The sequence below is a fragment of the Saccostrea cucullata genome, unplaced genomic scaffold, assembly GCF_032062105.1.
Source record: "Saccostrea cucullata isolate Sc308-1 unplaced genomic scaffold, CSIRO_AGI_Scuc_v1 ctg342, whole genome shotgun sequence".
In the NCBI taxonomy this organism is placed as follows: domain Eukaryota; kingdom Metazoa; phylum Mollusca; class Bivalvia; order Ostreida; family Ostreidae; genus Saccostrea; species Saccostrea cuccullata.
In genome coordinates, this window is record NW_026936636.1 from 497,529 (window position 1) to 620,461 (window position 122,933).

General features: G+C 33.9%; 11 protein-coding genes and 2 pseudogenes across 17 annotated transcripts; 6 read left to right on the top strand and 7 right to left on the bottom strand.

Moving 5' to 3' along the window:
• Nucleotides 1–1,412, bottom strand: part of LOC134246007 (geranylgeranyl transferase type-2 subunit beta-like) — a 5,592-nt pseudogene extending 4,180 nt beyond the window's left edge.
• A 5,055-nt stretch (nucleotides 1,413–6,467) lies between these two features.
• LOC134246006 (monocarboxylate transporter 10-like) lies at nucleotides 6,468–12,325 on the top strand. Its single transcript, XM_062728256.1, has 6 exons — nucleotides 6,468–6,594; nucleotides 8,650–8,845; nucleotides 9,086–9,229; nucleotides 9,329–9,596; nucleotides 9,938–10,743; nucleotides 10,921–12,325. The coding sequence occupies exons 1-6, from the start codon at nucleotides 6,499–6,501 to the stop codon at nucleotides 11,052–11,054; spliced, it is 1,644 nt and encodes a 547-aa protein (XP_062584240.1). The 5' UTR covers nucleotides 6,468–6,498; the 3' UTR covers nucleotides 11,055–12,325.
• Nucleotides 12,326–13,108: 783 nt separating this feature from the next.
• Nucleotides 13,109–15,871, top strand: LOC134246008 (E3 ubiquitin-protein ligase TRIM45-like). 3 transcript variants are annotated; one of them, XM_062728258.1, is made up of 5 exons: nucleotides 13,110–14,467; nucleotides 14,808–14,934; nucleotides 15,158–15,269; nucleotides 15,376–15,478; nucleotides 15,594–15,871. In XM_062728258.1, exons 1-5 carry the CDS (start codon nucleotides 13,669–13,671, stop codon nucleotides 15,797–15,799), a joined length of 1,347 nt encoding a protein of 448 aa, XP_062584242.1. In that variant the 5' UTR covers nucleotides 13,110–13,668; the 3' UTR covers nucleotides 15,800–15,871. The 3 variants fall into 3 exon arrangements, with proteins under 3 accessions (XP_062584243.1, XP_062584242.1, XP_062584241.1); XM_062728257.1 differs by having other exon boundaries at nucleotides 13,113–14,467; nucleotides 15,376–15,502; XM_062728259.1 differs by lacking the exon at nucleotides 15,376–15,478 and having other exon boundaries at nucleotides 13,109–14,467.
• A 97-nt stretch (nucleotides 15,872–15,968) lies between these two features.
• Nucleotides 15,969–19,302, bottom strand: LOC134246010 (uncharacterized; annotated as a pseudogene).
• Nucleotides 19,303–20,725: 1,423 nt separating this feature from the next.
• LOC134246012 (tRNA-splicing endonuclease subunit Sen15-like) lies at nucleotides 20,726–22,582 on the bottom strand. The gene is made up of 4 exons (XM_062728262.1): nucleotides 22,476–22,582; nucleotides 22,279–22,360; nucleotides 21,822–22,008; nucleotides 20,726–21,528 (listed from the first exon to the last, which is right to left on the bottom strand). Exons 1-4 carry the CDS (start codon nucleotides 22,509–22,511, stop codon nucleotides 21,261–21,263), a joined length of 573 nt encoding a protein of 190 aa, XP_062584246.1. The 5' UTR covers nucleotides 22,512–22,582; the 3' UTR covers nucleotides 20,726–21,260.
• Nucleotides 22,583–22,652: 70 nt separating this feature from the next.
• On the top strand, nucleotides 22,653–24,133 carry LOC134246011 (uncharacterized). The gene has a single exon (XM_062728260.1). The coding sequence runs from the start codon at nucleotides 22,784–22,786 to the stop codon at nucleotides 24,038–24,040; it is 1,257 nt and encodes a 418-aa protein (XP_062584244.1). The 5' UTR covers nucleotides 22,653–22,783; the 3' UTR covers nucleotides 24,041–24,133.
• Nucleotides 24,134–25,078: 945 nt separating this feature from the next.
• On the bottom strand, nucleotides 25,079–29,593 carry LOC134246018 (crystallin J1B-like). The gene is made up of 8 exons (XM_062728271.1): nucleotides 29,371–29,593; nucleotides 28,061–28,237; nucleotides 27,821–27,919; nucleotides 27,572–27,667; nucleotides 27,029–27,182; nucleotides 26,491–26,687; nucleotides 26,101–26,240; nucleotides 25,079–25,860 (listed from the first exon to the last, which is right to left on the bottom strand). The coding sequence occupies exons 1-6, from the start codon at nucleotides 29,510–29,512 to the stop codon at nucleotides 26,492–26,494; spliced, it is 864 nt and encodes a 287-aa protein (XP_062584255.1). The 5' UTR covers nucleotides 29,513–29,593; the 3' UTR covers nucleotides 25,079–25,860; nucleotides 26,101–26,240; nucleotide 26,491.
• Nucleotides 29,594–29,618: 25 nt separating this feature from the next.
• Nucleotides 29,619–45,290, top strand: LOC134246014 (ribonuclease 3-like). Of its 2 annotated transcripts, none has more exons than XM_062728264.1 (30): nucleotides 29,619–29,765; nucleotides 32,659–32,824; nucleotides 33,222–33,463; nucleotides 33,710–33,996; nucleotides 36,403–36,603; nucleotides 36,883–37,069; nucleotides 37,256–37,412; nucleotides 37,719–37,867; nucleotides 38,187–38,267; nucleotides 38,408–38,494; nucleotides 38,706–38,792; nucleotides 38,884–38,955; nucleotides 39,054–39,201; nucleotides 39,405–39,574; nucleotides 39,682–39,806; nucleotides 40,016–40,144; nucleotides 40,323–40,401; nucleotides 40,796–40,903; nucleotides 41,106–41,244; nucleotides 41,407–41,527; nucleotides 41,917–42,016; nucleotides 42,147–42,249; nucleotides 42,702–42,874; nucleotides 43,069–43,172; nucleotides 43,310–43,415; nucleotides 43,572–43,713; nucleotides 43,817–43,899; nucleotides 44,012–44,118; nucleotides 44,364–44,509; nucleotides 44,694–45,290. In XM_062728264.1, exons 1-30 carry the CDS (start codon nucleotides 29,724–29,726, stop codon nucleotides 44,945–44,947), a joined length of 4,095 nt encoding a protein of 1,364 aa, XP_062584248.1. In that variant the 5' UTR covers nucleotides 29,619–29,723; the 3' UTR covers nucleotides 44,948–45,290. The 2 variants fall into 2 exon arrangements, with proteins under 2 accessions (XP_062584248.1, XP_062584249.1); XM_062728265.1 differs by having other exon boundaries at nucleotides 36,886–37,069.
• A 722-nt stretch (nucleotides 45,291–46,012) lies between these two features.
• LOC134246021 (GDP-fucose protein O-fucosyltransferase 1-like) lies at nucleotides 46,013–50,872 on the top strand. Its single transcript, XM_062728275.1, has 8 exons — nucleotides 46,013–46,123; nucleotides 46,751–46,848; nucleotides 47,087–47,202; nucleotides 47,356–47,479; nucleotides 47,790–47,961; nucleotides 48,218–48,413; nucleotides 48,496–48,723; nucleotides 49,009–50,872. The coding sequence occupies exons 2-8, from the start codon at nucleotides 46,752–46,754 to the stop codon at nucleotides 49,189–49,191; spliced, it is 1,116 nt and encodes a 371-aa protein (XP_062584259.1). The 5' UTR covers nucleotides 46,013–46,123; nucleotide 46,751; the 3' UTR covers nucleotides 49,192–50,872.
• A 3,021-nt stretch (nucleotides 50,873–53,893) lies between these two features.
• Nucleotides 53,894–99,248, bottom strand: LOC134246022 (neuronal calcium sensor 1-like). 4 transcript variants are annotated; one of them, XM_062728276.1, is made up of 9 exons: nucleotides 96,685–96,852; nucleotides 96,366–96,489; nucleotides 95,839–96,004; nucleotides 83,521–83,545; nucleotides 76,539–76,587; nucleotides 56,769–56,858; nucleotides 55,786–55,864; nucleotides 55,484–55,650; nucleotides 53,894–55,302 (listed from the first exon to the last, which is right to left on the bottom strand). In XM_062728276.1, exons 3-9 carry the CDS (start codon nucleotides 95,900–95,902, stop codon nucleotides 55,210–55,212), a joined length of 567 nt encoding a protein of 188 aa, XP_062584260.1. In that variant the 5' UTR covers nucleotides 95,903–96,004; nucleotides 96,366–96,489; nucleotides 96,685–96,852; the 3' UTR covers nucleotides 53,894–55,209. The 4 variants fall into 4 exon arrangements, with proteins under 4 accessions (XP_062584260.1, XP_062584262.1, XP_062584261.1 ...); XM_062728278.1 differs by lacking the exon at nucleotides 96,685–96,852 and adding an exon at nucleotides 99,105–99,248 and having other exon boundaries at nucleotides 95,839–96,489; XM_062728277.1 differs by having other exon boundaries at nucleotides 95,839–96,489; nucleotides 96,690–96,852.
• Nucleotides 99,249–100,510: 1,262 nt separating this feature from the next.
• LOC134246023 (cation channel sperm-associated protein 2-like) lies at nucleotides 100,511–103,175 on the bottom strand. The gene has a single exon (XM_062728281.1). It carries the CDS (start codon nucleotides 103,069–103,071, stop codon nucleotides 101,776–101,778), a length of 1,296 nt encoding a protein of 431 aa, XP_062584265.1. The 5' UTR covers nucleotides 103,072–103,175; the 3' UTR covers nucleotides 100,511–101,775.
• Nucleotides 103,176–103,429: 254 nt separating this feature from the next.
• LOC134246025 (E3 ubiquitin-protein ligase cblA-like) lies at nucleotides 103,430–105,673 on the top strand. The gene has a single exon (XM_062728284.1). The coding sequence runs from the start codon at nucleotides 103,519–103,521 to the stop codon at nucleotides 104,509–104,511; it is 993 nt and encodes a 330-aa protein (XP_062584268.1). The 5' UTR covers nucleotides 103,430–103,518; the 3' UTR covers nucleotides 104,512–105,673.
• Nucleotides 105,674–105,751: 78 nt separating this feature from the next.
• Nucleotides 105,752–120,798, bottom strand: LOC134246024 (probable ATP-dependent RNA helicase DDX31). Its single transcript, XM_062728282.1, has 16 exons — nucleotides 120,654–120,798; nucleotides 115,983–116,302; nucleotides 115,819–115,894; nucleotides 115,588–115,702; nucleotides 112,863–112,972; nucleotides 112,716–112,757; nucleotides 112,292–112,476; nucleotides 111,859–111,962; nucleotides 111,322–111,548; nucleotides 110,922–111,095; nucleotides 110,736–110,795; nucleotides 110,302–110,492; nucleotides 109,603–109,684; nucleotides 109,395–109,497; nucleotides 106,874–107,060; nucleotides 105,752–105,922 (listed from the first exon to the last, which is right to left on the bottom strand). The coding sequence occupies exons 1-16, from the start codon at nucleotides 120,738–120,740 to the stop codon at nucleotides 105,811–105,813; spliced, it is 2,175 nt and encodes a 724-aa protein (XP_062584266.1). The 5' UTR covers nucleotides 120,741–120,798; the 3' UTR covers nucleotides 105,752–105,810.
• Between the last annotated feature and the right edge of the window lie 2,135 nt (nucleotides 120,799–122,933).

Here is a 122,933-nt window from a genome sequence, read left to right on the forward strand (position 1 = left end):
TGATTTCAAGCCACCCTTCATGTTAACACTGTCAAATTTAGTTATTTAGTTACACGTAAGTGTATTTACATGTGTACAAAGAAAATTTCTTGAAAAAAAATTACAATTCTGTAACACATTTATACATACATTATTCAACACAAATTTATGTTACAGTTTTTTCTCTATACCACTCATACTCATTGCAGATATCTCAAGGTATGTAAAATATGAGAAATATTATGGACAGAACATTTATACTTGCTTACATAGTCATCTTTCTTGACCCCATAGGCAGCTATGTAGTCAGCATGTTTCTGAAGCAGCAGAGTCTTTTGTGCATTGTCCGGAATTACAACATCCTTTATTGGGGTACCCTATAATAAAAACAAAATAACCTAGCTGGTATTCAATAGCACATACAGATTCATTTTAAAACTGACAGACTGTCGCAGAGTGCAAATAAAGATTGTTGCAACGGGAACTGTAGATAGAACATTTTATTGTTAAGATATTGTCCTACAGACCCAGTTAAATTTGTCCTGAGACACAGTTAGATTAATCAGGGACATATACCGGTATATACTATAGTATAAACATGCATATACATGCATATATAGGTACTATATAGCGACAAACAATCAGCAGCGAAAATCGAAGGTTTTTACAACACTTGGATCTGTAGCTCTCGAATCAGCTTCATCTCAATATCTGTCTGAATTTCTCAAGCAGATAGCTACAGTTCTGCATCTACATAGGTCCATGGATTATTCTAACTATGGGAGCTGTAATCTCAGCGAGATGTCGTAGGGACTAAAAATTTTGGTCTGGTGTCCACTACGATCAAAATTTTTAGTCCCTACGACATCTTGCTGAGATTACGGGAGCTGGGGCTCTTCACAACTATGAACTTCTTTGTCTTCTTTCTGTTTAACCACTCCTATACACGTGGTTTTTATAAGATAAGATAAGATTTATTAATACCAATTTAGGGCCCATCAGGGCATAATAGTAAAGAAAAACACATACATGAAGAAATTAAAAATAGTAGCAACTTGCTAATATTATATAAGAAAAGAAACTAACAATAGATTAATGATGATACAGCAGTTGGGGATTACAACATATTATAGTGAAGAAGTGGTCAAATAGGATTGAGCTTAATAAGTCGTAACAATCCCCTGTGATTGTTGAACATTATTTATTCAAAATAGGGTCTGCTCGAAATGCTGTGGTACAACGCATTTTTTTCAATGACACTACTATTGGTTTTAACATAAGTGATTTTAAAGATAAATCAAGAATTTAATACCATCTGTTAAAGAGCATACAGTCCAAAAATTGATCTCCAAACAGCAAATACTGGAATCATGGAATCAAAGCATTTTCTCTTCCGGATATGTGGCACAATCATGTAAAGAACAAAACCGAAGTTTTCCCGGAAAATTTGAAAGTGAAAGTAGAAAGGTCAACAGGAGTCGAACACGTAAATGACAGGTTCGGTAACATCTATGGCATGACAGTGAGTACAGAGATACTGTATTAACTATTTTAATTCACCAAATCGATTGTTAAGCCATGAGATTTCAAAATGCTACAGAATCTTTCTTGTGAGTTGATTGAAAATTGGAGAAAAAATGAGTGTACAAAATCAGCTGATTCTTATACATACTATAGTGCCAGATTATTAGCTCACCTGAGCTGAAAGCTCAAGTGAGCTTTTCTGATCACATTTTGTCCGGCGTCCGTCTGTCTGTAAACTTTTCACATTTTCGACTTCTTCTCAAGAACCGCTGGGCCAATTTCAACCAAACTTGCCGCAAAGTATCCTTGGGTGAAGGGGATTCAAGTTTGTTCAAATGAAGGACCACGCCCTCATTCAAGGGGAGATAATTGGGAATTAATGAAAATTTAGTGGCATATTTTAAAAATCTTCTTCTCAAGAACCACTGTGCCAGGAAAGATGAAACTTATGGGGAAACATCCTCAGGTAGTGTAGATTCAAGTTTGTTCAAATCATTACCCCCCGAGGTAGGGCGGGGCCAGAATGGCCGACCAAAGTTTTACATAGAAATACATAGGAAAATTCTTTAAAAATCTTCTTCCCAAGAATGACAAAGCCATAATTCATCATATTTATGTGGAAGCATGCTCAGGTAGTGTAGATTCAAGTTTGTTCAAATCATGACCCCCGTGGGTAGGGCGGGACCAAAATGGCCGACCAAAGTTTTACATAGAAATATATAGGAAAATTCTTTTAAAATCTTCTTCTCAAGAATGACAAAGCCATAATTCTTCATATATATATATGGAAGCATGCTCAGGTAGTGTAGTTTCAAGTTTGTTCAAATCATGACCCCCCCCCCGGGGTAGGGCGGGACCAAAATGGCCGACCAAAGTTTACATAGGAATATATAGGAAAATTCTTTAAAAATCTTCTTCTCAAGAATGACAAAGCCATAATTCATCATATTTATATGGAAGCATGCTCAGGTAGTGTAGATTCAAGTTTGTTCAAATTATGACCCCCGGGGGTAGGGCGGGGCCAAAATGGCCGACCAAAGTTTTACATAGAAATATATAGGAAAATTCTTTAAACATCATCTTCTCAAGAATGACAAAGCCATAATTCATCATATTTGTATGGAAGCATGCTCAAGTAGTGTAGATTCAAATTTGTTCAAATCATGACCCCCAGGGGTAGGGCGGGGCAAAAATGGCCGACCAAATTTTTATATGTAGGAAAATTCTTTAAGAATCATTTTGTAAAGAATAGCAAATCCATGATTGGTCATGGGACTACTTTTGGATTTAAACTTTACAATAAAAAGCCATTTTCTACTTTTTCCTACCCTTAGTGCTCAGGTGAGCGATGTGGCCCATGGGCCTCTTGTCACTTTTTAACACGACTTGTGTTTTTGATACCTTTGCTTTGGCATTTTTAAGGTAATAGATTTAAATCAATTTAAAATATGTTGACCTTCACCTTTAATACACGACCTTGAAAATTCTCTCCCTCTCTCTTTCAACACAAAGAGGATATTTATCCGACTTTCGTCTGGAAGTGCAATTTTTTCATATAATATAGCTTTAATATAGCTTTGTATTCAAAATGACCTTAACCCCCTTCATGAAAATTTCTCTTACCCTTGGAATGATCATAAAAAGAAAAATCAGACCAAATAAAATTATCATGATAACACAAAATTTTTTACTAAATTGAAGCGGGGGGGGGGGGGGACTAAACCAACTAAAAAGGTAAATCTCATTTTCAATATGCCCTTTTGAGGTCTCATGACATATTCCTTAAATGTCTATTTGAATTCAGTTGTAATTTACCAAGAACCTTTAACATTTTTATAACAATTTGATTTCTGGACCTTTAAATTTCTGAAAAATATTCAAATAAAAAAATCATTACATCAGCATTTCACTGGGTTCAATGATTTCAAGCATGTAGGCTTATAAAGGAAATGCCATCTTTTGTAATATCTTAAAAATTCATGTATTTCTGATAACTACCTAAACCTAGATATTGAGCATACAATTCAGAAAACTAGTCTAAAGTGGATATGTCCCCTGATTTTTGGAAAGGGGTGGGAGTTAGATGGGGTGAGGGTTTGGCAATCCAAAAATAAGTATAGAACAATAAAGAAACTTGAAATTTTTACATCAAGGGAAATGGGGTTCCAACTTTTTCTACTTCCGATTACAGATTTAAAAAATAATTTTTAAAATTGGGTAGGATCACAACAAATGTGTGCACTCTCCCTTCAGATGGCAACTGATAGCAACTTGTGGTTATGGCAAATCATGGTATTAACAAATGGCAAATTTGATAGGGTACATTTCATCTGCTGTAAAGATAAAAGAGTTTGAAAATGCCTTAAACTTTAACCTTTTCACAAAACAATACTTGAACATGCCTTGGTGACGAGTCTTGCATATACCTATGTGATAAGTCTGTGATTTACACACCAATAACTCACACAAGACTTAAAACCATTCCTTAATTAAATGTACTTGCAATAGACTTGGAATAAACTTTCTTTTACCAGTTAAAATTAAATACAATAAAATTTAATTTCCCCTGATGCAGCACTCAGTGCAAATCTTAGATAACACAATAAAAATAGACTAAGAGAAGCTTTGGCCAAATACTACTTTCTAGAGAAACACTAATGCCTTCAAATTTTGTCTTAACATAATTCAGTTTTGGAGGGGGGGGGCAAAACCAGACATTTTCGGTTGAGAAAGGGCAATACCAAGCAAAAAAATCTTAATAAACCAAAGAAATGCCATCAGAATTATTTGTTAATTTTAATTCATTTGAATTAATTCATTTGATTTGAAAATAAGAACGATTTTGTGAGAGATTCGACTCAATTTCTATTAAAGAGAGCATCAGTTGATGATATCCATAATACAGTAACTGAACTTACATGTATGTATGCAATAATTCATAAAGGGACAACCATTTGATTTTGAGGGGGTGGGAGTGGGGGGCAAATTTTGGAAATAAATAATCTGCCCTCGAAAATGTTGAAAATAAAAAAATGTAATGGTCTGGACAGGAAATAAATAATCTGTCCTTGATCAGTGCTATTTCCCTCCTCCTCCCCCCAATTAGAGTTTTAGACTTGATGTTTTATTTTTTTTTCCAGTGAAGAAGAACATAATTAATCTGTCCTGGTTCAAACTGGAAATAGATGATCAGTCCTTCACTGACATGAACATAAATAATCTGATTCGAAAAAAATTATCCCCACCCCCCAACGAAAGAATCAAATGGTTGTCCCTTTATTGCGTACATGAACGGAATTGATCTTTGCAATAATTTAACTAAAGAGGGTATGATATTTCAATTATTGTGCGCATCAATTCAGATCAATGTTTAAGTTTAATAATAATTTTAGTTTGAAAATATCGTTTATTATGTTCCCCAAACGAAGTTGGGGAACATATTGTTTTTACTCTGTTTCTTATTATTATTATTTTTCTTCTTCTTCTTCCTGGGTACTTTTTTGTCCGGGAATGATCTTGTAAACTGTTCGTCCGATGTAGGTAAAACCTTTTTAGGGTCAGTAGACATGTTATGTAGATTTGCGGAATCAAGGTCATTTTGCGCGCACATGCTTGCAAGAGCGTGCACGTGCAACACGTGAAATGACCAATATAATGGATATTGCCGTAACTTTTCTATTTTTTGATGAAATTTTTTGAAACTCATAATGTAAGGATACATTAGAAGTATAGACAAGATAGCATGGTCAAAATAGCAAGATCTCACGCGCATGCACGTGCGCTTCGCTCTGATTGGCTGAAACTAAAGTCTCAATATCTTTCTTGTTTCTTGTCATAATCCTTTGAAATTTTGAACATAGTGCTACATTATAAAGATCTACAGCATGATATAAAAGAATTTTCATAAAAGCATGCGCATGTGCGCGTGCTGCAATCTGATTGGCTGAAACTTTAAATGGCTATATATCCTTTGTTTTTCGACGAAATTCTTTGAAATTTAAAATATAGTCATGCATTAGGATAACCTACAATATCGTATAGAAAAAAATCATGAAATCACGCATTTGCATGTGTGCTGCAATCTGATTGGCTGAAACTTGAAATGGCTATAACTCCCTTGTTTTTCTACCGAACCGGATGGGATTTAGAACATAGATCGATGTAAGGGACTCCTACAAGAAGGTATGGTCATCATGCACGTGCACGCACGTGCGTGCATTTAGAACGAGTATAATTAAAAATACACTTGAATGAGTGATTTTTATTACTTTTGGACGGAATGCTTTAATATATAGTATATTAAAATATATAGATAGTGTAGACAAGATGATATGGTCATAACTCACATGCATTCACATGCGCTGGGGTGCAATGCAAAAATTGAATATAATTGGTATCCTTTTGGAAAAACGTTGTTAAAGTCAAAAATGCACAGAGTTTGTCTTATTTAATGAAGCTTATAGGGAATATGGCACCAAAAGGGAGTTGGGGAGCGTTTGGGGAACATCTGTAACGGTTCCCGTTACAATTAGCACTAGTTATTTGAAGAAATATTTAAGAAAATACGAAGAAAAAAAAAACAGTTGTCAATGTCAAAAGTCCATTGAAATTTTTTTACGCTCTAAAGGGATGGAAATTACAAGTGCCTTCAATTATTTCTCTTTAATAAAATCAAATTTTTGTTTATTTGTAATTTAGCCGATTTCTTAAAACATTTCATTCATTGTTTTTTTTTTTCATTTATTTATTCATTTGTTTATTTTTAAAGTAATACAAGTTACACGTTTTGCAAAAAGTCATGGGAGCGAAAATTCTTGATAAAATTTATACTCAGAGGAACGATAGGTGAAAAAAGAGAACTGCTCGCGATTGGAGTGGTTTGGTTGTCAAGTTGTCCGTCGATTTATGAATGTTATCAAAAACAAGTGTATGAAATATGTTACCTATGATAACCCTCTCTTCAGAACGTAAAGTCATGTGTTGTACTTAATCCTAATGGAGAATGAAGAGCTAAAGAACGATATAGCCGGAAATGGCCACGAAAAGATTTCAGAAATCAACAATGCTAATGTCCCCACAGTTTTAATCGAGGTAAGAAAAAAATACGATGTATCGTATCACGTTGTCTTTGTTTTTTTGTTCATCTGTTTTTCTGATCGAAAAATGTCAGGCGCCGTCTCTCGTTTGTCGTCTGTCAACTTTTCTTTTCAACTTCTCAAGAACCAATGGGCCAATTTCATCCAAAGTCGCCAAGATGACCCTTGTACGTTTGTTCAAAAGAAGGATGAAAGTCAGAAACAGTCTTTCTCATAATGAAGATGATTAAGAATTAATGAAAAAGTATGATGTTTAAAACAGCACAAAGCGGAGCAGCCCCTCGCAAAAAAGCTTACCTATAAATCAAGTCAGTATTCGTCATCGATCCCGATAACCTCTGGTTCCTACCGTGATAATTCACCTACAAACGAACACACACGCAATTGCGTTACTACATCCTCTTAGGATTAACATACAATGGGAAAACATATGAAAAAATGTTGTACTTTTTTCCCTTTAGATCAAAGCCATGATAAGTTTTATTTATTTAGAAGAATCGTCAAGTAGTGCAATTTCAAGAATAAGAGAAATCTGGAAAAATCTTTCAAAGATATGATTAGTTATACGATTTTTAGCTCACCTTAGCCGAAGGCTCAAGTGAGCTTTTCTGATCACATTTTGTCCGTCGTCCGTCCGTCCGTCCGTCTGTCTAGCTGTCCGTCTGTAAACTTCACATTTTCGACTTCTTCTCAAGAACCACCGGGCCAATTTTGACCAAACTTGGTACAAAGCATTCTTTGGTGAAGGGGAATTTAAATTGTTAAAATGAAGGGCCAAGTCTCCTCACAAGGGGAGATAATCAAGAAAAGACAAAAATAGGGTGGGGTCATTAAAAATCTTCTTCTCAAGAACCACTGGGTCAGAAAAGCTGAAACTTATGTGGAAGCATACTGGAGTAGTATACATTCTAAATTCTTCAAATCATGATGTGGGCGGGCCACAATTGGGAATCAAATTTTTACATAGAAATATATAGGGAAAAAAAATCTTCTTCTCAAGAACCACTGGGCCAGAAAAGCTGAAAGGTATGTGGAAGCATCCTGGGGTAGTGTACATTCTAAATTGTTCAAATAATGACCCTCGGGGGTAGGGCGGGGCCACAATGGGGAATCAAAAGTTTTGCATAGAAATATATGGGAAAAATCTTTGAAAATCTTCTTCAGAACCACTGGGTCAGAAAAGCTGAAAAACTTATATGGAAGCATCCTGGGATAGTGTAGATTCTAAATTGTTCAAATCATGACCCCCGGGGGTTGGGCGGGACCACAATGGGGAATCAAATTTTTACATAGACATATATAGGAAAAATCTTAGAAAATCTTCTACTCAAGAACCATTGGGCCAGTAAAGCTGAAACTTATGTGGAAGCATTCCGGGGTAGTGTACATTCTAAATTGTTCAAATCATGATCCCCGGGGGTAGGGCGGGGCCACAATGGGGAATCAAATTTTTACATAGAAATATATGAGAAAAATCTTTGAAAATCTTCTTCACAAGAACCACTGGGCCAGAAAAGCTGAAACTTATGTGGAAGCATCCTGGGGTAGTGTACATTCTAAATTGTTCAAATCATGACCTCCGAGGGTTGGGCGGGACCACAATAGGGAATCAAAGTTTTACATAGAAATATATAGGAAAAATATTTTAAAATCTTCTTCTCAAGAACCACTGGGCCAGAAAAGCTGAAACTTATCTGGAAGCATCCAGGGGTAGTGTTCATTCTAAATTGTTCTAATCATGACCCCTGGGGGTAGGGCGGGGCCAAAATGGGGAATCAATTTTTTACAATGGGGAATCAAAGCATCCTATAGTAGTGTAGATTTCAAATTGTCTAAATTATGATCAGTGGAGTAGGATGGGGTCACAATATGTTTTACAAGGGGGAAATCTGGTAAAGAACGGGATGGTCAAAGCTTCTCGGGTGAGCGATGTGGCCCATGGGCTTCTTGTTTGCTTTTTATATCGGTTTCATACCAAATTGCTCAGGTGAGCGATGTTGCCCAGTGGCCTCTAGTTTCAAACCGATAAGTAGTTATATTTTTTTAACAGAAGGAGGAAAATGTGGTGCCTGACGGTGGATGGGGCTGGTGGGTGGTGTTTGGGAGTTTCATTTGTCACTTCATTATTGGGGGCCTGGAGCGCTCATCTGGCCTGCTATACCTCTATTTCCTGGAGAGGTATAAGCAAACCGCGGCCGCTACTGCATGGGCGACAGCCATCCCCTCAGGAATCAGACTCTTATTGGGTATGTATAATCTCGTGGTTTTAGATATTTGTCTAATGTTGAATTTTTAATGCAAGTAGAATTTCATTGCATTTTTTCTAGACGCAGTTTTCGATGATTTTTTTTTACATAAATAAAAAAAGTTGAGCAAGGCATTTGTAGTTTGACATTTTTGTAAGTCCTAAAATAAACAGAACATTTGATGAACTGGAATGCAGAATTAAATGTAAAGAAGTAGTTGTTTTTTTTATTTCATTGTAGGTCCCATATGCAGCTTTCTCTGTAACAAGTTCTCCAGTAGGACAGTCGTAATAACAGGGTCCATCATATTCACCGTGACTCTGATCATAACGGCGTATTCTCCATCTTTGTACGTCAACTTTGCCGTTTTTGGATTTATAGGAGGTGCGTCTTCAAATCAGGCAAATAGAATTTTGTCATTTATACAATTTGTGTATAGCTTTCTGTTGTTTGAAATATAATGCTAAATGCATCATGTTTAAGGTTTTGGACGTAGTTTGTCATATGCCCCAGCCGTCACGATGGTGGGGACTTATTTCAACAAGAGAAGGGGCATTGCAATTGGTATGGCGACTTCTGGGGTGGGATTCGGATCGTTTGCCATTCCAGCAGTTGTAGAAGTAGCATTCCATTTCTACGCCTTTACCGGGGGATTTTATATTCTAGCGTGTTTTGCAGTCAATTTGTGTGTCTGTGGTATGCTGTTTAGACCTTTGGAGAAACAAAGACAACTTATGGCTTTTGACCAAAGGCAAGAAAATTGCACTTGACCTTTTCAACTTATTTCAAAATTTTACGAACAGTTGATGCATGCATATCTAGACCCAAATGCTACGGATGTACCTTATCACTTTTGATACAGTTTTGATACTTTACAGAAAAAATATTTAGCAAAACAGGTCCATGTTTGAATTAAGATTTATTGAAATTAAGCGTATTTCATAACTCTGCATGAATTTGAATAATTCAGATAGGTAGAGACATACAAAGTATACTAGTATTTCCTAAACAATCTTTGAGTCTCCCTGGGCCTTAAATGTGGATTGAACAAGATACGACTGCTTCACAAATACGTACATGTTACATTTACAGGAGAAAAAGTATAAAAGATGGTGCTGAAGTTCCACTAAAAGACACAAAAACATTTGTATCACATGACAGTTTAAATCAGCATTCCAATGACTTCAGTACTAGAGCGGAATTATCAAACGATGAAAAGATGGATCTCAAAAACACGGAAACTATGGTCGTTGTAGACAGTAGATTTACAGGAACAAGAGAGAAAGAACCACCATTACCCGATAATTCGGGCGAAGAAGAAGCATTGCAGAACGGATCTGTACAAAATAGGGACAGCAACAGAAAACGTAGATGCTGTGGTCTCTTTAAAACGGGGCCAAAATCTTCAGGTCCAAAGAAGACATATCTAGAATTTTCACTGTTGAAAGATTATCGCTATCTGTGTTTTTGCTTAGCTATTATGATGTTTACTCTCGCCTTCCAGTCTACCTTCGTGTTCCTTCCAGCCTATGGCAAACAAATAGGAACCACTGACATGGAGGCGGCGTATTTGGTGATCATCACTGGTGTTTTTGACGGGGTGGCAAGGCTTATATCAGGAACGGTTCTCGATCTGAAGAACGTCAAAAGATTCCGTGTGTATGTATACAACACTGTCATGTTCTTGGTGGGAGGGGTATCTTTTGTGATTCCCTTTACTCGGTCTTACAGCCAGCTGTGTGTGGTGTGCGGGGTTTATGGGTTCCTGATAGGTACCTACATTTCCCAGAAATCGGTCATCCTAGTGGACTTGCTAGGACCAGAAAAACTAGTCAACTCATTTGGAATTCTGATAGCCTTTCAAGGTGTGGGGATGCTCATAGGTCCACCTTTGTCAGGTAATGGAATATTTGCAACAAATTTTATTATTTGTCGTGGATTAAGTGTTAGTGCTAATATATTTTCTTTCCAAATTCAACGTAGGGCTTAAATTACCCTAGATTTCCAGAATACTACCTCAGGAACATAAAACATGTAATGACATAGCATCTAAAAACTTTTTTTTTAATTTCCAGGTTTTCTGAAAGATAATGTTGGAGGGTATGAAAACGCTTTTTATGTTGGAGGTAGTGCAATGTTTATGGGTGCCATCATTTTATTGATATCCAACATTCGTCACTTAACTATGTCTAGGAATAAGAAACAATGAAAGTTATATATGTTCATTGCTCACCTTAGCCAAAGGCTTAAGTGGGCTTTTTGTGGTCGAAAAGTGGCCTGTCCCTGTTCTTTTGTATTTCATGCATTGTTGGTAAACTTACCATCAAACCTCAATATGCATGTGTTATAAATTATTCTTTTAACTATATTTGTCAGAAAAAAAGAAAGTACATGTAACCTAGGTGAGTTGTTATAATTATTGAAAGAAGATGGGCAAATAAAGCGAGCAAAAATGCCTATTTTGAGGAAAAAAATGAATCTGAAATATTTTTGATAGTTCGTTTACCATAAACATATAATTTATGTTCATTTAATGTTCCTACCTAGATATTTTTCCCAATATATCAAGGCGCTATACTTTTCATTAAAAAAATCACAAATTTCTGAAACGCTATACTAGTACTTTAAGTAAAATCTTGCCCATTTCCCGAAACGTTATATCGTATGTGAAATCGAAACATGTTACAGTGTATTCTGTATTTTTGTAAAATAGAGTACATACACCAAAGAGAGAAGATTGATCAATTCTTCAAACTGGAACACATTTTTCCTCAAATGAATAAAGTTTTGTTCCATGTTTTGAAAGACTGAATGAAAAATTGAAACCCAGGATTTATTGCTTGCACTAAAAAACTATAAATATCACATTTTAAAATCAAAATAAAGAATGTTTTTCTGCTGAGAGAATTTTTACAAAAAGCAGGTTTATTTGTCTAAATTTTGAACCTTTTCAGTGATTTTATTTTTGTTTATTAAATTTATAAAATGAATATGATTTTCACATTTAAAGCTATGTATAGGCATTTTGTAAGCCTTGTTCGCCCATCTCCTTCGAAAAATATATATACTATGATTTATGACGTGTTATACACGTATGTTTTACGTGATATATAAATTTTATAAAAAAATGTATTTTTTTTTAACTGATATGTATTTTCTCAATCTTAAATTATGTATATTATTGTTAGTAGATTCACGAATTTTGTTTCTCATGCAATGTTTACTCTCCATGACTGTTGACTGAACTTGGTAAAATCATCGAGTATTCTGGATTTTAAAACAAGTTAGAGTATATTTTTATTATATACTTTATTTTTTTTTTTAGAGAAATATAAACTTGGTAATCGTTAATCAAGATGGTTTGACAACGTTTACACAAATTTTATAAATGACAATCATTGGTATAATTTGTTATTAACACTTATATATAAATGTTGAAAACGTTCTTAATGAAATCAAATAAAAATGTTACACTTCTAATGTTTTATAGTCTCCTGCTTTAACTGAAAGGAATGATGTTAATGTTTGACTTTCAAATAAGACTCTCATTGATTGTAGCTCCAAAGGTCATGGTCAGATACTAGTATGTATTCATGAATTCCTGAAGTATATTTTCCTTTACTGTTTAAAACATACTTTTCTTTGATCTACAGAAGACCCCTTTTGATTGTGAGGTCAATAGGTCAAGGTCAGAAATTATATATCTGCATAATTTAAATGATTTCCAGATATAACTTTTATAAAAGTATTTACTCCCTTTGACACAAAGAAGACCCCCTATCATTTTGCAGGCATTCGTGTGTCAGGAATGCTTGATTTGATTACAAATAAATTATAATTAATACCTTGTTGATTTCGATTTATTTTCTTTTTATTTAGTTTTGATTTGAGGTCGGATGAAGCTAACTGCATAAAAATGCCAACTGACATTTTCACTAAGGCAATTTTATGAACATTGAGAAGAGATCTATTTTTTAAGCTCATTTCATTTTTTTTTTTCATTTTCAACATAGGGTAACTGTCATTTTCTTCCAGGAAAATGTTCGAAGACAACTTTAAGTACTGATGAACAGAAAATTATTTGGGGAAATGCATACTAGTATATTGTGGAAATCAATTAATTTTATTCCTGATTTGATGTTAGATTGCTCTAACTGCATAAAAATGCCCAAGAATCAAAACTCTTCAGTATTTTGTATATAAAGCTAGGGGTTCTTAATAGCCATTGGCCGTATAACAGTACTTTCATAAATAGAGAATCCCGTGCACTTGCAAAAATCGGTAACCGATATTTTAGAACTATTGCATACAAATTTTTTAAATATACATTTACAGTACATATGTATATACAAATGCAAATATTTCTAAACAGAATTTTCCATTTTCTGGTGAATAAGATAGCCATCTGGCATATTTTATACCGTGCAGCTGGACAGGTGCTTTAGTAGGACGGAGTGGGGGATTTTATCGGATCGAAGAAAAGTAAAGTCAGTGGCCAGCTTAAGGCAATGTTGACAAATCGCTGACAAAATTTATGTTCATGTCAGCTTAACAAAGACATGATGTCCGAATAAACATAACCTTTTGTGATGCTTTAATGTATAGAGTTCAGATACCCGGTATTAAGATTATTAGTGAAACTGCCAAGGCGTAACTAGAGAATTCCTTATGTGTTATCGCGCGTTACATCTACGAAATGTAAATCCGTTTTATATACATTTACAATTCATGGGTAACATTTTTTGATTGCTCTGTTTTACGTGCAGACGGGGTGAGGATGTATAGATATCTTTATTCTTGAATTTCAATAATAAAAAAAAAACATGGATGCTGAAGAACAAAAATTTATTTGGCTGTTAGATGAAGACGAGATATCTACATCATCAGATGGTAGCTCGACACTTTGCACCATGTGTGTTGAAGAATCCGATTCAACGGCTGTTTTATATTGTGACGAATGTCAAGAAAACTTGTGTGAAATGTGTGTATTTTTTCATGGGAGGCAAAAAACAACTCAAAATCATGAGCTAACACACATTGAAAATTCAGGAACATCGGAAATAAGATATCTTCTATCAGATCTAGAAGGTGAAAAAACGGCGAATAGTAAGATGGATGATTTATTTGTAAAACACATCTCCGAAGAAATGGATTCTAAATCACTTTTGTTTGATCGTCTGATAAAACGGTGTGACGATGTAAAAATGGAAACAAATCTTCATTCTCAGGACATTTCAACCGAAATTAATTCCCATTTTGACAAATACATCGAATCTTTGGAGAAACACAGAACTGAACTTCTGAAGCAGACGAGAGAAATGTCTACGAAGCACACAGAATTTATTGCAAACCAACAATCGGTTCTCTCGAGTTTACAAGAAAATGTTGATGAAGTTAAGAAAATACTGAAGACAATGACCTCGGGGTTAGGTGGAAGCAGCGGGGATTGGAGTAGATTGTCCAAACTTTTGATGACTATACGGCAAGCCAAAGTTCACGTGACCTCTCCGGAAACAACATTTTGTCCAGATGCTGATGGTCCCATTATTGACCAATACCAGTTCTACGGACAAATATTCAGCGGACATTTGTGTCCAGCGAAATGCTATATAGATTGTTCTGGTAAGTTCCTTGTTTAAATTTGAATATGGTAAGAGTACATTCAGATATAGACACGGTGACATGTTTTGCCGGTGCATATATTAGAATACATGCATTCGTAGTTATATCAAAGCTCGAATGGGACGTAAAACAACATACAATCAATCAATTAATTAAAACTACACTCTTACAAAAGAAATTCAATGAAAATCTCATTTTATGTAGTGAAGAATCTGTAATATTGTTTGAGTGTGCATCAGTTTGCATACTGACAAAACTCGATTTACTTAGTTAATATATATTTAATCAATGTTAAGTTTATATTCATTTAAGTGTAAATGTGCATTTGATTTTTTTTAAGGGCTAGAGACAGCAAGGGTAAGACAGAAGGCATTAGTCATACTACATACTTTACAGCAGGAAGGAAAATCGTTTCCCTGCGAGGCAAAAGTCCGGGTAAAAATTCTAGAGCCATCAGGATCTCTTTGGTAAGTATACTATACATGGATTCTTTGTATGTGGAGTTTCAGTGCTCTTTCTACATTTTTTATTGAGAAAAGTTCTTAATTTTGGCAAGGAAAAGGGTTCAATATTCGTTGCTATTTGTTTAAAATTTTAATATTTTTTCCGAATTCAAAAGCACTAATATCGTTTTAAATTTAAAAAAAAAATCACTGAGTATCTTAACCTGTTTGTGTAATTTTACAAAAGTAAACCAAAAGAAGTAAGAAATAACATGGACGGAACTTGGATGATAGAGTTTTTACCATACGAAACTGGAAAACATGTGCTTCATGTCACAGTTGATGGACAGCCCATTAAAGTATGTTAATTTGACTTTTCTAAGGTCATTGGTTTATTCGACAAAAATGTGGTTTGTAATTGCAGTAAATGATCATTATCAGGAAAGTTGAATATTTTGTTTTCAGACGAAATCTGTGGTTTTCAATGTGAAACACGGTTGGCGAGAACACACTGGCAGATGGCACTGTTGTTCCGTTTGCTCCGAAAACAGGAGAAATGATGAACCGTGTACATACGGGTCTTCATTAGCAGGTTTATCATATGATTTATTTTTTAATATTCATGTATTAATTAATATGAATCATAAGTTTAAATTAAAAATTCCAAAAATCTGCATTTTTAGGCGACTACTGTTGCAACCATGACTCTGTCGTCCACCCTGGGGGCCCACATTGGACATGCTGTGGTAAACTAACGAAACACTCTGAATGTGATACATATACCTGGAGAAAAAGACGAAATCAGACTAGCCCATACAACAGACCACTGTCAAAATGCAGTTTTGATCTCAGTCTTATGAACTCTGTTATAAAGGAAGTTACCCTGTAAATATTGTCAATATTGTGAAATGACCATGACCTCTACATAAGTCTTGAATAAAATAATTTCTACACAAAATTTGGTAAAAAACTGCATCACAAAAGTTACTCAGTTGAGCGATGTGGCCCATGGGCCTCTTGTTTTTTTTACATAAGCATAGCATTACATAAGCATAGCATAATGATTATGGTGTTTTATTAACGAAAGATAAATATATAATGTTCAACATTAACAATAAAAAAATATTTTATACGATTATTGTCATTTGTTTCTTCATTGTTGTAATACAAATGACAGTTTTGCTGATGCACTTCCGGTTCGGCGGCTATGGATCTCTTAGAAATGCTCTTTCTATGGTGCTCACATAAATGGTTGACATCTGGAACAGGTGTTGTAAATATATCCATAAATGTATCCGTCGAATTCTCCTTTTTTCCCTGTAGAATTGGTATTTTGTTAAAAAAAATTATTGAAAAAGAGCGTACATGTACGTATATCGGTATATTAAAGCAAAAAAAGAGAATACCTTTTTGGGTATTCTGAGAAGTCGTTTCCTTCTAACGAACCTCACACCCACGATGCCTGTGATTATGATGAAGAGTATGGCCCCCATGATACCGAACAGTACCCCTGCGCTCCACTGGCACTCGTCAGAATAGTCGCCACAGTTGTTGATACCGTCACACTGGAGGAGGGAGGAGATACACCGACTTACACTCCTGCTCTTCATCACAGGGCACTGTTAATCATTTAAAAGGCAATGGAGGTGGTTAGCAAAACAACATTAAAGTTATATTCAGCGCAAGAAAGCATTACTACCAAAGGTTATATAATTTTCATGCCCCCGTAAACGAAGTTTCGGGAGTATACAGTTTTGTCCTGCCCGTCCGTCTGTCTGTGTGCCTAGCTGTCTGTCTGCCTGTCTGTTTGCCCATAACTTTTGAGTGGATGGGGCAATTGTTTTCATATTTCATAAGTGTATTCTTTGTGACAAGACCTTTCTTTGGGTACCACCAAATTTGACCTCTTGACCTTGGAGTTTGACCTACTTTTACAAAGAAAATACCACACTTTAACATTTGCCAGAACTTTTGAACCCTTGGAGCTAGGGTTTTCATACTTCATATGTATATTCATTGTGACAAGACCTCTCAGTGGGTACATGTATAAATATTTTCGACCTTTTGACATTGACCTTAGAGTTTGACCCACTTTTTCAAAACTTTATCCATGGCCATTATTTTTGAACAGTTAGAACTAGGGCTTTCACAGTTCACAGGTGTAATCCTTGTAACAACGTCTTCCTTTGGGTACCAACACGTTTGACTTTTGACCTTGACCTTCGGAGTTTGACATGCATTTGAGAAGATAAGCTGCCATACGGAGGGGTTGGGGCATCAGTGTTTCACAAACACATCTTGTTTTTAATTTGATAAATTTCATCACTCTAAATACAAAAATGATTTTATACCTTTTCTGAAAGTTGTGAGAATAATTTCAAAACCATCTCTGACGTCGTAAAAATCGCTGCGAAACGTCATTAACACCTGTTGACCTTCTGAAACATAAGAACCTGGCGGTCTCTCCTTCCCACATATCCTGGAAGGCAACCCTGAAAAATATATTGTGAACTCAATGACCAAACGTTTTGCAAACAACGCGTGCATACTAGTATTTAAATTCGGTTGGCAGAAGTGTAAATTTGCAATTTCAATAATGTACATTTATACGGTGTTTTGTTTCTGACTACTATAGTATTTTCTCTAGAGAAGTAGAGAGGTGTTCGCCTACATCCAAAAGGTTGTCATCGTCACAGAGGGGTTCAAACTCAATATCCAACCTCTTAAACACGATGATGAAGCGATAGGGCTCCATTGTCTCGATTATTAATTGACAGTTAGAGTTGAGTGCGTAATTATTCCGGAAAGTCTGTTGGATGTTTGCAATGTGAAAAATTCGTCCATCCAATTTTATGATTCTGCCACATTGTTCGTCCATTGCATCTGCAAAACAAAAGGTGCATGAAGCATTTAAAGAATCACGAATGCTTCCAGGGATTTACTAGTACGTGGAAATTGAAGGGGGTGGGGGTAATCAAACTATTCTCTTGATGAGGGTGAAAGGAAGGAGTGTTATAATCTATTTACATGTAATGCAATTTTTGCAGGGAAAACTTAATTTTTATGACCCCTTAATCGAAGATTCGGGGTATAGAGTTGTTCCCTGTCCGTCTGTCTGTGTGTCAGTAAAACCTCTAACCTTGTCGATAACTTTTGATTGATTGGGGTTTTGGCTTTCATATTTCACAAGTACATTCCCTGTGACATGGTCTATCTTTGAATTCCAAAATATTTGACTTTGATCTGGGGTTTTACCCACTTTCGCCAAAAAATTACCAAACTTTAATCTTGGTCATAACTTTTGAACAATTGTTGACATGGCTTAATTGTATCAGTCCTTTTCCATGCCAGATGAAACATTTTTTTACCTTTTTACATTGATCTTTGTGTTTGGTACAATTAAAAAGATGAACTTAACTTTTGAATAGTTATTACTGGTGTCTTCATATTTCCTATGTACTACCTTGTGACAAGACCTTCCTTTGGATACCAACAAATTGACCTTGAAGTTTGACCTACATTTAAAAAACTTTATCCTGGACCATAACTTTTGAACAGTTGACCAGTGCAAGAACTAAGATATTTCAATGACATATTAGTATTTCTGATGACAAGGTATTTCCCTGGGAACTTTAATTTGACCCTTTGATCTTGACCTTGGAGTTTGACCTACTTTTGCAAAAGCTTGGCCATACTTTTGAACGGTTGGTTCTTAAATTTCATATTTCACATGTATATTCATTTAAGTCCTGTCTTTGGGTAACAATATTTTTATCTCTTGACCTTGATCTTGACTTGCATTTATAAAACTTTAACCCTCGCTGAAATCTGTCATACGAGGGCATCAGTGTTTCACAAAAACATCTTTTTTTTTTAGAATCGAAAAAAGAAAACTGCACTTATCACACATTAAATCATACGTATGCTTGAAACATTAAAAAAAAAAACCCAGATGTTTAACTTACATTTCTTTCCGAAGAGAACTGTTGGTAAACCAAGAATGCAGACAATTGCAGCCATAAACGCTATTCCGTGATCAGCTAAATTCATATTCTGTAAAAAAAGTGAATTATACTTTATATAAACAAGAACATGTTAATTTCATCAGTCTATAAGTACATATCTACTGTATATTACAGACATACCTTGATAGTATAGGTATTTCCGGAGACATGCAGTCAACCCTCACCGGCCTAATGGGTTTTGTTTCACAAACGGAGCGTAATGACAGGGTTATATTTATCTTTCTCCGACCCTCGGAAACATGCCATACTATATACTGCTTTACGACATATGGACAATTATTCAATCGTCTTAGTTAAGTCGTAAACAATCTGGTGGTCAACAGAAAAACTTTCGATCGAAAATTATTGAAAAACAACTTAACAAAGTAACACGTGTTAGGATGTTAGGATTAAAATTCTTGGTAATGACAATGCGTCAACTTCATTGTCAAAACATGCCATTTGTGTAACTTTAACATGTTTAAAATATTTCTAATCAATTAAAGTCATTGTCATGTTCTTTATTAGAGCTAATGAGGACTTGACGTGCAAAAACTCCCATAAATGTTCAATACTTGGTAATTGCGAGGTTGTGTACGATATTTACAAGAAAAATTCAGATTAATTTATTTTATGAGCGAATGAATGGATAATAAACAGTGGTGGATTTACGGACAGACGATACGTTCCTAAAAATATTTATAATTTTTTCTAAAATATTGCTACATGTACTTTTAATAACATGTTTAAAACACAAATAATTGAGATACATGTACTTCGTCAAGTATATAAGCAGGAAACCATGTTGATGTTTAGAACTTTAGCTTTTTGATTTCTTTAGACAATTTAAGAATCCCGTTTAAAAATCATTAGGTAAAATTAATTCTACACTTTTTATATCCCCTGCAAACGAAGTTGGGGGAGGGGGGTATATAGGAATCAGCTTGTCCATTTGTCCATCTGTCTGTGCAAACTTGTCCGGTACATTTCTTATGGCGGAACATAAGAATCTGTTACTTCACACAAAGATTGCTCATGACCTAAGGATGTGCCATGACCTTGACCTAAGGTCATTTGGGCAAGTTAAAGGTCATTGAAAGAAAAATATTCCTAATTCATGTTTCGTCCATGCCTTTCTCTTGTAAAGAAAAACTTGAATCTACGACTTCACATAAAGATTGCATACGACCTGAGGGTATGTCATGACCTTGACCCAAAGTCATTGTGAAAGTTCAAGGTCACTAAAAAAGTGCATAATTTGTGTCTGGTCCACATCTTTCTTATGGATAAGCTTGGTGGGTTCCTCTTTTATACAAAGATTTCTTATGACCTGATGGTGTAAGCATGACTTTGACTCAAGGTCATTTCTGCAAATTCAAGGTCATGGAAAGAAAAATGCTCATTAACTCATGTCCAGTCCATATTTTTCTTATGGATAAATGTGGTGAGTTCCCATTTTACACTAAGATTGCTCATGACCTGAGGGTGTGTCATGAGCTTGACCCAAAATCATTTGTGCAAGTTCAAGGTCACTAAAGAAAAAAGTACATAATTAGTGTCTGGTCCATATCTTTCTAATGGATAAGATTGGTAGGTTCCTATTATACAAATATTGCTTATGACCTGAGGATGTGATATGACCTTGACTCAAGGTCTGCTTTAAAAGGAATTTTCATAATTCATATACATGTGTATTGATAACTTTTAGTTCTCTTTGATAATTATGAAAGAAACAAATGATGTTGAATCCCTTTAACTAAAAATAGACCCGTACTGACTTTGAGGCCAAAGCTGAAACACAACATCACAAGTTCATTTATGAGATTTTTTAATTTTGGCTTTTGTAGAGGATATGCCTTTACAGTGAGTATAAAGTTCTTTTCTTTATGATAATGCAAATCTTGGCATAAAACGGTTGTCAAAATCGTCCAAAACCAATTACTTCTTTTTTCCTTTGAAAAATTATTGCAAAAAATACATTGATGCATATTTACCAGTACATGTGTATTGAGAAGTATCTTAATAACTGTATACATTGAAACAGTTTTCAATGACAAAAAACAAACAAACAAACAAAAAACATTTTCTGTAGTATCTAATATTTCATTGGATATATCTTCTTTATTTTTTTCTTTATCCATTAATTCTTTTGTCAGGCTGGAAACAATATAACCCAGATAATTAATACATCTTGAGCCCTCAGGCACACTTCCATTAAAAGAACAATTAAACAAAGCAGTCTCTTCTCCCATCATTTTCCATTTAGAGCTGTAGTAAAGTGGGTTCTTCATGAGTGCATAGGCAGTGCTATAATAAAATACATATATTCTATATGAGATCAACCAGCTAGGTCACTGATGCATCCTCCCCAGTGTTCAGCCCCTCATCCTTCTCAGTGTTGGCCCCCTCACCCTCCTGTGGTGTACTGTCTTTTAGCTTTGCAGTTTTATATGACTGAACTGCTCTTTGTGTGTTGAGCTGACGCTTTCTAATCATTTCAAATCTTTGGACCTTTTTCACCTCTGTGACCTCTGGGGGTTCAGGGGTCACTAACCCTTCTGTTATCTTGTAGTATACTGTGGTGGTGTCAGCATCACAGATAGCTAAGGTTATTCTGAAAAAAAACCCCAAAAAATTTAACAAATAAAATTATAACATAAAAAAAAATGTATGATGAAAACTTTTAAAAGTCTATGAAGTAGAAAACATGTCAGTGTGTAAAAAAATTCTTCCAGCACCTCTCTCTCTCTCTCTCTCTCTCTCTCTTTCTCTCTCTCTCTCTCTCTCTCTCTCTCTGTGCAAATACCAGTAATTAATCTACTTTCCTGCATTTATTTTTGAAAAGAATAGCTTTATGTATCTCCTCCTCTCTCTACTGTGAGCAAGTAGACCTAAGCTACAACATACCCATGAGTTTCATATCCATCAACTTTAATTTTCTTTAGATACTGTTGTAGGCAGTGTGTGCTGATACTGTCTGAACTCAAAAGTGGCAAAATAATTTCTCTGGCTTCCTCTCTTGTGGGATGACCTGAGATGAAGGCCAGGTCAAGGTCTTTACATCCATGCAGCTTTACATTCCACCATCCTCTCACTGAAAAAAAATATCAAATTATTATGGCAATATAACATTAAAATTAAATCTTTAATTATCTATCTTATTATAACACTAAAATTTAGTATATTATTTCCTTTTTTCAGCAAAAAGTTATTTCTCTCTCATTTACCATCCACAAAATGCAAGGGTTTCTGAGTTCACTCATGGCTCATGGACATGAGGGGACTCATGATAATGCAGAACCCAAAGTTGTGAGGATGCTCGATGTACATGGGTAGTTTTCTCCGTAGTGTGTATGTTAATTACCTTCACATAAGTCTAGGTACACATTAAAAGTTGTTCTCATCTGCACTAAATTTTTCAAACCAAAGCTTTCCAATTCTTTGAACTAAAAAAGTGAAAAGAGAAAGTCTATATTTAGTCAAAAGATAAGCAGTTGGTAAGTAACTTTAAATAATTAAATAATATACAAATATATTCAAAGATTATTATCTTTTAATCACCTTCACATGATCGTATGGTGTGAAACTCTCTTCCATGCCGTTTTCTACTTTCTTTTTATTCTAAAAATAGCAGAGGGTGTTTTCCACTTATTGTTTATAAATTGTAAATCTCGCGAGAACATCGCCAACTTTGACCAATCAAGAGACGTCCAGCATACGTCACATGCTGTAGTTTTCTAAAATTAGCAGTGTTGTTTGTTGCCATTAGTGGTGCAATAGTCAGTCTGAAAACCAGTTATAAAAAATTAAAGCAATGTTGTCACACCGGCATTTTCCTGTAAAACATCGAACAAGTCATCAGCTGTGAAATGGAAGCCCTCTTACTCCCTCAAATCCATTCGTTTGGGCATCATCAAAGGGAAGGCGCTATGATGTGCTACAGCCCTGTTTCTACATTTGGCGATGATTTCACCCTAATTCTTCGCCAAAATACGCTTCCTCAGGAGAGCAAATTTAATCCGGGAGAATCAGAAGAAATGCAGCCACTTTCTAAGATGGAAGAAACTATTGATTCATTCACATTTATAGAAGATACAACCACATCAAATGAAAAGGAGGAAAATAAAAGACTTGAGGAGGACAAAAAGGTCGAAATTGTTCCAGACACAGGCAGGAGGTATAAGAAGTGTGAAATTCCTGATGATATTTTAGAAAAGTATGGTTCAAAATCACGCAAAAAGACAAAGAAGAAGGAAAAGATTGAGAAAAAGGGAAAGAGATGGAAATACTTACCTAATGATGAAATGGGATTTAAAATCTCACTCTTTCCTAGACCAGTGTGTGACAATGTTAGTATTGATTGTGATGCCCAGGAGCTTTACTTGAAGATTGAGAATGAATGTGATGAAATGGAGAGATTGACTGAGAAATTTGAAGAATTCCAAGAGATGGAGGGATGTATGAGTGGAAATATGAAAATAGAAATCCGTGCTGATCGGGACAGAAAAGTGGAGAAAGCGCACAAACAAATAAAAACCAAACATTGTCTTAGCATTCAGAACAATAATGGACGAAAACATCTATACATTAATCACAGAGTTTACAAACTAATGTCTATGGAAATCACAATAAGCCTTAATTGTATGCCAAGTAGAAAGAAAGAGAAGATAACTTTAAGCAGAGAAGAATTAAAGAAGACCAAAACCATAAAACCAAAAGGTTCCCATTCTGATGTGGTAGCTCCACGCCCCCCACCTCAAAACCTGGCCTATGCTCTAGATAATTACAACGCCCCCTCAGACTTTGACAGTGCTGTAGTAAACATTCTGATCGGATTGCAACACCGAGACCTTACCCCTGAGGATTATGAATTACTACTCAGACTGGATGAACAAGTGGCCCCTAAAACTGTGTCATCCACCACCATTAAAAACTTTAAAACAGAGACTATTGATGAGACTTCAGCTGGTGCCTTGTGTGCTATTTGTATGGAGGTCTATGAAATAGGCCAGACTCGTAAATTTCTTCCCTGTAATCATGAGTTTCACTCCAGCTGTATTGAGATGTGGCTAACTAACTCTTCTGTGAACTGTCCAATTGATAATTTACCAGTGGAACCATCTTGATAAAATGTATTAATTAATCCACATTGCATATTTAATTTATATGTGTATACTTAAACTTTTACAAGATATAATAAAGGATAAAATATATGTAAAGACTGAATTCAGCTTTAAGCAGTGGATTTTGATATCAAATAAGATAATATTTAATAAATAATAAATTTAAGATTGTTTTATTTTCTTTCAACTGATTTTTTGTCAGCTTCATTTCATTCTATATCCGGGGTTGTTCCTAAGCCTGGGTGCCCGGGAATTTCCCTGCCAATTATGACATAATTACCCCGTTATTTTGGTACTCCCTCTCATCCCATTGTTAGGGGAGAAAACCCCCAGAGCACCTTCTATTTTTTCAACGTCCTCTGCTATTTCAAATTTTTAGGGACAACCCTGCACATCGCTTTTGAATTGCTTGTATTGATTTTAAAGAACATCATACATAAACTCCAGTATATGCAAGTGTACTCTGTTTTGGTTAGACATTCTCATCAATATTTCATTGATGACATGATGGCAAATCACGTAACAGTCAGCTGGGAATTGTGATGCAATTATTTAGAATTTAATGTAGGAAGTAGACATGTATATAGACAACACAGGTACTTGATGTTACATAATTTTGTTTTCCTAAACAACACAAAACAATACCTTATTTTTAAAGAAAAATATGAAACATTTTTTTCTGTGTTTGACGTGATATAAACAAGCCAGTGGAATGCATATAACCATACTGTTCAAATTCTCAACTGGAGAGTATTAGACACCATGTAACAGGATAAGAAGAGATTTAGCTCACATTCAATGAACAACAGTAAACTGCATAAGCAGAGTTGATCAGTAACTCTTGACTTGGGAAGATGGAGGTGCCATGGTCTCAATAAAATTATTGCCATTCACAGAAAGGAAATGTATGAGTGTTATAACAGCTCATGACTTCTGTTATAATTAGCTCTATTGGATATCAAAACTTCTTTTTATTTGCTTATATGAAAAGTTGATGGTAAATTAAGAGAATCATTATCTTCATACATAAAACAACTCTCATTCCATTGTCCTCATTTAATTATACTTGAATAAAATCAAATTTTAATAAAAATTGTAAAATAACAATCAAAAAATTTGTAGTAATGAGTATATATATTAGAACAGAACATATCAACAATGTATACATTATTTAAAAACAACTGATTTTGGCAACAATATCTTTTCAAAACAATCATCCCTTCTTTTATTGAAGGAAGACAACTTTTAAAATTGAAAAGCATATTTTTGAAAAATGTTTTTAAAAAACACAACAAGAAAGGAATAGCTGAAATTAACACACAGATAGCAGTGTTTAACATCAAATCTGATCAGCCTTAGAAAGGGTTTAGAAGAGATTTTCATTTATCTGTTGATCTGTGTGCTAAATTCAGAAAATAAGCATTCAAAAGTTGTGAAATGTCATTGTGTGAATAAATACTACTGCCCTTTATAAGCACACATGTGGCTTTTTGTCTTCGTTAATCTAATAAAAATCTAAATCATCGTTTTTCAACCTTAATCCATCCACTGGGGTGCTGAACAAAATATGAAAACCAAATGTATACAAGAGTTATAAAAATTAATCATTCAATAGAAATAAAATAAAATTGATATTTCAATAAATGTTCAATTAAATTTTGATAAAAAATACAAATATATTTTTTATATTCAATTTGAATTTGTTTATAAAAATTATTAAATTACTCTAACTGAATTGCAACTAATTTGTTTGCCAGCTGGGAAACTTCTTCATATGACAGTGTCTTCCTCTTCCATTCTTCTGGAATTTCTTGTAAACCATTCTGGAAAAAAAAAACCATAGAGTTTCTGAAAAATTCGAACAACTTCTCACTCAGTTCCTTTAAATCTGTAGTTATTTGCCAGGTTAATTGAAACACTATAGTAACAACATTGATTTTGAAAAAGAAATGAAATATGAAAAAAGATTAGAGTTGACTGTTGACAGAAAAAACAGACAAACAAACAGATGAAAGAACAATGGAAAGTTAATACAGAAATCAATGCTTCCTTTAGCACCTTACCTGAGCACCTAGACATGCTCCAATGAACCCGGCTCTGGAACAGTTACATCCCCCTGCTCGGATTGTACGACGGACCCCAGTCACGTACTCAGTGTTAGTAATCACACCATGCACAGCAGACTGAAAGGCCCCAGGTATTGCTGTGGGGAGGAATAACAGAGTTTTAATAAATGCATTTAAACAGAGACATGTGTATAAGCACTGCCTTAACATATTTTTAGACTATAAAAATAGGAAGGAAGGAAAAAAAATAGACCAGAGGGGAATCTGAATGGAGACCCATGAAACTTAAACTGGTATTTTTACAAATAAGCCATCAGTTGCTAATTACATTGTATTATTTGATATGCAGATATTGACAGAGGTGCTCTCCTATATATCGTGAGGTACCTCAGGTGATGTTGAATTTCCGAGCAGCTGTTACATGATCAGTCTCCATCTCCTCGATAACTTTCTTCATGTGACCAATCATGGCCTTGTCCAGATCCTGGGGGCTCCGTCTCTGGGGATTCTTCATCTCCTCCAAAACGGAATTCAAGGCGTCCAAACCAGGAGTCTTCCCATGGAGAATGAAGTATTCAAGTAACCTTCATTATATTAACAAGAATTAATTTAATTACAATCAGCTGTTTTAGATACACTAAACAATATTCTGAGGCAACTTTATTTAAACTGTACTTAAAATATTTAATTGTTGCAACTTCTAGAAATAAATTAAACTGATATAGAGTAACATCAATAGCTGTATTGCTAACTTAGGAATCCTTAACATCCATATCTCCAAAACTATGGGTATGTCAAAGTGATCTGGTGAGGCCAACCACTTTTTTTTTTATCCCTAAATATCTTGAATTCTTAAATATCTCAGTTATTTCTTCATCCCAGGGAGTACAAGATAACAGGATTTGATTGCATTTAAGAGACCCACCTTGCTGCAGTGAAGGCCACAGCTACATTGATGTCTGAGTTCTGAGTCACAGAAATGATCTCCTCTACTTTGTCTAACATCTCTGGTCTCCCAGCATACAGGGCCACCACACTGATCATATTGATAACACAGTCCATCTGATTATCCTCAATACCTGTGGTATATGATAAAACATAGAAATTAAAGATTAATTTAATAAAACATCTTGAATACAAAGGGCATGTTAAGGTAAGTTTGAAGTCCTAGCAACATTTTATTTTTCTATTCTAACCTCAATGTCTTAATTAAACTGTCAGATTACACAGTTTTTCAGCAGTCCCATATTATTTGAAATAATGAGGTTTCACTGTTTCACAGCCAGTTATATTATGTTTTGAACTGTTAATAATGCATATAAATTTTCTAATTTTGATCAAATATTTCAAACTATAATGTCAAGCAAAGTAACAAAATTATAAGAATATAGAAATTCTTGTAAAAACAATAGAACTGCAATTTACCCGGTATATTTATTTTTTTACGTTGATTGAATTAAATTTATACCTGTAATTTCAGCCCCTTCACTGTAATTTTTCAGGAATGACTTGATACTGGCATGTCTCCATGGAGTGTTGATAGGATACACCTTCTTCACAACATCTGGTGAAGAAATTACATATTTTTCGTTTGCGAAGTAAGGAGAATTTATGTCAAATCAAGTGTAAGGAATGTTCACACTGTCATGTGCAATATGGCATTACCAAAAAGTCTTCACTCTTGATATATATATTATCTTCTTTGCCAAGCATATACCTGATTTGTCTTTATAAGTAGCATTGTCTTCATTTTCATACTCAGAGTCTGGACCAAACATCTCAAACATGGATTTCTTCAGTTTTTCAATATTGACACCTAAATTCAAATGTCAAATTTCCATAAATAATGCATGTTTAATCCAGCAATTAAGTCAGTGTCTTGAAAGTTGAAACACATAATTTTTCAAGTTACAAGATGGAGAACTCTTGTTTTATTAACAATAGATCAAGTTATTACCTCCATTTTCCACCAGTGACTTCAGGATGGTTCTGGATTGGTCTCCATAGCAACTGTGCTTTCCAGTCTTGATACAATAGAAAGGATTTCTGGACGGTTCCAAGAATGCAACTTCATCTTTGTCCTTTAGAAACGCATCCAAATCTGCAGTCTTATAATTCCAGTGTATAGGTTGGGCTAGATAAAATCAAAATAAGAATGACTTATCAATCAATATAAATAGTTTTCAATAAAATCCTATCAATATATAGTCAATATACTGACAGCTCTACAGTTAAGACTTTTAATTCATCATATACACCAAATAACTAAATGTGTGGCGGTGGTGGTCAGAGAGTTAGGTTGCCAGTGACCAAACAGCTCAGTAATTGGTAGAGAACCTGGCTGGAGATACATGGGGGCCTAGGAATGAATTCTGGTCACATTTTGTGCTCTTGAGATGTACACATTTTACACTGTGAATTAACTAAAAGTGACAAGTGGAACATCTGGATCCAAAGACCTCTAAAGAGGGAGGAATAAGGTGGTCAGGCAGGTTTGGTTACACGCAGTGGCCAGAAAGCTCATTTAGTATTAAGGATCTTTCTGACCCTGGTTCAAATTCTCCGCTGGTCTGTGGACAACATTTTTATGTGCTTGGATGGATAGATCATATTGTATTGCATTGTTTATGTCATGTCTGTCTGTTTGTCTTTCTGTTGTCAACTTTAACCTTTGCCATAACTTTTGAACCATGAGAGATAGTAATTTCATATTTAGTATGCTTACTTTACTAGTTACTCTTTCAAATGACACCACGGTCAATGACCTTGTGACCTTGAAGGCGACCTATATGCTAAAAATAGCTTTTTCGAACCTTTGCTTCAACTTTTGAACCATAGGAGATAAAGACTTCACATTTGGTAATCATACTCTACTTATTAAGTTCTTTCAAAGGGCACCAAGTTCAATGACCTTGTGACCTTGACCTATATGCTAAAAATAGCTTTTTTGAACCTTATAGTTATTGCCGCCGGGTGCATAGTGTATCACAAAACACATCTTGTTAAAATTGTGTAATGGTTTGTGCCGTGGATAATTGGCCTGCCTACTAGCTTAGTGTAAGAGAAGAAGCTGACTATAAATGATACAAGCTCTGGTCCCGGTTCGATTCTTGCACTCTCACTTGCATTTTCTCCTTTCTTGTTAGTGATACAATTGCTTAACAACTGTTCTTTTGAACCTAACCAAGTATTACTAACTTATTCTGGTACTGATCATCTGTATAGACAACTCTTTATGGTGCTTTGTTTACCAATAAAGTAAGTTACCTGCAGCATCTGCCACCAGTGCCCCAACTATGGCACTTATCTTTCTCTCTTCCACGCTTGCCATGACGTGGATCCGTGATATTAGTCTGATCTCAGGGTTCTTATGGATGCATGAGATCCTTGATACTACTATTCTAAACATACAAGAACGCTACATAGTGTAACCCATGACAGGTGCGATAGGCAAATGTTCTAGTTTTTAACTGGCTGAAATTACATCGGGCTCGTCATTCCAAAAATGGCTGGGAATGAATGGAGAAGAGAGAAGTGAGGTGACGATGTCTTGTGTCGGTTTTATCAGCTAATGTCGCTATTTTGTCCAATATACAGATGAGCAGTATTCAAAAATTATCATGAATTTCTTTGGAAATCAAGGAATAAGAAATGATGGAAGGGTAAGCTTGAATAATTCGCCGAAGTGACCATTGCAATACATGTAGATTGCAATGCACAGCCACAGGTGATAAGCATCATACTCATAGTTAAACACAACAAAGGAAATGAATAGAATTGTTCCAAAGGCACCTCATGTCACTTAATTTTAATATGTAAAAAAAATTTACCCCATACCTGATAATTTTTGTGGGGTTATTTTTTATATAAGAAAAATAAGAAACGTCAAGTGCCAGAGAATTTTTCGTATGCACAAATATGAAATAATGCAATACCAAGAGGACATTTTAAGATAAAGTAATGCCTCTTTATCTTGAACCCATTAAAACCCAGGGGATTGAGACAGCAGGTGATTTAGCTCAGTAAGATTCATCGATTTTTAAAAAATTTAATGACATCTCTTCCAAGAAGAATCTAAGAGTCTTCAGAAGAGACCAGTACAATCATACATGCCAACTTTCCCGATTTTTTTGGGAGTCTACCGATTTTTAACCCTGTCTACCACTTGTCTACCGATTAATTTTTTTTCTCCCATTTCTACCGATATTTCGAAAATCCGGATTTTTTACCGATTCGCTTTGAATAATACAGTATTTCCGAGTGCAGAAAACCTGGCTGTTTCAATGTTTATCGGTAGGATATCTGTTTATTGCCGCTGATAACCGAGACAATACGCAAATTTCGAGATTATCTCCCTTGGCGCGCTCTTTCGTTACGGAGGCGAGTTTTGTTTCCACGTAAACAAACAGGTGGGACAGTTATTTATATTATATATATATATATTGGATACATTGCATCATCGATGTACTGATTTATCACAACTGCATGATTGTCAGGATGCACTCTTTTAATTTGAATTAATGTTAAGGTGTCATTTAAAGAGAAAAAATCGGAACTGAAGAAAAAATAGTGAATAGAAGACATTAGACGAGGGGATAAGGCCATTAAGAGACATGGATCTCTCATAAATACACACACGCATCAGATCATTGCACGTCAGAATTTTAAATGATTTTCCACACATGCTGGGAATTTTTTGGGAAATTTTATAGCATATATTTTCAAGAAATAAAACACTTAAAACTAATAAATATGATGTTTTCCTTAATTATTCAAAATTGTAAAGCAGATGATAGATCAATAATAATAAATTTTTAGCCAATTTTCATAAAATATTTGTTTATTTTATTCAGTTAAAAAAACCTGGCCATTATTTTACCAGAAATTTCGTTTTCAATTATCCTAATTCAATATAGATTTGGTAAATACAGTGTATGTGTAGTTGGGCTTAATACAATCACCAAAAGCATCAATGCTGAACATTTTAATCTTTCTATTACATTAAATGAATTTTTAAAGACGTAAACATCGTTCATTTACTTATGCCCGTTTGTTTGCATCAACAACCTGTCCCACCTCCTTGCTGAAATGGATACTTTTCGCGCCTCTATCGCAGGAGAGTTACAATCTCGAAACTCGCGTATTATGCCAGATGTGGAAATTTTAGAAATACACACGACACTGGATACAAACTGACAAACTTGTGAGAGTTCACACTTTACAGCAGACTTCGACAATATATACATATAAATTGTTTATAAAAGGTGTTCAACTTCAAGTTTTGGAATATTGCATTCCTCATTAAATTATAATCTACTTCATGGAAAAGACACTGCCAAAATCCAACATGGAAAAAATGTGCCTGCAAGTAAAAACTATAAGGACTGCCCAGAGTGATTAAAAAAAAAAAAAAAAGAGAAAGGAAAAGACCATGCCTTTCGCAGACTTTGATTGAAAAGTTAAAAATGACTTCTTAATATTCCCTTTGATTAAGAAAAAAATAATTTAACAATATTTTGTATAACAGTCTTATAAACTTTGTAATTTACCAACAGACAATGAACAGTTCAGCTTATTTGTAAAGTTTAACATCCTTATTCATGTAGTAATATGTTAACTTTGTGTATCACATTCTTTAAGACAGGGGGTATATTTATCTTATATTTATCTTAATATTAACATATTAAATAATTTTGAATAAAATTGTCTTTTTTTAAAAATTTCAAATGATATTGTATTTGTGTTTTTGTTTAAGTTAATTGATAGAGAAGAAAACACTTTTTGAAGTAGTAATAATATATGATATAATTAAGGTAGTAGATTGATAATTTAGAAAAAAACAACTTACAAAAAGTTATTTCACGACAAAACGCTGCGAATTAGGAACTTCAAAAAATGTCGTTATGGGCAATCTCCCCCAAGAAAATTTTCAAAAGTTGGCATGTATGTACAATTTTTTTAGGATCGACAAATCTCACAGAGATAAGCTGATGATTAGATATTTTAAGGTAAAAATACATAAAGTAAAAATGTTTGGGGCTTTCAATTGCAAACAATTTGACTATCCAAGGTGCCTGGGATATTGAAGTTCAAGATGGAGCAGTTCTTCTATGTTTTATTTTGTCTTCAGCTCACAAGAGTTTTTGGATTGTGTCTCTAATAACCATATCAAAATCGGCATAACTGTTGTGTAATCATTTTTTTGTCACCTACTCACGTAACTATTGTGTACTTGTTTTTATTGGCTATTTGCTTGATTGTCATGTACATGATTAATGTTTGATAATATTCTCACGACAATTTAATCATCCTTGCAAGCTAGTGGTCTTGTGTCCACAAATTTTATGTCCACTTGTGTATGTTAATTTTTCTTCATGAATTCATTTGTCTCTTCATACTACAAAAGCAAAGAAAATTAACCACTTGATTAAAAAAATATTGATTTCACAATATACAATTTGCTTGAGATTCGACTGTACTGTTTTCTTGCTTGTAAAGTTTAGCAATTAATGTGCCTCAGACTTTGATTTTATGGAAAAAAAATAAATCTTGTAGAGTACAGGAAACAATATGTCACCCCTCACAAACCCTGGAATGCTACAGCAGAGTAATATGTTACTACAGGGGAGGTCTCCAGGTAACATACAGCAAATGATGGGACTCCAGATGTCGGTGGCTCCAAACATGCAGCTCTTCAATCCAGCAACTTTGCAGAATGCAGGTAAGCTCACTTTATATTTAGGTATTGGAGAGCACTACATAATTGCATCTTCACTTGTAATTTTTTTTTTTTTGTATCTATATTTCTGAGCTTGTTAAAATGCAATTAGGAGGGAAATTAAAAAAGTAGTGCACATTGTACTAAAAATTTTGAAGCATTTAGTGAGCATTATTCTTGATATCATCATTAGATCTGAGATATTGAGGTCAAAATATATTTACATGTAAGTCTGTTAGTCCTGGGAATTTGTACTTGCTTTGAAATCTCATGAATTAAAGATGTTGATGTTTTAGCTACTTTCCTTCAAGTATATATTAAATGAATTTATAAGCATGCATAAGGGCTTAAAATAATATACAAATTACTTACATTCATTGAATGTTGTTATGTCTTTTAGGGACTGCAATGTGGAATACTCGAGCACCAGGTGCTTTGCAAGGTCTAAGACAAGGAATGGCTAACCAGGCAATGGCAAACCTTCAAATGATGCAGCAGGGAGCCAATCAAATGTTGTCATCTTCAGGAGTTAATATGACAGGGGCCAATCAGATGCTTCCAGGTGCTGGAGGCATTGTGACGGGAACCAATCAGATGTTTCAGAGGGGAATTACACCAATGATTCCTGGTCTTAATATACAGGTAAACGAATTCATTGTAAGATTTGCATATCTTATTTTTTAACAGATACTCTCTTTACAATTATTATTTTGCTGTAAATTGTCAATAAATATTTTGAATATTAATATAAGATAATTACAAAGGGTAATTGCAAATTAAACTTGCTGGAAACAGGATTTTATTGGAATACATAAAAATGTGCATGATAAAAAAGAAAGCTGTCCACAGGACTCAACATGTTATATGAAATTTCAACATATTCTGTAGCTGCCACCCCCAGGATCAGGGCTAGGTATTCTAGACACACCTAGCATCCGAGCACCTGGGATGATCCCAAATATAGCACAGAACATGGTGGGACTTCAAGCAGGTCTGTTCCAGCAGGGGATCTCTCCTGTTGGTCAGAACCAGAGTGGTCAACCATCTCCTGGAGTTGGTCAGTCCAGTAGGAAGGAGGATCGAGAACGCAGCGGACGGGACAGAGACAGATCTGACCGGGAGGATAGGAGGGATAGGAGGGACAGGGGGAGGTCAGAAAGAGGGGATAGATCCAGGTCAGTTTTAAATAGATAAACATAATATACATGTACATTGCATTTGCATGTAATTGTAGTTTTCAATTTTAATTGTGCATGCTTTATTTTTAAAGAGGATAACCCTTACCTATGTTCAGGAATACTATATACAGGTAAATATCAGTATCTCGAACATGGGATATCTCGAATACCCCGCTTATGTCGAAGTCGATCGCCGGTCCCGGCCGTTTTCTCTCTATAAATGATTTTAAAAACACCTGATATCTCGAACACGGTAATCTCGAATACCCCGCTTATGTCGAAGTATATTCAAAGTCCCAACCCCTTTTCTACCTGGCTTATCTCGAAGTGCAGTGAATTTTTCCGTCTACTGAACACACCTGGCGTCGTGATTTCACACACTCTCGCAAGTGGCTATTAATTAACACCTTCAAACTTGGGGAATCTTGATTAATACCAAGCTCATGTTGGGTATCTGTGACAGGTTAATTGGTATGACGGCTTGGGTGTTTGGTGTAGTCTACCGCCGATAAAACAAACCACTTCGCAGCAACTCAGATATTAAATACAGGCAATATTACCGATATTGCATTTAATAATATTGCTAATATGCTCTGTAAAATTAAAATCGTAAATTCATGAAACTCAAATATTTTTCACAATTAAGTTAAATTAAACAGTTAAGTTGCGGTGCATAATGCACAGTGATTGATTACATTCATGTTTATCTGCGTATAAATAGATAACCTTGACCGCCATTTGCATTGTTAGATTCGTAAACTATATGTTCCTTACTAGTACTTCGTGATGTAAAACGTGCAAGCTATTAATAATATTCAAGTACACAGTTTGAATACTGATTATTTATTAAATAACATTTTGCACTAAATTTCATCAAATTATGTTTTTAAGAAATTCGCCTTTTTTTCTTTTCTTACGGAGAAGGTTCTTCAACTATAACGCTAACGATACATCCCGTTTGACCACGTAAGCATGGCCTGGAAAATGTAAATTCGCTGTATACATGGTATATGCAAAAAGGCTAGTATATTAAATTGTTTTACAATTATACACGATAAAGAAAAGAACAACAATTGTTTTTCTTAATATTTATTGCGAATATGCTTGAGTCTTTACCATAAAGACTACATGTTTGGCAATACAGGATATAGCAATTCTTCCTAAAAATAAAAATACAACATTATAAGGTCAAATGTCATTTTTCATTATTCTATCTTCATACAATGGTATATTCTAAATGAAATTTGTTTCAACACCTTCTAGATTTCATAAAATCAAGTGATAGGTAGAGCCTACCTCAGACAGCGATGTGTGTCTCAAGGGAAAGATAAATTTGAGTTAGGAAGGATAACTCCTATCTATAACCCGTTTCTTTGTTTTAGTGTAGCATAATACAGAACATCAAAAAAATCGGATGCATTTAAATTCAACTTATTCACTATATTAGTATCATTCATAAGCAAATGTTGTCATAATTTTAGGTAATGAAACTACATAGAACATGCCTACCATGAAAATATATGACGTACGTTGAACAAAACTATAAACAACAGGGAGGTAATAAAACACCTAATCATCACCACTTCAATATACTTAAAAAATGATCACCAAAAAGTGCTGCCTGTGTTCAAACTGTAATTTTGCACAAAAATATCTGAACATATTTTGCACTTTTTAATTGATGGGTTAGCTTAGGTTGGGCAGAAATACCTTTGCAAATAATTTTTTTCCTCGTTGACAAATTCATAACACGTTCCTTTAGAATGATTTTTATTAACATTTCAAGTTGTAACAGATAAAAGCTGAGTAAGAATAGCTTTCTATGAACCTAAAAAAAAATTATTTACCTTGTTCGGACAATGTCATACGCCAGGGAAGTATTCCAAGTAGAACTCACGACCTGATGTTTTGTTTATCTATTCAAGAGCAATATCAACAATTCAGAACTTCGAATTATCGTTCTTTATCTCCCCCTAGCGGTCGGCAGAAATGCTACAGGATAGTATTACGCATGAAGATACATATACGAAAAGAACGGGAAATTATTGATTCGACTTTGGAAGATAACTTCGGATATCTCGAACCCCCGGATATCTCGAAGTCGTGTCCAGGTCCCCCAAACTTCAAGATACTGATATTTCACTGTACAATACATGTAAAACACACTGATAGCAAAGTGCCAAGGATGGACAATTTTGCTTTGTTATAAGCATGATTCATTATGTCTGTGAAGTTTAAAATATATATTTAAGTCACAAGGAGATCACTTGACTGTAAACATCATTTCATTATAAGTGTGTTCGCTGTAAGCATTTCTTACTTTAACTGGCAATTTCAGCATTTTGAATTTTTTTGTAATGGTGTCACTCATGTCAACTCATTTTAATTTTTTCTGCATGATAGAGATGAAAGCAGAACAAGAGAAAGAAGAGATGACTCCAAGGGCTCAGGAAGTTGGCGAGATGGAAGGTCATATGACAAGAAGTTTAGCCGTGGGGGTCGGGAGGGGGACAGGAGGGAAAGAGACAGAAGTACAGACTCCAGGGATGACAGGAGATACAGACCAGATAGAAACAGAAGTCAGACAGACAGGAGCAGGCCCAGGTAATAATAACTAAGGATATGTTTAAAGCCTTTAGACTTGCATGAATACCACTCTGTATTTAAGTGTGCTCACACAGTATTTGCTGATCTCATTTGAGATTTGGTTTGGCTGGATATTTGGACTGATGTGTTCAGCAAAGAATAAACTGAAAAATACTCAGAAGGGTTGGAACTGTTTTTTTTTTTTTTTTTAAATCTTGAAGTATGTTCAAATATAGTATGTTACCGATGAAATGTAATCCCTCAATGGTTTAAAAATTTAAACAAATTCTTTCTAAGTAGAAGATCCAGTCCGAGGCGATCCCGAAGTCCCATCAGAAGAGAAAGGGGTCAAGGTCGTCAGCCTGATGGTCGTTCGGAGTATGACATGCTGAATGGACAGGATGAGATAGAACTCCCAGAGGAGATCATTCCAGCATGGCTCAGATGTTCCCCAGCTGATCTTTACTTCAGAAGAAATAATGAGGTATGACTTATAAATTAGATAAAAGTCAGGGGAATGTTTTAATGCCTAAATGCACTAACTAGTGAAAAAAATTGTATCATTGAGACTGAAATCCATCTGATGCTAGTGAAGTATGGAGAGCAATTAATAATACCTTAATTTTTGAACTAAATATCACAATGAAGTTCTTTGCATTTTTTTATGCAGACTGGATGTTTTAATGCTACAAAAAGAATGCAGGATTTGGTTGAGAAATTTGAGAATGAGTTGGTACTGAGATCTACTCGAGTCAAAGAATCCCGACCCCCGGTCAATATTCCAGACCGTCCTATAGTAGAGAACCGACATCATCATCATCATTCAGGTAAACGTCATCCGGGTATACAACAGAAGCTTTCTTATAGAGGAATACAGTAAATTTGAGTAAAATCACATATTTTTGTGGTGTCAATTTCATATTTTTTGAGGAAAAAATATGGGTTCGCAGGGATGAAGAGTTGTTGAAAAGTAATATCTGTGAAAAATTACATTTCATGGTGGACATAAATTTGTGGGTCTCTTCATACCTTAAAAACCAAGAAGATTTAATCTCCTTGAAAATAAGAGATTTTACAGTAATGCTTGATTATAATCTTTCAAATTACTGAAGTTAGATTGTTTTATGTTTCAGGTGATGAGAGTTCCAGCAGCTCTGAGTCTGACTCAGAGTTGGAGGAGGGGGAGGAGCCAAAGGAAGAGGAGTGGCTAGAGGCCCTGAACAAGAGTAAGACGCACCCCTACAGGCTCCATGAGGACCTCTGGTACAACGACAAAGGGGAGGTAAGTAGTGGCTAGAGGCCCTGAACAAGAGTAAGACACACCCCTACAGGCTCCGTGAGGACCTCTGGTACAATGACAAAGGGGAGGTATGTATCAAACAGATGCTTTTATTTAAGATAGAAGTCTTATGAATTTTTATCCACAGTGATTTTTGTAACAGAGAATGTTAATTATCAAACACATACATGTACATTGCATTCTGATAAGTTTATTACATGTAATATTGGCAAAAGATGATTGAAGTCTTCTCTATGAAATGTGTATGCATATAAGCATCATTTTTTCATTTTGTATGATATGGTTTACAATTCTTTTTTAGTTAAATGACGGTCCACTTTGCAAGTGCAGTCTCAAGTCACAGAAGTCTGGAATTCGACATAGCAAGTACCCTGGGGAAAAGGTATTTTAAAAATGTTTATCTTTAATTGAGATAAAATGTATATAACACAATGTGGTATGTTTATGTATACAATGTATTCATTTTTTTTCTGTTGATGAGCTAATTAATATTCAGATGTGATGCAATTTCTTTATTTACAGCCAATACCCCGCTGTGACCCTCACAGTAACAACAGTGATAAACTCTTTCACTACAGAATCACCATGTCTCCTCCCACCAACTTCTTGGTATGTATATTAACAAGTAAAGGTGGGAGGGGGGTTGTCATTGATAAAGATTGACTGGTAGCTACAAATTGACAAGATATAGAATACTTTTGAGTTTTATTGAACTCAAGTTCAGCTCTTACATGTATATGCAAAATGCTAGAGTATGTACATGAATATTTTCTAAGATTGTTCATATTACCACTACTATCATATTATGATTCAATTTCAGACCAAGGCTCCCACCATAATTGAACATGACAACCATGAATACATATTTGAGGGATTCTCTCTATTGTCTCACGAAAAACTAGAAAATGTATGTATAATTTGTATTATGATTATTTGAAAAATTCACTAGATTAAGGTTGTTTTTGCATTGGTGATTCATTTGAATGATTATGTTTTAGATACCAGTGTGCAGGGTCATACGATTCAACATTGACTACACAATTCATTTAATTGAAGAGCCCATTCCAGATGTAAGTGTTTTGTTTTCTTTGTAAATTTTTTGCAGCTTCTTAATATAAAACACTTCAGCATATTTAATTAACTTTCCACCATTTTGTTTGACTTTCAGAACTTCACACTGAAGAGTTTGGACCTCTTCCAGCAGTTCCTGTTTGATGAGATTCTGGAGCTGGTGGACCTGGACTGGAAAGGTCCGGGAACTGAGAAGCACTGTAACAGATTCCATCTCATGCCAAGATTTGCCAGACTTCTACCAGGTATTGACTTTGGCATGTAAAAGGGAAAATGTGTGTGACAAAAAGTTTTCAGATATTAGTCATTCATTGTTGCTAAAAAAAAATTGTATGCTGACTCACTATCACAAGAAAAACTAGGAGATAATGTAAGAAAATGTATATGGGAGTAGCACAGTTTATATCCTGTTCTAATGGGCTTGTTCATATCATTTTTGTTCTTGCAGAAAATGGTAAAGAAATCCTGTCCATGAATGACGTGCTGACCTATTTACTGAAGAGCTCCAAGCCACTGCTGGAGGAGACAGAACTGTCCCAGATTCTGAAGTACAACGTCAACGAGTGGCAGGGCCTAGTGGACGAGGTCCGAGGTAGTGTGGTCACGTATCCAGGAATGGTGAGGAAACAGGGTTAACAAAATCTTGGGAATCTGAAATAATTGCTAGAAGAAATTTTAAAAATTTATAACATTTGCTTACACATGTAATGATATGATGATTACAGAAGCCGACCAGTATAAGGATAGACCAGTTGGACAGACAACACGGTGACAGTAATCACCTACAGTTCCCACTCATCATTCACTTTGGTATCCGACCGGCTCAACTCAGTTACGCTGGAGATCCCAAGTAAGTACATAATGTGATGTTCATACATATATATTACCTGAGATTTTTTATGTTAATTCTGAAATTAAAATCATGCATCAATGGATTTTAAATTTTCCTAAAAGGTATTGGTCAAATTTGTTGAAGGAGGAAGTATCATATTTAAAGGAAATAAAGTTAGTCTCAAAATGTAAATTTACAGAATGATAGTGCTATACTTTGTTTTATAGCTATCAGAGAACATGGAAGCAGTATGTTAAATTCAAGCACCTGTTGAACAGTAAGCCCAAGGTCACCTTTACAGACAAACAGAAACTAGACGCTAAAGAAAAGTACCTACAGGACCTCAGAATGAAAAGGTAGATCCACCCAAAGTAAATGACAGTAAAATTATTACACATATTGACATCTCACAATTTACATTTTATTCAATTTCAAAAGTTTGTAAAGAATGTTGGTTGTCCGTTTTGAAACTTCAAATAAAAAACAAAAGAAAATTCAATAAAAGTGTATGATTATATTTTTGAAATATTTCAGCTCCATGAAAAGGGAGGTAACTGTTGAGATTAGCAGTGAGGGATTTCTGAGGACGGGAATCAGATCGGATATTACACAGGTTAGCAAGCTGTACATTAACACGATTAACATGGTTTAAAAAGATACATTTTCTAATAATGATAATTTCATATACTTAATGTGAACCAACTTTTATTCGTGAGGGAGAAATTTTCAGGGAGAGACCCGTCATCATGAATATTTCTTGCCGGGAATTAATCTTTATAGTCTATGTGCCTTATAACAACAGATCCAAAATAGGCTTGATTGCAAGAATAAATCATCTCTAGCTCGTTTATCCCCAATAAATCTCGAAATAAAGTCGTCGCATATATAAGTTTGTTTACAGTACTCAGGATTGCACAATGAACGTACAGTTATGGTAATTTTCATTGTGTTCCTGCTTACAAACATAGATTTGCATTATTCTCATCAATATTATGTTTGCCTTTCAGCATGCTATGTTGATGCCTGTACTCTTAGGTCACCTAAGGTTCCATCTGTGTATAAAGGAACTCCAGAAAGAAATTCAGTATCAATTCAAAGACCCACAACTTCTTCAGGTAATACAAGAAACCATCTTACATGTACATGTACAGGTTCTGTATGTTCAAATACAGCTGGTTAATCATTATTTATATATCATACAAAGAAAATCAGTCGATAGAATTTGCTATGAAAACTTTGTAAAGAAAGACAAAAATTTTAGAGCCTTTATGCACTGTGTTTTAAACAATATTTAATTTTCCCCTCTTTATTATTCAGTTGGCTTTAACTCACACTTCCTACAAAGTCAATTATGGAACCAACCCAGACCATGCCAGGAATTCTCTGTCCAACTGTGGAGTCAGGCAGCTAGAGTATGGGGACCGCAAGATCCATTATGTCCATACACGGAAAAAAGGTAAATGTGTATCTACACTCCAAAGTTCAGTGATAAAGCAGAAATATTGACATTTTTTTCTTCATTGATTATTAATTTTGTTTTCGTTAGGTAGGATCTTTTCAGATTTAAACAAGTTTATCTGCATATTTCTGAAATTGTTTTGTTTTTTTACCCCTACAGGTATCAACATTTTGATCAACATCATGTCCCGCCTTGGGAAGCAGGATGAGTGTTCCTCAGAAATCCCCCACAATGAGAGACTTGAGTATCTAGGGGATGCTGTTGTGGAATTTATAACCAGGTAAGATTTACTTGATACTTGGTACAGATGCACAAGAGAATTACATTTTGTAATAGTTGGGACTGTGCATATCACCCTGGATAGCTCAGAGGGTAGAGTGATGGCTAGTGATGCAGGGATCCTGAGTTTGATTCCATGTCCAGCCATACATTTTCTTTGTCCCTATTATGAAGTGTAGTGCCCAGGGGGAAATAAAAACCTGGATTGTATCTTGGAGAGAATAATTTAAGAAGGAAATAATATTAGTATTCAGTATATTGATTCAACCATTGCCCTCAACTTTATCATAATAGCAGTCTACTAACCTTAATTGTTAGGATTTAAAAAAAAATTTAGAAACGTTGACTATAGTGTAAACATTTGTCATATTTCTCAGTTTCTGTTGACAGTGTCCACCTGTTCTACATGTTTCCTTACCTAGAGGAAGGAGGACTGACCACCTACAGAGCTGCCATTGTCCAGAATCAACAGCTAGCCGTGCTGGCCAAGGTTAACTTTTAATCTCTTTTACATCAACGTAATTTCAGCTATACAAAATGTCAGATTACTTACTGTAGGTTTTGTGAATGACAAAGAAACAGTTTCAAACTCTAATTTAATAATATCAATCTCCTTACAGAAACTCCACCTGGAGAACTACATGTTGTATGCCCACGGCCCGGATCTCTGCCACGAATCAGACCTGAAGCATGCTATGGCTAATTGTTTTGAGGCATTATTAGGTAAAACAGCTGCAAGATACAGTTTATTATTTCTACATGGCATATCATTTTCAACAGTGAAATATTGTTATTTATCCAATGGATAAAACTCAACTGATTCTCTGATTTGTTGTGAAATCTTGTGTTGAAAATTACATTTAAAAAAAAAGTGATGAGGTCATCTCTTGCAAAGAAAATGTCTTAAAGAGAAATCTCAATGTTTTTGTAGTTTGATGTGAAATTCATCTCACTCACAAGAAAGAATAAAAAAAATTAACTCTTTTCACACTTTGCAATGAAAACATTTGAAAAAAAATCCTATCACATTTGTGAAATAAATCTATATCCAACTATAAAACATTGAATGTCTTCTAAGCATGCAAACGACTTTGGGTAAAAAAATATCAGGTTTGGTTTTATACTTCAGTTTTAGTAATGTGAGATATATTTGTGCCTTTTCTGCCACATTTTAGGTGCTTTGTACTTGGATGGGGGAATTGACCTGGCAGATAGGGTTTTTGGGGAGACCTTGTTTAAGGGAGAAGACAAGTATCTAAACATCTGGAGGGAACTACCACAGCATGTCCTACAGGAGGATGAACCGGGGTCAGACAGACACTGGATAGAGTCTAGTCCCACACTGCAGGTGAGTAATACAGTCATCATATCAGTAAAAAGTAATATATATCAGTAAATTTTAAGTATATACCATTGTAATAAATTATTGAGTAAAAAATCTTGGAAATTTTATTACTGTTTGAGAGAATGTACTGATGATCATTAGTATTCTGGTGTTGAATGTAAGATTTTTCAATTTAGAGAAATTTTTTTTATTTGTAGAAATTGGTTCAATTTGAGGAGTCCATTGGGGTGAAATTTGATCACATTCGCCTGTTAGCCAGGGCCTTTACTCTCAGGAGTGTAGGATTTAACCATCTCACACTGTAAGTGAATTCATTTTTAAAACACCTGATGATAATAGTATGATTTACCTGAAAATGTCATTTACCTTATATTTTCCTCTTTCATGTTTGAAAATAATTTTCTTTGGAAGTTCTATTTATTTGCCATGTTATTCCAGGGGACATAACCAGAGACTGGAGTTTCTTGGAGACACTGTGTTACAGTTAGTGGCGTCAGATTATTTGTTTAAACATTTCCCAGACCATCATGAGGGTCATCTCTCTGTAAGTTGTTCAGCTAGATAGTATTAAGTTTCATTACTTAGATAACATTCAAAGATAATAATGAATGTGGCAATTCATCAAAATAAATTTATACTCACTTCAAATGACGTTTTGGAGCATTCCATAGTAAGATGTTTTATTATTGGATTTCCATAGTTATTAAGGAGCTCCCTGGTCAACAACAGAACTCAGTCCATTGTTTGTGATGACTTGGGAATTTCTGAGTATGTCATTTTCTCAGATGCCAGAGGAGAAAAGCAAGACAAAAAGACGAAAGAAAAGGCTGATCTCCTAGAGGGTGTGTTACTATTGTTTTATGAATATGTGTTTATTCTGTTTTCTGTGCTCTTCAATAAAATATAACATGTTTTATTTTCAATTAAATTTAATTACTTTAACAGCATTTATTGGTGCTTTGTATGTGGACAAAGACATAGAAGTTTGTTACAAATTCTGTGAAGTCTGTTTCTTCCCAAGGCTCAGGGTGAGTTATACAAGTTTTGCACTGTTCAGAATTTAAGAAGAATCTATTTCTCCTTCATTTAGAGGATTGTAATAAACAAGTAATGATTGTTATTGTTCATTGATTTTTCCAGGACTTTATTCTGAATCAAGATTGGAATGATCCCAAGTCCCAGCTGCAGCAGTGTTGTCTGACATTACGGGAACTGGATGGAGGGGAGCCAGATATTCCTGTTTATAAGTGAGTTTCAAGTGATATTCGAGTTAGATTTAATTTGTTTATGTATTTTGCACATAATGCTTTGATCTTTAAAAACATTTTGAAAAGAATGTCTTTACAGTATTTAGTACTTTCATTTATACATATACATGTATTTCACTATAAAATTAATAATGTAAATACACTCATATGCATTAATACAATAGATGCACAATGTTTCAGATATTGTTCGAGAGACAAGTCAATCATTTTAAATATGATTTCAGGTGTATTGAGTCTATTGGTCCTACCAACACTCGTCGGTACACGGTAGCTGTCTACTTCAGACATGAGAGACTCGCCACCGGGATAGGTCACAGTATACAACAGGCTGAAATGTCGGCCGCCACAAACGCTCTGATGGAAAGATCAGGTATGTCAACATATGTTAAGTGTACTTTTCTTGGATATTAACCTACTATTGCTTACAGTCACAGTGAATTTGTGTTTCTGCTTGTTTAGTATTTCAAATGTAGAATTAAACTTCTTGAGGGTTTTATAACAAAATAACTTAAATACATAAACATTCTTCCTATAACTCATTTTTATTTGTGCAGAACTGTTTCCTATCCTGGCCCATCAGAAGAGATATCTGGAAAAGAAACACAAAAAGAAACGTCCGAGTAGGAAAGGTGGGCGTGACCAGAATCCAGAGGATCGTCGGGAAAACAGTGAGCGAGAAGACGCCAGGGTGCGGGAGGAGAGGGAGAGGTCAGGAGGGACCTCAACCTCTACAGCAAATGATAAGGAGGTCCTCCCTCAGAAAGTTACCTCCCTTATTGATTCCTTTAAGGAGAGGAAGAAGAATTAACTGTTATTGTATTAGTCCATTGTCCTTTTGTGATTTTGTTGAGTCAATAATTGATTATTACACTGCCATTTGTGATTTTTTTCTAAAAAAATTTTTTGTAATGTAATGAATGATCAATTCACAAACATAGTGCTACTTTTATATTGATATTTTCCGATTGTTGTGTATTTTGTTTGACAAAATGAATAGAGTGCTATCTAAGTACAGAGGAATTTTTCTAATGATATCAGTGCTTATATTCAAACTGGATAAATTAAACATATATGTGTGCTTGCAGATTAAGAGAAATACATCCTTGTGATATTTTGTATGTGAAAAGATGCAATTTTTTTCTGGTCAAATTAAAAAATTTCAAGAACATGCATGTTTTCTATCATTTTTTAGACCAACTGAACCAGACATGGTCTCTGTGTCTTTTAACTTGAAGCTGCAGATCTGTAGCTCTCTGAAAAAAATACTTTGACAGACCGGAGAGCTTATTGTAAAAACTGCATTTTTATTGCGTGCAAAAAGTTGTGCTTAGTTCTGGATTAATTCTTCCATATTCTTACTTCAATCGTGAAAAAGATAGATTTTACAAAATGCCTTACTCATGGACAAAATTTTCGATGATCTCGATTTTTTAGGTCCAGGAGTGCTATTAACAACAATTATAAGGAATGTTTTGTTGTGGAAACAGTGAAAGAATATGTTAGGAACACACATTTAGTAATATTTTGAGATGACAGTGTTAAAAAAAAGGAGAAATTAATTGAGAAAGACATTTTTCACATCACCAAAATAAATCCCTACTGTATAGATAAAAAAAATATATATTTATTATGTAAGAATTGTATATTTGTGATAAGAAAAAACGAACTCTAGATATTGCTAATTTGTGTCAACTCTTCTGAGTAAATACAGTAAATCATATCGGGACAGAAGAATATGGCTAGACCAGGAATCGAAACTTGGACCCATTAACAATGATTGGGACATCATGTGCATCACCAGTCTACCAACTGATCTACAATGTTCCTAGCCCAGTAGCCACGCAAATTTATTTATCATTCATTCATTGTGGGAAAAAAGTCGCAGAAAGTGCCATGTAAAGAAAAAAATTAAATTAGGGTCGGGTTCGTTCTACAAAATATTGGCAGTGAAACGTGTTTGAGAAAGTGAAAGTAGAACTGGAAGGTAAACAATTTTTTCAAACCATAGCATTTTATGTTTTTACTAAGTAAAAGTTTTTCATTTTTTTAAATTGAGGGAAAAGGTGTGAAAGGACAATTTTAGCAATCGAATATTCTTTTATGTTTTCAAATTTCGGGGATATAAAGTGATATCGATTTCACTTATCATGAAAAATAGTTTCACAGATGTTATCGCATTTCCGTTTCTATTTTTGGCTTAAATAAAGTGTGTGCACTGTTTTGATAGCTTAAAGCCAATCGGAAAAATCAATTAATTGCTTCAGTAGCTTATAAACACATCTCTTTCCATTTCATTAGTGAACCTTACTGCACGGTTTGTCATATATCGCTATGTTGATCTTTTCTATTCATTTCTATTTATGCCAGTGTCTATTGTATGTTTCAACATTTTACTGAATTTTTTTTTTTTTTTTTTTATAATTGCCTATTTGTATTTGATACGAATTTATTTTGTTTTTATTTGTTTTTTCCAATTGACTTTGAAATCCACACAAAATCAATCTATATATCGTATTGAGTATGCATGGATTGGTATTTAAACAATAGAATGGTTTTTTTTTAGCTTTTAAAATTTTTTTTGATCTGCTACATTTACTGTTCTTTTATACAGAATGATGCTGCTTGCTGTAGTCCTGTTGGCATTGTTCCGCTCATTAAATTCCAATGTGATTGATCCCAAGGGTTATGTGGTATATTGTCCATGTATGGGTGAGTTGTGTTCAAATTTTCATTGAATGTACAATTGTACATGTATTCATTTATAGGGCTGAAAAGATTCACTGAAATATCAATACTTTTTAATATAATTGCTCCATTCAATTTTCACCTCACTATTTCTCAATTTTCAGTTTCCGATGCATTTTTAATGAAGGTAATCAAAGATGTATAAACATCTTTTTGATACACATAAGAAAATCTATGTTTATACTTTTTTGTGCTAATGTAGGAAGATTTGGAAATCAGGCAGACCACTTTCTTGGATCCCTGGCATTTGCTAAAGATATTGACAGAACACTCATTCTCCCACCTTGGGTTGAATATAACTTCCCCAAACCAACATCAGTAAGCAATGTTTATTTTTTAACAAAATTCCAAACCTTACATTATAATTTCCAGAAGTTTATTGTAAATAGTAATGCATGTACTTTTGCTTAAATAATCTTTGAACATAAAATCTTGTATGTTTTTCAGTAGATTTAATTGTTTGTATTTTAGGACCAAATACCCTTTGACACTTACTTCCGAGTTGATACTGTGCAAAAATATCACAGAGCAATCACCATGGAAAAATTTATGAAAGATTTAGCACCAAAAATCTGGCCAAAAGGGAATAGAACAGGTAAAGCTGTCAATATTTTAACTCATTAATTGATGAATGATTTAATAAGCTGTAAAAAAAAAAAATGTTGAGACTGACTATTAAAAGGTTTCTTGGTACATTTTACTTTCACTCTTTGATTCACAATCTATAATTAGAATTATCACATACAATTTCATCAAAATTTGAAGGGCCACCACAATATCACCAAATTCTGAAGTGCAACTTTAAAAGGAGAATAATTTAACTTGACAGTTTTATAAAGTTATAAATCTTTTTTTCCAGTGACTGTTAATTCTCATGTCAGATGAAGCTGTTCATTATTTTTCAGTGTTCTGTTACGGTCCATCTTACACCGGTGAGCCTGGCTGTGATGCCAAACATGGAAATCCCTTTGGACCTTTCTGGGACACATTTAAAATAGATTTTGATGCCTCTGAATTTTATGAACCTCTATCTTTTGATACATCTAACCACTTTGAAGTAAAACGTTGGCATGAAAGGTATACACTTGTGTGGATGTTTTATGTATGTTCATTACTTCATTTGCTGTGAAATGTCCAAAATCAAAGTACATATAGATAAAAGCTTTTCTAGTCCTTCTTTTCAATGACTTTAAAAAATTGCCTTTTGATGTACATGTATAATTTATGAATGTCATAGTTAATCTACAGTCACTGTGATAAAAACTGAAGTCCAGCCTTTTCTCCAAATCTTGTACATTGCAGATTATATCCTAGATGTTTGCATCTTTTTCAGATATCCTCCAGAACGGTTTCCAGTGTTAGCATTTAAAGGGGCACCTGCCCATTTTCCTGTGGAGCAAAGAAATCTCAGACTACAGCAGTATGTCGTCTGGTCAGACAACATAGAAAAGAAAGCTAAAGATCTCATTTCCAGCAAATTCAACAATGATAAATTCATCGGAATTCACCTGAGACTTGGCTCAGACTTTGTAAGGAAGATTTCATAATATGAAATAGATTGACTTTTTTAAACGACACTGTGATTATGTATTGGTTTAATTTTAATTTTAGTCCAATGCCTGTAAACACATAGACTCTGGATCGGCACTGTTCGCCTCCCCTCAGTGTATTGGTTATAGAGGGGAGAAGGGAAAACTGACGGCAGAAATGTGTTACCCCTCAGATGACACGATCATCAAGCAAGTGAAGAGTGCCGTGAAAGGGAAAGGAATCAGCAATGTGTTTATTGCCACAGATAGCAGAGATCTCATCTCCAAAATGAAAAAAGCCATGCCAAAGGTATCAAATGATCAAGATTTATCTCATAATTTTTTTGTCTTATATTAAAAATTTCCATTGAGGATGATTTGTTCCTTGCTTTGTAAAAATGAAATTGTGTTCTGGAAGAATTTTTTCAGTTAAGATTAAATTTTTATTGATACTGACAAAAGTTGAACTTGAGGACCAAAAGTGTCGACTTCAAATGTTGTGACAATTTAATTCCACTTCTATCAACATTTAACTTTCAGAAACCTGCATTTATTCAATATTTTAGGTAATCAATTGTGAATATGTGATTTACAGGTTAACTTTGCCAAGCAAGATGGGAAGAGTCCACATATAGATTTGGCTGTGTTAGGAAAATCTGATCATTTCATTGGCTGTTGTGTATCAACATTCTCTGCATTTGTCAAGCGAGAGAGGGATGTTGCAGGGAAGTCAAGTGAATTCTGGGCATTTAAGCTGCCTAAACGTGATGAATTATAACGTCAAAGTTTATAGCATTTATTATAGAATTTTATTATATTGCTTTGTGTTGGGTCTTTGCCATATTTATTATATTATACCTGGTGCCATTTACACATTTTTCCCCCAAAAATATTTTCTGATTTTTAGGAAAAGGACCAATATTTAATCCAATCTTTACATTGCAAGTATAGAATGATATATATGTAATTGAAATTTATCACCTTGGGATTATTTTTCATATCAAGGGTTTTTCTTTTATCCACAATATAATATTACATGTACAGTGGACCTTCAGATATCCGGACGCCAGATATCCAGATGCTTCAGTATCCGGACGATTTGTCATTGGAACGGATTTTTTAAATGTTATTTTGTCTTGTTCAACTGGTGATTCAGGTATCCGGACGCTTCACATATCCGGACAAATTAACTGGGAACCAAAGCGTCCGGATAAATGAGGCTCCACTGTAGATTATTTACACAAATATTATCAGAAACTTTTATCACATTTCATATACCTGTAAATGTATTAGATTATTTTTATGGGTTGTAAAAAATCAACATGTGAATCAATTGGGCCATACTCTGACCTATCAGAGTTCTAAATTTATTTCAAATTTTTTCACTCTGTTATGTTTACTTTGATAGCAATTTGATGCAGATTATTTTTAATATTCACAGACTTCTTCCAACATGCAATGCTTATTTTGGAGTTCACTTGCAAATTTAATAGTATATTTTGCATAAACATGCATTACAACTTGTGAGTTGAAAGTTATTTGTGCCATTAATTTTTTTTTTTTAATTGACCAGTAATGAATTTGCTCCTTATTAATGTAATATGTAACAATATTCAGGTGTATTTTTGAAACAGCAATTTTGTCATACACTTGCAGTAAAACATACCATACTTATAATGATCATCCTTATAATATGCATAAATGCATACAGAAAAGTGAATTTTATTCCCTGTGATTTTATATATTGTGACCATAATGAACATATCAAATTAAGCTTATAACGAACAAAGCAAAATTTGCTATAGGCGTGTTTTACTGTTTATAAAAAAATTGGAACAACAGATAGCACAGGGATTTAGAACATTCCATTTTGATATTTTTGTTGTGAATTTAGATACATTTTTATTAGCTGTTTTTCAATGTTTATTGTTCACAAATGTTGGTGCTGATATAACAGTCTTTTTTATATGTACAAACTACAGCACATTTCTAGTCAAGCCACAACCAATAATTGAACAAAGGGTTTTTATAGGGAAGAACTGATTAACTTTATTATTTAATAACCATAATATGGGGATTGATTTGGCATGGATAAAAAATGACAAATATACTGTTCCTTAAAAAAAAATGTCCATTTTGTCTCCCCTTACAAATCAAACTTATTTTGTCAAAATACAGGTTTGTAATTTTCTCCCCCTTCAAAATAACTTGATTATTTTTTCAACAATGCAAATACAGTACTTGTTTATTTCAAATTAATTCACTGATCCATTGAAAAATGTCCAAGGTATTAGATGTGGATGTTGATTTTTGATTTTGCAAATTCTTCATGTTCTATTTGTTAGTGAGGTGTCAAAATTAAACTGCACTTCATGATCATTGATCAATGTGCTATGCTTTTGCATCACTGCAAATTGTACTTAAAATCTCCTTCTTATTATAACAAAAAAGGAAGAAAAAAAAAAGGATCGAAAGACCGATTTTAATGCAGGGCTTTTTTAAATAACTTTTTCACACTTGAAAACAATTTTGCCCCATTTTTAAATTCGCCCAGTCAGTTTAGTTTTAGAAATTATATTGTATTCTTTGAATTTGCCCCTTTTAAATTTGCCCAATCGAGGTTAGGGCAAAAGGGTGAAAATGAAACTGGGCGAATATTTCCCGTATACAGTTTTGATAATACGGTTATGTGGTAATAAGAGGATTTATTAATGAATTCAAATCTCCACAATTGATACTGCTGTAAAATATACCGTATAGTGGGTTATTTTAGCGGGGTGTTAATTTTGGCTTATTTTGGCGTTTTGATGGTAGCCCGCTAAAATTTTAATCGCTAAAATAGTAAGTTCTCTTCAAAGTGTTCATCTGCAAAGAGATGAAACCCTGTGTCTGCTAAAATAAATTACGCCAAAATTATTAGCATACCTTTGAGCAGGCAAAACGCCAAAATTTACACCCGCCAAAATAACCCACTATACGGTAGAATGTTTTACCTTACAGGTGAATATACAATTGAGCATGATTTTTTCTTGTATATTTACATAAATGCTTATCATCTGTTAGTTTTTCACACAAAATGTTTAAAAACATAGGTCTATATCAAGTTACTGTTGATTTTATTAACTCTATTGCACAAAGACCAAAGTTGTTTTTGCTAGGGATGTGCGATTTTATCGGTATACCGGTATATCACGATTTTTTGTTGCGTGATACGTATTGATAATACCGGTATTTAGGTACATAATAAGTCCAGAAATTATTCATTTACTTGTCAAATCTTTCAAATTACAATTATAAAAACTAAAAAATGTTGTAAAATATAAAATATTTTACCATCCAAACATGATTAATTTTAGGTACATAAAAAGTTCAAAAGAGTGAAATTTTGTTTTTCTAGCATATTTTTACAAATAATGACAATTCATTAAAAATCATTGTCAACAAAATGTTGTAAAAAATATCTATGATATTATCGTGATATTTTATTAACTGATATATGCGATACAAAAGACCAAAGTTGTTTTGCCTTGGTATTGTGTCTGTCATCTACATATCTGTCTGTCTGTATATTTTTTTCACACTACAGGGTAGGGTGCAATTTCAGTTAAATGCTCATTAAGATCATACATATAAGTGCTTTTGACATGCCTGTATTATGAAAATTTTTTAGGGTACACTCATCCCAGTGTAACTTTAAGCCCTTCCTAGACCAAACTTGCATGAATGATGCATCAGTGGGTTAACACTTGATCTCATACATACTTCAGATGCTGCATTTGACTTAAATTTTTAGGATGAGTGACCAAGTTAGAGTAACTACAAGCACTTTCAGACCAAAACTGCATAAATGTGGTCATCTTTTGAAATGCATATAAAAATATTAGTTTATTGTGGGATACTTACATGTAACATCTGAATTCCTGTTATTTCTAACAAAATGTTCCTTTCTCTACAATTTTTGTACATTTTCTAATTTTTCTATAAAATGTGGTACAACTTTAGAAGGTATCAAAATACAGAGTCCAGATTGATGCATCTTTTACCTACATTTTATAGGTACAAATCAGTAGAGCTGCAGTCTTTGCAGAGACTTCTTGATTCCTGTATAAATAAGACAAGTCCACTAACAAATGACCAAAAAAAGATTTTTTTTTAACAGAATTGCTATATGTTTCATGTTTGTTACTTGTTACAATACTGCTTTTTTAAAACTTCATATACTGGTATTTTTTACCTTGTGACTTAAAAATTCTCTAGATTGATATTTATACTCTCTTAAAATATATTATTCCTCAAACTTATTGTTTTGTGTTTTGTTGTTCTTTGGACCATCATTAATATTATGCCCCCCTTCAAAGAAGGGAGGGCATATTGCTTTGCTGCTATCTGTCAGTCAGCCTGTCTGTCCACTTAGTTTCCATTCATTTTCTTCACACCTGTTGCACATATGGAAATGAAATTTGATATACAGATTTATCAGATGAATATTAAGGTCAAATTGTGTTTTGGGTACATTCGCACCATTTTTGACAGAGTTATTGCCCCTTCGACTTAGGAAAAATTCCAGTTTTTTGCAGTTTCCGTTCATTTTCTTCGCAGAGGTTGCACATACTGAAATGAAATTTGGTGTACAGATTTATCAGATGAATATCTTGGCCAAGTTCTGTTTTGGCCACAATGGTGCCTTTTTTGACAGAGTTATGCCCCTTGGACTTGCAAAAATTACAATTTTGGGGAGGAGGGCATAAGTGTTTTACAAACATCTCTTGTTTATATTAGCTTATACACTATATATTATCTGTAACAAAAATTTCCCAATTTGCAAAAAAAAAAAAATTATTTGATATAGCTATATACCGGTACTTTTTTCCTGTAGCTATATATATATAGCTACATACTTTTTTGGGGGCCCTTGTAATTGAGGATTCAGGGTAAATAGTTTTTGTCCTGTTTGTCAGATTGTCCCTCCATTTGTTTAAAAAGAAACTTAGTTTAAAGGCTTTAATATTTCACAGGTTTATTCATTGTGACAAGACCTTCCTTTAGATACCAACATATTTTACATTTTGATTTTTGACCTTGAAATATGACCTTTTTAAAAAACTTTAATTTTTGCTATGACTATTGAACAATTTGTGCTCTGGCTTTGAATTTTACAAGTGCATTCCCTCTATTAGAGAAAAGGCCTTCCTTTTGGTACCATTAACTTGACCTTTGAGTTTGACCCATTTCAAAAAAATAGCCTTGGTCACACCTGTTGGTTAGTTCTTGGGTTTTCATATTTCCCTGTTGCATTCATGGACATATGCAGTCAAGTCCTTTCTTAGGGTTAGACCATTTTTTTTTTACTCTATAGACCTTCATCTTGGAGTTTGACAGCATTTGAGAAAAGTTTTACCTTTGGTGTCATAAATGTATCACAAACACATCTTCTTTCAATTGATGTTAAGAAACCAGAGACTACTCTTTTATAATAAAATCTTTATTATCATTTTTCAACACATATATATTTAAACAAAAATTTCAGAACTTATCATAACAGAAAACATGTAGCTCTTTAGACCCAACATTTTGTTCTCAATTGATCTTTTGCGAGAAATTCCTTAAAATTCCATTTCATTTAAAATTGAAGAAAAATGGAACATTTATAGACCAGTCTAGATGATGTTAAAATAATGACATTGTAACAAATTGAATTATGAACATTAAAACAAGAGGTACTGAGCACTGAGTTCCTCACTCCTACATGGTTACATGTTTAATGACAAAGTTTATATTTTTAGGTATGAAAACACCAAATATTTGTTCAGTTGAATTGTGTAACAAGAGGTGCATAATGCTACTATATCAAAAAATCTTTGAAAGTCGAATTAAAATTAAGTGGAAGAGTTTTAGATAAGAGATGGATACCTCAAATACAGGAAGAATGGTAGGGTCCAGGCGTAGTGTCTGGTGAAAATGTAAAATAAGAGGTGCACAATGACAATATGAAATAAAGACTATGAAACTCAAAAATTTTATTCACTAATAGGAAGAGTTGTGGATAAGGTATGGGTACCCCAAAGTGACAGAGGGACCAAAGGACTTGCAGACAGACAGTCTCATCTAACACTATAGTGGGGGGCATAAAGAATTGCATTAACAAGGACTCCATGAGCCATTTAATGCTCATATGACCTTCTCTTCTTTATCCAATGTCATATACATGTATAAACTGAAACCTCTTTTGTTGAATAGGAAATGGGGGGAGGGATTCAAATGAATCTTCATGAAGTTTTTATCACTATAATGTCTTATTGGAAACGTACGTGGATGTGGCCCCTTCTTTGAAAAATAAAAATTAATCCTGAGGCCTTTTACACAAGGATACTGTTTGGCAAGTTTGGTTGCAACTGGCTCAATGATTCTGGAGGATAAAATCGGTACATGTATGTGAAAAGTTATATGTGACAAACAAACAATATACAAATACATGAACACTGTGCAAACTCTGATCAGAGACACTCAGAACGTCTGACCATTGGTAGCTGAAATAAATAACTGTAGAGATCTCAACAAATGTATCACAAGACAGGAAAGACAGGAAAAGGCATTAAAAATATCACTTCATACAAAATTACACAGATTTGTCAATAATTGGGGAGAAAATGACGGCCGTTTTTATCAAAACCTGCTCTATCTCTAAGCAAGGAATGTACATGTATTTCAATAAATAATGTCAATTTCACAAACATCCACAAATCCTATGAATAGTCAGTGCAATTGTTTACAGGACTTTGGCAGACACTAGCAACCTTTATCTATGTGGTGTTGACAATGCTTCAACAATCCAGGGATCACACTTTGAGCCTTCCCGAAACTCATCTTTTGTCAGCTTACCATCATTATTCTGTTAAAAAAAAAATCATAGAAATAATAAGGATTAACACTTGTTGATTATAGTTTCATATTATTTCAGAAATCACAGTTTTAAATGCTCTCTAAAATTACTACGACAAATCAATATTTGACTTTGAAAGAGTTATTCCCCTTGTCACAATAGATCAGTCAAAGACTTGAGTTCCACATACTGTGTCCATCTGGGTGAATATCTTTTCCACTCTCTTTTCTGGGGTATCCTCATCCTTGGGCAGATCTAGGAGGTTCCCTACCATGCTATAAATAGCATCCACAATACTGACCATTTCTTCTTTTGTGATAAAGCCATCATTATCCAGATCATATAGACTGAAAGCCCCTAAAATTAAGAAATTAGAATAGATACAATTACACACCTTTAGTCTTCTAAATGATACATTTTACAATATGAAATTAATAATGTATTCTAGATTCTGTGCTTAGCAGCAGTCAAATGGAATTTACATATACTTACAATCTAGTTTCTCATCCAGTGAACCTCTTGATGTTATGGACAAAGCACAAATAAATTCTTTAAAAGATATATACCCATCCTGAAATACATACAGACATACATACATTTAAGTACATGTATTTTAAATGAGATAAAGAAAATTATAAAAGTTCTTTGGCATTTCATTGCAAACATATGCTTATCACAGGAAAGAGTCTGCAGACTCTGATTTCAATAATGCCAAAGATAAAAATTTTAATTATTTTAAAGACCTCAGGCATGCCTGGGTTGAACCTGAAATTTGATCCTGGTTACTAAACCCCAAATATCATTATATTATCATGTCTTGTATCTTGTGTTATATCAGATCCCTAACAGAAGTACAATCTATTCATTCATTTCAGTCCTTGACATATATATGGGATCTGAAACACAATCCCCAAAATCTTTTCTTGAAATTAATATACTCTGTCTGGTAGTGTAATAAACACTGCTCTGAAGAATTATTCCTTGTGACATCAATCTACTGACATTAAGGCCTGAGATTCTAATTAAATTTTACTCAACAAAAATTAAATCTAATTTTACTCTTAAGTGAGATTCCATATCCCAACTGTTATGAAGATTCTTTCATAAATCAAGAATAACTGACTGGTGATATTAGTATGTTTGTACAAGATTTTGATAAGAAATAATACCCAATAAAGGATCTCTAATGAGAAATTTATTGAAAAGGTATATTGTAATTAAGCTTGGAGGGTGTTAGTTTTCCCTTCATGTCACATACAGTCCAACCTCATTATCATGAACTCAAAGATATTAAGGATAAAGTACTTTTAAAGAGAGCATATTTAATTAAGACTTGCAAATTCTTCCACATATCCATGGTATTTGAGATACCAGTTAGTGTTTGAGATATCAAAGTTCAGCTGTATTTTAGGAATAATTAATAAGCTTGTTAAATTCACCCATTTTGTGATCTTAGGAGCAACATCTTTACATACCTTGTTGGCATCAAAAACATTGAAGACAAAACTGGCAAATTTGGTAGGGTCACCATTTGGGAAGAACTGTTGATATATTGTATGGAACTCCTAAAATTCCCAAAAAGAAATACTTCAATTTTTATTATGGTATTTGAATCTAATCCTAAATAAGACTACCCGGTAAGCAGTTTGCTTTTTTAGATGTATCTTATTAGTGTTTTTTGCTTTTCATTAATAGACCTAGGGTAGTGTTCTTTTGTAGTTTGCACTTTAATATCTGAAAGACATATTTATCACATCTATCTTGGGCCTCAAATGGAAATAGTTTCTTCTCAGTAACCTTCACCTCATCATAAAGAGTTTGATGCTAAGTTTATAATCAGAACCTCTTGATATGAGAATTAATTCATTATCCTTGCAATGCAGTTGGAGGGGATATAGTAATGCCCTTGTGTGTGGGGGTGGGTGAGTAAAGATGTCCTTGTGTGTGTAACAGAAGTAACAAAATTTGCATTAGAATATTACTGCCAAACTCTGTCTTGATAATATCGATGTTCTCTTTTGTGATGAGATGCTCCACTGTGCAGGGCCCTTTATAAATGTTTCTTCAATGAAAAAAGAGAATTTGTGTATATTCTCTGATGACCTTGCCAAATGACCTCCAATCACTGTGGTTACAAACCACCAGGTTATAATAACAAATTTTTAACATTTCTTGATCGATCTCTTTGTGTTCGTGAAATAAAATATTATAAATACTTCTTCACACTGTTGGGTCAAAATTCTTGTGGAGATCGAAGACGACTCAGATAATTGCTCAAAGTAATGAATCATGAAGTTAAATATCAAATGGGCTATCTAAACTTGAATTAATTTGTCCTACTGGAAGAAGACTTAAAGGTTAAAAATAGTCTTCATTCCTAAAACTTTGAATTACCTTTGATTTTAGCATTGTCAATGATATTTCTTTCAAGACTCTGATGAGCGATTAATAAAACAAGAAAAAAAAAATCAAATGAAAAATCTTTTACTTCTGTATTGATATTTCTTCCAGAAGGCAGTATAGAAAAGTAGATACTCAAAAACCTTATATAATTCAAAAGAAATTAAAACATCATCATGCCTTGTTCCTGGAAACTCATTTTCACACCTTATTACCCCCTTCCTTCTGATTTACAGAGCCATCAAACAAAATCAATATGGCGTGTGACCAACCCTGGATACAGGGTATTACCGAATACCAAGCCTGTCAACCAGTCCCATCAACAGATCATTCAAACTTTGTCAGCAAAAGAAACCCTTAACTGAATACTTCCTTTACCTGTCTCGTTTCATCAACCCCACTTTGGTTAATGATCTGTGAGTAGTTTTTCAAAGCAAAAAAGAATTTCACACCATGATGTTGTGAAAAACAACTTTCAAAAAATATTTTTCTTGAGACAAACATTAACAGATTACCAACACCACAGAGATATATTATGTCAATATCATATTATTGTGTTTTCTTTTGGTTGATAAAGTTTGTTCCACGATGGCTCTACAGGTAAGCAATTAACCTTCCACTGGTTATCAAGGAAACTTGGAAAAATGTGAGGTCAGGGTTATATGGAAGGTCAAGATCATATTCAGTATAATATGCTTAATATGACATTGATCTTCCATGTAACCCTGACCTCACATGTCTAGTCCTTCATTTCTCTTCAAGCATGTATTACTACTTCTTTAATTCTAACAGACACTCTCATCAAAATTATGTCTCCAATCCATTTACTTAGTAGTTTAATGCAGGCCGACCAGGTCTTTGAAAATGAAAAAAAAACATCCAGTACAAACTGTAAATATTTGCAGCAAAAGGAAACAGGTGCATTACTTATTCATTGAATGCAATATGTCCTCAACACTTTCAGGGACTGCAATTACTGTGCATTAAATCAGACAGAACAATCAATGTCCATACATTTGTTATGTCTGTGCAATGATAGTCAATTAAGTTAAGCAGAATATGGCATAAAGCTTCATAATTCATCAAGAACCGATATGGATGTCCCTTTCAATAATTAATTTTTTATCTTTATAATGAAGATGATCAATGTATTGTCCTTAATGCTTATCTGCCATTTGACTATCTTTTTGTAGGTAGATTTTGGATTTGTGCCACAGAGTTGGGACAGACACATATTTAACAATCAGGCAAGCCCAGATTTCCACACAATAGTACCTATATAAATCATCTGTTGATAATACCCTAATCTTTTAATATCGATGACCCAAACCCACAATAGGCTTTTTACATCTTCACTAAAAGGATGTCAAAATAACAGGGCATCTCAAGAATGTATATACTTTACAAATATATATATTTTAACTGTCAAAAGGAGTTGCTCATTCTGCTTACGGAATACAAGGATATTATTAAAACAACCATTTGGCAGATTAATTTTATAGATATAGTAGACACTCCCAAGGTACGTGTGTATCTTGTAAAACAAAAACAGTAAACACTACCAACAGTAAAATGTTTATTATTTTACAGAGTACAAATACAGACTATAATATATAGAATATATACATGATAACAAGTTTCGAGATTAAAAAATCAACATTTCAAGATAATGCAGCTAATATTTTACACAAATTTTCATACAGGAAAGTTAATTAAGAGAGTGAAAATAATAGAATGAATAAAATAACAAGAGGCCCATGGGCCACATCGCTCACCTGAGAAGCTTTGTCCATTCTGTTCTTTACCAGATTTCCCCCTTGTAATACATTATGTATCCCCACCCTACCCCACTGATCATAATTAAGACATTTTGAAATCAACTACCCCAGGATCCTTCCATGTGCAAATAAGTTTCAGCTTTTCTGGCCCAGTGGTTCTTGAGAAGAAGGTTTTCAAAGATTTTTCCTATATATTTTTATGTAAAACTTTGGTCCCCCCATTTGGCTCCACCCTTCCCCTGGGGGTCATGATTTGAACAATTTAAAATCTACATTACCCAAGAATGCTTCCACATAAGTTTCAACTTTTCTGGCCCGGTGGTTCTTGAGAAGAAGTTTTTCAAAGATTTTTCCAATATATTTCTATGTAAAACTTTGATTACCAATTGTGGCCCCACCCTTCCCCCGGGGGTCATGATTTAATTTAGAATCTACACTATACCAGGATGCTTCCACATAAGTTTCAGCTTTTCTGGCCCAGTGGTTCTTGAGAAGAAGATTTTCAAAGATTTTTCTTATATATTTCTATGTAAAACTTTGATTCCCCATTGTGGCCTCGCTCTTTCCCCGGGGGTCATGATTTGAACAATTTAAAATCTACACTACCCAAGAATGCTTCCACATAAGTTTCAACTTTTCTGGCCCAGTAGTTCTTGAGAAGAAGATTTTCCAAGATTTTTCCTATATATTTCTATGTAAAACTTTGATTCCCCATTGTGGCCCCACCCTTCCCCCGGGGGTCATGATTTTTACAATTTAGAATCTACACTATCCCAGCATGCTTCCACATAAGTTTCAGCTTTTCTGGCCCGGTGGTTCTTGAGAAGAAGATTTTCTAAGATTTTTCCTATATATTTCTGTGTAAAACTTTGATTCCCCATTGTGGCCCCGCCCTTCCCCCGGGGGTCATGATTTGAACAATTTAATATCTAAACTACCCTAGGATGCTTTCACATAAGTTTCAGCTTTCCTGGCCCACTGGTTCTTGAGAAGAAGATTTTTCCTATATATTTCTATGTAAAACTTTGATTCCCCATTGTGGACCCGCCCTTCCCCCGGGGGTCATGATCTGAACAATTTAATATCTACACTACCCTAGGATGCTTTCACATAAGTTTCAGCTTTTCTGGCCCAGTAGTTCTTGAGAAGAAGATTTTCCAAGATTTTTCCTATATATTTCTATATAAAATTTGATTCCCCATTGTGGCCCCGCCCTTCCCCCGGGGGTCATGATCTGAACAATTTAATATCTACACTACCCTAGGATGCTTTCACATAAGTTTCAGCTTTTCTGGCCCAGTGGTTCTTGAGAAGAAGATTTTTTAATGACCCCACCCTATTTTTCTCTTTTCTTGATTATCTCCCCTTGCGAGGGGATATGTCCCTTCATTTTAACAATTTAAATTCCTCTTCACCCAAGAATGCTTTGTACCAAGTTTGGTCAAAATTGGCCCAGTGGTTCTTGAGAAGAAGTCGAAAATGTGAAAAGTTTACAGACGGACAGACGGACAGACAGACAGACGGACGGACGACGGACAAAATGTGATCAGAAAAGCTCACTTGAGCCTTCGGCTCAGGTGAGCTAAAAATGTTATAAAAGAAATCATTGGATAGATTTCTTGATATACGGTATATGAATCCTTGGGTGGTTCATGCAATTTGTCTTATAATTGACTGTCAAATTTATATTATATAAAAAAAAAAACCTGTTGGATTACCAATATCACTAATAAATTGTATGAAGTATGTTTTTTAAATTATTTAAATTGGTTACAAAGCAATACGTTTTAATCAAATCAGATCAATTTTTTGCAATATTAAATGTTGCTTGAGATTTTTTTGCACAATAAAGATCTATATGCACTGAAGTAATATTGTAAGAAATACAAGATTTTATCAGCATAACTTCAAAATACATTGAAGAATGATTTTCTGTATTATTAAAGTCCCTTTTCATTCTAGAAGATGATGCAAAATAATCCTTATAAAACATTTTTTTTTTTTAAAAGATAAGTACTGTTTATATACTCAATTATCTTGTTTTAGCTAGCTTTATAAGAACATTTCAATTCTTTGTTTAAAATATTGAAAACATGCATGTACAATTGTTTATTTCAAAATTCGAAAGAAAAGAAAAATAAACTAAATGTCGTGTCCATATTCTGGTCTGCATGATCTTTGAACTTCAGTATGAAAATACAATCCTACGCTATTAATTCTACATAATAGAAGAGTGAGTGTAGAATGAAAGAATATTTGTAGAACATTAAAAGGATAAAAATATTGTTCAAAAGATGTCTTCATTTCATGTATAATTGATTATAAATTTCATGTACAAGGTTTTCTATACAAGCAATAAAACTCCCAAAGCACGCACATTGAAATGTCATCCCTGTTCATTAGTATTTCCTCTGTAAAGAAAAAAATAAGTTCAGAGGAAAAAAAACCATCAAGAACATCAAGAACCGAAATAATTATAGACGTATCCGCAATCAAGGGCAAAATATAGTACTGTAAGAACTTAAAAAAAACAGTATAAATGGTACTTTGGATAAATAGGATTGACGCAAAAATCAAAATAAATTTTCATCATCAAGATTGAAATCAGTAAAATTTATTTTTAATTTTTACCTATCGGGGTATTTTTAATCAAGAGATAATATTTTTTTTCATCTAATTTAAGCCTGATTTGAGAGATGTATGAATATTTTAAATGTCTTCTTGAGAAGATTTACAACTTAATTTCATGTCTAATACCAATAGAACTAATAGAACACCTAATGCACATACTTTTAGTTATACATTTAAGAAATATAAAGCTCTTGTGCATTTAGTATGGACAGACTGCTTTAAATTTAAATCACTTCATAAAAAGCAAAGTCCTCTTTTCTAAAAACAGAGTAATTTATGTCCCTCTATCAATCGCCATTCACGTAATCATACAGGAAGATTCCCGCTTGTCACGAAAAAAAAATCACGAAAGAACTGCGATATTTCAAAATTTCACCTTGACAAGCAGGAACTGTGGGGAGTTACATTTATACATGTATATATCTGAAGTCAAAAACCTGATTATTGTCAGCCATAGTTCACATAAGTGTTATGTATTGATCATAGAAATGCCTGTACATACACAAAGCAAACAACGTTCCTGTCTTGAACAAACAGAAATCAATTCCTCAATTTGTTGGCAAATACAGGCAGACAAACCAACATTCTTGAAAAATAAATAAACATTTCATTCACTAAGTCGTATACAAAGAAAGGAAATTATCGTCAATTCTTCTTCCACAAAAACTTAACAATTGAATAAATCTCCTTACATACTAGTCTTGAATACTTATTATGAAAGTAGTTACATTCATTCCAGTATAAAAATCGATGGCAAATAATTATTCTCTATTCTATAATTAAAATTATTGTATATTTATTATTTTCTTCATGATAACTTGATTAACATTACTTGATTAGGCTAAGCAATATTTGCAATATAAAACAGAATGGATGTATTTATCTACAAAATTAGTCCCATATTAGTGTATGATTTGTTACCACTGGCATAACAGAGGCCTTTTTTTTAAAGAAGTTTCATTATATGCTGCACTAATAAATATATCACTTATGTAATAAACATAGCATAAGTCTTCATAAAAACATTTTCAAGCCACAACTGCATCGTTATGCAACCATCACCTGATGCTGGAAGGCAGGTCCAACTTTGGCATCATCAATCCAGACGTGGGGACTTGGGCTATACTTAGCTTTGTAGGCAGGAGTGAGAGCATTCAGTCGGTTTACAATCTGATCTAGCTCCTGGGCGTTTACTCTCCTCTTCAGGAGGGCAGCTTGTTTGGCCCTCAGCCCTGGGACCACTGGGTTGGTCTTGGTGACGGGAGGGGGTTTGTATTCTACAGGCACCTTATCGGCTATATCCACCCCTCCCCTGCTGGCCACAGTGGGTTTGGTAAGCCTATTTATAATGCTATCGAATTCCTCTCCGTTAACTTTTTTATCACCGTACACAAAGTCAGTGTATTTCCTCTGCTTCCCGGCTCCTCCTGTGCTGGCTACAGTGGGCCTTGTGACCCGATGCACAATAAAATCTAGATCCGCCTCCGATACAGTTCTAGATCCATACACATAATCTTTGTTTTCATATTTTTCGGCAATATCCACACCCCCTCTGCTGGCAACAGTGGGCCTTGTCACTCTACTTACAATGCGATCAATGTCCTCAGTGGAAATTTTGGAATGATTCCTCTTGCCTTCATTTTTCTGCCTATTCCCTTCCCTCACAATGGGTAAGGAGTGCCCAGAATATTTACTTTTAGCCGAGGGAGATGCTCTACGTCTTCCACTGCCAGGAGGGGCGCTTTTGATGCTGGAGACCGGCCGGGGATAATCCATGAAGGCTTTGTCTTCTGCTGCCCAAGCCCCCTCGTCGTGTTTCCTACTGCAGGGTCGTGGTACAGGTGAGGCCAGGCGGTAACAAAGATGATCCAGGTACTCCGGTTCTACGGAATGCCAGGGTCCAATGGTGCGGAAGTTATCCAGCTTAGCTCCCAGGATATACAGCTTCTGTGCTTCTTGGTATTGGTGTTCTGACAATGAGACACCTACGGACGGTAAACCTCCGTTGTTTGGATCTATAGTTTGCCGCATTGCTGAATGGCGTGAGAAAAATATCAGATGTTAAAGGAAAATTGACACTCACACTCCCTTTCAAATGGGAAAAGAAAGTTCCATAAAGTTTCCTTTTTTAAAGATGAAAGTAATTTTCACCTTAACAACATGTCTGTCAAGTTCTAGAATTATCTCCAGAATTTATTTCAATTTTTTTTTCAAAATTTGTGAAAAATAGATCCTCCAAACAAATGAACTGTGCCTTAGGAACATATAGTGTGTGTATTAAAACAATCCGTCACAATTCTTCAAAATATTTTCTTAAGATGCAGATTAATTAAAATATCTAATTAGTTAATCACATGCTGCACGATAGATTAGATCTAAATCAAACTGTGGGCACACGCGTTTTAAATATCTTGCCATTTGATGGACTGTTCCAAATGAATAGTGGAATGAATGGCCTCGGAACTCCCGCTAATCCCTCCTATTAAATTTCTGTGTACAGCACGGAGTAAGTCAAAGCTGAGATTAAAGAAGCTCTATATCCCAAAACCACAAATCAAGATGTTTTCCAAAAGTTTCTAAAGAGCAAATTGACCAAAATAAGTTTAACAAATCCCACCTTTTTGGCTGAAAAATCCCTTCATTCACAAAAAGTTGAAAGAAATGTCAACTGCCGCTTTTAGCAAATGGCATATGTATCCCAGGTAAATTTTAATAATTTGCCCTTTTCTATTAAAGGATGATAAATAATAACTTTTCTTCAGTGTGGTAGGTCCATTCACAATATCAGTGAAAACTGTGGCCCCTATTCTTTTTCCCAGCAGGGGCACCTATTCTGAGCCTTCAACAAATAACTTTAAAGTTTTAAATGTAACAACAGGTTTTTCAGAACAATTCAAAGTTATGCCGTGTTTCATCACATTCAAACAACTTTCATTTTATTGTAATCTTAAAATGGTTCCATGGGTAGTTTGTGCACCCCACTGTAGGAATTTCAAACAAAAATTAAGAAATATATGTCCACGATTTTTTTCAAAGTTCATGAATTGTTCTGACACACAAGAATATCAATCAAGAATTTCAAGGAACATTTACATTAAACTCCATTTGATTCTATGCAACACAAATTTCTACATAATATGAGGATCATATGAATTTCCTTTCAATTATCCACTAATTCATAAATAGTATTAAAATGGAAAGTTTAATGATACACATAATCCTTGCATTCATAAAGAGTCACTTCATTTTCTGATCAGTCAAGTGAAAGTTTTATCCGTAAAAAGAACTCTCATAGAATCACACACAGACTTGAAATCTTCTTTAAGACTTCTTCAAATATTTACTCTTGCAGGTGCTTTATGGCATTCTAATCATTCAAAAGCGATTTCAATAACCTGCCAGATATGGAGACAACATGCTTCTCATAGCTGCACTTTGATTTTGGTTACAATAATAAATATAGACAGTTTTTACCAAAGGCGACTACAGGGACACTAACAGATGACCGAATGAGGAATAATGGAAAAATTTAAAACTCCATTTACATGAAAACTTTTATAATGACTTTAGATTAGTAACATGATAGATTGAACTAAGGATCACTGATTTATTCTACAGATACGGTACCGTTAAGTCAGAAAGCACATAATCTACTTGTTTTATTAAAAACCTTTGCAAAGAATTTCTTCAGGTTAATTTTGTACAGACATTCTCATTAATAGGTAATTCCTTTAAAACCTGCTAGAGTCTTTCTAAATAAGAGACTGTTATGTTAATTTTCGTAAAACCTAAGAGGAATGTACTTTTAATGTTCCATAAGATTGTGTTTGGGCAAGTAATTGCCATATCATCATTAAGTTACATGTGAATGCATGATTAAGAACTTCTGTAAGACAGAATGCACAAAAATCTGCATGGTAGACAGAATTAAAAATTTATCATTTGGCACTTTTAGAATAGATTTCTTTATTTCAAATTTACAGCTTTCAACTCTGTCTGTCTTGGGTTAAGTACTATTTTATAACTGTACAAGTTAAGTCAGAATACATTATTGACAAATACATATATCCCCAAATAATGAACACCTTATACAAATCCCAATACAACGAACACCTTGTAATTCCAGATTTATCTCAGAAAAAGGGCATGAAAGGACGAGAAAGTCTTCAAACAAGACATATACTGGTATATAAAGAGGCAAACCTGTAATTAAGGGGGGTGTTTTATTACAATTTGATTCATGGCTACAATATTTCAGGCATTCAAGTACAGAAAAAAGAATTGATTTCGACATTAGGGAGTGATAGACTCTAAATTTACCAGAATTGTACCCAAGGAACTACACGTCTTTCGACTACAATATCACAGGTGTTCAAAATTGACACTAAACATTTATTTAGATAAAAATTTTAGTCTCCATGAGGTGTTTGGGTAACAACAAATTTAAATTCTTTGCTCTTTCAGACATTCATCAAATCTATATGTACAATGAATAGGCAAATTAATTAAAGCTCTCTTTTCACACTGTAGATCTTCGCACTGATTTCAGTTAGTGTTTCTTTTATGACCAAACATATCTTAATTTGTGTATTTGAAATAGAAACTTAACTAGCGAAACCCATTACCATATTAGTAGTCTAATGTGAAAAGAATTGTTGTTAATTTTATCTGACCACTCCAAAGATCCTTCACAAAAAAAGGCTTTAAATGTGTTTAACTTAAACTACCCAAGTATTTGCCTTCTTGGTGTTGCCTATTCATGAACTGTGGACTTGGTTAAAGTATGAAAAGAAAACTGAACTTCAAAGAACTTTTCCTGTATTCACTGTATCAGTGCGAAGTTAAGCAAGAGGCCCATTGGTCACAACATTCACCTGAGTAACATTGATCATCTTACTTTTCAAGTTTGAAAAGACTTGAATCTGCACTACTTGAGGATGATTGCACTCTAACATCACTTATCATGGCCTAGCTGTTCTTGAAAAGATTGTAAAACATTTTTCTTAAACAAATCCCACATAAAAATTTGATTCCATACACTACAAGGGAACCATAATATGAAAAAAACAAGATGTGTTTGTGAAACACTGGGATCTTTCAATCCTGGGGCATAAAAGTGAATCATCTAAGTATGTCAGGAAGCTTCCATATAGTTTTCATAATACATACTCCTATGACCTATAAATTCTAAAGAAAATTGTTTAATGAACCAAACAAATATTCACTGACATGTTTGACCTCTTGACCTTGGAGTGTGAATCAATTTTGCAAGAATTTACCCAACTTTAATCTTGGTCATACCTTTTGAACAGTTGGTGCTATGGCTTTCATACTTCACATGTGTATTCATTGTGATAAGACCTTTCCATAGATATATAAATATTTTTTACCTTTTGACCTTGAACTTTGAGTTTGACTAACACTAACCTTGAACTTTTGAACAGTTATTACTGGGGCTTTCATATTTCACAGGTGTATTCCATGTGAAAAGGCCTTTCTTTGGTTACCAAGAATTATGATCTTTTGACCATGACCTAGTACTCTGACCTACTTTTGTAAAACATTAACCTTGGCCATAAATTTTGAATAGTTGTTGCTACATGTAGGGCTTTAATATTTCACATGTATATTTCTTATAACAAAGCTTTCCCCTGGGTATGTTTAATTTGACTTTTGACCTTGGAGTTAGCCCCACATTAAAAAAAAAACTTTTAACTTGACCGTAACTTTTTAATGGGATTTCATATTTCACAGGTATATTCATTGAGAAAAAATCCTTTCTTTAAGTATGAACATTTTTCATCTCTTTTCCTTTGGGTTTGGCTTGCATTTGAGAAACTTCAATCTTTGCTGAAAGCTGTCATACGAGGACATCAGTGTTTCAAACACACATCTTGTTTTCAAATTTGTTAGAAATGCTTAAAATATTTGTCATTTGTTGCCATATTCAGGCCTGTCTAAAATCCATACATATTATGTTTTTGTGGACAGTAGTCAGGTTAGATATCGGAAACTAAAATTCATTTCAACTGAGGCAGAAACCTAAATAATAATTTCCTGTTCAGTTGCATACAAATCAATATTTCATACCATCAAAGCAAAACATCATTTAAAAATACAAGTTAGCAGGGTGAGAAATAGAGAAAACAATTTTACAATCACTGAATAATTTTTCTAAAGTAATCTTGCAAAATCAATAAATTCCAATATTATAATAGATTTTCTCGCCGATTTGATTCCTGATTCCCTTAACAAAAAAGCTTGTGAACTCTGGACAGAGAAAATCCTATTTAATAATAACTCATTTATAACCTCATCCATAGCAAAAACAAACTGAGGGGGCTAATCCATATCTAATCCCTCTTAAACTTCTCCGACATTGTTCGGAATCAAAACTAGAGAAAATTTAATATTTCTTTTATTTATGTTACATTCTTCTCCCCAAAGAGCAGATGTTAATTGCAATTATTCAACCCAGCAACTCCCTATTGTCATATTTTCTCTAATAATAATTTCATTTTTGCTTGTCATGGCATAACACTGCTGCAAAAACATTCAACTTAAATATACAAAATGGTCAATCTTCTTACTTTTGCTATTTTGTCCCCTCCGATAATTTTTCTAAATGTTATATAATAACTGAGATAAATTTACATAAAATTTAAAATATTTTGAAAGGCATGAATTCCAACAATAATTGTGCTTGATAACAAGAACCAAAATTTGAAACAATTCTGCAAAAATGTTATTTCCAAATAAATATCAGAATATGGGTAATATATTGTACATGCAGAAAAAAAATGCATTACATTAATTAAGTTATTTGTATGTTGGAAAATATTTGCTTAATGAAAAATTTCTTCCAATTTATGTAGGTAAACTGTGGTATATAATTTTCTACATTTACAAGTCTAACATAGATGAAAAATTTATATGAATTCTAATTTTTTTAATAACATCAGTTCATTAACTACTTTCTGTACAACGTATTTGAACTTTTAAGTGGTCATTAAGCAATTTTAAAATGGTGTGTTAATCTACTCTTGAGACTTATGTCATTTTTAAGGTTTTGACCTGAAATAATTTACACGTTACACAATAGGACTTTTGAAATAGTCGTAATAAGTACACATTAATCATTATAGTACATCAATAATAACAACACTTATATGTAAGTTTTTCAAAATTAAGCAGTGATATATTATCCTATTGTGTTAATCCGTTAATGATCGATAGGTATTTCATAACTTACTAATGAGATTATATCAAAGTTGTTCAAAGGGGGGTAACTCTGGTTTCACAAAACATTGGTAATTGTTAAAATCAAATTTCTCTAGACACAGAGGAAAACAAATGTTCAAACCCAGGCCTTTTGTATCTTACATTGTGTCCTGTGAGTCAAGTAATAATTTAGTATACTGGTATTGATAAATCCCTATCGACGGCAAATATTATATGGATTTAAAAGAAATGTCATGTTCATGTAAATTAAATGTGTTTTTAATAGAATTAAATGCACTGCAAACTCTAATGGAAATCACTCTCCAAATACATTTAATTAAATGAATTCTAGATATGATATTCTAGATCTATATGATATGATATTGTAACGAAACCGAGGGTATCGTGTTATAATTAACTCGTGGGCCGCTATTGGTTTTCTGGTCACTTGGTCGAGATTTGATGGTTCCGTTGGTCACAGTTTATATAATGGTTAATGACCAACTTTTGGTCACTTATTTGGTTGACGTAATGACCAACTTTTGGTCACTTCTTTGGTTGACGTAATGACCAACTTTTGGTCACTTCTTTGGTTGACGTAATGACCAATTTTTGGTCACTTTAAATAATGTTTGTTAGGAATAACACTTGTTAAAAGTTTATAACATTTATTAGGACGATCAAATGGTTCACTTATAAACACACAGAATGGTACACTGTAACTTGGTTGGTACAACGTTATTTGGTTAACAAAAAGGTGACCAACCGATGGTCAATCCAGGACGTTCCTAAAAACTTGGTTCCCTTTAATGGTTTCGTATACATAGACTTGGTACCGTCTTATAACCGAAGTATACGGAGTCGTTCCCCAAAGTGACTTAGGTCACTTTCCCTTACCAGGGAAGGCTGTGTGCTCCGAGTCGCTCCCCACAGCCGACTGAAGTCTAAACTCAAAACAGCTGGTTTATATAGACAAAAGTTGTTATGATGACGTAAGAGACAATCAGATACCTATTACGTCACAATCAATGCAATCAGTAAGATAGCGGGTTTTGACCAACAAAATTACCTACTAAATTAATAACGTTGTACCCATATAAAACATTCAAAATACACCACTTTGTCATTAAATCATACATAATAAATTAATAAAGTCATTAAATCAATTATTGTTCATTTCTTTCGTTGTCTGTTCATTGACAATTATTTACGGAGTTTATAAACATCGGGTTCAATGTCCATTTATTCCGAACTTGTAAACAAGAGTTAACCCGAATTTCACAGGTACACTTCGTGAAACGTAACATTACCCCCTTCTTAAGTCGAAACGTCCTCGTTTCGGGGTATTTACCCTTGCAGAAATAAATCCTGGAGGGTCAAGAGAAGTCAGGATATCCTGGGATTTTCCTGAGATATCCTGACATGTCCTGCTCTCCAAAATTTTTGCTCCTGACAATTATCAAATCCTGAGATGTCCTGATATCAGGTTCAGGATTTTATCAGGACATGTCAGGACTTTATGTGAACGCTTCACCACAACAGGATCTTCCCAGGATTTTTCAGGACTTTTACAAGAGATCAAGTCCTGACACAAGGAAATCTCAGGAATTTTGATATTTTCTGAACTAAAACAAACTGAATCAAATAAGTCCTAGTATATCTTGAGATCAGGACTGTTCAATTCAAAGTCCTAGAATATCCTGAAGTCAAGACTCAATATCTCTATGTGGTCCCTTCATTACAATTGCCCATGTATTAAGTGTTAATTCTTTCTGATGATAGCATCACGAATGATTGGGGGCCAGGCAGGAGTGTCTCTAATTTATTGACCTTCTAATCTTCATCCCATCAATTTGCAAATGCTTTCCTCAACCTAAACAACCTGTTGTGTCCCCCACAGTTACTTAAACTAGGGCAGTATCCAATGAGGAGAGCCAGTCAGCATTTGTGCGCCTTCCCAGACCAGTTCAAAATTTCAATGCAAACCGAAATGTTTGTGAGGAACAATTGAAAGTATTTATAGACAGTAAAGAAGTGAAATATGCTTTGGGAAATACAATGTCATCACCATATTGAACTAGATGTCAACATCTAAATGTTAATTGTGTCTATGTCCATGAGATGAGGAAATATTGAAGATACGAATGACTTGGATGTAGTGAGAGGAAAATTTCAAAGATTTGCTGGTGGTACTCAAGAATGTTAAGAAAACGGTAAGTGCATGGGCTTAAATTTGTATTTCCATTCCTCGTTTCATATTACTCTGATTATATAGCATAGTATCTTAACCTCTGTGTTAATTATAAATTAGTACTTAATTTAGAAATAAGTACAGTATGTAATATCAGTAAATACAATACATGTGTAAAATAAATGTACATGAATTACATCATGACATCATTATTGTTTTATATATAGTTTTTAATATATGATCAAACATTTTCCTAAACAATTCTTGCAAATTCTCTGTAGTTTCTTTTAAGAACTATATATAAACATGGTCAAATGTACATCATTAAAGTACACAGCTCACTGCAGTACTATTTTATATGTTATCTTTATTTCTATCAGTGTAATTTGCTAGTTTAATATTGATGCATATGATTTTTTTTATTGACTGGTCTCTCATGACTAACTGAACTATGAAAAATATTCTATCTTTTTTTTTTAGGATTTTGACCATTAATATAAACATTATTGTGATTGTTTCAGAATAATAAAGTAACTTAATTAATTTACGTTACAGGCCTAATAACAGAATGCAGCCCTGGAGTAAGTGTTATCACCATCCTTGCATCATAAAAGACTTTTTCAGTTTCAAAGAAAAAATTGATTAAAGAATAATTTGCATAATTAATAATTCTTTTGTCTTCTTAGTGTACAGAGAGACATTGTCCATATTTGAATGAATTGATGAAGTGACAAAATCTCAGAGGTCATAATGACAATAAGGGGATTGTTAATCTCAGGAATATCTCAAGATATCCCAGGATTTTTACACTACAAAGTCAAATTCCTGAGGCCAGGATGATGACAGGATTGTATTCCCAGGAAATCTCAAGACATCCCAGGATTTTTGTACTACCATGAAACATGTGCAATATTCCTGAGGTCAGGATAATTGTGGCCCCAGGAATTCTCAAGACATCTCAGGATATTTTGCTTTACCAGGATGTCCTGTGAAATCCTGAGAAATCCTTGTTCCAATACCATCCTGACAATTCCTGAGGTCAGGTACCAGGATAATCCTGAGATTTCCTGGGATTTTTAACCAAGATATCTTGAGAAAATCTCAGGAAATCTTGGGATATCCTGGTCAATTTTCACATGGGTAATCAATGACTTATTCAAGTCCACTGGTAATGTCTTTTGAGATACGCGTTACACGGATATAATGTCATCTGCTTCACCACAAAACAGCTTCATCTGGTCATGATTCACATATTTTGGTTTCTCGGCTGTAGACTTTCTCACTTTGAATACCGAATCGGACACGGCACTTAACACTGTGTAAGGTCCATTCCAATGAACCTTAAGTTTAGGACATCTTCCTTTGGTCCTTGCCTTTGATGTGATCGACACATACTGCCCTGGGGTGTACTGAATCTGATTAGACTTGGTGCCATACTTTCGTTTCTGGTTCTCGGTTGCTTCTATCCATCGGGTGCAATAATCTGAACTGGTAACAACGTCCTTGTTACCCTTCTTGGTCCGTTGTTAAGGACCAAGGATGTCGTTGGCCACTTGTTCCAGTGGTTCCCTAGCTAAACATTGACCCGGTTTTCCTCCGACTTCCCTTGGTTGATTCTTCTTTGAGTCACCAACGGTACAGTGTCTGATATGTTTCTCAGCGTCGTTTGTCTCCTTCTCGTCACCAGGTTCACATAGTTGTCGGTCATCATTATCATGGTGTAAAGCTTCTTGTACGCAAATTTTGAACACAGGATTGTGTTCACTCTTAAGGTCACATGGTAATTTATTCTTTCCCAATGTAAGAGTTCCTTCACCCAAATTCAATTGACAATTATGCTGTTTCAGAAAATCAAGACCTAAAATCATATCTGACTCAACGTCAGCGACGATCACTTTATGTTCGGTAACTTCCTCATCGATACAAATTTGAAGTTCAGTCTGACCTTCTGGTACAACTAAATCACCGTTGGCCATTTGTAAGTTACTACAGTTTGGAAATAATTTAGGTCTCACACATCTTTCTATCTCGTAATATTTCTTTGGGTGGATAACTGTTATAACTGAACCCGTGTCAATGACACAATTAATTTTCACATCATTAACAAGCACATCAATTGTTAATAAGTTGGTACTGCGTGTATTTGAGTTCTTTATTCCAAAAACATGTGGCCTTTTCTGTTTTATAGCTGACGTTCGGCCGCCGACGTCAACTACTGTCCGTTTCCCTGGTTCTCAGGTTCTCTGGTCGTCACGTCTTTTACGTCTTCCGGTTTTCTTTGGTTTCTGTAGCTTTCATTTTTGAGATGTCGTTGCAGTAATCTGCATTCTCTTTTGATGTGACCATCTTTCTTACAGTAGAAACAGGGACTTTTCTTGTAAAACTTCTTTTCTGTGTTTTGGTTGATCATGGCTACTAGGTCTGTTTCGTAATTATTTCTGTCGGTATGCGCTGGTTCCTCTGTCTGCATACGCACTGCAACTTTATTTCGTCTCCCCCGTGCTTGTTGAAAGGCCTCATACTCCAATGCCAGTCGCACTGCGTCTTCTAGGTCTGTAGGTTTTCCTTGAAACATTGCCCATTCCATTTCTTGGTCATTTAAACTTCCGATGAACGAATCTTTGGTTATCTGGTCGCGGAAACTTAGGGGTGCGTTCTGGTATGACATCCTCGTAAGTCGCTTTATGTCTTGCATTAATTCTGTGATCGTTTCGTTTTTCTTCCGTATTCTGCTCTTTAGTTGCGTCTTATAGATTTCTGTTTGGTTTTCTGGGTCAAATCTTGCTGCTAGTGCGGTAACAAGGTGACGAAAATTATACCGATATTCTGGTTGTAGGTCACTCAAAACGCTTAGTGCTGGGCCGCGTAGACTGGTAGCTAACTCTAATGCCTTTGTTTCCTCATTCCAGTGGTTCAATTGGGCGATCATGTCGAAATGCACTATATAGTCGTTCCAGTTCATGGTACCATCGAACGTTGCTGGTTTTCTCCCTTTAGGTTCCGGGGTTCGCCTGAATCCGTGGTCATGGACTTGTCTTGTGTGACCATAATTTGGTACATCGTAATCAAAGCTGCACATGGTCGGCTGAAATTCGTTGGTCCTAGCATTGGTAGTGTAACTTCGTGGTAACGTCGGGTTTGACCAACTTGTCCTAGTATGTTCGTAATCACGAAAGTTCTCATACGCATTTTGTAGAGAAGTATTTCTGTATGGTCGATGTTCACTGTGTATTTGGTCATCTTTGGACGTAGTACTGGTACCGGATTGAACGCAATTTTGGTCTACATATTGGTTGTTAGCACTCGTTGGTCTCACTTGAGATTGTAATTGGTTCATTTGGGACTTCAAAGTTTTTAATTCTTGTAGAATTATGTGTAGACTGTCGTTGGTACATGCGTTGACTGCACTGCCATCTCCTATCTGGTCGTTGTTATTAACCCGCAAAAGAACTTCTTTGCTTGGAGTACCGTCGATAAACTGTGGTTCTTTTGGTTCTGTATTATGGTCACTTTCCTCAATCAATTTTTCGTTCCTAGACATCTTTGTAATGGTTTAGGTTCACAATTCACAGAATAGCGGATCCCACCACTGCCACCAATGTAACGAAACCGAGGGTATCGTGTTATAATTAACTCGTGGGCCGCTATTGGTTTTCTGGTCACTTGGTCGAGATTTGATGGTTCCGTTGGTCACAGTTTATATAATGGTTAATGACCAACTTTTGGTCACTTATTTGGTTGACGTAATGACCAACTTTTGGTCACTTCTTTGGTTGACGTAATGACCAACTTTTGGTCACTTCTTTGGTTGACGTAATGACCAATTTTTGGTCACTTTAAATAATGTTTGTTAGGAATAACACTTGTTAAAAGTTTATAACATTTATTAGGACGATCAAATGGTTCACTTATAAACACACAGAATGGTACACTGTAACTTGGTTGGTACAACGTTATTTGGTTAACAAAAAGGTGACCAACCGATGGTCAATCCAGGACGTTCCTAAAAACTTGGTTCCCTTTAATGGTTTCGTATACATAGACTTGGTACCGTCTTATAACCGAAGACGGAGTCGTTCCCCAAAGTGACTTAGGTCACTTTCCCTTACCAGGGAAGGCTGTGTGCTCCGAGTCGCTCCCCACAGCCGACTGAAGTCTAAACTCAAAACAGCTGGTTTATATAGACAAAAGTTGTTATGATGACGTAAGAGACAATCAGATACCTATTACGTCACAATCAATGCAATCAGTAAGATAGCGGGTTTTGACCAACAAAATTACCTACTAAATTAATAACGTTGTACCCATATAAAACATTCAAAATACACCACTTTGTCATTAAATCATACATGAAAAATTAATAAAGTCATTAAATCAATCATTGTTCATTTCTTTCGTTAACTGTTCATTGACAATTATTTACGGAGTTTATAAACATCGGGTTCAAGTTCCATATATTCCAAACTTGTAAACAAGAGTTAACCCGAATTTCACAGGTACACTTCGTGAAACGTAACAATATATATTTAATAGAATCAAAGCCAGCATGATAAGTGTCAAAGTATATAATAGCCATGAAATATGCTTTATGTCTCGCTTAAGAAAACCACTCAATTAATAACTACATGTATTGCACATGCATTTAGGACTTGTTTCCAATAGTAACATGACAGTGTTTGCCAAAATTTGTCATTAAATGATACATGTATAAGCATTTATTTCATATATTTATGTAAATCAGTTTTTACATGGTTACTCCAATTATTTGCTATACTAGGATATTTAATATGTTTTTTAAAAACATTTCAAACAAGTCTCTGAGTGTGTAAGGCTTAATATGACAGTAATAATTCAATAACAGTGAACTTTTATACCATTATTATGGAGAGAACGATCATAGGCATTTATGCCTGCTGTTCAATCCATTTCTTTATATGAATAAAATATATTTTAAACTAACTTTTATACCACAGATCAATACCTTATAATTCAACTAAGATTGTTCAGTTAACTGTAGGACTTACCTCTCTTTGTAAAACACCATTAGGACAGTCCCTCATGAAATCTCTATACCTATCAAAAGGAAAAAAGAATTATGGATACTCTATCTATAACGACATAAATACTGAACATAAACTACAGGCTGCCAGTTAGTGCCTAGATGAAAACAATCTTTGAAATATATAAAACAGTCAATCAAGAATTAAATACATAATATTGAAAAAACAAGATGTGTTTGTGATACACTGATGTCCCTGTATCGCATCTTATGGTGAGCATTGAAGTTTCTCAAATGCAAGTCAAATTTCAAAGGTCAAGGTCAAAAGGTCAAAGTTGCTGGTACCAAAAGAAAGGTCTTGTCACAAGGAATACACCTGTCAAATTTCAAAGGTCAAGGTCAAAACGTCAAAGTTGCTGGTACCAAAAGAAAGGTCTAGTCACAAGGAATACACCTGTGAAATATGAAAGCCATAGCCCCACCCAGACAAAAGTTATGAGCAATGTTAAAGTTTTTGTGGAAAAACAGTCAGACAGGCGGATTGATGAGGCAAAATCTATATATCCCTGAATCTTTGATAACATGGGCATGAAAAGGCCCAAACCTGCCCCTAGCTTATAGGGGACATGATTCAAACAAACTCGAACTTGCACTACCTGAGGATACTTTAATATATTTACATTTCCAATCAAATTTCCCTATGATTCTTTACAAAATAAAATGCAGTATATTTTCTCATGAAGTACATTAGGTATGTATCACGAATAAGCATGAATATCTCCATTGTTACGTCATAATACCGCTCTTGACGTCAAAAAGTCAAAAATATAGTGCACACTGTTTTGTTTTAAAAATGACAGTTGAACGGCGTAAATTTATGGCAAGTCATCAGGAAAATAATGTAAATATAAGAAATGAATTTAATTTTTTGAAGATTAATGAGGTATATGAACTACAACGCTTCACGCCGGCATATTTATCATGAAGCGCTAACGCGCTTCATGAAATATGCCGGCGTGAAGCGTCGTAGTTCATAACCTCATGAATCTTCAAAACTTAAATTCATTTCTTAAACACGGCGGAGAATCTACGTCATCGGACGGGATTAGGACACACAAAAATGGAGGACAAATGCCCCGCTTCGATGTAAGAAGTTGATATTTTTGCACTTATAAAGAATGAATATTAAATCAGTATCCTGCCTAAAGTATGCCAAAGAACGTCAACTACAATAGACAATGTACGTTTGCTCGTGATAGAATCTTATTGTTCCAAACACTTCGACACAGTTTGAAAACAAGTGAGAAACCAGAAGTCTCTGTCGAGACTGAAGCTCTACTGGTTTGTACTTATAGCAAAGGAAGAGGAAAGTACTTAAGCAGTTGGGAATTGAAACTTTACACTAGCAAAAAAGAGAATAATGATCCTTGAATAAGTTTCTTTATGTTCTTAGTGTAGTCTACTTGCATGCCACATTATATTATAATCAGACTAAAACTGTATTTGAAGTAGCATTTTGAGAGTAACAGAAATTGCTATCTTTATTTACCAAGGTAATAATGTTCATTGAAGTCAAAAACGGATATAAAGTATTATGTACCTTAGTGTAGTTTACTTGTGTGCCAAGTTATATTGAAATCAGACCAAAACTGTAGGAGGAGTAGCATTTTGAAAGAATTTCACAGAAATTTCTATTTTTAGTAATGACGCCTACACCATTCGTCAAAATCAAAAACCGATATACAGAATTATGTATCTTAGTGTAGTCTACTTGTGTGCCAAGTTATATTGAAATCAGATCAAAACTGTAGGAGGAGTAGCATTTTGAAAGAATTTCATAGAAATTTCTATTTTTAGTAACAACGCCAACATCGTTCGTCGAAATCAAAAACCGATACACAGAATTATGTATCTTAGTGTAGTCTACTTGTGTGCCAAGTTATATTGAAATCAGACCAAAACTGTAGGAGGAGTAGCATTTTGAAAGAATTTCACAGAAATTTCTATTTTTAGTAACAACGCCAACACCGTTCGTCGAAATCAAAAACCGATACACAGAATTATGTATCTTAGTGTAGTCTACTTGTGTGCCAAGTTATATTGAAATCAGACCAAAACTGTAGGAGGAGTAGCATTTTAAATGACTTTCACAGAAATTTCTATTTTTAGTAACAACACCAACACCGTTCGTCGAAATCAAAAACCGATACACAGAATTATGTATCTTAGTGTAGTCTACTTGTGTGCCAAGTTATATTGAAATCAGACCAAAACTGTAGGAGGAGTAGCATTTTGAAAGAATTTCACAGAAATTTCTATTTTTAGTAACAACGCCAACACCGTTCGTCAAAATCAAAAACCGATACACAGAATTATGTATCTTAGTGTAGTCTACTTGTGTGCCAAGTTATATTGAAATCAGATCAAAACTGTAGGAGGAGTAGCATTTTGAAAAATTGTTTACAGACAGACAGACAGACAGACGGACAGACGGACGGACGCCGGACGCATTACTATCGCATAAGCTCTTCTGGTCTCTGACCAGTAGAGCTAAAAACCGGGATGTGGGGTACACATTTTTAAAATTCGATCAATTATTCGCATGTCCAGATGTACTAGACATTTTATTCTTCCGCGTTTACACTAGAACTAATATTTTTAAAAAATCCTGATTTTTTAAATAGTTTATTATGCTTTAATTATCCAAGAAAAAAGTATAAATCATTTTGTTTTCAGAAATGATGTAGGGCACACCAACACTAAAACGGATATGGGACACACAATAAGTTACTTTCAAATTGAAACATCGAGCATTCATATCTTAAAGTTTCCATTTAAATGACTGCCGTTTGATAGTATATGAACAATAACCTGTACAACTCATCTTTGTAATACTCATCCAAATACTTGATTCCCTTGGTTTGCTTGTATCCATACAAAAATTATAAGTTGAAAACGCTGGTCTGAATCCTCAACAAAAGCTTCCAACATGAATTTTAAATTTTGACTTTTATTAAATTTCATGTAGAAATTTACCGGTGTTCACTTCTGCAGATCCATAGAAAGAGGGAGGGGGGTGGGGTTCGAAGTCCGGAGATTGTGTTTATTTTATGATATATCTATTTTAAGTTACACGACATCCGCCCCCCCCCCCCCCCCCCCCCCCCCCCCCCCCCCCCCCCCGAAAAAAAACACGAAACACACACACACACACACCCTCACACACACACCCTCACACACACACACACAAAATCACAAAATAAGTTTGTATTAGCTTTGTTGCTTACTTTATTGCTTGTCAAAATAGGTTGGAGTCAGAAATTCTTTGGACTTTGTGTGGACTCCCCCCCCCCCTCCCCCCTCTATCCCGAAAAAAGTTCTTAAATCTGCAAATTGGTATTAATAAGATCTTTGACACTAGCATGTCTTTTAATATGGGAAAGAGATCAAGAACTTTTCTTATGCTTAAATATTTGCAACAACTGACCTTCCAGGTGATAATAGGAATTTATTTTCCCTACACAGTGGTCTAAAAATAGATCGGGAAATTCCAAATTGCAACAAATAGTTTCAGAAAGCTATTTTATTTGCTCCTAGCTTGCACTCAGGTGAATATAATATTAGTAATCGAATACATGTATGAAAGTGGTTGCCAGTGATTGGCAGGGCCAAAACAAAAATTGAAGTTAAAAATTGTCTTTTCGTGGGTGCCAATCAAAGGTTTTTAGTTGTCATTTTTCTTTGATAATGACCCCCCCCTCTTCAAAACTTATCATATAAAAGAGCTTGACATTATTTCTTTTTTATGTATAGCTACTAAAGTACTTTTTACAACCAAAAAAAATCCCAATTTATACTGCTGGTATTATTTATTTAACCCTGCTCCTATCATTGCTTTTGGCTAATATTCCAGCAAATGTAAATAAGATGACATGAACTGCTTTATGAGTACGTAATATTTAATCACTGATTCATACATGTGTCTTTCCTGATATCAAATAAAATATACAACATGACTATCTTAATATAGTCATGTTGTATTTTTTATTTGATAAAATAAAGTATATCAGGAAAGACACATGTATAATAAAACAATAATTTTTTTTTCAATTAATACGATGATTTTATCTTCGGAGTACAATATTCAATTTTGTCTTTTTTTCTCAAATATATGGAGTCTGTAATTAACTATTAGAATTTTGAAAGAAGTTTGTCAGCTGTTGCAAATATTTGAGCATAAGAAAAATTCCCTAATCTCCGCTTCCTATCAGCTGACATACTAGAGTCTTACCGACAAAGATCTAATAAAAACAAACACTGAATATGCAAATACAGAAACTTTTCGAAGGGGGGTGTCCACACAAACTCAGAAAAAGAAGTTCTGACACCAAAACATTTTTACAAGCAAAGAAATTAAACAATCAACCTCAAAAAGCTATTTTATGTGTGTTTAATTGGGTTCTGGGTCGTGTTACTTAACACAAAAATATCGTAGAGTACGTAAAATCATTTACATAGACTCCGGACTTCAACCCTCCTTTTAGATCCGCACATGTAAATACTAGTATCTTTCAATATGATATTTAATAAAAGTCAAAATTTAAAATTCATTATTTTGGCAGCTAGTGAGCTTTTGTTGAGGATCAGACCGGCCATTTCAACTTATAATATTTGAATTTTTGTATGGATACAAGCAAACCAAGGGAATTCCAATTAAAGAATTTTCTGACTCCAAACTATTTTGACAAGCAGAAAAGTAAGGAACAAAGCTAAAAAAAAAAACTTATTTCGTGAGTTTGTACAGGTGTGTGTGTGTGTGTTTTTTTTTTGGGGGGGGTGTTTTTTTTTTCGAGGGGGGGGGGCGGATGTCGTGTAACTTTAAATAGAAATATCATATTAAAATAAACACAATCTCCGGACTCCGACCCCCTCCCCCTCTTTCTATGGATCTGCAGAAGTGAACACCGGTAAATTTCTACATGAAATTTAATAAAAGTCAAAATTTAAAATTCATGTTGGAAGCTTTTGTTGAGGATTCAGACCAGCGTTTTCAACTTATAATTTTTGTATGGATACAAGCAAACCAAGGGAATCAAGTATTTGGATGAGTATTACAAAGATGAGTTGTACAGATTATTGTTCATATACTATCAAACGGCAGTCATTTAAATGGAAACTTTAAGATATGAATGCTCGATGTTTCAATTTGAAAGTAACTTATTGTGTGTCCCATATCCGTTTTAGTGTTGGTGTGCCCTACATCATTTCTGAAAACAAAATGATTTATACTTTTTTCTTGAATAATTAAAGCATAATAAACTATTTTAAAAATCAGGATTTTTTAAAATATTAGTTCTAGTGTAAACGCGGAAGAATAAAATGTCTAGTACATCTGGACATGCAAATAATTGATCGAATTTTAAAAATGTGTACCCCACATCCCGGTTTTTTCTCACTTGTTTTCAAACTGTGTCGAAGTGTTTGGAACAATAAGATTCTATCACGAGCAAACGTACATTGTCTATTGTAGTTGACGTTCTTTGGCATACTTTAGGCAGGATACTGATTTAATATTCATTCTTTATAAGTGCAAAAATATCAACTTCTTACATCGAAGCGGAGCATTTGTCCTCCATTTTTGTGTGTCCTAGTCCCGTCCGATGACGTAGATTCTCCGCCGTGTTAAATGAACAAGCAAATTCAAATACTGTATATGGGTGATTTCCGCCCTGTGTTTTTTTTTCGCCCCTTCACACTTGCAAACAATTTTGTGCCTCTTTAAATTCGCCCCGTCATAGTTTTGTTTAAGAAATTATACTGTATTCTTTGAATTCCCACCATTTTAAATTTGCCAAAATGAGGGTAAGGTGAAAGGGGCAAAAATAAAACAGGGGTGAAAATTTCCATGTGTTTTCTCCCATTCTGGTATCTTTGTGGGTGAGGTGAGGTGACATTATTTATGGCATTTTGTGTCAATTATCATATATGTCATTCAAAAGTTAACACCAATTGAAAGTTGATTTTATTGAAAATAAGGTCAATTGTGAAGGTCAAGGTCAATGGGTCAGCATTCATAGCATGCTCTGAAATATCTTATCATAGGTAATACATATGACAAATATGAAAGCCCAACCTCTTTTCTATCTAATCAAAAGTTATAAGGAAAAAATAACATATTTGAAAAGGTCAAAAATAAAAGGTCAAGGTCTTGGGGTAAAAAAGCATAAGGTATTTAGAAAAGTCTTGTACAAGTAATATACATGTGAAATGTGAAAGCCCTTAATCTTCTCATCCAAAAGTTATGACTAAGGTTCAATTTTTTGAAAAGTAGGTCAAACTTCGAGATCAAGGTCACAAGGTCAAAGATCAGAGTATTAAGAAAGGTCTTGTCATAGGTAATATACATGTATATTATAAAAGCCCTATCTCTTCTCATTCAGAAGTTTTGGCCAATTTAAAGTAATCCTTAAATTTTTGAAAACTTGGTCCAACTCCAAGGTCAAGATCATGGGGGTCAAAAATCATGGTGCATTTAGAAGGATCTTGTCACAGGTAATACACATATGTAATCTGAAAGTCCTATCTCTTCTCATTCAAAAGATATGAGCAAGATTAAAGTTTCTGTGACAGACCTACAGATGGACAGATTTAATGTCCCACTGCTTTTGCAAAAACTGGGAACAATAATCAAGGCCTTGCTTTTCTTGAGAAAAATTAAAATTTGTAGAGATTTTTATTTGTTAATTGAAGATTTGGTGGTATTTAGTTTTTGCCCTGTCTGTCTGTTTATCTGTCTGTCTGTTTGTCCACAAAAACTTTAACCTTGCCCACAACTTATGAATGGATGGGGCTATGGCTTTCATATTTCAGGGGTGTAATTCTTGTAACAACACCTTTCTTTGGGTACCACCAAATTTGACTTCTTGACATATACAAAAATATATAAACTTCTTTGTTTCCCTTCTTGCATTAACTAGGTTTAAATTTTAAAGTTAAAACAAACTTACCAATTCAGCAGTTCTTTTCTATCAACTGTAAGAAAAAATAACAATATTTAGTGTAAAATCTCATTAAAAAAAGATACCTAAGGGCCTAGAATTACTTGTACAACCCTTCACCACCTCATGTTCTTCTGTAAAATCACATACACATATTTTTGTGGGGCCAAACTTTTGAGGTTTGAGAAAAAAATACTGGTTTGTAGAGAATTGATTTTATTATTGGCTTATTGGAAAATGTTTAGGTAAGTAATACATATAAAATTTCACATTTTGTGGTGGTCATGAATTCATGGTTTTCTCCATACCAAGGAAAATTAAACCCCATGAAAATTAGTGATTTGATGTAGATAAAGGATTGAAATTCCCAAAGTAGTCATCGTGACCTACTTTTTGGTTACACTCTCTGAGGACCTAAGAAATATCAAATGACAAAATTTGATGACGCTATACCTCTAATTACCATAAATATTCAAATAGTTGTTTGACCTTCAATGCATCAAATGACAAACATAAAAGATTTCAAGCCTCTCCTTATCCTTAAATCTAAATAAAAGTAGGAAATAAAAAAAAAGGTCACCATGACCTACTTTTTGATAAACACATTCCCAAAACCCAAGATGCATCAACTGACGAAGTATCTCAACTGTATCTTATAAAACATATAAGATTTTCACATTTTCATTAACAAGTAAATTTACTCTGTACCAATAAGATATCTATTTCAATGTATAGATTAATCTTATATTTTTTTCTAATTTTCAATGTTGATTGTCACAAAAACTTCTATTAATGTCTCCAATAAAACTTTCTAGTATACATAATATACATAAACCAGAGAAACTCCCATTCAATAAAGATGTGTTGACAAAGGATCCCCTTTTCAATTCTGATATAAAGTAACTCAAAAATCAATATTTGTTAATTGGGAAATTCTCTGAGAGAGAAACCTCAGTGCTATATACCTACAATTAACCTTTTGAATCGTAAGAAATCCAATTTTTATCTCTTTGTTTTCATCGCAGGGATTCTAATACACCTGGACTTTATTGTCGCACTGAGTATTAAGCATATACAAATAATTATGAGAGGCAAATATCAAGATCATAGATCTATACTATATCCAAAGATTGTTGTCCTCAGAAGTGAGTCAACTATACGGAAATTAACCATCCCACTGCACATGTCATCTGTGTTTAATTAGTCCATTTTATTGACTCTACGCCACACAATATATTGATCTTTACGAGGCATGATGAAGTTTATTTAAGCATCATAACACATTAACAGGAATCAACCCATAGACTTTGATCTTTAGACACTGAGTTCAGTTTACACTTCTAAACGTGCAGAGAAACAAAATGGTTTGTTAATTTTGTGATTTAAAAAAAAGTATACCTGGAGCACTGCATCCAAGGCAAAACAAGACATCAAACGAAACCATGACATTGTTACTATTTACCAGTATATGTTCATCATTTCTCAAACAGGTCAAAACTTTTTGTCACCCGTAGGGTGCAGTGGTTAGAGTGTCTTTTCTAAAATCCAAGAGTAAGGATATGATATCCTTAGTATGCAGTAGGTTTGAATCCAACTGCAAAACATTTAGACCATTCCTTTGGATGAGACCCTATAAACCAAGGTCCTGTAATGTTGCAGAAGTGGTCATGAAAAAGATCCCTCACTGCTCAATGGCCTGAGTGCCAAGGGTAGGTCTAAATTTATAGCACTCAAAGGCAAAACAAAGCATCAAATGAAACCATGATTTTGTTACAAATTATGATCACCTACTTTCAAACAGGTCCAAACTCTTGGTAAGTGTCCATGTGGCGCAGTGGTTAGAGTCTGCACTTAGAGTTGTAGGGTGGGGATTTGATCCTTACATCATGGGTTGGAATTGCAGAACATGGAGACTACCTCTTTGGATGAGATCCAACAGAGGCATCTCAATAAGTGAAAAATTCTCCAGAGGGACATTAAACAACAAACAAACCAAAAATATAACTCTTAAACAAGACGGCTCATGGCCACAACACTATCTTAATATCTCCTCGACAATTTATATTGGAACACCCTGAAAGGAAGAGATTTCTCTGTTTGCCATATTTGTCTCATTTTGCACCTTGAGCCTCTAATTACAAGCTATTGACTATTTCATTTATAATACAGACCCTTTTTTTCATATGTATGTAACTATTACATGTCAGGAGAAAAATAACATCAATTGCACAAGTAATTTGATTAACAACAAAAACAAAATGCATGTAAACAATGAAATAAAATATAAAGACTAAGACAACTACAGAAATACTATACATGCAGAATAAGCTCTTCTGATTCTTAGAAAATAGGGGTAAAATATGAAAGTGGCATATAATTTAACATACAACTGTGTTCCACATGCAGAGAGGCAAAGTCTATCAAATCCCATCTTAGGAAGATTCTACAATGGGTGCCTTTAATACTTCCGTATTGACCTATCTGCCCTGTAAATGTCTTAATCTAGCAACTGCATGATCAGCAGAATGATAAAATTTAATATTACGCTTTCATGTAAATTAGTTGAATTTGATTTGTCGAGAAACATTTAATTGTTAAAAAACACACATGTATCCTCTCAATGATGAAACCATGCCCTCCAGGGTAGCAATACTGTACATTCAACATTTCTTGACAACATGTGTAACAGGAAAGGAGAAAATGTATGGCTTCAACGGGATATCTCTAGTCAGGTGCTCTACCTACTGAGCTATCCAGGCCGATATCCACGGCCCTAACCATTACATTCCTCCCTCCTTAAATGGTCTTCGCCCTCGAAGACACAACCCAGGCTCATCCCTGGCAGGTCTCGCACCTGTCAATTCCAGGGCATGGCACGGCACCAAATGTAACGGGAGAGGAGAAAATCAGAATCGAACCCGGGCCCCCTGAAACTCCGGTCAGGTGCTCTACCAACTGAGCTATCTGGCCACCGGCGATCGAACCCGGCTGACCGCCACACATGTGACCTTCCAAAAATTGACTGAGCAGAATTAATGCATGCATGATTCAGTGTTATATTTTTTTGTATAAAATATAAATAGCATAATATAATAAATACAGCATGTAGTTGAGGGTAACATTTGAAAATTTTCACCCCTCAAAAACCATTGTAAACCTCAACTGTGCCTTGGTTGACAATAGCTTTTTGGGGGTGAAACTACATGCAGTACTATTAGTATTCTTCCAGATTCACATTTATTAGATATACATGACTATCTCAAGCCACATATATTCCATAAATAGCCTTATAAGACTGGCAGAATCATACTGAGAGTCAGAACTAATAATTGGTGCATGATCTTCAACTAATCTGTCATTTAATCTTGATTATAAGAGAAAGATGATGCTTATCAGAGACTGAGGTATTAATATTTTATTAAGGATGATGTGTTAACAGATTGAAACATGACAAATCAATACTCAGATTGTTTGTTTTCTGATATGCTCATTAGAAATTTATGCTTAAAGCTAAAGCTGCAAGAATCTGCACACAGTATCATGAATAGTTAAAACTCGATAAAAATGCACTTTTAAAACATCCCATTATGTTTTACGTGCATGGTTTTTAATTATTGAAAGCTAAAAATAATAATCACAGGAAAACAACTTTGATCATCATCAAGAATATTTTCACACACACTACGGTAAGAAGCTCCAATTAGCTTTGTAAGCTGCAAAGGGTAATTAAGCATGCTTAAACAGGCACAAACAGACTTATATATACTGGTACATCGCTTGTTTGTTCGCAATCTTGTATTTCCATTTCCATTTGAAAAAAAAATAGCTCAAATTTAATTATTTGAGCTTACAATAAAATTCCTATTATATTTTCAATGTCATTCTTCATATTCTTACACAAAAGACCCATGTTTGTAAACATTGGCAAGACCAAGACATATAATTGTTTTAGTGGGTGTGTTCGATTTGCTGTACGTGCTCAATTTACTGGTCTCAAACTGAGAACACTGGTATGTTGGTTAATTGCTTTGAACTTCTCTTACATTTTTTCCTTCTCTTGATATAGTTTACTTTTATTAATTAAATCCTCAGATTTACCATTTTCCTTTAATACTAAATAAGGATAAGTTTAAGTTCATATAATAGCAAGGAAGCAAGACAAATAAACATGCCAAAATGTGTAATTTTGTAAGAAGCCTCTACAGACATTTCATGATACATTGTTTTAAAATGCTCTGGTGATAAGTTACAAAATTCTATGAACTTCAAATCTATATGCCCATGCCTTGCTTTTGGAGATGAATTTTCAATAAACTGAATATTTATTGGGCACAAAAAAGTGCTCAGTTTCTTGATCTATTTCTACATATATATCAAAATGTTACTACGACATAGTAACCATGTGTTACTATCATATTTTTTTATTACTTCCACAACAAACTGTATGTACAAGTCCTGTATATAGTGCATTGGACTAAATTGTCTTGCCATGCAAAATGACTGTATAAATTGATGAAATTTTTGAAGGTCTGAATTTTGAAATACTCACATAAATGTCATCATTGAATTATAGATGCAAGGACATATCTATAAAGGCAATTCTTCTATATGTCATTCTCAATAAGAATACAGAAAAGACATACCGGTAATGCATGAAAACTGAAGCTCTCATGGATAAAGAAAAATTGATCAGTATTGAATTTCAGAGTTAGAATAACGGTTTGCCTCACAGAAAAGGAGAATTACTATGCCACTGAGTCTGTTTGTCAAACTGTCAGTCACAAACTATTCTTACGATTAGCAGAATCTTATAATTGGATGAATTCTAAATAAATTTTACATATAAAGTAATGTGCTTCAAGGTCATTTTTCACATCACAAACTGTTTTAAGCTGGTAGATTAGGAGAACAGCTTGAAATATGGCATTTAAGGAAGGGGGTGGGGCATCAACATCAATGAAAAAAACGTTACCTTATCAGATATCAAAGACAAAATATACTCTGTTCACACGACAGGATTACTTCATATAAAAGCTATTCATGTAACTGCGCAATAAAATTAACTATTTGATATGCAACAGCATGCTCAAAATTATGACTATATTCAAGGACTATGATGATACAAAAATATCATGAGTCCCATTTAATGAAACTGATTCTAATTATTTCTACCCTAGGGATTTTTTTTTTTTTATAATTTTTGTTAATTACTTTTTACTGTAACAGTTATATTTATTGTTAATTAAGTTTGAAGATTAAAAAATTGTTTATCATCACGATTTCTTAAGGGGCCATCTCAAAAAATTGTCAGACATTGCTTATAACATTGGAAAACAGGGATGTCATTAGAGCCATTTCAGCATCAATTCCCAATTATTGTCGTAAAATCACATTTTCAGACCAGTAGATATTACTGATAATGTTTAGGCAATATTTGGGAAGGTGTACTGTCGCACATATGACTGCATGAAATTGAAAAGCTGCACAAACTTATGTGCACTCAAATTAGACTCGGCCTCATTAAAACAACATTTGCAAATAAATATGCACTATGACAGCTTGCTTAAATAAAATATATTGTTAAGTCAAATGTTGATTGTTTTTCATTCTAATTTTCATTCATTTTCTGTTCACCTTATCAGTAGGAGCGCATCTCAGGTGTTAGTGGATGACAGGGGATGCTAACTCCTCCAAGGCACCTGATCCCATCTCTGATGTCTTTAGAGGCCTATCTTTGCTCCCATTTTGTTTTGTTCAGTGGATTATTGAGCTTGATTACTATTCTATATCTTCATATTTTATTTATACAGAGGATATAATGTACATTTATTTTCTTCTAATTAATTTAGTGCACATCAAATAAATTCACATTAACTTTGTGTGAACTCCAAGCAAAGTTATTTCAGATTAAATTTTGATGCATGAGTAATGGCACAAGTAAGTCACAGGTCAGTGGTCAGGTCAGATATAAAGATTTAGGTACTTATACACTTCTAGAGAGAAAATCAAAGAAAAGTTATAACAAGAGGCCCATGGGCCACATCGTTCAGCTAAGCACATTGGCTAGGAAATGAAGCAGAAATCACTTTAGTATTGAGAATTAAGTTTACACATCAACTACTTAATTTCAACAAATGCCTTTGCTAACTTTGTGGCCCAGCCCTAAATTTGAACCTGAGAATGCCTCCATATCAATATGATTAAACATGGCTTTTCTGTTCTTGGGAAAAAAAATTTCCTTGATAGTTCTAGGCAAAACTTTGATCCCCAATTGTGGCCCACCCTACCCAACCCCTGCTTCCTGTTTGAATGCACTACGTGAGGATGCTTACATAAAGATATGACCAATCATGGATTTGTGGTTCTTAAAAAGAAGAGTTAAAAAATTCTGGTGAGCTAAAAATAACTAATATCTGTGCATTGATTTTATATCAAATATAAATACGCTTTTTATAAATTGATGTAATTTACAAATGACATCTTGATACACTGAAGCCTTTTGAAAATGAAATGAAAATTTAATGCCATAAGTTAAGTCCAGTCATTTTGTTTCTATATCATCCATTTTTACCTATAAAAACATAGGTAAGCATTAAGCAATGATTATCAAGCTCACCTGAATGAGTGTTATCTTTAAATAAGGTAAGGACCAACACTAATATTAATCTGGTACTGTACATTCCTTGATGCAACATTTATGCAGATTTGGTCCAGGTAGGGCGTACAGTTACTTGGAAAAGACTTGTTCAAACAAGAGGCCCATGGGCCACATCGCTCACCTGAGCACCAAGGGTAGGACTAGTATAAAATGGCTTTTTATTGTAAAGTTTAAATCCAAAAGTAGTCCCATGACCAATCATGGATTTGCTATTTTTTAGAAAATGATTGAGAAGAAGATTTTTAAAGAATTTTCCTATATATTTCTATGTAAAACTTTGGTCGGCCATTTTGGCCCCGCCCTACCCCCGGGGGTCATGATTTGAACAAATTTGAATCTACCCCACTACCTGAGCATGCTTCCATATAAATATGATGAATTATGGCTTTGTCATTCTTGAGAAGAAGATTTTTAAAGAATTTTCCTATATATTTCTATGTAAAACTTTGGTCGGCCATTTTGGCCCCGCCCTACCCCCGGGGGTCATGATTTGAACAAACTTGAATCTACACTACCTGAGCATGCTTCCATATAAATATGATGAATTATGGCTTTGTCATTCTTGAGAAGAAGATTTTTAAAGAATTTTCCTATGTATTTCTATGTAAAACTTTGGTCGGCCATTTTGGGCCCGCCCTACCCCCGGGGGTCATGATTTGAACAAATTTGAATCTACTCTACCTGAGGATTTTTCCCCATAAGTTTCATCTTTCCTGGCACAGTGGTTCTTGAGAAGAAGATTTTTAAAATATACCACTAAATTTTCATTAATTCCCAATTATCTCCCCTTGAATAAGGGTGTGGCCCTTCATTTGAACAAACTTGAATCCCCTTCACCCAAGGATACTTTGTGGCAAGTTTGGTTGAAACTGGCCCAGCGGTTCTTGAGAAGAAGTCGAAAATGTGAAACGTTTACAGACAGACAGACAGACAGACGGACAGATGGACGCCGGACAAAATGTGATCAGAACCTAAAAATTGGTCATTCATCCAGAAAATGTGGGTCAAATCTAGCAAAAATCAAAAACGTCAACCTAGTAGGCTAGTACCTCATCTATCAAATCAGTACATCCCTTACAACAAATTTAACATCTGAAGTAAGTCTGGCAATGTACATACCTTGATGCATCATCCACTCAAGTTTGGTCTAGTAGGGCTTGAATTTACACTGGAATAAATCTATGTCAAAAAATTTAATGTAGTCAAGCACCTGGAAAATGTAGTTCAAATCCGGCATCCAAAGTAAGACTGATAGGGTGCATCCCTACACTCAAAATTTCATCCAAGATTGCTCCAGATAGGGCTTGAAGCTATATTGACTGAGTTTGGTTCAAAAACTTTAACTTATCTTAAAAATGTAGGTCAAATCCAGCTTCTGAACCAACTCTGGAAGTAGCCATTCCCTTGTTGAATCCATGAAAGTTTGATTATAGTACACCTTATAGTTTCTTTGTTATGGTACCTGCTCAAACATGTTTAACCTTTAAGACTGTAACACTCATCCTGAAAATGGAGGTCAAATCCAACATCTGAAGTAAGTTTGATTGTGTGAATCCTTACATTAGCATTCAAGCAAGTTTAGTCAACATTAGAGCTCACAGTTTCTCAGAAATAAGATACATGTATGCTCCAAAAACTTGAACCTGCTCCAAACCATTAAATGGTCATTCTTAGGCTGAAAATGCAGCATCTGAAACCTGACTGGTACAGTGAAACACATAAGAAGTATCATCCAAGCATCTCTGATTAATATAGGACATAGAAATACTTGAAAGGAAATTTTCTCCAAAAACTTTTATCTGGGACTCGGACATCAAAACCAAAGGTATTTCATATAGGCTCTCAAACTTCCTTTAGGTGAGCTTAATATGTGTAGAAAATAGGAATTCTATTGCAGTTACTTTAACACTTATATTGGAGCCATGGCATACATAATCATAGAATTTCATCATATGTATTTCCTGCATTGCAAATTCTGACAAACTCAACAGCACCATAAGGTAAGCACAGAGTAAAAAAATTAAGGGAAAGAAAAACAATCTACTGTCTACTTATCATTGTTAACTTCCCTGTCAAAATCATGTCTTTTATTTATAGCCTTAATCAAATAGAAGCATGCAAAGGTAAGACACATGTTTGATTATCTTTTCTGGAGATTGTATCAAAATCCGTGGTCAATCAATGCAACCACTTCTTGGGACTCGGAGACTACATGTATAGCATCAGTCTCTTTAACTGGTATGCAAAGGCATCCAGAGAAGGAGTAAAGCAACATTTTTGTCTTGGATCAGACAAAATCTATGCAAAAATTCTAATAAAAAAATTATCACTGTAATTGATTTTGTATCTAATATTGACTCCTTGCTTTTGTAAGAAAATAAAATATGAACAAGTATTTCTGCTTAGCTGTGTCCTTAAATAAACATTGTGATTCATAAATAGGTATGAACAGTTGCAATTAATTGAAAGTTTTCTTTTAAAATTGGCAAAATTTATCACTGTCCAAATAGGAATAGTCATGCCTAGCCCTATCTGCATCAAAAACATAAAAACTTATTCACCATTCCTAAACAATCCTAAGTTTCACATCTTCGATAGTATTCAAAACAAATTTATTTCATATTTGTCAGACGTTCTAAATCAATTTGTGGAAGCTCATCAACAGTAAAGGACTGCAGCCATTTCCCCCATCTCTGTCTAATGATTTAATTCCTATTATAAGAAATCAATGCCCCCCTCCATGGTAAAGATCATGGAACAACAAAGCCGAGTGACGCAAAAATTGGCGAAAAAACTTCGCTACCAAATACATTACCAGACAAGACCAACGGCACATTTGATTTTATCACTGTAACCAATCCTAGTCCTCAGGGTGTTTGAAAATCCGACAAACATTACATATTTTGTGATTTTTCATTACCATATCAACGAAAGTATTCGTCTATCTGTAGGCGGCCAATTAAGGGTTGATTGGGCTATTACTAATATTTTATGACAATTCTACATCCACTGATAATTTTGAAAAAAGCATTCTGACATTTCAGTTAGGACATCTTTATAGTTCATCAGCACACGTCTATATCCATATTATCTTCTAGCAAACGAGGACTAGACATTCATTAAAGGGCTTCTGTGGAAATTGACCTGGATATAATTCAAATATTACATAAAATGAATGACTAATGAACCTAATTAAATTCTTTGAAGTAATCATTACAAAGACTGAAGTCATGTCAATCTTTTTTAAATTTCTTTTTTTTTTGAATTATGCAGTTATATCTTGTATTGAATAAAATCTCTTTTTCAAAAAGTCATAGTACAGTCAAACTTGTATTTAGTGACCTCCCAGGGAAAAATTTGAAAATATTCTCATCATATGGCAGGTGCTCACATAATACATGTATTACTGGGTAATGATGAGATCTAAACCTTATGAAAGAAATGAAAAAAAAGTGTGAATTAATTAAGAGCTCCACCAGGTTCTGAGAAGCTTAACATGGAATTGTATGAATTTGGTTCTAGTATTATAGGTTTCTATATTAATAATCCAAATTATGTTTAGAGTAATAACCAAAATATAATCACTAAGTATGACACAAAATTAGCCATAATATGCAGGTTTTAAGAAAGCTAAATTATATAGCATCTAGTTTATACACAGTTGGTATATTCTTATTTAGCACTGTTTTTAAACATTTTTAATTACTTTACTATCAGAGTACAATATAACCTTGCTATCTTGAACATGACTGAACCAAAATATACTGTTTAACTTTGAAATATCTGGATTTGAGATTATGAGTTTGATTAAAGAAAAAATGTCGAGTGATGACTTACTTTGATATATCCCTTGTATTCAAAATATTGGTGATTAAGATAATGGAATACGCCAGTTTCGAGATTGTAACTCTCCTACGAAAGAGGCGCAGAAAGTATCCATTTCGGCAGGGAGGTGGGACAGGTTGTTTCTGTGTACAAACGTGCATAAGTAAATGAACGATATTTATGGCTTTTAATATTTATTAAATGTTATAAAAAGATAATGATATTAAGCAGTGATGCATTTGATGATTTTATCAAGTTCAACTATGCATATTTACAAATCTCCTTTTAATTATAGGTACTTGAAAACGAAAGAAACGTCATAGTCTTAATAAAAAGTAACCGATTTTCTTGATCGTTCGACCTTTTTTAAAAAAAAGTTAGTGGGTTTTTTTTAAATTATAATAAGGAAAAGAATCAATGTGTCATTTAGATCGCCTACGTACAATGATCAGATGCATGTGTACCGTTTTTATTAGAGGTCCTAATTTCTTCCCTCGTCTGAAAAGTCTCACATCCACCGACATTTTCTTTTATGTTACGATTTTTTAACTTTAAAAAATGACTTCTTTAAATTAATTCGGTTATTTTCGAAATGTAGAGTGCATCCTGACAATCATGTAGTTATGATAAACCAGTATATCGATGATACAATATATCCAATATATAAATATAGAATATTTGTCCCACCTGTTTGTTTATGCGGCAACGAAACTCCCCTCCTTAACGAAAGAGCGCACCAAGGGAGATAATCTCGAAACTTGCGTATTCAACTGTACAATGTACAGGGCACCTCTCTATTCTACCTTTAGTAAATTATAAGAATTTGGGGCACCTTCCTACCATTCTTATGACATATTTAACTGTTTCAAAAGTATAAAATATTTTAAACTTAATTAAATGATATACAGTCAAACCTCCTTATCTCAAAGTTCATGTAAACAAGAGATATCCAAGCATTTGAGATATACTGTAGAAGCACAAATTTTCGTGGGGATAAAATTTTGTTGACTTGTCATCAAAAATAATTTTGCTGGCATTTAATTTCATTGTTTTGAAAGTAACCTTATTCAACATATAGTCATATAAAATTTTGCTTGGGATTTAATTTCGTTGATAATTGTTAACAATGAAATAAATGAAATATAATCCCCCACGAATATTTGTGCTTTAACAGTAATACTGAAGGTACAAGTGATTAACACTTCCAATTAACTTTGACAAATCCATGGTATTCAAGATAACAGCTAGTGTTCAAGACACCAAAGTTTAACTATATAATGAAAAAATCAACATTCATAAAATATTGGTATCTTAATTATCTAAGTTTATTATCAATTAGAGTAATTTTATTTAATTGTAGGGCAAGCATTAGCTGGCGAATTTTAAATATTTTCAGCATAAATATTCTATTGATTGGGCTTTGTAAATCTTGGTGGGTTCCTATTTCCATTTCAATATCAAATTTTGACAAAGCTAATTTCAGATCAGATCTGCCTATTCAAATCTGCATTTAATTTTTTTAACAGAATACCACTACATTTGAATTAAAATGTTTTCATCAAAACATCCCTATATTTCATGTAGAAATAATTCAGTTGAAATTGATTTCCTAAAAATCTTAAGATTTATTCAGTTAATTTCATCAGAGCCTGAAAACACAATAAAATTCCAAATAAAACTGTCAAGTTCTGTAAAAAATCTCTTATTCCCAGCAATTACTCCAGAATCAATTTCAGCAGTGTTCCCCAATAATCATTTTCTGTAACAGTTTTAAGTCAATACGAATACTATTCATTTCATGCATTAATTGACACTATTTATAACTGAACAATATCTATACTCACAGTAGGTGCAGTCCAGCAGTTCCTTCAATTCTGTAGAGTCCAATTTACTCTGCTGCTTCCCCATAGTCCATTTAAGGTCACTTCCAAAGGATCAAGAAGTAATACCTTGTGTAGAATTTTTCACTTCAGCTGTCCTCCCCAAAGCTGCGGTGGCATCTCGCAGCACCTTTAAGAACAGAAGAATTTGATACACCTTATTGACTGCAAGGTACCCGAAGAGCAAAAAAGCAGAGAGTTGCTCCCATTCAAAAAATGTGTTTTAAAAGGTGGTTCTGATCAGTGTTTATGGGGTTGTGTATTGAACTGAGCTAGATCAATAATTCATAGTTGTTGAAATCTCCATCTACTTATGGCTGTAATTCAGTGCCATTCCAAGAGACATCCCCTCTTGCTTTCAATACTTAAACTATGCAGACAGAAATAATTTCCATGGTTTTATACTCATTTGGATCAATACGCAGTGACACTCATAAACAATGCAATGAAAGCTAGTTTTTCTATTGATACGAAACATAATTCACATTTACGTTACAAGCTTTTCTCTAAAACCATTTAAAACATGAATGTGGAATGATGCAATTTGTAAATGGCTGGTCCCTGTCTGTCTCTGAATAAGCCCCGCTGATCCTTTCAATATTGGTCCATTCTATCCTACAATATATTTATATATACAGTCATTAAATCTATATACTCCATACAAAAGTCAAAAAATATCTAATAAACAAATGTCATTTCTTTTCCCAATTAAAGATTCCACATGTGCTACATGTATTGGCAAAACCTAGACTATCGGCTTGCTTCTTCTACAATATCATTATATTTTCATCAATATATCTACTTGCTTACCTTACCATTATTCACCCACATAACTGGTGTCAAATGTACACAGAGACATCAATACATTTAATAACATGACACAATCTGTTTGACGTTATTTATTAGCTTCTCATATAAAGGAAGTGTGATCTGCCTATTTTAGTCACACCTTTTAGATCTCGTTAACGGCTGAAATAAAATTTAGATCTTAGTATAGGTTCAAATTACAAATGTACCCTCCCACCACCCTTTCAGAAAAAAAAAATTTTAATCATATTATCTCTGGCAAATGCACATTATTAATGAAAATTTGTGTACAGTGTATGTTTTTTTTTTTCTGGTACCGGGTAATTAAGTTTATTTAATTCTTCCCTGGTTGAGAGCAAAGCATAAAACAAACATTTCAAAAGCAATTGACATTTTCTAAGATAAACAATTAAACAAATTGCATTGACTATTAAAGGTTACTTGCTTCAAATTAAAATCAATAGTACACACATCTAAATTATATACTGTACACATATTACATTTGGCTGTGTATTCTTTCTAGCGTTTTTTGCGGAAAGCAATATCCGCTAATTCAAGTACAACGTTATATGTCTCGCACATATATTTATAAAGAAGAACATAAAGATATGCGCTAAAACAAATCCACGCTAAGTTGTTCAAAATCCAATTTCCGCCAAACATCGTATATATAATACATTTACAGTAATCTTTTTTACATCTTCAAAATTCCATCAATAAATAATGGACATCATCTTATTCATAAGAAAATTTAAAAGTGAAATTTGTAATATGACCTACTGGTAGTTTGAAAAAAATACTCCATGAAAGAGAGCCATGGACCACAATGCTCACGTGAGCTACTTTGGTCCTACTGTTCTGCATTAGATTTTTTCCTCTAAATACAAGTACATGTATTCCTCTTGTGTTTTTCTATTGCCAAAGCATGTATTACATGAAGGTGTCAGAAAAAAAAGGATCTACACTACCAGAGGATCCTTCCAAATGATTCATCTGTCATGGATTTGCTCTTGAGGAGTTTTAAGATTTTACCCTATATAGTCCCTATTGTACCCCCACCCCCCAAACCTACAACCATGAGGCCATGATTTGAACAATTTATTATATTTACTATATCAGGAAGCTTCAACATAAGACTCAGCTTTTCTGGTCCATGGTTCTTTAGAAGGAATTTTTTTAAAGATCTCTCAAATGCATTTAAAAGTAAAATTTTCTACCCTCATGTGACCAAATGGGGCGGGGGCATGGTTCAAACCAAGGAAGTTTGTAAAAATTTTAAACTTCAACTTTCCAAGTCCAGTGGTTCTTAAGAAAAATCGACCCAACCCTATCTTCGACTCTCATTATCTCCCCTTGAAGTGAGGTTAATCTCTTGATTTTGACAATTTAAAATTCCCTTTACCCAGAGATGCCTAATACCAACTTTGGTTAGAATTGGCCAGCTGCTTCTTGAGATAAAGTTGAAAATGTAAAATGTTTACAGACAGAATGACAGACAGACATAGGGATGTTGGACAACAAGTGATCAGAAAAACTTAATGTCTTGAGCTAAAAAGTAAAAAATAAAATTAAAAAGTTAGGGTTTTATTACATTTAATTTGTTTCATGACACATTTTTTGATCATATAAAATTACTATCAATATTGGGAAATATTTGCAAAAAAAAAAGATTTTTTATCACTGATATAAGACATTTAAATTACTTTTTCAGATAGTTAATTTTTCATGATATGACATTTCTGCACTGAAATTTGTCTTAATTAAAAATTACATCTTCGACGTTTTCCCTTTAACTTTATCCAATTAGTTAAATGTTTAAAAAAAGACACTTAAAAAATAAAATGAATGCACTAATAAAATGGAAAATATAATAACAGTTACTTTTTTAAACAGGTAACCTAAAAAAAGACGGAATATATTTCTATATGACTATTATTTATTATATACATATCAAGAACATGTATGGTAAGGCCTTACAACAAACATGTATTGATAGCGCGCACGGAGCAATGTCAATACAAGTAAAGCCAAGTTTGGTCCGAGCAGGATTTATATACAGACAGTGTTTTTGGAATGGATCTGCTCCAAAATTTGTTATTCTGATCACTCATCCATAAAATGTACGTCAAATCCAGCATCTGAAGCATCCCTAAATCATATATGCAAATTTGATCAAAATAAGCATATAGTTACTTAAATTACAAGTAAATGCGCCTCCTCAATAAAACTAAACTTGGTTAACTATTCATGCAGATATATATTTCTCTCATCCAAACATAAGTTGGTTTACAGCAGGTAAATCACATAAATCAAACCCATATTGCTATTTGACAAATTGTCATATTAATGCATTTGTATGTGGGCCGGCTTCTAGACTTACAGTTTATCTTCAGTAAATGTCAGTATAATACAATTCCTCCTACCTTTCACTCATTTGATGAATGTGTCCTCTGGACCAAAGAATAGCTGATTATACAACAATGTTAACAGCATTGCTATCTGATTCTTCTCTCTCATAGAACAACACCTACATCAGAGTCTGGGGAGACAAGCACAAAATACTTCCATTAAGTGACCCTTGTTACTGCGTATAACAAACTCATCAACATCCTTACCCCTTCATCCATTCTGTCATGTAGGAAGGTCCATTCAGCAAGAAAGTTTACTTCTTGCTGTAAAAAAAAACAACATAAATGAAGATACACAAGTACGGTATACATAATTACATATTCCATATATAATTTAAACAAGCCACATACTTTATATATTGAAGTAAACAGGGAATAAAGATTCATGCATGAAACCAATCAATATTTTTAAAATATTTAAAATTATATCCTTTACAATAAATGTCATCAAAGTCAGGATCCCTGCATTACTTATAATTAAGTAAGTGCTTTAAAAATTAAGTCCATTTAGCCTAAACCACTGCAGTATAACGTTGTACATCTCCATTTGCAACACACAAAGTATGTCTAGTTGGTATACATGTATTTCTTTCTGTCAGAAACATATACAGCTGTTGTATTTTAAATGTTTTGACTCATCCAAGATATGAATGATTGCAAAAAAATGTTGTACAGTAGATGAAATAATTGAAATAAACTGATCTACATGTGTATAAGCAAACACTCACCAAAATTAAGCCATGGTTTTTATATGTCTCTGGCACATATCATACTTGATAAAAAATAATATAATCGATAATATATAATTATATGTAATATATAATTAGACACCCTCCTTTCAAAAAACATCTATGATATGTTAACAAGTATAAATGTTTTGTGACAATGAAAGGGAGATAACTTCCTTTGTGCCATGAATATTGATGCACGTCTTCATATTTTGTGCACGTTAATAAATAATCCCATTAAATATATACACAATAAGCTTTTCCCACTTTTTTTCAGTAGAAGGGCCAAAAGACGAAAAGTAAACAGACAATCAGGTATAATTTACCGTAATCAGAAAAGCTCACTTGCATCTTTACTTAGCTTCAGGTGAGCTAAAAAGCTAAAATCCTATGACATGCTAAAGTTGATCTGTAACTCAGTATCTTGAAGTTTAATTTAATAAATTGTTAATTTCTAAAAAACAGATTTAAAAAAAAAAAATTAGTCATGAACTGACCATAATATAATTCCTTTAAAACTTGCTTGAAATCTCACAAAATCTGAAATTCATTTGCATTTTTTTTTCAATGATGGAGGACTCCATTTTATACATTTATATATGTCAACACTCATCTTACTGAAACAAAAGTCTGTTGAATCTAATTTTTACTTAAAAGAATTTTTTGCTTCCAAATGCATAAAAAAAATAAAAACAATTTTTAGATAATTTATTTTAAATACAAAATATTTATCTGAACACAATTGGTGAATCATAAATGAGCAGTAACTAGCGTTATACACAATCATGCATACACAAAAAAAAAATTATCCTTAGAAACTTACTAACTTCCAGTTTTTTAAATTCTTGCATTCACTCTATTCTTATTAACCATCATCATTGAACAAATTCTTTAAAATCATAAGAATAATACTTAATGTACCCAAAATGTCAACGACAAAAAAGAAGACATTTATCAATTAGCCTGATTCTAAGAGCAAATTAATATTATTTCCCTGCAACTAGAAGTACCTGTGAAACAAATTACAATTGGAACAGTGATGCCACATCTGTTTAATAATTGACTCCAAAAGATATTAATTTGAACTTAAAAATTAATATGATTACATTCATGCATAAGTGCAAATCTTCTAAAGCACAAACTGTGATGATTATTAATTAATATCATATACATGTACAAATTAAAACACTTCATATACTTTTTATGTCATACAAGGAAACCAAGTATGTGTGATTATTAAAGTAGATAAATTAAATTTGTCAAGTTTCTAAATGATCTCTACAATATAATATGCCTAAATTATTAAACATGATCAGTAAATTACATATCAACAACTCTGACAAGAGTAACTTCTGTCAAAAGGTCACTTTCATTGTGTTTTTCACAAAATCAAAACAAGTTGCTCATAAATATCTATGAAACAGTTACATGAAGGGGAATCACATCTGAACTTTTTAAACAGAAAAATCAAATAAATTAGATCAATCATAATTTGTAAGATTTCAACAGCTGTTACTCAGCAACATACAATCATATTCCAATCAAAATACAACACAAGTAAAACGTTATTCTTGTGGTATGCACAAGTAGATCTATAGAAATTCAAAGTTCTACAGCTGTTTTAGGAAAGTTTCAGTTTTATTGAAAATAAAAGTTATGACACAGTGCCTTATTGATTTCAATAAATGTCAGACAAAGTTTTAAATCATTATTATAATCATCACAAAGTTCAAATGAAAGCACTTCAAACTACACATTTCAATGAAACTCACATGCTGGCAATAATGAAAACAACAAATTCTGAATAGAACTTTTATGTACATGGAACAACGTAGCTCTAGTGCATCATATCATGTACATGAACTGATTTAACACTGGTATCAACATAACCAAAACTTTATTTCAAATAATGCAAAAACTCTCAAAAATTTCACAAGTAAACGTCCATGATTCTTAATTTACAAGTACACATTCATGATTGTTCTGATTTTCTCCCTACATAACGGACATATTCTCCTCGTCAGAGGCCTTGCCCTGGCAATTCTGTTCCCACATTCAATACACAGACACATATGCCTACAGGGTAAAATGAGCACCGATTTTTTATTGTCTTGACAAACTACACACATCTGTCTCTCCCGCTCTCGTTCAATCTCTTTCTCCATGTCTTGAGTCGATTTCTTTTTCTGTCTATTAGGGGTGGCAGATCTCCTTAGGTTGTATTGAGACTCCACGGGGAGCTGAATATCGATAGGCTCGATCGAATTGTCACTGTCATTGGACGAACGGTCATCATCGCTCTCATCAACAACTGACAACTCTGAGGCCTCATCAGAGAATTCATCACCATCATCTGAAAGATCATCATCTTCATCATCATCATCAGATGTGAGAGTGCTGTCTGTGTCAGAATTGTTGTTATCATTGGTTTCTTCATCAGCACTCATTCCAAATTCATCATCAGAAAACTCGTTTCCAAATCTTGGATACGGAACATTGTTATGGTTCATATGATTTGGGTAAGGAAATGTGTAGCCTCGACTGTACAGTTTGCTCACAGCATGCACTAGGCCAATGTAAAACAAAACAATTATCAAAATGCCCATGTATGTTTCTCTTGGTGTGTTTGGGAAAATATCAGTCAGTGCATAATAAACATAGTCCACTACATATTTTACTGAATCCGCAAAGTATATCATAGCATTGTCCACCAATGAAGCAGCACCAAAGAATATCCATGTGATAAAATTGTAGGCACCAACAATAAAGTTCAATGAATATGTTCCAAAGAAATATAATGCACTTGAAACATTCTTGAGGAAAAAAGTGAAAAATGCCTCCAAATAGTCAAAAATTGATACAGCTATCACTTTGACATTTTCCAAGGATGACGACAGGGCTCCAGCTGTCCATTTTCCACCATTCCATATAAAATAAACCACTTGTTCTAAACCTTTAAACACAAGATCCAGAACACTAAAGAGTAACATAACAAACTTCCATAGTAACTGGAGAAATGCTCTCACAAAATTGAAACACTCTGTTAAAAAGTCAATTAAAGCTTCGAGGATGGTACAAACTACATTAAACGTTACATTCATGCATTTTACAAATAAACAAATCACTTCAGACAGGAAGGCTATGAAACCAGAAATAACATCATAGTTTAGCTTGATGACAGACGCCGTGTAATGTTGTATGTTTCTAAACACAAAGCAAAGAGTTGAGTAAGTCGACTGAATAAAATTTTCCATATTTCACACATTCATAATCTTAAGAGTTAAAACATTTCCTTATTTAGTATTTCTACCACACATAGCTTCACTGCTTGCCACTCTGAAAGTCTCAACCTTTCATCTTTTTCGTACAGTATTTGGTTTTTTTTTTTAAAGAACGAAAAAATAAGATGTTGAAAATAAAATATAAATTTATCATTTTAATTAAGTTTTGGGGCAATAAATGCAATCTGAGTAATTTGACGCCATATAACACCTAAAATTAATCCTTCTTATAAAAAATTATTATTTTCGTTTAAAATAAAATAATCTTAGTTCCACGTGTTCTCGGGATGTTTGTCTCGAATAACAAGGAAAACTTCAAAAGGTTCCGAATGTCACAAAAGTGAAAGTAGATTTGTTTTGCATACTTTCAAACTTTTAACTTTTTTAGTGGAAAAGGTAGACTTTTGAAGAATATGCAAAATGTTTCTCTTTCTTTTCTTCGTGGGATCGGTTACTTTGGCATTAATGATGACACCTACCGTAGGAATAATAACCACTGACAATCTTTTCATTGACTTCATGGTTTCAGTGCTAAGAGTGATGGGACATACTCTTTATATTATGATTGGATATGTGTTTGAATTGTCAAATCATATCGTTTCCATATGCATTACGTGCCTACCATTCGTGTGGAAGGTGGTGATGATAGTGGCATCGTTTGTACTTTGGGTAGTGAAACAAGTTTTAAAAGGAGTACTAGGTACTGGGGATGTCTTCCTCGCAGCAGTGAGCTGGGTATTCTGTTTGTGTTTATTTTGTTTATGCCTCTTATGGTCAGAGAGTCTCTTCAAAAGTGTCAACTCCAATGAAGTGGATGACAACAACCGAAATATGATTCAAGAAGTGAATAGGAGGATGGAGTATGAAAACCAAGAGAATGAAAATGAAGAGAATAGCATGGAGGAAGCAGAAATTAACATGGCAGCAGAGGACAATGACAGAAATGCAGTTCGGGAGTTAGAACGTAGGCAAGTAAATAGAAATCCACCCCAAAGAGAACCTGCTGCAGAGTTTCAAGGAGAACGACTTATAGTTCGATTGCCGAAAAAACCTGGAATGATCCAAAATTCAGTGAGATATATCCAAATTCAGAATGAAGGAATCCAAAGTGAAAGCTCGGACTCAGAAGCTTATGGTAGTACCAGTGACTCAGAAACAGAGGTAGTTGAAACCAGGAATGAAAATGGTAATTCATCCAGAAACAACACGACAGCAGTTCGCAGAAGGCAACGATATGACAATGTGGACAACTCTATCTGTGTAGTCTGTTTTGAAAGGCAGAGAAACGCAGCTGTATTTCCATGTGGACATTTACATTTGTGCACAGAGTGTGTGGAATCTATTATGACAAGGACAAAAGTCTGTCCCACTTGTCAAAGTTCAATTCAAGAGTATAGAAGAGTGTACCTGTAGCTATGCTGGTTTACAGACTTTTGTGTATGTTTACTTTTTATGCAGTTAGCCAGTTACTAAAGTTAACTTAAAAGTTTCATTTAAAAGTATGCTTTAAAAACTTTTTTAAGGAAGATAATCCCTGTATGAATTATTATAATTTAGAATGAATCTCAAATACACAACTGTATGTGGTATATTTAGGGTACAAGTACTTGTCTATATTTGACTATCTGTTAGTATTTGTTTTATTCTTGACTTTGGAACAAAGAGTTTGTATTTTGTTAAGTATTGGAGTATACTAATTTGTCTGCTAAACTTTGCTTTAGGTCTATGGTTAAGTATTGTTTGCTATTCCCTATAAATTTTGGTACTCCATGGTCACCTTTCTTCCTTAAATTTTCTTTCACACTCATGTCAAATTAAAAAGTGAAATATTTAACTTTTTTTTTTCCAAATTGAAAATGAGATTTATAAGTTTCCAGGAGAAAACATATTAGTATTTGAAATAGCAAAATTATATTGACAGCTCTTTAACATACCCCTGGTAATCTGATTATATACACTATAATTGAACCCTTGAAGTTATTATTTATTGTATTTAAGATGGTAGAAATTAATGGTTTTTTGTTTGTGCCTACCAAAAAGATTGGTGTTGTATGCTTGCATTTTGTTGCATAATTGATGTGAAATCAACAAGAAATTTTTGTTCCAACATATTTAAAATCAAACTTCCCCCAGAGTTTGTTTGCTCACAAGCCAAACTGGATGAGGCCTCAATGGTAAGTATGATTTAAAATAGTAACATTCAATAGTAATATACACTCTGGTTAGTCACCCAGTGGTTTAGTGGTTAGAGCGTCTGCTCTAGAGTTACAAAGGAGTTGATCCTTACATTGCGGGTTTGAATCCCACTATGGGAGGAGGAGACTTGTCCTTTCGGGTGAGACCATATAAACCAAGGCCTCGTGTCACAGTAGCTGCTGGCACGAAAAAGATCCCTCCCTGCTCAATGGCCCTGAGTATAGAGTAAAGGACAAAATTTGTAGCTCTCCACCGGCAAGTGGTGGCGTCTCCACATGAGTGAAAAATTCTCAAGGTTAAACAATGTACAATCAATACACTCTGGCTATAAATGAAGGTTAATAAAACAAAACAAAAAAATCATTTTTACTATTATTGAAATACAAAATTCCCAGCCCTAACAATAAATTTTCACAAAAGATCATTGCTCATGAATCAAAATATTTCTCAAAACAAGTTGGATTTTTATATTAGCATTTATTAAAGTTACATGTAATGATATTTACAGATCATGTATCAATGTTTTTGTTTTGTTAAGCTTGATTTAGATAGTCCACTTGAAAACTCTGACACTGCCAATGATGAGAAATGGGATTTATTGCTGTGCCCTCCAATTTCTGAACCAAATCTGAAACAATCAAATTACACATATATAAGTTTATATTAAACAAGCAAGTGCAAATACTTTCAATATGTTAGAAGTGATATCCCATAGAATACTGGTAATAATACAATAAAACATTAGAATCTCTAATCAATATTTTAATACCATAGATGTTGTTGAAGTGAGTTGGAAACTAGGAAGTTCCCTCCACTTCTTTCTGTATTTATCCTTAAATTTTGTGTATCTGAAATTTTTTCTTCACTCAACTGAGCTCAATATGGAGAGGTTTGATAGTCTGTTTTGTATTTTGGAATATGGAACCGTACCAAGGTTGTAGGCAAAGCTGTCTCAATTTGTTCAGATGATCTCTTATTCACCTAATGATTCACCTAAGCACTAAAAACGTTTAACAGGAAAGTTTTGTTTCTCTTGCACAGACTAATTGATAGGCTACATATACATTTAGTGATTTTTAATTTTTTTATCTTAAATTTAAAGTATTATCTCTATTAAACTCAGTAATTTTTTCTCTAGCTGTTGTTTTTATTGTATACTCAGAGCCTGTAGATTTCTTCTACGTAAAGTATGATTATGTTCATGAGATTGTATCAGTTTTATTTTTATAAGGCTTTGTCTGGAAGAAGAGTGTGATACAGTGTCTCGAACACACGGTTGATATCAGATATTTTTTTATGATCAGCAATACTTGTAAATATTTTATAATTGGTTATTTTTTTATTTTTTTTTTTACTGTTACGCAATGTATAGTTTGTATATAAACTTATTTTCAACTTCAGTATGTACAGCAATGCATCAATATATGCTTTGATAAAAGAAAAAAATATTAATAAGCAATGTGCTATCATGTTTCATGTTGTATATTCTATATCAATATATGTTTGACATATTGTTTCACAGTGTTATTAAGTGCTTTTTTTATGTTTTGAAAAAATAAAGATTTTTAAAAATCCTAACCTTTCTTTTTTGGGTTTTTGTTTCTTTGAAAACGCTTTCTGTTTTCCAGTCTTCTCATTAATATTAGAGGGGGCATCTCGCAATCCAAAGCTCTTGGCTAGGTGGCCCAAGTGTAGGTTCCTGACGTGGAATATTGACTTCAGACTAGAAGGGTATGTTGCATAAGCTCTCACAAAGGACTGGAAGGCTAAATAAAGGAAATTACTTGTAAAAATTACAAAGATTTGTAGAAATTTAGGAGTGATCTACATGCCTTGACATGGAGCCAAAAAATCTTCAATGCAGTAAACTGTCAAAGTAACTTGAAGTGTGCATTTCTAGTTCATGACTGATTTTTATGCATGCACATGCAGAAATGATTTCAGGTAGAGAAAAATATTGCCATACCCGTAGGATGTTTTTCATTTAACCTTAAGTTTACATATGGATAAAGCTTGACTAAATATAACAAAAGAGTATTATATGCATTCTGCATTTTTTTTTCTCAAATCAAACTTGCCATGGGGTTTTAAAGAAAAATTCGGGTGTTGCTAAAACGCGGAACGGAAAACGGAACGGAGAGTGGAACGGAACGAAAAACGGAATATATTATTTTTGGATTAAATCACTGAAAATACACACAATTTATCATAAACGATATATTTTGTACATATTCAATCCCCCACTATTAAATACAAGTTGATTTTGTCATGCTCAGTCTCTCTTTTTTTTTTTACGAAAATCGCATATAGATTTACATATATATTACACTAGCAGCCTGCAGATCTGTAGCTCTCGAAAAAAAATATATTGATAGACCGGAGAGCTACAGTGCAACCCATTGAAAAAACTGTATATTTATTGCGCACAAAAAAGTGCGCTCAGTTCTTGATTAATTCTTCCAAATTCTTACCTCAATTGCAAAAAAGGGAAGGTTTCAAAAAAATCCTTTCTCCTCTATCAAATACTCTCGTAGTTGACATCTGAACGAAGCATATTGGACCGAATTATCTTTGAAACCAAAATGGCAGTGTAAATAAGCGAAATGTTCTATGATTACAATATCAGGGTCATGAGGACTATTAACAACATTTATAAGGAATGTTTGGTTGTGGAAACAGCAAAAGAATATATCAGGAACATACGGTTAGTTATATTTTGAGATTACATTTTGAAAACACGGAGAAATAAATCGAGAACCAAGCGCACTTTTTTGTGTGCAATAAATATACAGTTTTTGCAATGGGTGGCACTGTAGCTCTCCAGTCTATTATTATTTTTTTTTTTTCGGAGAGCTATAGATCTGCAGCTAATATTACACATATAGAAGTCACCTAGAATCGAATTCGAAAAGGGGGGATAAACGAACTTGAAAAGTATTTGACAGACAAAAACACAAAAAGAAACAATTGTTTGATTCGGGAGGGAGGATAAGTTCCAACTCCAACATCTTTCAGTACTATTTTTTTTTTTTACACTAACTTACTACACTAATTACTGTACATTCACAAAAAGTGTGAGGATGTCAACTTGAACGAACATTTCCGTAGTAAAAAGGTTATGACTGGGGGATCAAATATTTTATATCTAAATGAACCATGAAAGAGAAATAAAATGTAAAAAAAAATATTAAGATAATACGTTTATGGGCAAACCTTTGCGGCAAGCTCGAACACCTCTTATACACACTGGTTGTTAAAATTTTATTCTAAATAGAGACATATTCTATATATTTAAATTCTGGAAAGACAAAGTTGGAAAACTTTCATGTGGTAGATATAATGCAGAATCTTTGCTTTCAATGAAGTAAAATTTTGTTTGCGGTACATATGTGTGGTATTTTTTTTTGGGGGGGGGGGGGGGGGGGGGGGGTATATGAATGACCCCGTAAAAAATGAATTTGTTTTCCCGCTCATCGGTAAGGTCTGAGAAGTTGTAATAGTTATGCCCCCCTTTTTGTGTCAAAAATATACATAAGGTTTAATAAATCAATTTTTAATGTGACGGTGGGCCCCTACACAGACCTGAACCTGCCACTCCTCCTTTCATAATTCGCCAATTCGACACTGCGTGCATAATCTGAATATCATAGTTATTTTTGTCTTTACAGACACTGACATTAGAAACAAATTGAAAGAAGGGGGGGGGGGTGGGGGTCAGTAAAAATTTTCCAACATGCAACAAATTTGACAAGCCAAAAAAAAGGGAGTATGCCCAAACACGAATATCCTATTTCGTGTGTGTGTGGGGGGGGGGGGTCGAATTTCTTTCAGTACCATTTTTTCCACGAAAGATGTGTATGACTCATGAATATATAATAGTTTACAATAATTTTTTATCAGAAATGATTTTTACAACAAGAATATTGCTCTTTTATCTGATTTATATCGAATCTATGTTATTTGTTTGACAAAAATTTTCCGTTTTCCGTTCCGTTCCGTTTTCCGTTCCGCGTTTTAGCAACACCCGAAAAATTCTGCACGATAAGCAAACGTGCAAGATGCAATGGTACAATGAAGGCTAAAATTAAACTAAAGTGCACCTTTCCTAGCCAGTTGGGACATTTCTTTATCTTCTGCTACATAATTCTCAAAGGAAAGCTGCATGTAAGTGGCACACTCTTCAAATGTTTTTGATGGAGTCTTCTGTAATATTGAAGGAATCAAAACCATAAACTTAATGTTAAAAATTTTATTTTTTACCTTAATAGAAAAGGACATTTACCTGTATTTATACACTGTTTGTCTTACCCTTTTCTCTGTTTCTGGAATCATATCTTGTACAGCAATAATCAATGTCTTTAGGATGTCTGCCATATTAACTTCTTCCACACTAAAAGTAAAGGTACTTTTGATTGCAAAGTTTCCATGCCACAAGTGTCATATTACAGAGATGAAAGCAGTTGACAAGATGTTTATGAAGATTCAACATCACACTCAGGTTGACCATATGGTTCATCTAACCTCTAATCTTTCATTTAAAATCTTTCTTTGAAGCTTATGTTTGACCAACAGTATGTAAACAATATCAGAACATTTTGCTGGACAAATTTTGAACAAAATGGCCTGTTAAGTTGAAAAATATTATAAAGGAATAATAATCCTTATTTATACCAGATTGAAATACCGTAGAATGACTTTTTGCCAAATGATATTACTGTAATTTACACTATGTACGCTGTCAGAAATTTTTCACAGAAATTTGTCCCAGCTAGCATACATTTAAGGCATACAGTTGCAATATAACAATTCCATGTAATTTTCTACCTGCAAATTAATAAGACTGAGCTTTTTAAGCAGCAAAATTTTGACCCCACCAAAAAGTTCAACAGTATCTCTCTTATTAGAGTACCAATAAACTTAATTAGAGTGTTTATTTTCAACTCATAATAAATACAGTTTGTACATGTTTCAAATGAAAATCAATATAAGTACAGAACTTTTTTGTACCTTATTCCATGACTTGCCAGAGACTTCAGATATTCAACCTCAGCTGGCATCAGGAAGAGGAGGGCGTGGCCCTGCTTCCCCACCCTGGCCGTCCTCCCCACCCTGTGGACGTAGTCTTGTACAGCCCCAGGGGTGGTGTACTGAACAATCCACCTCACGTCAGGTAAGTGTAGGCCACGAGCTGCAACATCCTGTACAGAAGAAAAAAATTATCAAATTTCTGAGAGAATGGATGTGTTCATACTTGTATTGTGTATGATATCTTTAGGTCTAGATTCCTTTTAAAAAATCTTAATATCAGGTTATGCATATAACGAAAATGTCAAGTATATAATAAACTTTAATACATGTACATGTACTTCCAAGTTTTAGTAACACAAGTGAATATCAACTCAAAAGTGAAGCATACGAGATATAAAAATTAAAATACTTACTGTACAGAATAAGACTCCCGTCTTTGCAGCAGAAAATTCCTGATAAGTTTTAGTTCTCTCCTACAATATGTTTATTAATTACATGTAATGTTTGCACAGAAAATAAAGAGCTATCATTTTTGTACATAAATGAAGATTATCTTATGATTGGTTCTTGTAATAAATCACATTAATTAAGGACCCAACCTTTTGTGGCATGTCTCCATGAAGTTTGTAGAAGTCAATGTCCCCCTCCTCTGCCAGGTTAGCATTCTCCTCACCCCCCTCCCCTCCAAAGAAATGACTCATCAGCTGGAAGTGGAATTCTACAGAGTCCTGAGTGGACAGGAATACCACCATCTTTCCTGGGCTACTCACCATCTACAGGGTACAAATATGTTATTAAATCCATTATGATAAATATTAGTCTTCACTTAAAATCAATACTGGACAGTAAACTGTTAATTACTATTTATTTATATGTGAACTTCCTTTGTACGACAATGCAAGTGATCTCCCTTACTGTAGCTGTGCATAACTTTTTGGGGGAATTTATCTCTAAAACTTAAACAAACCTGAACTACATTTATTCAATAATCCCAGGTACCTTAATTTTCAGGAGGATGAATGCTGTGAGAGTGACCAATCTCAGTTTACAAGGTGTGATCACAAAATTCTGCTTCAGTTTTTCTGGCACAACAAAGTTCCCAGATTTGTCTTGCTCTGAGCTCTGAGCTGAGTTCTGTACATTGGATGATCCACCCCCCTCCTCTGAATTGGAGACATCTATCTTGAGTGGATCTGTCAGGGACATTCCAGCCAGCCTCTCTACACCTGGTGTTACATAATAAGAATTGGTTAGTACAGTATCAACTCTTTTTCTTAAAGGATCATTTTAAGTCATGAAAGTAGAGGATAATGTCAATCAAACCTGTCCAAAATTCACAGTTTTGATAATTTTTCAAATAAAGGTATTTTTAACATTCTTACAGTATATTTGGTTGAAACATTCTTACGGCATGTAAGACAAGGACTTCTATCAATTTTTTAAAGGAAATACATTTTAACTTCAAAACTGTGTCCAGGCCCCTTTGACTCTTAAAGTGTGAACAAAATACTCTATCAAAGCTACAGTAAAGTTTACCCTCTGTTAACGTAGCTGACAGCAGCACAGTCTGTCTGTGGCTCTCTGAGTCCAGGGCATTGATAATTTCTCCTACATCCTTCTCATACCCCAGATCTAACATTCTAAAATACCCGGTAAAAAATATTGAAAAACTGTGTTAATTCTTCACCCATTGATGCACATTTTCAACATATACAGTATGTACTGTGATTTAGGATATCCAGATTATATGAAAAAATCAACAATAATTTCATTTGAAATCATTCAAAAATTACAGGTCAAAAATTTGTTGCATCTTATTGTGAAAAAATATTCTTGAAGAAATTTTTTTTTAAATATACAAGAATTTGATTTAAAACAATTCCAATATGTTATATAACTCTTCCAGAAAAAAATAATCCATATCTGTCTATCATATAGGTTTCAAATAAAATAAACCATTACAACAGACCTGTCTGCTTCGTCTATCACCAGCCATTTAACTTTATCCAGATGAAGACTATTAGTGTGTTTGATGTGGTCCAGCAGCCTCCCTGGTGTACACACTAGGATATTCATGCCTTTCCGCAGTCTGGCTTTTTCTGATTTCCTTTTCTCACCTCCCATTAAACATCCTGGTACCACCCATTGGAAAGGCTAAAAAATATCCCATTTAGTTATTTCTACGTATTGTATGATTTCAAAAATTACGCTGGAAGGACAATTTTTTCTATTTTTTTTTATTATATTTCTACAAAAATGTTTAATTTCTTTTCTTCACATATTAAATTCTTTGCATGGATTCAAAACATCCATGAGTATGTGCCAGACAAAACAGAAAAATTAAACTTCTAAATCCCTAATACTACCCTTAACTATGACTGAGATTCACTTACATTGACTAGTTTCTTGAAGGTTTCAAAGCACTGAATGGCTAACTGAAATACAATATATAAAACATTTTTAAAAAAATCTCTCTGGTACAAATGTCACAGCATTTTCAGTACAGTACTTATGAATACCATTAATATATGCAGACTTACCTCCCTTGTGGGCACAATGATGAGAGCATGTACTCCATTCATTCTTGATATCTTTGGTTTGATCCCCTGCAAGTGATGCACCACGGGTATTGCAAATGTTAGCGTCTTGCCTGTTTAGTTTCAAAAGAAAAAGTAAACTACAGTGTAAATACATCAACTCGGTTATTCAGGCAACCTGCTCCTTGATGTTATCCATTTTTATAACTCTGCCATTGTGAATTTCTCATAAAAATTTTGAACCTTTTCATATTCTTTCTTGCACTAATTTAAGTACTTTAACGGCAAGTTTCAGATTATATGTAGTGATTTTACAATAATGAAAGAAAATCTGAAATCATACTTAAAATGCTCCGAAAGTTGCATTTTGGTGACAGGATTTTTTTTTTACAATATAAAAAGCAATGCAAAATAATAAGTCTCTTCTTTAGAGCACCTGCAAGTCAAATTTCTAAAGGTGGTGGAGCTTTGTAGAGCTGTGATTCATAACCAAATAGCTATTGCTTGAAGGAAATTATAATGGAGGTCAATTCTAGTTATTTAACAAGATACTTGATCAGTAACAATGAGACAATCATACTTATCCAAGCCCCAACGCATGCAAGATGGTGTTACCATGTACAGTTACAAAAACATTGGAAAATACTGTTTTAATTAAAAGTGTTCAAAAGCAGCAATGTTACATTTACCTTTGATTTAACAGTACATTTTTAACAGTCCGTACTATAAATAGAACAAGTCTCACATTTGATATTGTTTTGTCTATTTAATTGTAAAAACACCTGCATTTTCCATCTTAAACAAAGTACATTTTGTGTATTTTGATTAGCTTTAGTTATATGTATTAAATTAAACTTATATATACAATAGCTTCATCAGAAGATTGTGCCAGACCATCTGAAAATGATCTTCCATAATTAAAAGTTGTTTCTTAAATGGTTTCTAAAAACTGAATATGGTTTTAAAAAAAATATGAACTAACATGATAAAAACAATTATAGGATCTTATTCATACATGTATATTGTATCACTGTTTATGAATGAAGATTTCACGATCACTGGTTCAGATGCAGAATTATGCTGATTAATAAAGGGACCGTTTTGTGATTAACACAATACAATGGTTAAAACTACATGTCTCTTAGTGAGTTCACTATTCAATGTGTAGGCCTATCTGAGTGAGTACCACTTACTAAGATAGGTCTAACCCAGTGAGTACTACTCACTAAAACAGGCCTATCCTGGTGAGTACTACTCACTAAGAGAGCCCTATCCTGGTGAGTACTACTCACTAAGAGAGCCCTATCCTGGTGAGTACTACTCACTAAGACAGCCCTATCCTGGTGAGTACTACTCACTAAGACAGCCCTATCCTGGTGAGTACTACTCACTAAGATAGGTCTATCCTGGTGAGTACTACTCACTAAGATAGGTCTATCCTGGTGAGTACTACTCACTAAGAGAGCCCTATCCTGGTGAGTACCACTCACTAAGATAGGTTTATCCTGGTGAGAGCAGACCTATCCTGGTGAGTACTACTCACTAAGATAGCCCTATCCTGGTGAGTACTACTCACTATGACAGGCCTATCCTGGTGAGTACTACTCACTAAGATAGCCCTATCCTGGTGAGTACTACTCACTATGACAGGCCTATCCTGGTGAGTACTACTCACTAAGAGAGGTCTATCCTGGTGAGTACTACTCACTAAGACAGGCCTATCCTGGTGAGTACTACTCACTAAGAGAGGTCTATCCTGGTGAGTACTACTCACTAAGACAGGCATATCCTAGTGAGTACTGTTCACCAAGATAGGTCTATCCTGGTGAGTACTACTCACTAAGAGAGGCCTATCCTGGTGAGTACTGTTCACCAAGACAGGTCTACCCTGCTGAGTACTACTCACTCTGTAGAGCTATCTGGTTGAGTAGTGCTATGAAGAGCTGTTAAATTAGTATTTTACAAAGGAAGGCTTGTCTGAGATGTTTTTTTCATCTGATTATGATGACTGATTGGGAGTATATTCGCTGTTTGGTATACCAGGATTTGGTAGCTGTATAATTGAAGACCAGTGACAAAGATATGCACGTAGAACTGTTATAGTATTGTCAGTGGAAAAAGGCATATCTGAGTGAGTAATTTTATCTTCACTGTTTCATATTTTTTTTATTCTTTTTAGTTTCATTTGTACTATAATCTTAAAGGCATTGAAGGAAATTTTAACTTGTAACTTCTAATGCCTCATTTAAAAGTAAATCATCAACATTAAACAAACAAAGCACTTGTAAATTTACAGTTCAGGAATAATCACTAGGTCCAGTGATCAAGCTGAATAAAGCTACCTATTAACAGCTAGAAGCTATTATCATAACAGTTATTGGATTAGTGGTAAATAGCTGCTCTGGTACTCAGACCTGAGTACAAATAACAGTAAAGACTAAAGTCCCTCCTGACCTACAAGATAATTAACTGGTAATGATTGGTAACAGTACAAACTTATCTCAATTATCCGTGCTTCATTGCACACACTGTGAATTTATTATGAATTGTCACTTTAAACACAGAAAATGAATAACTGATGAATAATGCTAAAAATGTTAGTACTAAGTAGGTACATGTAACTATAGATAATTTTACTTCATGGAAGTGATAGTATTACACCAAAACCCTATATGAGTGAAAAGATGAATGATGGACCATAAAAGAATGAAAATGATTGTGTCCCGACCTGACCCTGTCTGTGACTTGACCAGGACATCCTGACCGCTGAGTATTTGTGGAATGGCTCTCTGCTGCACTGATGTCATCTGTGTTATCTTGAATCTCTCCTCTAGATTTGATATCTGAAACGTATCATGCAATTGTTTATCCATTAATTAACACTTCAAGCTATATGTTTTTTTTTTTCGTATTAATTAATATCTAAAATGACTCAGGTTATAACAAAACAATTTTTTACCATGAAGGGATGTAATTCTAGATCTTTGAAATTCTTTGAAGAAAAAATCTCCTCTCTTTTCCTTGCAATAGCTGACCTAAATAAAAAATTAAAATGTTTTTCGGCTTCAAAATTAAATTGTATAAATAAAACAAAAGACGAAATTCATATTTAAAAAGACTTACTTTTCAACATTTGGAATCTCAGGATTAAACCTGAACAAAGAGGATATGAACACCTTATTTTCATTCCTTTCTTTTTTGTGTGGTATGTCTCTCACATCCTCTGGGTGCTTTCTCTTCAAAGATGAAGAAACAATCATAGGAACTTTTGTAGTGTCATATTCCTCTTCAGGTATATTTTTGTTTGATTTTAATGAAATTTCTTTTTCACCCTCTGTTTTCTGAATTGTCTCTGGTTTGTGTGGTTCATCTGGTTTATCTGAATGAAAAGCAGCATGTCCGGATGTGGCTTTTTGTAGTTTTCTTTGTTTTATTCTTGTTCCCTGGGAAAAAAAGAAGATTCACATTAAATTTTTCAACTCAGCATACAGATAAACTTACATGAAAGCATAAAATTTATGACTTTTTTAAAACAAAAATCATTTATGAATATCAGTGAAATAAAATTTTATTTGAAAAGATGTCATCTGATACTTAGAAAGAGGATCGAGATCTAGAAATTTAAAATGTCATTTTCGCCTTTGCTGTTAAGTACATGTGAGCATGAACTGGTGAAAGGGATCGATTATTTTCCCCATATATAATTATTATTTGAGTGTGACAAAGACTTTGATTCAAAATGTGTACTACATTGTTTATCAAAGGCAAACAATAAAATCTCATGAAAAATTATAGATCTCTTTCTGAAATAGGGTCATTTTGGCATGACTTTGGGATTTGCGGCTGTGTTTTTATTATTAGACAGTGTCTGGTTTCTTTCAATGCAGAAAGTTGGGCCAAAAAAATATTTTTTGACTGAATCTAGCTTGGCTTGGGGTAAAAAGCTGAGTGGAGTGGAGTGGAGTGGAGTCGTGGAGTCATAGAGTGGAGTCGTGGAGTGGAGTCTGTATTATAACAATACAGAAAGTTTGAGAACAAAACAATTTCTTTTGCATACAATATCTCCCCTTCATTGTCGTTTTGGATTTGTGTACACTGTACCAAGAATGAAACAAGAAACAAAAGAAGTCCATGCAATCAAAAACTAACGACCTTTAAATGTCAAACAGAGAATCACTTAGAAATGCTTTATGTAAACACTATCTAAACTTAGCAAGACTGTTTGACCTTATTCGCCTATCCCAAAACAGGCAAACCTAGCAAGAGGTGTTGACAGCTTTAATATCAAACAGAGAAAGAGCACTGCACTGCAGAACTGATGACAGCAATTTAATGAGAAAGGCACATTTTTTTTCATTTTACTATTAAAGTGCAAGATAGCCTCTTTGTTGGAATTTGAAGGTCACATTTTTTTTCTGTATCTCTATCTTCTTAACAGTATCTTCCTGTTCTGGTTAAAGTAGAAGACATGCTACAGAATAGAGTGTTAAGACTCGACTGATAAATACATATCAGCCATTGGATCTGTTGAAGTTTAACAATTGACCAGGATTAATTACTAGACTTAAAATAAATATAATTACCGGAATTGAAAACCTCAAAAAGTAAAATATTTATTGAAATGAGCTCAACAACTTGTGTTTTTTTTGTTTTTTTTTTCATTTTAAAGTACACATTGCGCATTTTAAACGATGACACACAATTAACTTTAAATAAAATTATTTTACCCTTGTTTTGTGAAAAGGGAGCTGTTTTATACCTATAATTAGTTTCCCCAATATTTGATCAAGCTTGTTTTATAAATGTGACTCATAACAAAATTAATACATATGATAAGTAATGTCCCCACCCTAAAACAAGTGTTTTCTTTTTATTTTGCTGAACAATGTATAACATGCAGTCTATCAACCAGTATATGTATCATTGAGGCAATTATTTATTATTGATGAAAACATTTTGACAGAATTCATTGGGACTTTAAAAGAATGTTTATCCCTATAGCGATGTGATGAAATGTATTTGGTTACTTCTGATCATAAAGATGTGTTGTAAACTAAGATATTTATATCTTATTGATTAATTATTATATATACTGTAGTTGGAGGGGCAGATATAGTAACACATTTGTTTGTTTTAGTTTGTGTAAGTTAACAGGTGACAACATTTAGATTTTTTTTGCTGACAAAAGCAATATACCACTTGATTCAGTTCTTTTTCAAGCAAATTTTTATTTACAATCAACAACTGAGTAAGCATTTCAAGCGCAGTAATTAAATCTGTCAACACTTCTCGCCTGTTGGGATGGGAGTGCATATGGGTCACTTGGTCTCTGTTACTCAAAACAAAAAGTTATTCCCATTGATGTGCTGACATTTGAAGGTTATATCCTCCCCCATTTTCTCATTCATCTACAATATATATGAACTATTATTGTAACAGTCTCTCAATGATCACAGACAGCTATAGCTTGGACATATAGAGTTGAAAAGGAAAGGAGGGATTGTGTTCGATTACCTGAGTAATTTTTTGAATTCCATAGCTCTACATCTACTATATAGTAATGTTCTGTAGTGTTTCCTACAATTTACCAATACCTGCTAACCTCTACGCCCAAAAGCAGAGTTGTAAATATTTACACAAAATGAGAAATAACAAACAATTAAATAAGATAGTTTTACTTTTAAAAAATAATTTAGATAGAGATTGAAAGCTACCGCATTATATAATACAAGTAAAATAAAATAAAATTGATTTGAATGTAATGATTTTTTGACAAATCATTGAATATTTTGTACATTGTAGCAAACCATAAAATTTTAAGAACAACACAAAGTTGACAACATCCTGCTTGAACTAGTCATCTTTTTAAAAATAAAATTGAATAACCAAATACATTTCAGCACATCGTTATTGGGATAAACTTTCTTTTAAATTCTCCATTGACTGCATGTTATATATTGACCAGCAAAATACAACGAAAGCACTATTTTTCCCCATTACTTATGATATGTATAATTTTTGTTCTGGTCACATTATAAAATAAGCTTGATCAAATATTGGTGAAACTAATTTTGTGACTAATTGTATGTTGTTTTACATCCCTCTTGAGAATTTAAACTCATATTTAGACCCCATCAACTGCGAATGGAGATTGAGCTGTAATTTTTGTCCTATACTCGCACTATACTTGATCATTGAGCAGTGAAGGGTATTTTTCGTGCTAGTAACTACTGCGACACAGTACAATGGACATTGATGTTTGCGTTCTCATCTGAAAGACATGTCTCTATTTAGTCCCACAGTGGAATTCAAACCCATAATGTAAGGATCAGCTCCTTACTGCGCGACTCAGAGCAGACACTCCAATCACTGTGCCACGCGGGTGACAAAACTAATTATAAGAACAAGTTCCTCTTCAAGAAACAAAGGTTAAAAATTTGAAAAATAAGTAATGCATCATCGTTTAAAATGTGTTTCAAAAATCAGACATAGCAACACCAGATTTCAAAAAATATTATCCATTTTATGTTTCACAGCTGTATGATATGTATTTGTCAGTCGAGTCTATTAACATCTATATTCTGAAGCATGTCTCCTAAAAGGGATATATGCATGTAAATATTTAGATATATATGTTTATATACAAAGATAGAGATACAGAAAAAAAAATTGTGACCTTCAAATTCCAACAAAGAGGATATCTTTAATAGTGAAACCTATTTTTTAAAAATATGTGCCTTTATAATTATGTAGTTGTCATCAGTTCTGCAGTGCTCTTTCTCTGTTTGATATTAAAGCTGTCAACACTTCTTGCTTAGGTTTGCCTGTTTGGGATTGGCGAATAAGGTCAAAAAGTCTTGCTAAGTTTAGATAGTGTTTATATATTATGTAGTAAAGCATTTCTAGGTGATTCTCTGTTTGACATTTAAAGGTCGTTAGTTTTTGATTGCATGGACTTCTTTTGTTTCTTGTTTCATTCTTGGTACAGTGTACACAAATCCAAAACGACAATGAAGGGGAGATATTGTATGCAAAAGAAATTGTTTTGTTCTCAAACTTTCTGTATTGTTATAATACAGATTCCACTCCACGACTCCACTCTATGACTCCACGACTCCACTCCACTCCACTCCACTCAGCTTTTTACCCCAAGCCATCTAGCTTGGAAGCCTTTGTATTTCAAAATGTAATGCAAAAAGTGATGTTCTTAGTACAGTGGGAAAGTCTATTAATTATGAGATATATATATGGTTGTAACTATAGACCGTGTATGTAACCTCCTTGAGATAATGTACACATTATTAATATTTCACAATCAAAACGATTTGAGAGGATGCTTTTGATATGATTTTTGAAAGAGTTGAAACAATATATAATGGCTATTGACATTTATATGAGAATATTTACATTTCCAATGTCTTTGTCCGAGATAAAATTACCAATTGTAAATGTAATTGATTTCCTCATGAATGTTTTGGCGCGGTTCCAAAAAAAAAAAAACCACGTGTAGGGCGGGACAACACCTAGAGAGAAGCAGGCTTGGAGCCCGTGGATTGGCGGAATCAAAGCATGTAAATATAAGGAATAACTGTCTTATTTTTCGAATTCATGAAGATGATCAATGGATTGGCTTGTGTGATAATTTTATGCATAAACGCCTTCGGCGTTTATGCAAATTATCACACAAGCCAATCCATTGATCACTTCATGAATTCGAAAAATAAGACAGTTATTCCTTAACAGTATGAGGAAAAAGTACAGTATCTTAATTTTTTGAAAATTACAAAATATTACCCGTTTCCTGCTATATTTCGTTTTCTGTTTCGTCCGTTTTTCATTTCCAACATAGAAATTCAGCTGTAGTGAGTTATCTTCTGACATTCTTTCCTAGATTTGTAAAATATACCACATCACACATGGTCTCAAAATTTTGTGTTTACAAGAATATACCTTTCTTATCTTCAAAATTTGAAGATCGATTCTAAGGGAGCTTACTCTATTCATAGAAATTGTGAAAAAGTAACGTATTATAGGGGTATACATCCCCATATACCCTTTAAAATCAAATATATTAGATTTAAATTTTTATACCCCTATAATCGTAGATTCATAGAATATAGTTTTTGCCTTGTCCGTCCGTCTGTCTGTTTGTCCACAAAAACATATATATGAACCTTGCAAGCTCAAAAGCTATGAGCTACGACTTTCATATTCCGCTAGTGTATTCTTTGTAAAAGGGCCTTTCTTTCGGTACCATTATATTTGACCTCTTGACCTCGTCTTTGGAGTCTGACCAAATTTTGCAGGAATTTACCCATTGGCAACTTTAACCTATGTCATTCTTTCATACATCACATGACACTTTGAGACCATTCAATAAAAATAAATATTTTTTGACCTTTTGATCCTGACTTTAAATGACATTATATTGCATTCGATCCATTTTTAAAAACTTAATTTAATTGACCTAGAACATAACTTTTGAACTGTTATTACTAGAATCTTCATTTTTCACAGGTGTCACTGATGATTCCTCCCGACAAGACCTTACTTTGGATACTAACAGTTTTTGACATTTTAACCTCAGTATGATCAATCGAGTCAATAAAGAACGAAGATTCTTGGAAATGGAAAAATTTAAGCATGATTGAATTTCAAGTTTGTATAGATTCCCTTGACTTATTAACTGGCTGTAGAATGATAATTTGCCATTACCTTTTTCTATGATATTTATTATATCCTTAAAAACTATATTCTCAAAATATTTTTTCAAATTATTTTCATAATCATTTATTGATAATGTTTTAGCATTTGAACCAATAACTTCATCAAGTATAGTTTGTATACAGTTTTGCCAACATGTTTTTCCACTTCCTGCAAGTTTTTCATCCTCTAAATATGCATGTTGTAAGAGTAAGTTTGAATTCTCTTGATCTGCAAGAAGTTTTTGTAATCTATAATAATATCTAAATAATAATTCATAAACTCTGAAAATAATGGGAAGTGCGCCAAACTCTACTCTAACTGCTAAATTAGAAGCTGTATTATGGACCCCTAGAATGTCTTTCAAGATGAAATTTTGAATTTTTTCAAATGGAGTTTTATCAAAGTCTTTTGTAATTTTCTTAAAATCACTTATCCAGATTTCAGAAGCATAAGTTAAAATTGGTATAATGCTTGATTCATATATCTTAAACTGAATTTAAAATCCGTTCTGACAAATTGACAAAGCGTTTGTTCTGGGCGGCCATGCTTTCTTTCCGAGTGAAATCGGTCTCATCCATTTTCATCTATGTCTTTCGGTGCCGCATTGTTTTGCTTCCATGTATGATTTAGGCTATAACAAAGTCGCCAAAATGCATTAAATTCCACTTATTTAATTATTTCCTTTTGAAATCTGAGGTTTACCTCCGTCCTTTCAAACTTTGTAATTCAAATTATGTGTAAAAGTAAAGAAACAAGATTTATTTTTGAAACACTGATGCCCCGTGTGGCAGCTTATAGAGAGGGTTAAAGTTTCTCAAATGCAAGTCAAACTCCAAGGTCAAAATTGTTGGTATCCAAAGGAAGATTTTGTCACAAGGAATTCACCTGTGAAATATGAAAGCCCTAGTATTCACTGGTCAAAAGTAAATTTTTGAGAGAGTTGGAGTATGGTTTTCATATTTCACAGGTGCATTCCTTGTGACTAGACCTTTTTTTTTGAGTATGATCGACCAAGTTTGACTTTGCAAAAAATACCGCAACATATAATTGGCCACAACTTTCGAACAGTTGGTACTAGAGCTTCCGTATTTTATACATATATTATTCACAAGACCTTTCAGTGAGTATAACTATTTTTGACCTTGGCCTTACAGTTTGACCCACTTTCAGAGAACTTGAACGTTGTCCACAACATTTGAAAAATTGTTGTTTTTTTCATTATTAGTATTAATATTTTCTATTTATTTCTTTATTTGTTGCTTGTCAAAAATCCTCGAGTTTAAAAGAATTGCGAATGATAGTATTTTTCACCCACCTACCTTCAAGTCAATTTTCAAAAATTAAGATAATTATTAATATTGATTTTTA

Bases quoted from the DNA above. Each gene is read 5' to 3' on its own strand.
- LOC134246006 (XM_062728256.1), top strand. From the start codon at position 6,499: ATGGAGAATGAAGAGCTAAAGAACGATATAGCCGGAAATGGCCACGAA. The intron at 8,846-9,085 runs GTATGTATAATC...ATTTCATTGTAG, and splicing joins AGGAATCAGACTCTTATTGG to GTCCCATATGCAGCTTTCTC. The intron at 10,744-10,920 runs GTAATGGAATAT...TTTAATTTCCAG, and splicing joins CATAGGTCCACCTTTGTCAG to GTTTTCTGAAAGATAATGTT.
- LOC134246008 (XM_062728257.1), top strand. From the start codon at position 13,669: ATGGATGCTGAAGAACAAAAATTTATTTGGCTGTTAGATGAAGACGAG. The intron at 15,270-15,375 runs GTATGTTAATTT...TTTTGTTTTCAG, and splicing joins TTGATGGACAGCCCATTAAA to ACGAAATCTGTGGTTTTCAA. The intron at 15,503-15,593 runs GTTTATCATATG...CTGCATTTTTAG, and splicing joins ATACGGGTCTTCATTAGCAG to GCGACTACTGTTGCAACCAT.
- LOC134246012 (XM_062728262.1), bottom strand. From the start codon at position 22,511: ATGGAAGAGAGTTTCACACCATACGATCATGTGAAG. The intron at 22,009-22,278 runs GTAATTAACATA...ATTTTTTTTCAG, and splicing joins GTACCTAGACTTATGTGAAG to TGAGAGGATGGTGGAATGTA. The intron at 21,529-21,821 runs GTATGTTGTAGC...GTTTTTTTTCAG, and splicing joins GATGGATATGAAACTCATGG to AATAACCTTAGCTATCTGTG.
- LOC134246011 (XM_062728260.1), top strand. From the start codon at position 22,784: ATGGAAGCCCTCTTACTCCCTCAAATCCATTCGTTTGGGCATCATCAA.
- LOC134246018 (XM_062728271.1), bottom strand. From the start codon at position 29,512: ATGTTTAGAATAGTAGTATCAAGGATCTCATGCATCCATAAGAACCCT. The intron at 27,668-27,820 runs GTATATGCTTGG...TTTCTTCACCAG, and splicing joins TACTTATAAAGACAAATCAG to ATGTTGTGAAGAAGGTGTAT. The intron at 26,688-27,028 runs GTGGGTCTCTTA...AATATAATGAAG, and splicing joins GTGGCCTTCACTGCAGCAAG to GTTACTTGAATACTTCATTC.
- LOC134246014 (XM_062728264.1), top strand. From the start codon at position 29,724: ATGAATTTCTTTGGAAATCAAGGAATAAGAAATGATGGAAGG. The intron at 38,495-38,705 runs GTATGTATATTA...ATTCAATTTCAG, and splicing joins CTCCTCCCACCAACTTCTTG to ACCAAGGCTCCCACCATAAT. The intron at 43,173-43,309 runs GTAAGTGAATTC...ATGTTATTCCAG, and splicing joins GGATTTAACCATCTCACACT to GGGACATAACCAGAGACTGG.
- LOC134246021 (XM_062728275.1), top strand. From the start codon at position 46,752: ATGATGCTGCTTGCTGTAGTCCTGTTGGCATTGTTCCGCTCATTAAAT. The intron at 46,849-47,086 runs GTGAGTTGTGTT...GTGCTAATGTAG, and splicing joins GGTATATTGTCCATGTATGG to GAAGATTTGGAAATCAGGCA. The intron at 47,203-47,355 runs GTAAGCAATGTT...TTTGTATTTTAG, and splicing joins ACTTCCCCAAACCAACATCA to GACCAAATACCCTTTGACAC.
- LOC134246022 (XM_062728278.1), bottom strand. From the start codon at position 95,902: ATGGGGAAGCAGCAGAGTAAATTGGACTCTACAGAATTGAAGGAACTG. The intron at 56,859-76,538 runs GTAAGTCCTACA...TGGGAATTTTAG, and splicing joins ATGGTGTTTTACAAAGAGAG to GAGTTCCATACAATATATCA. The intron at 55,651-55,785 runs GTAAGTATATGT...TCTTAATTTTAG, and splicing joins ACTGGATGAGAAACTAGATT to GGGCTTTCAGTCTATATGAT.
- LOC134246023 (XM_062728281.1), bottom strand. From the start codon at position 103,071: ATGGAAAATTTTATTCAGTCGACTTACTCAACTCTTTGCTTTGTGTTT.
- LOC134246025 (XM_062728284.1), top strand. From the start codon at position 103,519: ATGTTTCTCTTTCTTTTCTTCGTGGGATCGGTTACTTTGGCATTAATG.
- LOC134246024 (XM_062728282.1), bottom strand. From the start codon at position 120,740: ATGTCAGAAGATAACTCACTACAGCTGAATTTCTATGTTGGAAATGAA. The intron at 116,303-120,653 runs GTAATATTTTGT...TTTTTTTCCCAG, and splicing joins CGAAATATAGCAGGAAACGG to GGAACAAGAATAAAACAAAG. The intron at 111,549-111,858 runs GTAAACTTTACT...ATGTAACACCAG, and splicing joins GTCAGCTACGTTAACAGAGG to GTGTAGAGAGGCTGGCTGGA.